The sequence below is a fragment of the Rutidosis leptorrhynchoides genome, chromosome 4, assembly GCF_046630445.1.
Source record: "Rutidosis leptorrhynchoides isolate AG116_Rl617_1_P2 chromosome 4, CSIRO_AGI_Rlap_v1, whole genome shotgun sequence".
Taxonomy (NCBI): domain Eukaryota; kingdom Viridiplantae; phylum Streptophyta; class Magnoliopsida; order Asterales; family Asteraceae; genus Rutidosis; species Rutidosis leptorrhynchoides.
In genome coordinates, this window is record NC_092336.1 from 403,296,145 (window position 1) to 403,440,323 (window position 144,179).

At 32.8% G+C, this 144,179-nt stretch overlaps 2 pseudogenes; both read left to right on the top strand.

Annotated features, from left to right (window-relative positions):
• Window positions 1-63,374: 63,374 nt before the first annotated feature.
• Window positions 63,375-105,321, top strand: LOC139841964 (transmembrane 9 superfamily member 5-like; annotated as a pseudogene).
• LOC139904658 (transmembrane 9 superfamily member 5-like) lies at window positions 93,173-96,298 on the top strand (annotated as a pseudogene).
• Window positions 105,322-144,179: the final 38,858 nt, after the last annotated feature.

Here is a 144,179-nt window from a genome sequence, read left to right on the forward strand (position 1 = left end):
AAACTACGGCAAAAACTAGACTTAAAACTAAAAGTTGCGATTACAGTCTAAAAATCTAAAGTTAATAAAACTTAAAATAAAAACACTTTTTAATTTTATAGACAAAATCTTAAAAATATATTATTTTTAATTTTTAATTTTTTTAGAACATGGGTAGTATTTGTACTTGTGTTAGTGTACTATAAACAACAAGGAGACCCATACTGTGTGGCCGTGAGGTGTGTGACACGGCTTCTACAGCCGAGTACCCCAATTGGGGTTGGTCTTCGGTCAACACAAGGAACAAAGATCAAAGAAGCAAGACACAATTTAATTAATTGTTTGAGAATATAGCAAGTAATTTCTCGAGCTATTTTTTTTTTCTTTTCTTTTTAAATAAAATTAATTTTTAATTCATAACTTTAATCTTTAATTAATTTCACAGTTTGCATTAAAGCACTTAGGATTCCACTTAAAGACATACAGTTGGCTACTATTAATTTTTCAAGAAGTCAAGATTTGAGTAGTACAATACAGAGAGCCGATTGTCTCTTAGTGATTTTGAGTCATGACAAACAAACAAAAATAAAAAAATAAAAAAATAAAAAAAAAATCAAGAAAGGGATTGATTCCTAATTGATTATTTATTATTGAGTGATTGGCTCCCGTGTACAATATTTATTATATGTCAAAATTATTTTTTTTTTATTTAAGTTAACGGTTTACCAATAGTTTTAATAAAATTACTAAAATCTTAACAAAAACAATAATTTGAAGCACGTTGTTGTATGAGTTTTTTTTTTTTTTTTTTCTGCCAGGTATCTCAGGAAAATGAAAAGTCAAACTAGAAGTAATACTTACTATAAAAGTAAATACTGTGTATTATTTAGTTTTTTTAGTTCATTTAATTCTAAAGTAACGCAATTGGATGGGTGGGTGACATCAAAAGCTCCACCTGGGGTCTAGTTGGTACTAAATTCAATAAAGTTTTACTTTATTGAATATCATTTTTCTACCTATTGATTAATAAGTAATCTTGAATGGCATTTTTAGCGCACACCTACAGTTTTCTCTATAATATATTTATGTGAGCTATTTTTTTTTTTTATCTCGGTTGATATTTAATGGTAGGTTTCACCAATACTCCTCTTTTGTTCCTTGTTGGGAGGTTGTTGCTGGACCTCGAATTATTTCCAAAAAAAATAAAACCACCTTATGCCGTTTTGGCTCCGGCAACACTCGCTGCCGTTTTTTTTTTAAAATATAGATTAAAAATATAGCGTTTCGCCGAGGTCCCCGGCAGCGGCGCCAAAAACTTGATGATGTAGCGTGAGGGTACGAAATAGTATTATTTTTAATACAAAATACTACAAAATATGACACAAGTTTTATTAATTTACGGATGGGATATACCTAAACCTTGCTACAACACTTATAGGCAGTGTACCTAATCGTAGAGTAGTGTAGTTTTTAGTAAGTCCGGTTCGTTCCACAGGGAGCTGGTGATACTTACTATATTTTTAACAACTATATTTATACAAAATATATATAATTATATAAGTAGTAATATTATTATAAAGGGGGGTTTTATTTACCGTTTAATGACCGGTTTGTCGATTTTAAAACTTTAGTCGCAGTTAAAACTAAATGTAAAATAATAAATAAATACAAGACTTAATTTAAAGCGTAAAGTAAATAACGATAATGAAATTGCGAATAATAAAAGTGCGATAAAATAAACTTGCGATAATTAAAAAGTACGATAATTAAAAGTGCAATTAAATATAATAACAATAAATAAAAGTGCTATAATTAGAAGTGCAATTAAATATAAAATAAAGGAAATTAAATATGAAATAAAAGAATTATGCTTATTTAAACTTCCGTAATCATGATGTTTGACGTGTTGATTTTAGTTTTATGCCCATGGGTTAATTGTCCTTTGTCCTGGATTATTTAATATGTCCGTCTGGTTTTTGTCCATAACAATCCATCAGTCATAAATATAAAGTGCGAGTATCCTCGTCAAATTATCCTTATACCCGAAGTTAAATATTCCAACTAATTGAGGACTTAAACTGTAACAAGATTTTAATACTTTGTTTAATAATTATACCAGGATGTCGACTGAGTGTAACCCAAGGTTTTAATATTTTGTTATCAATTAATGCCAAGTGTCCTTTTACATAATTTCACCCCTGTTTTAACAAGTCTAGTGGTTATTAATCCATTCCCGTGTCTGGTTAAATGAACGATTATTTGTACATATAAATACCCCGCCCATCGTGTCCGATCGAGTGTAAATGGTTATTTATAGGGACGCCCAATTGTAAATCTTTATATTAACATTAACAAACTATCATTTAGTTAAACAAATATAAAGCCCATTAATAGCCCATAGTCTAATTTCCACAAGTGTCGTTCTTTTGTCCAAACCCCAATTATGGTACAAAGCCCAATTACCCAATTTTAGTAATTAGCCCAACATCATGATTACTTCGGATTAAATAAGCATAATAATAACTTAGCTACGAGACATTAAATTAAAAAGGTTGAACATAACTTACAATGATTAAAAATAGCGTAGCGTTACACGGACAGAATTTCGACTTACACAATCAAAATATTCTCTATCATAATCTTATTATTATTATAATTTAAAATTAAAATTAAAATTATTATTATAATATTTATATTTATATTACGATAGAGAGTATAGATAGATTTTAGGATTGAAAAGAAAAGGTGTGTTTATTTCATCGAATTACATGGCCTTTTATAGGCAAATTATAATTTGAAATTTTCACTTATGACCCCTTAACTATGCTCAATTAACAACATTTTATTATTTATTATTATTCATATTATGAATTATTTAAATATTATATTATATTCTTGAGCATAGTTGACTTGTACTTTCAGCTCCGTTGCGTCGAGCGTTGAGAGTTGACTCTGGTCCCGGTTCCGGATTTTCGAATGTCCTTGCGTACAATTTAATATCTTGTACTTTGCGTTTTGAATCTTGTACTCTTGTTATTTCGAGACGTTTCTTATCAATAATTGGAACCTCTTTGATTGTCTTTTGTACTTTTGAGCTTTTTGGTCGTTTGCGTCTTCAATTCGTCGAATCTGTCTTTTGTCTTCACCTTTTATTATTTAAACGATAATTACTTGAAATTAGAACAATTGCAACTAAAAGCTTGTCTTTCTTGAAGAATAATGCTATGAAATATATGTTCGTTTTTAGCATTATCAAATATTCCCACACTTAAGCGTTGCTTGTCCTCAAGCAATATAGTCTTGAAATAAAAACACTAGAATCACTTCTTTATTCTTCACACTTTGTACATCAGTGATTTCTATATGGCGGTATGAACAATGATAGTAACGTTGTGGTTTACAGTCCCACATGACTATAAAATTTAGATCCTTTATGAAACTGGATCTTTATGAAAACATTTGATCTTTTGAAAATTAAATCTAGTTTTTACTCTAGATAAGTTTTCCGGAATAACCCTTTTACCGGTGTTTGCAAAATATTTTTGTGGGTTTGGTGGGTTTCAGATTTGAAAATTTTTAGCTCAAAACTTGCGGTTTTGTGTCACCCACTTGCTAACCTTGTATTAGGAAAGCAACACGTCCAGTTTACTTGTCCCGTATATTACCTTTTGGTAAACTACCATCCGGTTGTAAAGGAAAGCGATGAACAAGAAACTGTTAAGGTAATGTCTCGTGACATGCATTTGATTATGGTCTTTAACGTGTCGGATGCTAGTACTATCCTTGGTAGGAGCAATAGTAAAGATCATCCTATGATTTTTCGGTCTGGCACAAGGTCCTGTCTTCGACCATGCTATGCAACCACCGTTCTTACGGTTGACACCCGATTTAGTTCAGGTGACCTAATGAATTCTAGGTGAATTCCTAGGATTTTACGTTCAATGGTAATGAACGCATTGAAAATGGGTTTTCAGAAAACAAATCGGTTTGTATTTTTTATCAAAATATTTTCTCGTTCAAGCTCGAGTTTAGATATCATCGAATTCCATGAGTTTGAATTCTCAATCTTTAAGGTCAATCTCTAGGATTGAGTAATATCAGTCTTAAAAGCTGATTTTTAATCTTTAAGGAGATTATCCTTTCTGGGGGTCTGATTCATTAGTCTTATCAAGCTAATTTGCACGGCGTCCTCCCCATTTTACAAGACAGATCCTCTCATGGTTAGGATAAGTCTGACCACTTGACGACCATGTTTAATGCTGAGGTCCGTGGATTTCCTGCTGATTTTAGTGATGACTTTTCTAGATTTTTCGTCAACCTACAGCTGGTCTGGACGACAACTTCATGACCTAAATCAAGAAGCGCGTTTCTTTTTCGGAAGACTTTACTTCCTTTTAATGATGGAATTGATTCATCGTGTAGATCCATCTTTCTTTCAAATATATTATAATAAATCGGGTAAAACTGTTTAGATTAGTCCAAAGCAAAAAGTATCTTAAATTATTTGTTACAGAAATATGTTACATATGTTTAAAATAACTTGGTAAATTTTCCCACACTTGACTTTTATTTTCTTTTATTTGCCTTTTTGTTCTCCTCTATTCCGTTCTTAAATGAATTTTAATATTTTGGTTTGTTTCTCAATTTATGTCCTTTCCGAGGTTACAATAATTTCGGTGTTAAAACCTAGTTTTATCGTTCATAAATATGTATAAACATGATTTTGAGTTCATTTAATTGAAAATTTTGAAAATTTTTACTAGAATTGGGTAGTCAGTATATAAGACTAGGGCTGTTCTTTATTATCAGAGAACACTAGATTCTAATACAACTACTGCTTTACTAGTATTTTTAATGGTAACCCAGTGTTTAAGATAAAAATTTTAAAATCCGAAAGAATTTAACCCCTTCCCACACTTAAGATCTTGCAATGCCCTCATTTGCAAGAAATCAGTAACAATTTAAATTATTGAGGGTAATTTGCGTAGAAAAATGATTAAATTTTACCAAAGTTTTCAAACATATTGGATTTTTTTTTTTAGAAATCTTTAACTTATAAAAAAATATTAATTAATTTTAAAAATTTGTTTCTCTTGTTATTTAGGACGAGGTCGTTTCGGATCGATGTCCTAGTCCGTCCTTCGACAAAATTTTAAAATTTGTCTTTTTGTAACGATTGTTTTAAAAGCTAAGATTTTTAGGGTTTTTTTTTTTTTTTTTTGTTTTTGGCATACTTTAATTCAATAAGATTAAAAATAATGATAATAAAAGTTCTCGTCCCTCCCTCGGGTAAAGCAATTTCGGTTCAATGACCTACTCTTCAACTTACGACGAATTTTAAAAATCATATTTTTAACTTAATGAGATAAAGTAAATTTTTGTTTTTAAATTCACACAATTTAAATATAAAATTCAAAATTAATATTAAAAATTCACACCAAACTTAAAAATTTGAAATGCATAAAATTAAAAATTCATATTTTAAAAATTAAAAATTCACACCAAACTTAATTTTAAAAATTCATATTATAAATTCACACCAAACTTATATTAATTTTTCAAATATTTACAATTTTAAAAATATTGTTTTTACAAAGTTTACAGTATTAATTTAAGATTTATATATTAATTTTAAAAACATGGTAAAAATAAAATTAAAAATCTTTTTGGCTTTTTATCCCACTTTAATCAATCAAATATTATCAAAAATATGCGCCCCTCTTTTCGGTAAAGTAATTTCGGTTCCAAGACCTAATTTAACTCATGACGAATTTTTGAAATATTTTGGGTTGATTGATTAAAGATATTTATACCTTAAGAATAAACGTTAAATTTCGTAGTGATGTAATAAATTTTTGAATGATATCAATAATTTCGGTCGCCAAACCTAATTTTATTTAATACCAATTTAATACTTTTTAGCGAACAAATTAGCGTTTATTATCAAAAGGCTAAAAATAAAAAAATAAAAATAAAAACTATACAAACATACCTGTGAAATAGATTTCTTAGTTATATGATCTATCCCATTCATAAGATAGTCGGTTTAATTGGTTTTCCATAGCTACATAGGCGTAACCTCGAGCATTCAGTGTCTTTTCTTCTAAACATATGAACGGTCCGTCTCTGCATAAAGTAACAAATTCGGTATTTGAATAGGTTTGATTATTTGAACATTTACCTCCATGTGACCATTTTCCGCATTTGTGACATCTTTCTAGGTGTCGTGCTCTTCTTTTCGCTGCGGATTTTGATTTTCCTTTACCAAATTGTAACTTATTATCTTCGCATCTGGATTCTTTTCTAACTCTGTCCATTCTTTCTCTGATTACTGATACTAATTCACTCGATAGCATGTCATTATTATGTTTAGTGATCAAAGCGTGTAGCATTAGACCATGGTTTAGTTCACAGGCAGTCTTCATTTTGTAAAAACCTAAAAAAAATAAAAATTCAGAATGGGGGGAGAAGACTAGTTCTTTAGGGTCTGCTAGGGAAAGACCATTCGGGTTCCATTTTCGAGAACTACACGAAAACAGACAATCTAACTCTAAAAGAAATACATATTATCCTTTAAAGACTTGATTCTCCCCACACTTAGTTAGCTGTGGTGTCGAAATTGTGATTAACTTCGTTGTCGACTTCCATCGGACCATGTATGTAATGTTTAACTCTGTGACCATTAACTTTAAATTCAATCCCATTTGAATTTATTAATTCTATCGTTCCGTATGGGAAAACTCTTTTGACTATGAATGGTCCAAACCATCTTGATTTCAATTTTCCAGGAAATAGCTTGAATCGTGAATTGAAAAGAAGAACTCTGTCTCCTTCTTTAAATTCTTTTGAACTTCTGATTCTTTTATCATGCCATTTCTTCATTCTTTCTTTATAGATTAACGAATTTTCGTATGCTTCATGTCTTAATTCTTCTAATTCATTTAGTTGACTTAATCGTAGACGTCCAGCTTCATGTAAATCAAGATTACATGTTTTCAAAGCCCAAAATGCTTTGTGTTCAATTTCTACTGGAAGATGATATGCTTTTCCATAAACAAGTCTAAAAGGTGTGGTTCCAATTGGAGTTTTGTAGGCTGTTCTAAAAGTCCAGAGTGCATCCTCCAATTTAATGGACCATTCCTTCGGATTTGATCCTACGGTTTTCTCTAGAATACGTTTTAAGGCTCGGTTGGTATTTTCAACTTGTCCACTTGTTTGTGGATGATATGCGGTGGAGATTTTATGAGTTACTCCATATCTTTTAAGAACTTTCTCAAGTTGATTATTACAGAAATGAGTACCCCGGTCACTTATCAAAGCTTTCGGTGTTCCAAACCTTGCAAAAAGACGTTTTAAAAAGTTGACTACAACTCGTGCATCGTTAGTTGGGAGATCTTGTGCTTCCGCCCATTTAGATACATAATCAATGGCTACGAGTATATATAGATTATTATTAGATTTTAGAAATGGACCCATAAAGTCAATACCCCAAATGTCAAATACTTCACATACTTGGATGACATTTTGTGGCATTTCATCACGTTGACTTATTTTTCCGGCCCTTTGACAAGCATCACAGGATTTGCAAAGAAGGTGTGCGTCTTTGTAAATTGTAGGCCAATAGAATCCAGCATCATAAACTTTTCTTGCTGTTAGTTGAGGCCCATAATGCCCTCCTGTTGGTCCTGTGTGACAATGGTTTAAAATTTTACTAGCTTCATCTCCAAATACACATCGGCGTATTATTCCATCTGGACAACTTTTAAACAGATGTGGATCTTCCCAAAAATAGTGTTTTATATCACTGAAGAATTTCTTTCGTTTTTGGTACGATAATCCTTTTTCAAGGAATCCACATACTAAATAGTTTGCATAGTCTGCAAACCATGGTATTTCTTTATAATCTATCTTCAATAGATATTCATCAGGAAAGTTGTCTTGTATGGCCGATTCATTTAGAACTTCTAATTCGGGATTTTCAAGACGAGAAAGATGATCAGCGGCGAGATTTTCTGCTCCTCTTTTATCTCGAATTTCAATATCAAACTCTTGTAAGAGTAAGATCCAACGGATTAATCTTGGTTTAGCATCTTGTTTTGAAAATAGGTATCTAAGAGCAGAATGGTCGGTATAGACCACCGTTTTTGCTAGAACGAGATATGATCGAAATTTGTCAAAAGCAAAGATAATAGCAAGGAGTTCTTTTTCAGTAGTTGTATAGTTCGTTTGTGCTCCTTGTAACGTCTTACTAGCATAATATATAGGTTGAAATCGTTTTTCAATCCTTTGTCCTAAAACGGCTCCCATTGCAAAATCACTTGCATCGCACATTAGTTCAAATGGTAGATTCCAATTTGGTGTGATCATGATCGGCGCATTAGTGAGTTTTTCTTTAAGAATATTAAAAGATTTGATACACTCATCTGAAAAGATGAATGGAGCATTCTTTTCTAGGAGTTTATTCATAGGAGTGGCAATTTTAGAAAAATCTTTTATGAAACGTCGGTAAAAACCGGCATGCCCTAGAAAACTCCTAATTCCTCTAACATTGGTGGGATGTGGAAGTTTAGCAATTACATCTACTTTAGCTCTATCCACTTCAATTCCTTCTTTTGAAATTTTATGTCCAAGAACTATGCCTTCTTTAACCATGAAATGGCATTTCTCCCAATTAAGTACTAGATTTAATTGTTCGCATCTAAGAAACATTCGTTCCAGATTAACTAGACATGATTCAAATGTATCACCGAAGACTGAAAAGTCATCCATGAAAACTTCCATGCATTCTTCTATCATGTCGTGAAAAATCGCCATCATACACCTTTGAAAGGTTGCAGGGGCTTTGCAAAGTCCAAATGGCATGCGTTTGTAAGCAAAAGTACCATAAGGGCACGTGAATGTGGTTTTCTCTTGGTCCTCGGGTGCTATTGGAATTTGAAAATATCCGGAAAATCCATCTAGAAAACAATAGTAACTATTTCCGGCTAATCTTTCCAACATTTGGTCAATGAAAGGTAAGGGAAAGTGATCTTTTCTGGTGGCGTCATTTAATTTTCTATAATCAATACATACACGCCATCCTGTTACAGTCCTAGTAGGAATAAGCTCATTTTTCTCATTTGTAATGACAGTCATGCCACCCTTCTTAGGTACGCATTGAACTGGGCTTACCCATGGACTATCAGAGATTGGATAAATTAGACCTGCATCTAGCAGTTTAATAATCTCTTTCTTAACTACATCTTGCATATTAGGATTTAGTCTTCGTTGGCGTTGCACATACGTTTTATGACCTTCTTCCATAAGGATTTTATGTGTGCAATACGAAGGACTTATTCCTTTAATATCATGAATCTTCCATGCAATGGCTGGTTTATGAGCTTTCAACACAGAAATGAGTTGTGATTTCTCATTTTCAGTAAGAGAAGACGATATTATTACAGGTAATTCAGATTCACCATGTAAATAAGCGTATTCCAAATGGTTTGGAAGTGGCTTTAATTCTAATTTCGGAGGTTCTTCTATCGATGATTTATATCGATATCTGTCTTCTTCTTTTAGCATTTGAATTTCTTCTGTTGTTGGTTCATATCCATTAGCTATTAGTGTAGCTAATATTTCAGCTTCATCAATTGGTTCATTACCTTCTCCTAAAGAACATTCTCCTGTTCCTTGTAATTCTGGAAATTCTTCTAATAATTCTGCATGTGCATCTATAGTTTGAATATAATAACATGTATCATCTGCAGATTGTGGTTGTTGCATTGCTCTATCTACTGAAAAGGTAACACTCTCGTCCTCTATACTTAGGGTCAGTTTCTTACCGAACACGTCTATCATTGCTTTAGCCGTGTTTAAGAATGGTCTTCCTAATATGAGAGGAACTTGAGAATCTTCTTCCATGTCCAAAACAACAAAATCTACTGGAAATACTAAAGTACCAACTTTAACTAGCATGTTCTCCATTATCCCTCTAGGATATTTTATTGATCTATCGGCTAGTTGTATGCTTATTCTAGTTGGTTTCAATTCTCCAAGGTCTAGTTTAGTGTATAGTGAATACGGCATTAGATTTATACTAGCACCTAAGTCTGCCAATGCTTCTATTGAACTAAGACTACCCAGAAAACATGGAATTGTGAAACTTCCTGGATCAGATAGTTTTTCTGGTATCTTATTCAACAGCACTGCTGAACAATTAGCATTCATAGTAACAGCCGAGAGTTCTTCCATTTTCTTTCTATTTGAGATTAGATCTTTCAAGAATTTAGCATATCTAGGCATTCCTGAAATCACATCAATGAAAGGAAGATTTACATTTATCTTTTTAAACATATCCAAGAATTTGGATTGCTCGGCTTCAAGTTTCTCTTTCTTCATTTTACTCGGGTAAGGAAGTGGTGGTTGGTATGGTTTAACATAAGGTTTAGCCTTAACTGTGTTATCTTCATTAACCTTTTCAACTACCGGTTCTTTTTCCTTATCTTGATCAGGTTGTGGTTCTTGTGGAGTAGGAATAGCTTCATCAGAAGTTACGGGTATTTCAGGTGGTTTAAGTGTTGTACCACTTCTTGTGGTAATGGCTTTAGCTGTTTCATTCCGGGGGTTAGCATTTGTATCACTAGGTAGACTTCCCGGTTTTCTTTCACCTATTAACCTTGCTAGGTTACTCACTTCTTGTTCCAGATTTTGAATAGAAGCTTGTTGATTTCTAAATGCTTGAGCATTTTGTTCATTGGTTTGTTTTTGAGATGTGAAAAACTGCGTTTGAGTTTCAACTAGCTTCGTCATCATATCTTCTAAATTCGGCTTTTTATCATCGGTTTGTTGTGGTGGTTTGTTTTGAAAATTAGGTCTTTGCTGATTGTAAGTATTATTGGATACTTGTTGATTGCTAGGACCTTGTTGGTTGTTGTATGGAATATTTCTGTTATAATTCTGGTTTTGATTGTAAATTGGTCTTGGCGGTTGATAATTATTCTGATAATTATTTCCAGGCCTTTGGTTTATGTATGAAATATTCTCTCTTTGTTCCATTGTTAATTCAATACTGAGACAATCTTTTGTCAAATGTGGTCCTCCACACTGCTCACAACTAATTCGTATTGAGTGAATATCTTTAGTCATCTTTTCCATTCGTCTCTCCACAGCATCTATCTTTACGGAAATGGAATCTAAGTCATGGCTAGAATCGGCTCTAGCTGCTTTAGATGATCTAACGATATCTTTTTCTTGGTGCCACTCATGTGAGTGGGAAGCAGTGTTATCAATAATTTTGTAAGCATCAGTTTCGATTTTCTTCATAATAGAACCACCAGCTGCTATATCTATGTCTTTCCTTGTAGTGATGTCGCATCCTTGGTAGAATATTTGTACTATTTGACAGGTATCTAAACCATGTTGCGGACATCCTCTTAACAACTTTTCATATCTTGTCCACACCTCATATAGAGTTTCATTCGGTTTCTGTGTGAACGTAACAATTTCTGCTTGAAGTCTTACGGCTTTAGATACCGGAAAGAATTGTTTAAGAAATTTTTCAACTAAAACGTCCCATGTATAGATCGCTCCTTCAGGTAACGATTCCAACCAATCTTTGGCTTCTCCCTTTAAAGTCCAGGGAAATAACATGAGATATATCTGTTCATCCTCCACTTCTCGGATTTTAAATAGTGTGCAAATCCTATTAAAGGTACGTAGATGTTCATTTGGATCTTCCTTCGGCGCACCACTAAATTAGCATTGATTAGTCACCATGTGTAGAATTTGTCCTTTGATTTCATAATCTGGCGCATTAATGTCTGGATGAGTAATTGCGTGACCTTGGCCAGTGCGTTTAGCTCTCATTCGGTCTTCCATACTTAAAGGTTCCAGATTCTCCATAATTGAATTTGTTGAATCGGAATCACTAGAGGATTCTGATTTAATGGTTCGTTCCTCAACAATCTCTGTTTGAATGATTGGTGGTTCCGGAGGAAAGTTTAGTGGTTCAGGATCTACGAATCGTTCCTGAATATTCTCCGGATTCTTAATTGTGAGGTCGGGTTCAAAAAATTGATTATCGGAAATTTGAACTGAAGTACTTGGTCGACTGGATGACGATTCTAAAGAAAAATCAACGGCGGTTATATTTGCTAAATGTCTTGATCTAGTTACAGGTGGTGAACGTACAAAAGGTGGTGATCGTCTTGCTCGGTGCATTCACTGAATATCCTATTAGTTTTTAAAAGGAAAGAAAAATTATAATAAGTTATCCAATTAATAGACTTTTCTGATTTTGCCCACGTTTTGAATAGCCAAAAGATGCAGCAGAGGGGCAGGATTCGTTTGGTCTCAATATAATTGAGGACTGTTTGGCTCCAATAACCCGGTCCACGTACAAATTCAACTATTACTACGAACCAGAAAATTTTGATGTCTATCAATTTAACCACTTAAAATAAATTTTCGTAATTTTAAGAAATTTAGATAAGAAGTAGAATAAAAATCTATGACCTAAAACTAGAAAAGCGAGAAATAAGAAAGAAAAAGAGTTCGTCGGAAAAGGTTGAAAAAGAAAAATGGTTGAAAAATAAAATGTGACGGAAAAATTAAAGAAACTTATAAAACTTAAAAGTACTTGACTAACCTAACCTTATTACTATAACTAACTTAAAATTATAATCGCAAATTGAAATTACTAATTGGAATGATAATTGATACATAGGTAAAAGGTGTCTAAAAATATTAAAGCTTACAAGAAAAACTATATCCCAAATGGAAATAACTTAAAAAGAAACTAAAACTTAAAAAGGCGTCGCAAAATTCTAAAGTACCTAAATCTTAGTCTAAGAAAAAGCACTTAAGGAATTCTACGGCAAAGCCTAAAAATCTAGAAATATAAAAATAAACTACGGCAAAAACTAGACTTAAAACTAAAAGTTGCGATTACAGTCTAAAAATCTAAAGTTAATAAAACTTAAAATAAAAACACTTTTTAATTTTATAGACAAAATCTTAAAAATATATTATTTTTAATTTTTAATTTTTTTAGAACATGGGTAGTATTTGTACTTGTGTTAGTGTACTATAAACAACAAGGAGACCCATACTGTGTGGCCGTGAGGTGTGTGACACGGCTTCTACAGCCGAGTACCCCAATTGGGGTTGGTCTTCGGTCAACACAAGGAACAAAGATCAAAGAAGCAAGACACAATTTAATTAATTGTTTGAGAATATAGCAAGTAATTTCTCGAGCTATTTTTTTTTTCTTTTCTTTTCTAAATAAAATTAATTTTTAATTCATAACTTTAATCTTTAATTAATTTCACAGTTTGCATTAAAGCACTTAGGATTCCACTTAAAGACATACAGTTGGCTACTATTAATTTTTCAAGAAGTCAAGATTTGAGTAGTACAATACAGAGAGCCGATTGTCTCTTAGTGATTTTGAGTCATGACAAACAAACAAAAATAAAAAAATAAAAAAATAAAAAAAAAATCAAGAAAGGGATTGATTCCTAATTGATTATTTATTATTGAGTGATTGGCTCCCGTGTACAATATTTATTATATGTCAAAATTATTTTTTTTTTATTTAAGTTAACGGTTTACCAATAGTTTTAATAAAATTACTAAAATCTTAACAAAAACAATAATTTGAAGCACGTTGTTGTATGAGTTTTTTTTTTTTTTTTTCTGCCCGGTATCTCAGGAAAATGAAAAGTCAAACTAGAAGTAATACTTACTATAAAAGTAAATACTGTGTATTATTTAGTTTTTTTAGTTCATTTAATTCTAAAGTAACGCAATTGGATGGGTGGGTGACATCAAAAGCTCCACCTGGGGTCTAGTTGGTACTAAATTCAATAAAGTTTTACTTTATTGAATATCATTTTTCTACCTATTGATTAATAAGTAATCTTGAATGGCATTTTTAGCGCACACCTACAGTTTTCTCTATAATATATTTATGTGAGCTATTTTTTTTTTTTTTATCTCGGTTGATATTTAATGGTAGGTTTCACCAATACTCCTCTTTTGTTCCTTGTTGGGAGGTTGTTGCTGGACCTCGAATTATTTCCAAAAAAAATAAAACCACCTTATGCCGTTTTGGCTCCGGCAACACTCGCTGCCGTTTTTTTTTTTTAAATATAGATTAAAAATATAGCGTTTCGCCGAGGTCCCCGGCAGCGGCGCCAAAAACTTGATGATGTAGCGTGAGGGTACGAAATAGTATTATTTTTAATACAAAATACTACAAAATATGACACAAGTTTTATTAATTTACAGATGGGATATACCTAAACCTTGCTACAACACTTATAGGCAGTGTACCTAATCGTAGAGTAGTGTAGTTTTTAGTAAGTCCGGTTCGTTCCACAGGGAGCTGGTGATACTTACTATATTTTTAACAACTATATTTATACAAAATATATATAATTATATAAGTAGTAATATTATTATAAAGGGGGGTTTTATTTACCGTTTAATGACCGGTTTGTCGATTTTAAAACTTTAGTCGCAGTTAAAACTAAATGTAAAATAATAAATAAATACAAGACTTAATTTAAAGCGTAAAGTAAATAACGATAATGAAATTGCGAATAATAAAAGTGCGATAAAATAAACTTGCGATAATTAAAAAGTACGATAATTAAAAGTGCAATTAAATATAATAACAATAAATAAAAGTGCTATAATTAGAAGTGCAATTAAATATAAAATAAAGGAAATTAAATATGAAATAAAAGAATTATGCTTATTTAAACTTCCGTAATCATGATGTTTGACGTGTTGATTTTAGTTTTATGCCCATGGATTAATTGTCCTTTGTCCTGGATTATTTAATATGTCCGTCTGGTTTTTGTCCATAACAATCCATCAGTCATAAATATAAAGTGCGAGTATCCTCGTCAAATTATCCTTATACCCGAAGTTAAATATTCCAACTAATTGAGGACTTAAACTGTAACAAGATTTTAATACTTTGTTTAATAATTACACCAGGATGTCGACTAAGTGTAACCCAAGGTTTTAATATTTTGTTATCAATTAATGCCAAGTGTCCTTTTACATAATTTCACCCCTGTTTTAACAAGTCTAGTGGTTATTAATCCATTCCCGTGTCCGGTTAAATGAACGATTATTTGTACATATAAATACCCCGCCCATCGTGTCCGATCGAGTGTAAATGGTTATTTATAGGGACGCCCAATTGTAAATCTTTATATTAACATTAACAAACTATCATTTAGTTAAACAAATATAAAGGCCATTAATAGCCCATAGTCTAATTTCCACAAGTGTCGTTCTTTTGTCCAAACCTCAATTATGGTACAAAGCCCAATTACCCAATTTTAGTAATTAGCCCAACATCATGATTACTTCGGATTAAATAAGCATAATAATAACTTAGCTACGAGACATTAAATTAAAACGGTTGAACATAACTTACAATGATTAAAAATAGCGTAGCGTTACACGGACAGAATTTCGACTTACACAATCAAAATATTCTCTATCATAATCTTATTATTATTATAATTTAAAATTAAAATTAAAATTATTATTATAATATTTATATTTATATTACGATAGAGAGTATAGATAGATTTTAGAATTGAAAAGAAAAGGTGTGTTTATTTCATCGAATTACATGGCCTTTTATAGGCAAATTATAATTTGAAATTTTCACTTATGACCCCTTAACTATGCTCAATTAACAACTTTTTATTATTTATTATTATTCATATTATGAATTATTTAAATATTATATTATATTCTTGAGCATAGTTGACTTGTACTTTCAGCTCCGTTGCGTCGAGCGTTGAGAGTTGACTCTGGTCCCGGTTCTGGATTTTCGAATGTCCTTGCGTACAATTTAATATCTTGTACTTTGCATTTTGAATCTTGTACTCTTGTAATTTCGAGACGTTTCTTATCAATAATTGGAACCTCTTTGATTGTCTTTTGTACTTTTGAGCTTTTTGGTCGTTTGCATCTTCAATTCGTCGAATCTGTCTTTTGTCTTCACCTTTTATTATTTAAACGATAATTACTTGAAATTAGAACAATTGCAACTAAAAGCTTGTCTTTCTTGAAGAATAATGCTATGAAATATATGTTCGTTTTTAGCATTATCAAATATTCCCACACTTAAGCGTTGCTTGTCCTCAAGCAATATAGTCTTGAAATAAAAACACTAGAATCACTTCTTTATTCTTCACACTTTGTACATCAGTGATTTCTATATGGCGGTATGAACAATGATAGTAACGTTGTGGTTTACAGTCCCACATGACTATAAAATTTAGATCCTTTATGAAACTGGATCTTTATGAAAACATTTGATCTTTTGAAAATTAAATCTAGTTTTTACCCTAGATAAGTTTTCCGGAATAACCCTTTTACCGGTGTTTGCAAAATATTTTTGTGGGTTTGGTGGGTTTCAGATTTAAAAATTTTTAGCTCAAAACTTGCGGTTTTGTGTCACCCACTTGCTAACCTTGTATTAGGAAAACAACACGTCCAGTTTACTTGTCCCGTATATTACCTTTTGGTAAACTACCATCCGGTTGTAAAGGAAAGCGATGAACAAGAAACTGTTAAGGTAATGTCTCGTGACATGCATTTGATTATGGTCTTTAACGTGTCGGATGCTAGTACTATCCTTGGTAGGAGCAATAGTAAAGATCATCCTATGATTTTTCGGTCTGGCACAAGGTCCTGTCTTCGACCATGCTATGCAACCACCGTTCTTACAGTTGACACCCGATTTAGTTCAGGTGACCTAATGAATTCCAGGTGAATTCTTAGGATTTTACGTTCAATGGTAATGAACGCATTGAAAATGGGTTTTCAGAAAACAAATCGGTTTGTATTTTTTATCAAAATATTTTCTCGTTCAAGCTCGAGTTTAGATATCATCGAATTCCAAGAGTTTGAATTCTCAATCTTTAAGGTCAATCTCTAGGATTGAGTAATATCAGTCTTAAAAGCTGATTTTTAATCTTTAAGGAGATTATCCTTTCTGGGGGTCTGATTCATTAGTCTTATCAAGCTAATTTGCACGGCGTCCTCCCCATTTTACAAGACAGATCCTCTCATGGTTAGGATAAGTCTGACCACTTGGCGACCCTGTTTAATGCTGAGGTCCGTGGATTTCCTGCTGATTTTAGTGATGACTTTTCTAGATTTTTCATCAACCTACAGCTGGTCTGGACGACAACTTCATGATCTAAATCAAGAAGCGCGTTTCTTTTTCGGAAGACTTTACTTCCTTTTAATGATGGAATTGATTCATCGTGTAGATCCATCTTTCTTTCAAATATATTATAATAAATCGGGTAAAACTGTTTAGATTAGTCCAAAGCAAAAAGTATCTTAAATTATTTGTTACAGAAATATGTTACATATGTTTAAAATAACTTGGAAAATTTTTCCACACTTGACTTTTATTTTCTTTTATTTTCCTTTTTGTTCTCCTCTATTCTGTTCTTAAATGAATTTTAACATTTTGGTTTGTTTCTCAATTTATGTCCTTTCCGAGGTTACAATAATTTCGGTGTTAAAACCTAGTTTTATCGTTCATAAATATGTATAAACATGATTTTGAGTTCATTTAATTGAAAATTTTGAAAATTTTTACGAGAATTGGGTAGTCAGTATATAAGACTAGGGCTGTTCTTTATTATCAGAGAACACTAGATTCTAATACAACTACTGCTTTACTAGTATTTTTAATGGTAACCCAGTGTTTAAGATAAAAATTTTAAAATCCGAAAGAATTTAACCCCGCCAAAAACTTGATGACGTAGCGTGAGGGTACGAAATAGTATTATTTTTAATACAAAATACTACAAAATATAACACAAGTTTTATTAATTTACGGATGGGATATACCTAAACCTTGCTACAACACTTATAGGCAGTGTACCTAATCGTAGAGTAGTGTAGTTTTTAGTAAGTCCGGTTCGTTCCACAGGGAGCTGGTGATACTTACTATATTTTTAACAACTATATTTATACAAAATATATATAATTATATAAGTAGTAATATTATTATAAAGGGGGGTTTTTTTTACCGTTTAATGACCGGTTTGTCGATTTTAAAACTTTAGTCGCAGTTAAAACTAAATGTAAAATAATAAATAAATACAAGACTTAATTTAAAGCGTAAAGTAAATAACGATAATGAAATTGCGAATAATAAAAGTGCGATAAAATAAACTTGCGATAATTAAAAAGTACGATAATTAAAAGTGTAATTAAATATAATAACAATAAATAAAAGTGCTATAATTAGAAGTGCAATTAAATATAAAATAAAGGAAATTAAATATGAAATAAAAGAATTATGCTTATTTAAACTTCCGTAATCATGATGTTTGACGTTTTGATTTTAGTTTTATGCCCATGGGTTAATTGTCCTTTGTCCTGGATTATTTAATATGTCCGTCTGGTTTTTGTCCATAACAATCCATCAGTCATAAATATAAAGTGCGAGTATCCTCGTCAAATTATCCTTATACCCGAAGTTAAATATTCCAACTAATTGAGGACTTAAACTGTAACAAGATTTTAATACTTTGTTTAATAATTACACCAGGATGTCGACTGAGTGTAACCCAAGGTTTTAATATTTTGTTATCAATTAATGCCAAGTGTCCTTTTACATAATTTCACCCCTGTTTTAACAAGTCTAGTGGTTATTAATCCATTCCCGTGTCCGGTTAAATGAACGATTATTTGTACATATAAATACCCCGCCCATCGTGTCCGATCGAGTGTAAATGGTTATTTATAGGGACGCCCAATTGTAAATCTTTATATTAACATTAACAAACTATCATTTAGTTAAACAAATATAAAGCCCATTAATAGCCCATAGTCTAATTTCCACAAGTGTCGTTCTTTTGTCCAAACTCCAATTATGGTACAAAGCCCAATTACCCAATTTTAGTAATTAGCCCAACATCATGATTACTTCGGATTAAATAAGCATAATAATAACTTAGCAACGAGACATTAAATTAAAAAGGTTGAACATAACTCACAATGATTAAAAATAGCGTAGCGTTACACGGACAGAATTTCGACTTACACAATCAAAATATTCTCTATCATAATCTTATTATTATTATAATTTAAAATTAAAATTAAAATTATTATTATAATATTTATATTTATATTACGATAGAGAGTATAGATAGATTTTAGGATTGAAAAGAAAAGGTGTGTTTATTTCATCGAATTACATGGCCTTTTATAGGCGAATTATAATTTGAAATTTTCACTTATGACCCCTTAACTATGCTCAATTAACAACTTTTTATTATTTATTATTATTCATATTATGAATTATTTAAATATTATATTATATTCTTGAGCATAGTTGACTTGTACTTTCAGCTCCGTTGCGTCGAGCGTTGAGAGTTGACTCTGGTCCCGGTTCCGGATTTTCGAATGTCCTTGCGTACAATTTAATATCTTGTACTTTGCGTTTTGAATCTTGTACTCTTGTAATTTCGAGACATTTCTTATCAATAATTGGAACCTCTTTGATTGTCTTTTGTACTTTTGAGCTTTTTGGTCGTTTGCGTCTTCAATTCGTCGAATCTGTCTTTTGTCTTCACCTTTTATTATTTAAATGATAATTACTTGAAATTAGAACAATTGCAACTAAAAGCTTGTCTTTCTTGAAGAATAATGCTATGAAATATATGTTCGTTTTTAGCATTATCACCTTTATTATGAAATCTCCCTACACTGTACCAAGTGTAGTAAAAATGAAGTACTATGCAACCGTTTACGATACTAGAGCGACTACCCCGGTTGGGGTTGTCAAACCCGATAGATCTATCAATAGGATTCGCGATTACATGTTCTTACAACATGTAAATATTAGTTACCAAGCTATTAGGGAAGATATGCAAGGTGGTACAACTCAACGTAGAATATATTTTTAGTACTTGTGTCCATAGCGTAAAACATAAAATGCATGTATTCTCATCCCAAAAATATTTTTAGAGCTTAAAAATGGGACTATATACTCACAGTAGTAAAAGTATATTAATAATAAGTTTTCAACTTATTAAAAATATGACCGTCGTCCTTGGATTCACGAACCTATAACAATAATAACGATTCAGATAAGAATACGACATATGAATAAAATAAAGCAAGTTCATAGAATACTTATATAATAATTTTTAACATTTTATGTTAGTAGTCCATTGTTAGTAGTCCTTTGTTAGTAGTCCAAAATAGTCCGAAAAGTCCAACAGTCCAATAATCGGTATATATATATATATATATATATATATATATATATATATATATATATATATATATATATATATATATATATATATATAATCTTAGAATTACCCCACGACGTATTGTATACGTATTGTCTTTGCATCAACCCAGAGACGTATTGTATACGTATTGTCTTAGAATTAACTAAGACGTATTGTGTACGTATTGTCTTAGGATTTATCAAAATGTATTGTATACTTATTGTGTTAGGACGTACCAAGAATATTATTATACATATATACAATCACAAAATTAACCAAGATTATTATATTTTGTTATACTACTAATAACATGTCCAAATATATATAGGATATAGGAATTTATTTTGAGTATAGATGATGAGAATTTGTTTTGTTTTGAGTAAGATTATATATTTTAAGTATAGATGATGAGAATTTGTTTTGTTTTGTATTGTGAAAGAAGATGTTTAAAGTTTCTTGAATAAAAAGAGAGGTCAAGAGCTTTATAAAGGGAATGAAATGATGTAGGATGCACTTGCTAATGAAGTTTTACTTTTCATGGCAGTAATATTTTTTAACTAAATAATTCACCATGCAAGATACGGAGTAAAGGTCGGATAGCCTCAATAATATTAGTAATATTATACTCGTTGCGGAATATCCTAGAAAGGAGAGAGAAAATGGTGTTACGAACGGGTTCGCCGGTAAGTGTCTCATGTTCTTCACCAAGAGGGCAATGTGGTGGATGGAAGGGATCACCTTCTTCTTGTCTCCAATGATTAAGTAGACTACGAACCCATCCCCAATTCATCCAAAATAGATGATGGCTAATTGGTTGATCCATTCCAGTCACACTGCTTTCGGAGCTTGAGTGAAACTCCATATCAGAATTCGAGGGACTTGAACTAGTGGAGTGTTCCATTTCGTACGATTGAATAAAGGATTTTTCGATATGAAATGATTTCCAGCTATCGGATGGTATTCTAATTACATAGAATATATATATATATATATATATATATATATATATATATATATATATATATATATATATATATATATATATATATATATATATATATATATATATATATATATAGATATAGAGCAAAAGATTTCATAGATTACGGAGGAATTTACGGAATATGTTAGGCAAAGTTTACAGTAACAGATACGCTAAGATATGAATTAGCAGATATGCTAAGATATAAATTTTGTCTATACACTATTCATGTAATCAATGCAGTAAGATGTGTCTACACTAAGAATGATAAGCACGTAATTTTCTAAGGGTGATAAGCAGATGATTTTCGACTAGAAATGATAAGCAAAACTTTTGACATGCAGTTAAGGTCGAAGTCAAGACTCACTAATGCATCTTAATAACTATCCGTTAGACACACTAATGCAAGACATGGTTCCCTAAGACCACCGCTCTGATACCAAAATAGTTCGAAAAGTCTAACAGTCCAATAATCGGTATATATATATATATATATATATATATATATATATATATATATATATATATATATATATATAAAATCGTAGAATTACCCCACGACGTATTGTATACGCATTGTCTTTGCATCAACCCAGAGACGTATTGTATACGTATTGTCTTAGAATTAACTAAGACTTAATGTGTACGTATTGTGTTAGGATTTATCAAAACGTATTGTATACTTATTGTGTTAGGAAGTACCAAGAATATTATTATACATATATACAATCACAGAATTAACCAAGATTATAATATTTTGTTATACTACTGATAACATGTCCAAATATATATAGGATATAGGAAAAGTTAACAAGGATATGGTTAATATAGTTTTTATAATATAAATTTCGTCCATACAACGTTAATTTTTGCAGATTTTGTTTTGCTCGCTAAATATTCATTACAACTCCGTTTAAAGTGAATCAAATTGCTATGGATTCATTAAGAAGTAAATTTTAGAAAACCAATTCGAAAATTTCATCCCAAGTAGTAATTTTTAGAGCTTTACCCTCTTTTTGTGTCGGTGGACAGATTTGGAAATATCCCGGCATCCACCAAATATATGATTTTTGATAAAATACTTCCACTTTGTCTAAAATCATGAAAAAAATACTGGAAGTCTTATTTACATATATTAACATATTTCCAAAGTCTTAGACTCGAACTCAAAGTCTAAGATAGGTTTTTAATTCCCAACCCAAAACAGCCCGCTTTTTACCGAATGGAGATTAAAGGATATATGTTAAGTTTCAAGGTGTTCTTCATATGTACAAGTTATAAGTTCTTATATTAACTTAATATAACATCATAATACATATAAATAAGTGTTGTTAGAGTTAAGTTAGAAAGATTAGATTAGTTTTTCAAACAAGCTTGGTGTTCACCAAAACAAGTTCTAGTTTTTACAAGTTTTATAAGTATAATAAGATATCAACTATACAAGGAATTGAACAAGGATTTTGAGAAGTATTTTACCTTGATTATGAAGAGGAAAGTTGCTGAGATTAAAGTATAATATGAGAGCATTCAAGTATGTGTTTTTAGTTTAAGAAAATGTGGAGTAAAAATGAGTTAAAATGGTCCTTATTTATAAGCTTATAATTTTGACTTTTAGTGAAAATATAACACCGGCCATTATTTTATTTTTTTAAACACACAGCGAAAGACTTTATTAACAAACAAACTATAAGTCACGTCATTACATTAATCTGAGTAATTAAGTTTAAGTTTACACAACGGTGTTACGTTATTACAAAAAATGATTTAAACAAAAATCCACATCAGAGTAGGGTTGTCAAACATGTCTTCTGCATCAGCACCTATCCCAACTAGCAGTACCTAAACCTGCAAGGGGGAAATATGTGGGGGATTAGCGCACTGCTAAGTGAATGGAATCTATCTAATAGATATAGCTTTAGCCACACGCAAGCTATATACTAACAACAACACTTACTAACTACCAACTAGCATACAATAAGACAATACGAGGATCGGCGGCTTGTACGAACACACGATTCCCAGCTGATCGGGCCTGAGTCTACCAATAGTCCCTGCTACTTGATTTACAGTATAGTTATCTAGATGCAAGCGATGCATCGTTCACACAATACTCCATAATCAGTAGCCTATGGACCCAACCTCCCTAGGTACGGTTGACCTCATACGGACTCTAACCTCTCCTAGGCACGGTCTCGAGTCCCCAGTCTCCCTAGGCCCGACTGGTGCCATTCACACAGTGTACACATAATTCACATACAACATCAGGCATACTATATTATTCTAACATGGCAATTTCTACATTATACATGGTAAAAGAGTCAACCACAGTAGCATGATATGCTACTTAAACTCTTTCCGGAGATAGACCCACTCACCAATTACCAGCAACTGCTCAGTTATTATTTCTAAACTTCCTCCTTGTCCTTATCTCTTGAGAACAGCAAAAATCAAGTTAGAATAGTGTTCCCATCAAGATTAGACACACTGACAGCGAATTATAGCAAATTAGTAAAAAAAAAATGCGTCCGCTAAAAATTTCATGCTTAACACTTGTGCATTTTCAAAATTTACATCCTGAAAATCTTAAAATTACACGGACAGCATAACGGCTATAAATCAACACTTAGTAAAAATTTCACTGCCTAAGACCATCGGTCGATGGTCCCATCCATCGGCCGATCGTCAACACACCATCGGTCGATGGTCTCCACCAATCGGCCGATCGTCAAAATTACATCAGCTGGTCAGAAGTCATACACCATCGGTCGATGGTCCTGTCCACCGGCCGATCGTCCCTCACCATCGGTCGATGGTCAATGACCATCGGCCGAAGGTAGTTCATCAGTTACAACAGCAGCAAAGCGACGGGTTTCACCCCAAAATCACCAAATCTCGACTTTGGACACGTTTTTGACCTCAAAACTGAACACAACTCGTACACTAAACTTTTTGGAACATAAACCCACAACATTCACACACAAACAACATCAATTTCTACCAATTTGACACAAAACCCCATTTTAACAAAAACTAACATAAAAACCCATTTAATCACATATTTGATCATGAAATCTTACAAACCTTACCTTGTTAGAATCACAATGACACAAGGAACGTTTTGAAATGTCCCGTTCTTATTGATTAAAAACGTTCCATATTAATTGATTTCGTTGCGAGGTTTTGACCTCTATATGAGACGTTTTTCAAAGACTGCATTCATTTTAAAACAAACCATAACCTTTATTTCATCAATAAAGGTTTAAAAAGCTTTACGTAGATTATCCAATAATGATAATCTAAAATATCCTGTTTATACACGACCATTACATAATGGTTTACAATACAAATATGTTACAACAAAATAAGTTTCTTGAATGCAGTTTTTACACAATATCATACAAGCATGGACTCCAAATCTCGTCCTTATTTAAGTATGCGACAGCGGAAGCTCTTAATAATCACCTGAGAATAAACATGCTTAAAACGTCAACAAAAATGTTGGTGAGTTATAGGTTTAACCTATATATATCAAATCGTAACAATAGACCACAAGATTTCATATTTCAATACACATCCCATACATAGAGATAAAAATCATTCATATGGTGAACACCTGGTAACCGACATTAACAAGATGCATATATAAGAATATCCCCATCATTCCGGGACACCTTTCGGATATGATATAAATTTCGAAGTACTAAAGTATCCAGTACTTTGGATGGGGTTTGTTAGGCCCAATAGATCTATCTTTAGGATTCGCGTCAATTAGGGTGTCTGTTCCCTAATTCTTAGATTACCAGACTTAATAAAAAGGGGCATATTCGATTTCGATAATTCAACCATAGAATGTAGTTTCACGTACTTGTGTCTATTTTGTAAATCATTTATAAAACCTGCATGTATTCTCATCCCAAAAATATTAGATTTAAAAAGTGGGACTATAACTCACTTTCACAGATTTTTTTACTTCGTCGGGAAGTAAGACTTGGCCACTGGTTGATTCACGAACCTATAACAATATATACATATATATCAAAGTATGTTCAAAATATATTTACAACACTTTTAATATATTTTGATGTTTTAAGTTTATTAAGTCAGCTGTCCTCGTTAGTAACCTACAACTAGTTGTCCACAGTTAGATGTACAGAAATAAATCGATAAATATTATCTTGAATCAATCCACGACCCAGTGTATACGTATCTCAGTATTGATCACAACTCAAACTATATATATTTTGGAATCAACCTCAACCCTGTATAGCTAACTCCAACATTCACATATAGAGTGTCTATGGTTGTTCCGAAATATATATAGATGTGTCGACATGATAGGTCGAAACATTGTATACGTGTCTATGGTATCTCAAGATTACATAATATACAATACAAGTTGATTAAGTTATGGTAGGAATAGATTTGTTACCAATTTTCACGTAGCTAAAATGAGAAAAATTATCCAATCTTGTTTTACCCATAACTTCTTCATTTTAAATCCGTTTTGAGTGAATCAAATTGCTATGGTTTCATATTGAACTCTATTTTATGAATCTAAACAGAAAAAGTATAGGTTTATAGTCGGAAAAATAAGTTACAAGTCATTTTTGTAAAGGTAGTCATTTCAGTCGAAAGAACGACGTCTAGATGACCATTTTAGAAAACATACTTCCACTTTGAGTTTAACCATAATTTTTGGATATAGTTTCATGTTCATAATAAAAATCATTTTCTCAGAATAACAACTTTTAAATCAAAGTTTATCATAGTTTTTAATTAACTAACCCAAAACAGCCCGCGGTGTTACTACGACGGCGTAAATCCGGTTTTACGGTGTTTTTCGTTTTTCCAGGTTTTAAATCATTAAGTTAGCATATAATATAGATATAGAACATGTGTTTAGTTGATTTTAAAAGTCAAGTTCGAAGGATTAACTTTTGTTTGCGAACAAGTTTAGAATTAACTAAACTATGTTCTAGTGATTACAAGTTTAAACCTTCGAATAAGATAGCTTTATATGTATGAATCGAATGATGTTATGAACATCATTACTACCTTAAGTTCCTTGGATAAACCTACTGGAAAATAGAAAAATGGATCTAGCTTCAACGGATCCTTGGATGGCTCGAAGTTCTTGAAGCAGAATCATGACACGAAAACAAGTTCAAGTAAGATCATCACTTGAAATAAGATTGTTATAGTTATAGAAATTGAACCAAAGTTTGAATATGATTATTACCTTGTATTAGAATGATAACCTACTGTAAGAAACAAAGATTTCTTGAGGTTGGATGATCACCTTACAAGATTGGAAGTGAGCTAGCATACTTGAAAGTATTCTTGATTTTATGTAACTAGAACTTGTAGAATATATGAAGAACACTTAGAACTTGAAGATAGAACTTGAGAGAGATCAATTAGATGAAGAAAATTGAAGAATGAAAGTGTTTGTAGGTGTTTTTGGTCGTTGGTGTATGGATTAGATATAAAGGATATGTAATTTTGTTTTCATGTAAATAAGTCATGAATGATTACTCATATTTTTGTAATTTTATGAGATATTTCATGCTAGTTGCCAAATGATGGTTCCCACATGTGTTAGGTGACTCACATGGGCTGCTAAGAGCTGATCATTGAAGTGTATATACCAATAGTACATACATCTAAAAGCTGTGTATTGTACGAGTACGAATACGGGTGCATACGAGTAGAATTGTTGATGAAACTGAACGAGGATGTAATTGTAAGCATTTTTGTTAAGTAGAAGTATTTTGATAAGTGTATTGAAGTCTTTCAAAAGTGTATAAATACATATTAAAACACTACATGTATATACATTTTAACTGAGTCGTTAAGTCATCGTTAGTCACTACATGTAAGTATTGTTTTGAAACCTTTAGGTTAACGATCTTGTTAAATGTTGTTAATCCAATGTTTATAATATCAAATGAGATTTTAAATTATTATATTATCATGATATTATAATGTATGAATATCTCTTAGTATGATATATATACATTAAATGTCTTTACAACGATAATCGTTACATATATGTCTCGTTTAAAAATCATTAAGTTAGTAGTCTTGTTCTTACATATGTAGTTCATTGTTAATATACTTAATGGTATGTTTACTTATCATAGTATCATGTTAACTATATATATATATATATATATATATATATATATATATATATATATATATATATATATATATATATATATATATATATATATATATATATATATATATATATATATATATATATATATATATATATATATATATATCCATATATATATGTCATCATATAGTTTTTACAAGTTTTAACGTTCGTGAATCACCGGTCAACTTGAGTGGTCAATTGTCTATATAAAACATATTTCAATTAATCAAGTCTTAACAAGTTTGATTGCTTAACATGTTGGAAACATTTAATCATGTAAATATCAATCTCAATTAATATATATAAACATGGAAAAGTTCGGGTCACTACACGTTTTGACACCAAAATCAAGCTTCAATTCGAGATCAAATGATTTAGGATTTGAGATGTTGAGGTTAGGTTTAGTGAGAGAGAGTGAAATGAAAAATCAGGAAACTTCAAGAAGGGAGCTGGTCACCAGCTCTTATTTGTGTTAAAACACAATACCTCATCACACACGGGTATTTACCAGTTATCTGATATCTTTCGCACAAGATTAGGTAACCCAAACGAGGTCCAATTAAAATAAACAAACCTGTTCTGGGACCCTTGTCACAAACTGGTCACAACAAAATTATAATAAAACACTAATAAAATAATTAAAATAAAAGCACTTAAGACTAAGCACAAACCCTAAGGGCAAAATAGGCAACTTACAACTAGCCCGGGTTTCAGTCTGTTACAAATCTACCCCCTTAAGAAGATTCCGTCCTCGGAATCTGGTCTTGGTCAAATAAATGAGGGTAGCGATTCCTCATCAACTCTTCTATCTCCCACGTAAGATTAGAACCCAAGCTGTGTTTCCACTCAATCAACACCATCGGTATCTCTTTCTTTCTCAACTTAGTCACCTTTTGGTCAACTACGCGAACCGATTCTTCCACCAATTTCTTATTCAAATCGACCCTTAAATCTTCTAAAGGAAGAAGTTGCGTTTCATCATCGATTTTACACTTACGAAGGTAACACACGTTGAATGTATTATGAATACCGGCTAACTCTGGCGGAAGATCTAACACCACAGTCTGATCATTTAACCCTTCACTGATCCGAAATGGACCAATAAATCACGGTGCTAACTTACCACGTTTACCGAATCTGATAACCCCTTTCCATGGCGAAACTTTCAGATACACTCATTCACTCACACTAAAGGTTACCGGACGTGTACGAGGATCAGCATACATCTTCTACCTGTCTCTAGCGGCTTTCAACTTTTCGTACGCAATTGCAACTTTTTCGGCTGTCATTTGAACAATTTCAGGACCTGCAAACTGTTTCTCCCCAGCTTCTAACCAACAAGTCGGAGTTTTGCAACGACGACTGTACAACATTTCATAGGGCGGCATCCCTATATTCGAATGATATGAATTATTATACGCGAATTTGACCAACGGCAAATGTGTATCCCACGAACCACCTTATTCTAACACACAAGCCCTTAACATATCCTCTAAAGTCTGTATCGTTCTTTCACTCTGACCGTCTGTATGAGGATGATAAGCTGTACTTAAATTCACACGTGTACCTAGATTTTGTTGAAGACTATTCCAGAAATTCAACACAAATCTAGAATCCCTGTCTGAAACAATCGATAATGGCACACCATGTCGACTAACAATCTCTTTCACATACACATCGGCTAACTCACTTAACGAGGCTGTCTCACGAGTAGCAAGAAAATGAGCACTTTTAGTTAGACGATCCACTATTACCCAAATCATATCATGTCTTTTCTGAGTTCGAGGTAATTTTGTCACAAAATGCATCGTTATATGTTCCCACTTCCACTCTGGAATATGTAACTGACGTAACGAACCATAAGGTTTCTGATGATCTGCCTTCACTTGAGCACAAATATGACACTTTTCAACATATCGAGCGATATCTGTTTTCATTGTCGGCCACCAATACACTATTTTCAAATCATAATACATCTTATTACTACCAGGATGTACTGTTAATCTGGATTTGTGAGCTTCTGTCATGATTAAATCTCTCAAATCTCCAAGCTTAGGCACCCAAACACGATTGTTTAAGGTCTTTAGTCCACGTGAGTCATCAATTAAGTCCACTTTCCATTTGATCATTTGTTCAGATTTAATATGTTCGTCCTCCAAAGCACAGGCCTGAACGGTTCTTAAGCTGTTAATCAAATCTGAAGTTATAGTCAAACGAAGGAATTTCACATTTTCACTTGACCTTTTATGACTTAACGCATCTGCAACCACATTTGCCTTACCAGGATGGTATTTAATTTCACAATCATAATCTTTGATCAACTCTTGCCACCATCTCTGACGCATATTCAATTCTTTCTGTGAGAAGATATATTGCAAACTCTTGTGATCTGTACAAATAACACAATGCGTTTCATACAAATAGTGTCTCCACAGTTTCAAAGCAAACACTACTGCAGCCATTTCAAGATCATGCACTGGATAATTCTTCTCATGAACTTTCAACTGTCGCGAGGCGTAGGCGATTACTTTATCTCTTTGCGTTAATACACAACCCAACCCAGCATATGACGCATCACAGTATACCACGAAGTCGTCTGAACCTTCTGGTAAAGCTAACACTGGTGCCTGACACAGTAGCTGTTTCAAAATCTGAAAAGCCTTTTCCTGTTCATCAGTCCATCGAAAGGCTACATCTTTACGAGTCAACTTAGTCAATTGACCTGCTATTTAAAAAAAATCTTTGATAAACCTTCGATAATAACCAGCCAATCCCAAAAAACTCTTAATCTCAGTCGGAGTCTTCGGGGAATTTCAATTCATTACCGCTTCTATCTTTATCGGATCAACCTTTATACCTTCAGCACAAATCACATGACCCAAAAACTGCACTTCACGTAACCAAAATTCACATTTTGCAAATTTTGCAAATAGCTGCTCACGTTTCAACAAATTCAAAACCTGTCTCAGATGTTCAGCATGTTCACTCTCTGTCTTTGAATACACTAGTATATCGTCTATGAACACAATCACAAACTTATCTAAGAACGAACGACACACTCTATTCATTAGATCCATGAAGACTGCTGGCGCATTCGTCAACCCAAACGGCATGACAAGAAATTCATAATGACTATACTTTGTTCTGAACGCTGTTTTTGGTATATCTGATTCAGCAACATGAACCTGATGATACCCGGATAGTAAATCTATCTTAGAAAAGAATGAAGCACCCTGTAACTGATCGAACAAATCGTCTATTCGAGGTAACAGATACTTATTCTTCACTGTTCTTTTATTCAATTCACGATAATCAATACACATACGCATTAACCCATCTTTCTTTTTAACAAACAATACCGGAGCACCCCACAGTGAAGAACTCGATCGGATAAACCCACGATCTAATAGCTCTTGAATCTGTGACATCATTTCACGAATTTCAGACGGCGCTAATCGGTATGGAACTTTTGCAACTGGAGTTGTTCCAGGAACCAACTCAATCTTGTATTCGACTTCTCTTATTGGCGGCAGACCTGGTAACTCTTCTAGGAACACTTCGAGAAATTCTGATACTATCGGAATATCAGCCACTGTTTTCTTTTCTTTTTTCGCATCAATCACATATGCAAGAAATGATTCACAACCATTTGCCGTCGACTTTTTCGCTTTCATCATGGTTATCAATGGAAAATTATACCCGCCCCGCTCCCCTCGGGCCACAACACGGGTTCCATCGGTCGAACGAAAGGTAATCATTTTCCTATCACACTTAATATTAGCCCTAAGCTAGCTCAGCCAATCCATTCCTAATACTACATCAAAGCTAGGAATAGGTAACACTAAACAAGTCACCGGGAAAGACTTCCCTTCGATATCTATACAAACCCCAGACACATATGTTGTGACGGGTGTGGTCTTACCATCGGCTACTTCTACACTAACCGGCTTGGGTAACACAGTAGCTGGTAAATTCAACTTAGCACAGAAATCTAGCAACATAAAATACCTATTGGCACCACAATAAAACAATACGCGAGCAGGTATTGAGTTGATTAGAAACATACCGGTGATCACTTCGTCGGTTGCCACAGCATTCTCAACCGACCTCTGAAAAGCTCTAGCCTCTGCTATTGGAGGGTTCTTCCTCTTCTACCCACTCGAGGCAGTTGACCCTCCGGCTGATGCCGAACGTGCCCTGACACTGCCCCGAAACTACCACTCTTCGACGGACAAACTAACTGCACGATGCCCTGGTTTGTGACAACTCCAACACACACTATTCGGATACGGACATGCTGAAGACTCATGCCCAACAACACCACACTTTAAACATCTTCTTGTAGCCTCAGAACACTGACTACTATGAGAACATCGACACGTGTGACACCAATTCCCTTTACCTGATCCAAACCCAGAACTACTCTGACCACTTTTACCCTTCGATTTAAACCCACTAGACTTCTTGGATTTAGATCCTGATTGACCAGATACTTGCCCACCTTGTTGTAGCACATTACCAAACATTCTGTTTCTGGTGGCCTGAACATCACTTTCTACCATCATAGCCATCACAACAGCTTGAGACACTGATGTAGCTGTTCTAACAAAAGTTCGGTACTCTGGCAAAATGATAGTAACAAAATGCTGGATACGAGACGCTTCGTCTGGCACCCATTGTTGTACAAACCTCAGTTTATCCATATACTTCTCTACTACCTCATCGATCGTCATTTGAGGTGTCATCTTCATTTCAAGAAAATCAGTCTTGATTCGATTCATATCAAACAGATTACAATACTGTTCACACACCTTCCCATGAAACTGCTCCCACGTGATCATACTCACTTGCTCTTTTGGTATACTGGAAATCAAAGAATCCCACCAAATCATAGCCCTACCTTTCAACATTCGACTAGCATAAGTTACTTTCAGCTCAGGTTCACACTGACACGCTTTAAATACCCTTTCAATTTCTCGTAATCAATTGAGAGTTACTGTCGGATCAGTACTTCCAGAAAACTCAGAGGGTTTGCAATCACGGAAGTTCTTATAAGTACACCTTTTGGATGGTTGCATGTAAGGTTGATGAAACAGTTGCATTTGGTATGGGTTCATCATCATGGGATATTGGTAAGTAAAAGTGTTTTGCGGTGGCATATAGTATTGGTTAGGTATTTGATTCTGAAACTGAATCTGGTGCACATTAGGTATCGTTTGGGATTGCGTGGTTGGGAATCCAGGCGGTGTATCATCATTTCCAGTATGCCTCGCTAATTCAAGCTCATTAATTTTGTCTTCAGCCTCTTTTAGCTTGCTTTCTAACTGAAGAATGTAACTATTCTGATCATCATCAGACTCAACACCCTCTTCTGGTGCTCTGAATGTTTCGGGGTTGGATGGGCCAGTTGCATTTCTATCAGCTATAACTGTGCTACAAAACAGCTCACACAAAAGCTTAGTGGATAACAGTTAGTTCAATCACAACTAACACACGTATATCCTATTTTCACTTAGCCTCCACTCCCACAGACATGTTTGACTTGCCTCAGGGTTTGGGAACAAAGTACGCACACGCACTTGCTGCCAAACCATGCTCTGATACCAACTTGTAAAACAAGTTGGGAACACATCCCACTCAGTGCCATTCCTGCGCACAGGGTGACCACTGAGTGTACCTCAAAGCCTGGTTTTACAGCCCGCGTCTCCGCACAGTCGGCCAACCCTTTAAACATAAAGGGATCGCAAGGGGTAAGAGCCAATGCTTCGTCACAGGTCGCCACTGTGAGAACCCCCTCTACGATTAACTTGCCAGTCAGGTTAAACCAGCTCTGATACCAACTTGTAACACCGGCCATTTTTTTTAAACACACAGTGGAAGACTTTATTAACAAACACACTATAAGTCCCGTCATTACATTAATCTGAGTAATTAAGTTTAAGTTTACACAACGGTGTTACATTATTACAAAACATGATTTAAAAAAAAAGTCCACATCAGAGTAGGGTTGTCAAACATGTCTTCTGCATCAGCACATATCCCAACTAGCAGTACCTAAACCTGCAAGGGAGAAATATGTGGGGGATTAGCGCACCGCTAAGTGAATGGAATCTATCTAACAGATATAGCTTAAGCCACACGCAAGCTATATACTAACAACAACACTTACTAACTACCAACTAGCATATAATAAGAAAATACGAGGATCGGCGGCTTGTACGAGCACACGACTCCCAGCTGATCGGGCCTGAGTCTACCAATAGTCCCTGCTACTCGATTCACAGTATAGTTATCCAGATGTAGGGGATGCATCGTTCACACTATACTCCACAATCAGTAGCCTATGGACCCAACCTCCCCTAGGCACGGTTGACCTCATACGGACTCTAACCTCTCCTAGGCACGGTCTTGAGTCCCCAGTCTCCCTAGGCCCGACTGGTGCCATTCACACAGTGTACACATAATTCACATACAACATCAGGTATACTATATTATTCTTACATTTCAATTTCTTCATTTTCCATTTTAAAAGAGTCAACCACAGTAGCATGATATGCTACTTAAACTCTATCTGGAGATAGACCCACTCACCAATTACCAGCAACTGCTCCGTTATTATTTCTGAGCTTCCTCCTTGTCCTTATCTCCTGAGAACAGCAAAAACCAAGTTAGAATAGTGTTCCCATCAAGATTAGACACACTGACAGCGAATTATAGCAAATTAGTAAAAAAAATGCGTCCGCTAAAAATTACGTGCTTAACTCTTATGCATTTTCAAAATTTACATCCTGAAAATCTTAAAATTACACGGACAGCATAAAGGCTATAAATCAACACTTAGTAAAAATTTTACTGCCTAAGACCATCGATCGATGGTCCCATCCATCGGCCGATCGTCAACACACTATCGGTCGATGGTCTCCCCCAATTGGCCGATCGTCAAAATTACATCAGCTGGTCAGAATTCATACACCATCGGTCGATGGTCCTGTCCACCGGTCGATCGTCCCTCACCATCGGTCGATGGTCAAGGACCATCGGCCGAAGGTAGTTCATCAGCTGCAACATCAGCAAAGCGACGGGTTTCAACCCAAAATCACCAAATCTCGACTTTGGACACATTTTTGACCTCAAAACTGAACACAACTCGTACACTAAACTTTTTGGAACATAAACCCACAACATTCAAACACAAACAACATCAATTTCTACCAATTTGACACAAAACCCCATTTTAACAAAAACTAACTTAAAAACCCATTTAATCACAGATTTGATCATGAAATCTTACAAACCTTACCTTGTTAGAATCACAATGATACAAGGAACGTTTTGACACCAAAATCAAGCTTCAATTCGAGATCAAATGATTTAGGGTTTGAGATGGTGAGGTTAGGTTTAGTGAGAGAGAGTGAAATGAAAAATCAGGAAACTTCAAGAAGGGAGCTGGTCACCGGCTCTTATTTGTGTTAAAACACAATACCCCATCACACACGGGTATTTACCAGTTATCTGATATCTTTCGCACAAGATTAGGTAACCCAAACGAGGTCCAATTAAAATAAACAAACCTGTTCTGGGACCCTTGACACAAACTGGTCAAAACAAAATTATAATAAAACACTAATAAAATAATTAAAATAAAAGTACTTAAGACTAAGCACAAACCCTAAGGGCAAAATAGGAAACTTACAACTAGCCCGGGTTTCAGTCTGTTACAGAAAATATCTAAGATAAGTTAAAATGTATTAAGTCATGGATGACATATTAAATTTATTAGGTAATGGATGACATATTACACAAATAATTGCAGATTTCTATTGGTATATACCAATAGTAAATACTTCTAGAAGCTGTGTATAATACGGGTAAAAATGCCGTATTGAATGCGAGTAGAATTCTTGAGGAAATTGAACAGAAATACGAGTATAGCTCTCCTTTATATGTATTGGTATATTATAAAGTGTATTCAATACTTGTAAGGATGTATTTACACTCGTAATACATTATATGTAAATACATTTTAACATAAGTTAATTACGTCGTTTAAATAGTAATATATATATTGTTTAAAAACTCTTTAAATTAGTAGTATGAAAAAATATATATAATACTTTGTTAATATACTTAATGAGATATTTAATTATCATATTTTCAAGTTAAATATATATAAATCCATATATATACACAATAATTAAACAATTAAACAATTAAATCAAGTTATGATGTTCGTGAATCGTCGGAATAAAAGGGTGACCAAAAGCTTGTGTAAAACTCTTTCTGAAGGTTCAAGATTTATTAAAATTCATTGCTTATCAAGTCGGAGTTATATAAAGATTAAGTTTAAATTTGGTCGGAAATTTTCGGGTCATCATAGTACCTACCCGTTAAAGAAATTCCGTCCCGAAATTTGATCGAGGTCGTCATGGCTAACAATAAGAATGTTATTATGACGAATATAGGTTGATTCATAGGGTTTTATCATGATTGAGAAATATAGATAAAATAATTCGATTACTCGAAACGTATGAGTGAAGCAATCGTAAAAGAGTGAAATGATAAAATAGGGATTCGTCTTATCTTTTGACGTTATCACGGTTGATCTCCGGATTAAAGAAAATCTTTGTAATCTATATAAGATTTGATTTTTCGACGATTAAGGAAATTATGAACCTCTTCGATTTAATGCAATAATCTGTCTCAATTTCTGTGTCAGATATTTTACTATAAATCAACCTCCAACGTTTCCTTATTTCCACATCTCCCATCTTTTACACTTTCTTTCTTCCTTCGTACTTCCAAAACATTCGTCAATATGCTCAATCCAGTTTTAATTCCTGATATATTCTTGACTATCACATCTGTCATTCTTCTTTTTCATCTTCCATCGGAGAATCCTTTAATTTCTACTATGCTCTCGGGTTTATAGTGTTATTAGTTTTCCCGTGTCTTTATATTGCTATACGCATCGATATACATGGTTTGTAATTTCTGCGTTGTCTTCGTGCTTATATGTTTCCTTATATTTTGGAGTTTCATGCTTCCGGCTTCTTTTTCTGACTTCAAGTCAAGCGAATAATGGTCTATAATTCATAGATATGAAATTCGGAATGAACATAGCTAATGCTCTAAGAGAGAAATTGTAATAGCACAATTTGACTTGTGAAATTACCAGAATCCAAAGGAAAAGATAGAACTATCAATAGAACATGTTCTTGATATGTTTAGAGATTAGATTGAATGTAATAGTCATGTAACATGACACATGATGACATTATCGTCTGTGAATCATTACTTTCCATTTAGAAACTCAGCACGACTTACTGTAATATAATCACGTTGATCAAGTGTCATTATATTATACTAACTCATGCTTCAGTTCCTAACATTACTTCAAAAACATTCATACTTTACACTCAGAGGTTTCAGATGTTTAGAAACTAAAACAGTTTTCTTTATGATGTGATACAGATAACGCGAAGGAATAAATGATTTCAGATAAGAATGGTTATGAAAATATCTTCAGAAATATGAAGGATATTTATAATGGAAGATACGATGATATCTTAGAATATTTAAGATAAGAAGATGATGAAGAATATTGTCCGCAAGGGTTTTAGAGTAAGGAGCAAGGTATTTGCTAAGGATTTTAGCAGACACCGAATCATTTGGATTCTTTGAAGGTAGATTTCGTCCTTGTGATTTGTCCACAGCCTCTTCAGGGTTTGCTCAATCCGTTTTTCAGTTCCAAACCTTCTCTTTTTCTGTGCTTTGCTAACACAATATTCTTTATCATCAACTTTTGACTGTTACGGTTGTCTACAGTTTCTACTTCTTCATTCAGCGTTTTCAAAACTTCATAGTACTGATTCATAGGCTGAAGTGCTATTCCAGATTTCAGAATTATAATTCCAGGAAATAACGTTATATGTATATGCAGAAATGATGTGAGATTCAAGAATAATTATTGATGCTTCCTGGGATTTAGTATGACAATTATTGTTACAAGATGTAGATGGGTACATGACAAGGTTTTATAGTGATCTTTCAGAGAGATTTAAGTCAAAGAGCAATAAAGTTGCTGGTAAGCTTACTACTAATGTGGTGGAATATAAAAGGTTCCCCAGTAACGATGGCGAAAAGAAAACGTATATATCAAGGTTATAATAAGGCTACTCTGGATGAAAATTCGAAGTTGTCCTTTTGGAGCTGTGACAAAATTCGCTATTTTGAAAAGGGATTGTAAAGTTATTTTGGGTAATAATAATGCTAAAGGATCTGACACAGATACGTGTTGAACCTTTGCTTAGGTTCAAGTGTCCTCCGAATACATATCTATATGCATATATTCTTCATATGTATCGTGTGATTGGTTCATTCTCTCGATTGTTCCTTAGTTGAGATGTTTTCAAGAATTTTGAAGGGTTTAGACGCAGGTTGTCATCGTCAATATCCGTATAATGAATTCGTCATGAATCTTGAATGATACAAATATCTTTATGAGTTCTGTGAATGAAAGTGATGTTCTAGTATAGTTTGAATTTAAAGTATGATTTTGAAGGATGTAGGAATTTAAGATTGATGGCACTTCTTAAATCTTGACTTGGATTTTGATTTGTCAAAATCAGAATATGTAATTGAATTGGTATGGAAAATGGTTGTCTTGAATTTTGTAAAATGATGTATATTGCTATGAAAGGAGAGAGTATAATTAACGATTGTCAAAACATCATTGAAAATGTACAGTGTAACATATTAATGTGAACTTAAGTATTTCTCGGGTATTATGTAGAGACCCGTCCTAATCCATCCGGACGAAGTCCATATCGATTATAACGATTCACAACAGTTGATTACATCGGGAGGTACTTGACCTCTATATGATACATTTTACAAGCATTGCATTCATTTTTCAAAAGACAATCTTTCATTTACATCGAAAGTTGATGGCAGGCATGCCATTTCATAATATATCTAAGTATAATTGAATTAATAATAATCTTGATGAACGCAATGACTCGAATGCAACGTCTTTTGAAATATGTCATGAATGACTCCAAGTAATATCTCTAAAACTAGCAAATGCACAGCGGAAGATTTCTTTCATACCTGAGAATAAACATGCTTTAAAGTTTCAACCAAAAGGTTGGTGAGTTCATTAGTTTAACATAAATAATTATTTCCATCATTTTAATAGACCACAAGAATTTCATTTCCAGTTCTCATAAATATACGTCCCATGCATAGAGACAAAAATATCATTCATATGGTGAACACCTGGTAACCGACATTAACAAGATGCATATAAGAATATCCCCTATCATTTCGGGAAATCCTTCGGACATGATAAAAACGAATTCGAAGTACTAAAGCATCCGGTACTTTGGATGGGGTTTGTTAGGCCCAATAGATCTATCTTTAGGATTCGCGTCAATTAGTAGATCGGTTTACTAATTCTTAGGTTACCAAGCAAAAGGGGCATATTCGGCTTCGATCATTCACCCATATAATGTAGTTTCAATTACTTGTGTCTATTTCGTAAAACATTTATAAAAATTGCGCATGTATTCTCAGCCCAAAAATATAAAGAGTAAAAAGGCAAATGAAACTCACCTATTGTATTTTATAGTAAAAATACATATGACGACATTGAATAACTGAACAATGTAGGGTTGGCCTCGGATTCACGAACCTATATTATTCGTATATATATTAAAACACATACTCGTATTCGAACAAGCTTTTATATATTATTATATTTGATATGATTTTTATATCAATAACTTAGATATTTTATTATTTAACTAAATAACTCCATTTTATGTATAAAAATATTAATATAGTTAAGTTATATATATTAAATATCTTTTTATATGAAGATCATTTGTTTGTGAAGTTAATAACTTTGATATAATTTTAATAATAATAATGATACTATATAATAATAATATTGTTAATAAGGATAATGATATTAATAATGATAATAATACTTAGTATTAATAGCCATAATTAATAATAACAATAATAATATCAACAATAATAATAATAATAATATAAATTTTAAAAATAGCAATTACCTTTAAAAAGCCTTTTAAAAAAAAACTGCCCAACGCAGGGCTCGAACCCAAGACCTCTCGTTCACCCACTAAATGCCCACCCGTTCCTCTGATTCTTATTATCTGTTTAAACTCCTAACTACAACTATATATCCCACATATCTTCATCCTAGTCTCATAATTCCCAGCCCAATCCAAACAACTAAATGGCAGCCCAACAGCAATATCAAAAGCCCAACCATAATCATAACATGGGAACTTCGGCCCAAATGAAATCCAACGCCTAAACTGAATTCGGTTCTTTTTTTTTCGCTGAAAATATAAAACAAGTGGAGGTTGAGTGGGGTTTTTCCTAATAAATAAAATATACAAAAAGCAAGTTGAAGCAGCAAGTAACTACTCCATCATCTTTATTGCAAAAGCTAAACAATAAAATAAATAAATAAACGGCTGCTGTATATTTGTGGTTGAACCGAAGAGAAAAAAAAATAATTCGATGGCCAAGGATTGATAGTTGTGGCGGTGAAGAAAAAAAATAGTTAATTTTTTTTTTTTGTGAAGGTGACTTTCGAATATTGGTGAAAGGTGATGTATGTTTTCGGTGATGATGAGGTGTTGAATGTGGTTATGGTTCGATGGCTATGGCAGGAAGTGGCGATATAGTTGTGGTGCTCTATATTGTTCATGGAAGATGAAGTGATGATAGTGGTGGCGATTTGGGATTATCATTCATTTGCAAACGTGTATATGTATTGTCAATTAATAGCAAACGAAATGTAGCAACGATTATAGTAACAATTATGGTGGTGTTTTGGGTGATTGAAGAGGGTAGTGAAAGGTGGTGGTTTAGGTGTTGGAGGGTGGCGGTTTATGGTTTTGTGGTATTGGTGCATAGTGGTCGATGGTTTCTCAAATATGTCTCCATAAATCTAGTATATAAAATAGGATAGATATAGATATACGGAATCAGTAAATGATAAGAGTAAAATTTAAGTAATAATAAAATAATGATTATAATAATTAGAGAAGAAAACATGTGATTTGTTGTCTGTATTGGTGTCGATTCAAATAATAGAAAACAAGTGGGTTGATTACCTATGTATGTTTATCTATGCATTTCATTTATTATAATATAACTTAATAATTAATATTATTAATAATAATTATAATATAAGTAATTTAATAAAACGTGCCAATAACTAGCCGCCCTTGAATTATTAATTTGGATGTCATTTACGGACTGGATTTCGTACTTCGCTGTTAATTAGTAGCGGATAAAAGTACTCAGAAAAATCCAAAATTTTTACAGTAATTATCTATATTTATTCCAGTCATTATGGTATAAAATTTGGTCACTAACAATTTAATAAAAATCACATTAATTATTCACTCCCAACCCTAAGTAAAATATAAAAAGTTTTAAAATTCAATAAATAGTTCCTAAATATATTTTTAGTAAGCCTATAACTTATAAAAACTCATTTTCGGATCACCGTTTAATTTAAAATCACATAAATTCTTTTTTTTTAACTCGTTTGTTATTGATCGAATAACATTTGAGCGTTACCATCATTTACTAAATAACTTCGAAATCACAAAATATATTTAATATACTTTTTATGTACATATATAGATTTATTTTATATAATAAATTTTATTATCTCTTTTATTATTTTATAATTTAAATCATATATTAAATCAACTGTATTTCAAAGTATTATATATATTTATATATTTAAATATATATGTCTTTATTTATTTATATGTAATGGTTCGTGAATCGTCGGAAATGGTCGACGTTAAACTTGATTGTATGAAAATAGTTCAAAATTTTGAGACTCAACATTACAGACTTTGCTTATCGTGTCGAAATCATATGAAGATTAAGTTTAAATTTGATCGAAAATTCCCGGGTCATCACAGTACCTACCCGTTAAAGAAATTTCGTCCCGAAATTTGAGTGAAGTGGTCATGGCTAACAATAAAAATATTTTCATGACGAATATGAGTTGATAAATTGAGTTTTATCATCATTGAGTAATATGGATAAAAATAATTCGATTATTCGAAGAGTACGAATGAAGCTATCACCAAAGAGTGAAATAGGAAAGTAAAGATTCATCTTAACTTTTGATAGAGTCAGGTTTGAATTCCGGAATTCAAGGGATTTAAAGAAAATCTTCGAAATCTAAATGATTTGATTCTTCGGATTTAAGGAAATTAGGATTTCTTTAATTAAATGCGACGATCTGTCCCGATTACTTTGTCTGATATTTCCATTATAAATTTACCTTTTCCGTTCCATTAGTTTTCACCACTTTTATACTCAATTCGAAATTCAAAAGATTTTTGAAAATGCTTAATCCAGTTCTGATCCTTGTCCTTATCCTTACTATCACAACAATCATTCTCCTTTTCCAACTTCCACCGGAGGAATCTGTTTTCTTCTACTTCACCCTTGGTGTTATAGTGTTTTTAATTCTCCCGTGTCTTTATGTTGCGATAAACATTGATATACACAGTTTGTAGTTTATGTGTTGTTATCGGGCTTTATATCTTCCCTTATACTTTGAAGTCCTTGCTTCTGTTTTCTATAATCATTGTCATCCCAAGTTAATACTCCCCCCTATTTGCTGCGATTTATACTCCAATTTCTATTTCGGAGTTTTTGTCCCTTCGTTTCTTCTTCTTGCGATTGGGCATCTCTTGTAATGGTCCAGAATTCGTAGATATAAGTTTCAGAATGAACATTGTTAATGTCCTAAGAAAGAAACGGTAATAGCACAATTTGACTTGTCAAATTACCAGAATTCAAGGAAAGATAGGACTATCAAGAAAAATATGTTCTTGATATGTTTATAGATTAGACAGAACGTAAAAGTCGTGTAACATGGCACATGATGACGTTAAGATCTGTGAATCATCACATTCCATTTAGAAACTCAGCATGACTTACTATAATATAATCACGTTGATCAAGTGTTATTATATTATACTAACTCATGCATCAGTTCCCAACATTACTTCAATAACATTCATATTTTAAGCTCGAAAGTTTACAGAATATAGAAACTAACAGTTTCTATATGATGTAACACTGATAGCACGAAGAGATTAATGATTTCAGATAAGAATAGTTATAAAAATATCTTCAGAAATATGGAGGATATTTATAATGAAAGATACGATGATATCTTGGAATTTCTAATATCGAAGGATGGTGAAGAAAATTTTCCGCAAGATTTTAACATGACTTAGGAGCAAGATATTCTCTAAAGATTTCAACGGATCCAGAATTACCTGGATTCTTTGAATATAGGGTATGGCCCTTGTATTTGTCCCTAATCTCCTTCGTGGTTAGCTCAATCCATTTTTCAGTACCAAATTTTCTGAGCTTTTCCAACATACTATAATTTATCATCAAACTTCCGATGATTAAGGTCATTTACAGTTGTCTACGGTTTCTGCTGCTTCAATCAATTTTTTTTTCCCAACATTCAGAGTATTGATTTGTAGACTGAGTGCTTTTTAGAATTTCAGAATGAAAGATCATAATTCTAAGAGATAAATGTTATACGTATACATATAACTATTGATATAGAAACACTGCGAGATTCGAAATACTGATTGTTAATTCTCGGTAATTGGTATGGCAATTATCGTTATAAGGTGCGGATGAGTTCATGATAAGATTTCACTAGATAAATATAGTGATCTGTTGGAGAGATTTAAGCCAAGGAGCAACGAGGTTGCTGGTACGTCTTCTAGTAATATGGTGGAATATAAAAGGTTTTCCAGTAACAATAAAAGAGCACGCATATATATATATATATATATATATATATATATATATATATATATATATATATATATATATATATATATATATATATATATATATATATATATATATATATATATATATATATATATATATATATATATATATATATATATATATATATATCAAGGTTATAATAAGGTTGTTTCGAACGAAAAATCGAAGTTGACTTGTTGGAGCTGTGACAAAATTGGCTAATTTGGAAAGAGATTGCAAAGTTATTTTCGATAATAATAACGCTAAAGGAATTAGCACAGCTACGCGTTAAACGTTTACTCAGTTTTCGAGAGTTTTCAGGTGCATAACTATATGCATCAATCTTTTCTTCCGTAGATGAAATGCGATTGGTTCATCCTCTCGATTGAGATGTTTTCAAGAGTCATGAAAGGTTTGAACACAGATTGTAATCGTCAGGATACAAATGAGGTTTAAGATGAAATCAAGCGGAAAACTTGAAGAAATGTTTAGTTTCATATGTTATAATAAATATTTTAATTCATTTTAATTGTCCATGTCATTAGTCCACAGTCGATAGTCCACAGTTAACAGTCCAATAATTCATATATAGTTTAATATATAATATTCGAATTAATTAATATATCGTGACCCGTGTACATGTCTCAGACTCGATCACAACTCAAAGTATATATGTTATTGTAGAATCAACCTCAACCCTGTATAGAGAACTCGATTATTACTGCATATAGAGTGTCTATGGTTATTCCAAATAATATATATATATGCGTCGATATGATATGTCAAAAACTTGTATACATATCCCGATATTTAAAGTGCGTAAAATAAATACAGAAATTAAATGACGATAAATAAAATGCGTAAAGTAAATAACAGAAATTAAATGACGATAAATAAAATTGCGATAATTAATTTGCGATAAATAAAATGTAATCAGTTAGCTAGGTACAGTTAGCTAGGATTTTGTTAACGTGGATTCTTAACAAAATTTCTCATAGTTAATTTGTTTGTTTCTAATAAATTTTATTTTGTCCAATGTTTTCTTCATTATACCACTTGTTGGATTCTGATAGATCAAAATCCAAGTATGAAATTGAATGAAAATGGTTATTCTGTGGTGATCGGATACGTATATCGGTGGATGTAAGTAGAATAGTAAATGACTGTTGAATCAGATTCGAAGAATGTACGGTGTAACTTATTAATGTGATATTTAAATATTCCTCGGGTATTACCTACCCGTTAAAATATTTTCACCATTATCAGTTTGTACAAAAGAATTTTAATTACAATCTTTATGAAAATATACTTACATATATATTTTCTTCAGATGTAATCATGAATTTAATAGGTCAATATGATATTAGACTCATTTGATTTACTGTTAGAATAAGAATATATAATCTCTAAAATATTAGAGATTACATAATCGCCATGTCGAACGAAGATAAATGAGGTAGAACAATAGGTAGAACGATGTTTATACTCGAGGTGCAGAATGAGATGTTGAGGTATGGATTGTTGATGGTACTGGTGCTGTTACTGATGGTACTGTTGATGACGGTGATGTTGTTGAAGCTGGTAAATTTTGCACCATATTCTCCAATTTGATTATTCGAGCGCGAAGTTCGTTGACTTCTTATATTATTCCGTGATGATTGTCGGTCGGAACGAGCGAATGAATAACGTTTAGAATTGTGGATAGAATATAATTGTGACGAGATACTCTGGAAATGAGAGAAAATGGTGTCTCGAACAGGTTCGCCAGTAAGTGCTTCAGGTTCATCGTCAAGAGGGTAATTTGGTTGGTGGAAAGGATCGCCTTCTTCCCGTCTCCATTGATTAAGTCGACTACGAACCCATCAGATGAATTGAGGATGGATGATTGGTTGATTCATTCTGGTGACGCTGCTTCCAGAGCTTAGGTGAATATCTGTGTCGGAATAACTGTCGGAATCTGAGGAATTCGAACTGGTTGAGGGATTCATCTCGTACGATTAAATGAAGTATTTTCTATACGAATTAGATTATAGGATGTAGATTAGTACCCTGCAATACATAATTTACATATGCATATATAATACTAAAATCCCATAAGCTACGGAGGAATCTACGGAAGTTGTCAGACAAAGGTAACAATAACAGATACGCTATGATATGAATTTATCTATACACTGTCTATGCAATAGAGGCAGTAAGACGTGTCTTAGAGTTTAAGGATGATAAACAAATAATTCTCGACACGAAATGATAAGCAAAACTTTTGACATGCAGACACGGTCGAAGTCCAGAGTCACTAATGCATCCTAATGACTTATCAGTTAGATACACTAATGCAGACCTGGATCGCTAAGACCACCGCTCTGATACTAACTGTAGATACATTTGGGGACCACCACAGTCCCACCTAGTGCCTTCCTAGCTAACCGCCTGGTGACCACTGAGTGTACCTCAGATACTGATTTTAGGGCCTGCCTCTCGGCTACTGCTAACCCTCGTAAGGGATCGCAAGGAGTAAGAGCCAATGCTTCGTCACAGGTAACACTGTGAGAACCTCCTTTACGACTAACTCGCCACACATGGACGGCGTTATACCAGCTCTGATTCCAACTGTAGAGACCCATCCTAATCCATCCGAACGAAGTCCATATCGATTATAAACGATTTACAATAGTTGATTACATCGCGAGGTACTTGACCTCTATATGATACATTTTACAAGCAAAGTTGACGGCGGGCATACCATTTCATAATATATCTAACTATAATTGACTTAATAATAATCTTGATGAACGCAACGACTCGAATGCAACGTCTTTTGAAATATGTCATGAATGACTCCAAGTAATATCTCTAAGATGAGCAAATGCACAGCGGAAGATTTCTTTCATACCTGAGAATAAACATGCTTTAAAGTGTCAACCAAAAGGTTGGTGAGTTCATTAGTTTAACATAAATAACTATTTCCATCATTTTAATAGACCACAAGAATTTCATTTCCAGTTCTCATAAATATACGTCCCATGCATAGAGACAAAAATATCATTCATATGGTGAACACCTGGTAACCGACATTAACAAGATGCTTATAATAATATCCCCTATCATTCCGGGAAATCCTTCGGACGTGATAAAAATAAATTCGAAGTAATAAAGCATCTGGTACTTTGGATGGGGTTTGTTAGGCCCAATAGATCTATCTTTAGGATTCGCGTCAATTAGTAGATCGGTTTACTAATTCTTAGGTTACCAAGCAAAAGGGGCATATTCGGCTTCGATCATTCACCCATATAATGTAGTTTCAATTACTTGTGTCTATTTCGTAAAACATTTATAAAAATTGCGCATGTATTCTCAGGCCAAAAATATAAAGAGTAAAAAGGCAAATGAAACTCACCTATTGTATTTTGTAGTAAAAATACATATGATGACATTGAATAACTAAACAATGCAGGGTTGGCCTCGGATTCACGAATCTATATTATTCGTATATATATTAAAACACATACTCGTATTCGAACAAGCTTTTATATATTATTATATTTGATATGATTTTTATATCAATAACTTAGATATTTTATTATTTAACTAAATAACTCCATTTTATGTATACAAATATTAATATAGTTAAGTTATATATATTAAATATCTTTTTATATGAAGAACATTTGTTTGTGAAGTTAATAACTTTGATATAATTTTAATAATAATAATAATGATACTATATAATAATAATGATAAAAGTAGTAATAATAATATTGTTAATAAGGATAATGATATTAATAATGATAATAATACTTAGTATTAATAGCCATAATTAATAATAACAATAATAATATCAACAATAATAATAATAATAATATAAATTTTAAAAATAGCAATTACCTTTAAAAAGCCTTTTAAAAAAAACTGCCCAATGCAGGGCTCGAACCCAAGACCTCTCGTTTACCCACTAAATGCCCAACCGTTCCTCTTATTCTTATTATCTGTTTAAACTCCTAACTAAAACTATATATCCCATATATCTTCATCCTAGTCTCATAATTCCCAGCCCAATCCAAACAACTAAATGGCAGCCCAACAGCAATATCAAAAGCCCAACCATAATCATAACATGGGAACTTCGGCCCAAATGAAATCAAAAGCCTAAACTGAATTCAGTTCTTTTTTTTTTTTTTTTTTTGCTGAAAATATAAAACAAGTGGAGGTTGTGTGGGGTTTTGCCTAATAAATAAAATATACAAAAAGCAAGTTGAAGCAGCAAGTAACTACTCCATCATCTTTATTGCAAAAGCTAAACAATAAAATAAATAAATAAACGACTACTGTATATTTATGGTTGAACCGAAGAGAAAAAAAATAATTCGATGGCCAAGGATTGATAGTTGTGGCGGTAAAGGAAAAAAATAGTTTTTTTTTGTGAAGGTGACTTTCGAATATTGGTGAAAGGTGATGTATGTTTTCGGTGATGATGAGGTGTTGAATGTGGTTATGGTTCGATGGCTATGGCAGGAAGTGGAGATATAGTTGTGGTGCTCTATATTGTTCATGGAAGATGAAGTGATGATAGTGGTGGCGATTTGGGTTTATCATTCATTTGCAAACATGTATATGTATTGTCGATTAATAGCAAACGAAATGTAGAAACGATTATAGTAACAATTATGGTGGTGTTTTGGGTGATTGAAGAGGGTAGTGAAAGGTGGTGGTTTAGGTGTTGGAGGGTGGCGGTTTATGGCTTTGTGGTATTGGTGCATAGTGGCCGATGGTTTTTTAAATATGTCTCCATAAATCTAGTATATAAAATAGGATAGATATAGATATATGGAATCAGTAAATGATAAGAGTAAAATTTAAGTAATAATAAAATAATGATTATAATAATTAGAGAAGAAAACATGTGATTTGTTGTCTGTATTGGTGTCGATTCAAATAATAGAAAACAAGTGGGTTGATTACCTATGTATGTTTATCTATGCATTTCATTTATTATAATATAACTTAATAATTAATATTAATAATTATAATTATAATATAAGTAATTTAATAAAACGTGCCAATCACTAGCCGCCCTTGAATTATTAATTTGGATGTCATTTACGGACTGGATTTCATACTCCGCTGTTAATTAGTAGCGGATAAAAGTACTCAGAAAAATCCAAAATTTTTACAGTAATTCTCTATATTTATTCCAGTCATTATGGTATAAAATTTGGTCACTAACAATTTAATAAAAATCACATTAATTATTCACTCCCAACCCTAAGTAAAATATAAAAAGTTTTAAAATTCAATAAATAGTTCCTAAATATATTTTTAGTAAGCCTATAACTTATAAAAACTCATTTTCGGATCACCGTTTAATTTAAAATCACATAAATTCTTTTTTTTAACTCATTTGTTATTGATCGAATAACATTTGAGCGTTACCATCGTTTACTAAATAACTTCAAAATCACAAAATATATTTAATATACTTTTTATGTACATATATAGATTTATTTTATATAATAAATTTTATTATCTCTTTTATTATTTTATAATTTAAATCATATATTAAATCAACTGTATTTCAAAGTATTATATATATTTATATATTTAAATATATATGTCTTTATTTATTTATATGTAATGGTTCGTGAATCGTCGGAAATGGTCGACGTTAAACTTGATTGTATGAAAATAGTTCAAAATTTTGAGACTCAACATTACAGACTTTGCTTATCGTGTCGAAATCATATGAAGATTAAGTTTAAATTTGATCGAAAATTTCCGGGTCATCACAGTACCTACCCGTTTAAGAAATTTTGTCCCGAAATTTGAGTGAAGTGGTCATGGCTAACAATAAAAATGTTTTCATGACGAATATGAGTTGATAAATTGAGTTTTATCATCATTGAGTAATATGGATAAAAATAATTTGATTATTCGAAGAGTACGAATGAAGCTATCACCAAAGAGTGAAATAGGAAAGTAAAGATTTATCTTAACTTTTGACAGATTCAGGGTTGAATTCCGGAATTCAAGGGGTTTAAAGAAAATCTTCGAAATCTAAATGATTTGATTCTTCGGATTTAAGGAAATTAGGATTTCTTTAATTAAATGCGACGATCTGTCCCGATTACTTTGTCTGATATTTCCATTATAAATTTACCTTTTCCGTTCCATTAGTTTTCACCACTTTTATACTCAATTCCAAATTCAAAAGATTTTTGAAAATGCTTAATCCAGTTCTGATCCTTGTTCTTATCCTTACTATCACAACAATCATTCTCCTTTTCCAACTTCCACTGGAGGAATCTATTTTCTTCTATTTCACCCTTGGTGTTATAGTGTTTTTAATTCTCCCGTGTCTTTATGTTGCGATAAACATTGATATACACAGTTTGTAGTTTATGTGTTGTTATCGGGCTTTATATCTTCCCTTATACTTCGAAGTCCTTGCTTCTGTTTTCTATAATCATTGTCATCTCAAGTTAATACTCCCCCCTATTTGCTGCGATTTATACTCCAATTTCTATTTCGGAGCTTTTGTCCCTTCGTTTCTTCTTCTTGCGATTGGGCATCTCTTGTAATGGTCCAGAATTCGTAGATATAAGTTTTAGAATGAACATTGTTAATGTCCTAAGAAAGAAACGGTAATAGCACAATTTGACTTGTCAAATTACCAGAATTCAAGGAAAGATAGGACTATCAAGAAAAATATGTTCTTGATATGTTTATAGATTAGACAGAACGTAAGAGTCGTGTAACATGGCACATGATGACGTTATGATCTGTGAATCATCACATTCCATTTAGAAACTCAGCATGACTTACTGTAATATAATCACGTTGATCAAGTGTCATTATATTATACTAACTCATGCATCAGTTCCCAACATTACTTCAATAACATTCATATTTTAAGATCGAAAGTTTACAGAATATAGAAACTAACAGTTTCTATATGATGTAACACTGATAGCACGAAGAGATTAATGATTTCAGATAAGAATAGTTATAAAAATATCTTCAGAAATATGGAGGATATTTATAATTAAAGATACGATGATATCTTGGAATTTCTAATATCGAAGGATGGTGAAGAAAATTTTCCGCAAGATTTTAACATGACTTCGGAGCAAGATATTCTCTAAAGATTTCAACGGATCCAGAATTACCTGGATTCTTTGAATATAGGGTATGGTCCTTGTATTTATCCTTGATCTCCTTCGTGGTTAGCTCAATCCGTTTTTCAGTACCAAATTTTCTGAGCTTTTCCAACATATTATACTTTATCATCAAACTTTCAATGATTAAGGTCATTTACGGTTGTCTACGGTTTCTGCTGCTTCATTCAATTTTTTTTTTCAACATTCAGAGTTTTGATTTGTAGACTGAGTGCTTTTCAGAATTTCAGAATGAAAGATCATAATTCTAAGAGATAAATGATATACGTATACATATAACTGTTGATATAGAAACACTGCGAGATTCGAAATACTGATTGTTGATTCTCGGTAATTGGTATGGCAATTATCGTTACAAGGTGCGGATGAGTTCATGATAAGACTTCACTAGATAAATATAGTGATCTGTTGGAGAGATTTAAGCCAAGGAGCAACGAGGTTGCTGGTACGTCTTCTAGTAACATGGTGGAATATAAAAGGTTTTCCAGTAACAATAAAAGATCACGCATATATATATATATATATATATATATATATATATATATATATATATATATATATATATATATATATATATCAAGGTTATAATAAGGTTGCTTCGAACGAAAAATCAAAGTTGACTTGTTGGAGCTGTGACAAAATTAACTAATTTGGAAAGAGATTGCAAAGTTATTTTCGATAATATTAACGCTAAAGGAATTAGTACAGCTATGCGTTAAACGTTTACAAAGTTTTCGAGAGTTTTCAGGTGCATAACTATATGCATCAATCTTTTCTTCCGTAGATGAAATGCGATTGGTTCATCCTCTCGATTGAGATGTTTTCAAGAGTCATGAAAGGTTTGAACGCAGATTGTAATCGTCAGGATACAAATGAGGTTTAAGATGAAATCAAGTGGCAAACTTGAAGAAATGTTTAGTTTCATATGTTATAATCAATATTTTAATTCATTTTAATTGTCCAATGTCATTAGTCCACAGTCGATAGTCCACAGTTAACAGTCCAATAATTCATATATAGTTTAATATATAATATTCAAATTAATTAACATATCGTGACCCGTGTACATGTCTCAGACTCGATCACAACTCAAAGTATATATGTTATTGTAGAATCAACCTCAACCCTGTATAGAGAACTCGATCATTACTGCATATAGAGTGTCTATGGTTATTCCAAATAATATATATATATGCGTCGATATGATATGTCAAAAACTTGTATACATGTCCCGATATTTAAAGTGCGTAAAATAAATACAGAAATTAAATGACGATAAATAAAATGCGTAAAGTAAATAACAGAAATTAAATGACGATAAATAAAATTGCGATAATTAAATTGCGATAAATAAAATGTAATCAGTTAGATAGGAACAGTTAGCTAGGATTTTGTTAGCGTGGATTCTTAACAAAATTTCTCATAGTTAATTTGTTTGTTTCTAATAAATTTTATTTTGTCCAACGTTTTCTTCATTATGCCACTTGTTGGATTCTGATAGATCAAAATCCAAGTATGAAATTGAATGAAAATGGTTATTCTGTGGTGATCGGATACATATATCGGTAGATGTAAGTAGAATAATAAATGACTGTTGAATCAGATTCGAAGAATGTACAGTGTAACTTATTAATGTGAAATTTAAATATTCCTCGGGTATTACCTACCCGTTAAAATATTTTCACCATTATCAGTTTGTACAAAAGAATTTTAATTACAATCTTTATGAAAATATACTTACATATATATTTTCTTCAGATGTAATCATGAATTTAATGGGTCAATATGATATTAGACTCATTTGATTTACCGTTAGAATAAGAATATATAATCTCTAAAACATTAGAGATTACATAATCGCCATGTCGAACGAAGATAAATGAGGTAGAACAATAGGTAGAACGATGTTTATACTCGAGGTGCAGAATGAGATGTTGAGGTATGGATTGTTGATGGTACTGGTGCTGTTACTGATGGTACTGTTGATGACGGTGATGTTGTTGAAGCTGGTAAATTTTGCACCATATTCTCCAATTTGATTATTCGAGCGCGAAGTTCGTTGACTTCTTATATTATTCTGGGATGATTGTCGGTCGGAACGAGCGAATGAATAAGGTTTAGAATTGTGGATAGAATATAATTGTGATGAGATACTCTGGAAATGAGAGAAAATAGTGTCTCGAACAGGTTCACCGGTAAGTGCTTCAGGTTCATCGTCAAGAGGGTAATTTGGTTGGTGGAAAGGATCGCCTTCTTCGCGTCTCCATTGATTAAGTCGACTACGAACCCATCAGATGAATTGAGGATGGATGATTGGTTGATTCATTCTGGTGACGCTGCTTTGGAGCTTAGGTGAATATCTGTGTCGGAATAACTGTCAGAATCTGAGGAATTCGAACTGGTTGAGGGATTCATCTCGTACGATTAAATGAAGTATTTTCTATATGAATTAGATTATAGGATGTAGATTAGTACCCTGCAATACATAATTTACATATGCATATATAATACTAAAATCCCATAAGCTATAGAGGAATCTACGGAAGCTGTCAGGCAAAGGTAACAATAACAGATACGCTATGATATGAATTTATCTATACACTGTCTATGCAATAGAGGCAGTAAGACGTGTCTTAGACTTTAAGGATGATAAGCAAATAATTCTTGACATGAAATGATAAGCAAAACTTTTGACATGCAGACACGGTCGAAGTCCAGAGTCACTAATGCATCCTAATGAGTTATCAGTTAGAGACACTAATGTAGACCTGGTTCGCTAAGACCACCGCTCTGATACCAACTGTAGATACAGTTGGGGACAACCACCATCCCACCTAGTGCCTTCCCAGCTAACCGCCTGGTGACCACTGAGTGTACCTCAGATACTGATTTTAGGGCCTGCCTCTCGGCTACTGCCAACCCTCGTAAGGGATCACAAGGAGTAAGAGCCAATGCTTCGTCATAGGTAACACTGTGAGAACCCCCTTTACGACTAACCCGCCACACATGGACGGCGTTATACCAGCTCTGATTCCAACTGTAGAGACCCGTCCTAATCCATCCGAATGAAGTCCATATCGATTATAAACGATTCACAACAGTTGATTACATCGCAAGGTACTTGACCTCTATATGATACATTTTACAAGCATTGCATTCGTTTTTAAAAAGACAATCTTTCATTTACATCGAAAGTTGATGGCATGCATACCATTTCATAATATATCTAACTATAATTGACTTAATAATAATCTTGATGAATGCAATGACTCGAATGCAACGTCTTTTGAAATATGTCATGAATGACTCCAAGTAATATCTCTAAGATGAGCAAATGCACAGCGAAAGATTGGTGAGTTCATTAGTTTAACATAAATAATTATTTCCATCATTTTAATAGACCACAAGAATTTCATTTCCAGTTCTCATAAATATACGTCCCATGCATAGAGACAAAAATATCATTCATATGGTGAACACCTGGTAACCGACATTAACAAGATGCATATAAGAATATCTCCTATCATTCCGGGAAATCCTTCAGACATGATAAAAACGAATTCGAAGTACTAAAGCATCCGGTACTTTGGATGAGGTTTGTTAGGCCCAATAGATCTATCTTTAGGATTCGCGTCAATTAGTAGATCAGTTTACTAATTCTTAGGTTACCAAGCAAGAGGGGCATATTCGGCTTCGATCATTCACCCATATAATGTAGTTTCAATTACTTGTGTCTATTTCATAAAACATTTATAAAAATTGCGCATGTATTCTCAGCCCAAAAATATAATGGGTAAAAAGGTAAATGAAACTCACCTATTGTATTTTGTAGTAAAAATACATATGGCGACATTGAATAACTGAACAATGCAGGGTTGGCCTCGGATTCACGAACCTATATTATTCGTATATATATTAAAACACATACTCGTATTCGAACAAGCTTTTATATATTATTATATTTGATATGATTTTTATATCAATAACTTAGATATTTTATTATTTAACTAAATAACTCCATTTTATGTATAAAAATATTAATATAGTTAAGTTATATATATTAAATATCTTTTTATATGAAGATCATTTGTTTGTGAAGTTAATAACTTTGATATAATTTTAATAATAATAATAATGATACTATATAATAATAATGATAAAAGTTGTAATAATAATATTGTTAATAAGGATAATGATATTAATAATGATAATAATACTTAGTATTAATAGCCATAATTAATAATAACAATAATAATATCAACAATAATAATAATAATAATATAAATTTTAAAAATAGCAATTACCTTTAAAAATCCTTTTAAAAAAAACTGCCCAACGCAGGGCTCGAACCCAAGACCTCTCGTTCACCCACTAAATGCCCAACCGTTCCTCTGATTCTTATTATCTGTTTAAACTCCTAACTAAAACTATATATCCCATATATCTTCATCCTAGTCTCATAATTCCCAGCCCAATCCAAACAACTAAATGGCAGCCCAACAGCAATATCAAAAGCCCAATCATAATCATAACATGGGAACTTCGGCCCAAATGAAATCAAACGCCTAAACTGAATTCGGTTCTTTTTTTTTCCGCTGAAAATATAAAACAAGTGGAGATTGAGTGGGGTTTTGCCTAATAAATAAAATATACAAAAAGCAAGTTGAAGCAGCAAGTAACTACTCCATCATCTTTATTGCAAAAGCTAAACAATAAAATAAATAAATAAACGGCTGCTGTATATTTGTGGTTGAACTGAAGAGAAAAAAAAATAAATAATTCGATGGCCAAGGATTGATAGTTGTGGCGGTGAAGAAAAAAAAATAATTTTTTTTTGTGAAGGTGACTTTCGAATATTGGTGAAAGGTGATGTATGTTTTCGGTGATGACGAGGTGTTGAATGTGGTTATGGTTCGATGGCTATGGCATGAAGTGGCGATATAGTTGTGGTGCTCTATATTGTTCATGGAAGATGAAGTGATGATAGTGGTGGCGATTTGGGTTTATCATTCATTTGTAAACGTGTATATGTATTGTCGATTAATAGCAAACAAAATGTAGCAACGATTATAGTAACAATTATGGTGATGTTTTGGGCGATTGAAGAGGGTAGTGAAAGGTGGTGGTTTAGGTGTTTGAGGGTGGCGGTTTATGGTTTTGTGGTATTGGTGCATAGTGGCCGATGGTTTCTCAAATATGTCTCCATAAATCTAGTATATAAAATAGGATATATATAGATATATGGAATCAGTAAATGATAAGAGTAAAATTTATGTAATAATAAAATAATGATTATAATAATTAGAGAAGAAAACATGTGATTTGTTGTCTGTATTGGTGTCGATTCAAATAATAGAAAACAAGTGGGTTGATTACCTATGTATGTTTATCTATGCATTTCATTTATTATAATATAACTTAATAATTAATATTAATAATAATTATTATAATATAAGTAATTTAATAAAACATGTCAATCACTAGCCGCCCTTGAATTATTAATTTGGATGTCATTTACGGACTGGATTTCGTACTCCGCTGTTAATTAATAGCGGATAAAAGTACTCAGAAAAATCCAAAATTTTTACAGTAATTATCTATATTTATTACAGTTATTATGGTATAAAATTTGGTCACTAACAATTTAATAAAAATTACAGTAATTATTCACTCCCAACCCTAAGTAAAATATAAAAAGTTTTAAAATTCAATAAATAGTTCCTAAATATATTTTTTAGTAAGCCTATAACTTATAAAAACTCATTTTCGGATCACCGTTTAATTTAAAATCACATAAATTCTTTTTTTTAACTCGTTTGTTATTGATCGAATAACATTTGAGCATTATCGTCGTTTACTAAATAACTTCGAATTCACAAAATATATTTACTATACTTTTTATGTACATATATAGATTTATTTTATATAACAAATTTTATTATCACTTTTATTATTTTATAATTTAAATCATATATTAAATCAACTGTATTTCAAAGTATTATATATATTTATATATTTAAATATATATGTCTTTATTTATTTATATGTAATGGTTCGTGAATCATCAGAAATGGTCGACGTTAAACTTGATTGTATGAAAATAGTTCAAAATTTTGAGACTCAACAATACAGACTTTGCTTATCGTGTCGAAATCATATGAAGATTAAGTTTAAATTTGATCGAACATTCCCGGGTCATCACATATTACCTACCCGTTAAAAAAAAATTTCACAAGTAATATTTTGTACAAAAGAATTTTTATTACAGTCTTTATGAAAATATATGTATGTATATTTTCTTCAGATGTAATATGAATTTAATGAGTTAATATTATATTAATCTCATTTGGTTTACGGTTGGAACTAGAAATGAATAATCCCTAAAACTTTAGAGATTACATAATCGTTGCGGAATATTTCTTCAACGTAAATGAAATAATGAATTAATACTTCATCACTCATTATTGTTGGTATCCCTCAGTGCCTGTGGTGCGTATGATGTTGATGCTCGTAATGCGGCTTGCGATGTTGAGGCTTGTGATGTTGTTGGTACTGCTGCTGGTGGTGCTGGTAGTGGTTTGATGTGAGTATAGATGATGAGAATTTATTTTGTTTTGTATTGTGAAAGAAGATGTATAAAGTTTCTTGAATAAAAAGAGAGGTCAAGAGCTTTATAAAGGGAATGAAATGATGTAGGTACACTTGCTAATGAAGTTTTGCTTTTCATGACAATAATTTTTTTTTTAACTAAATAATTCACCATGCAAAATACGGAGTAAAGGTCGGATAGCCTCAATAATATTAGTAATATTATACTCGTTGGGGCATATTCTGGAAAGGAGAGAGAAAATGGTGTTACGAACGGGTTCGCCGGTAAGTGCCTCATGTTCTTCACCAAGAGGGCAATGTGGTGGATGGAAGAGATCACCTTCTTCTTGTCTCCAATGATTAAGTAGACTACGAACCTATCCCCAATTCATCCAAAATAGATGATGGCTAATTGGTTGATCCATTCCGGTCACACTGCTTTCGGAGCTCGAGTGAAACTCCATATCGGAATTCGAGGGACTTGAACTAGTGGAGTATTCCATTTCGTACGATTGAATAAAGGATTTTTCGATATGAAATGATTTCCGGATATTGGATGGTATTCTAATTACATAGAATATATATATATAGAGCAAAAGATTTCATAGATTACGGAGGAATTTACAGAATATGTTAGGCAAAGTTTACAGTAACAGATACGCTAAGATATGAATTAGCAGATACGCTAAGATATAAATTTCGTCTATACACTATTCATGTAATCAATGCAGTAAGATGTGTCTAGACTAAGAATGATAAGCAGGTAATTTTCTAAGGGTGATAAGTAGATGATTTCCAACTAGAAATGATAAGCAAAACTTTGGACATGTAGTTAAGGTCGAAGTCGAGACTCACTAATGCATCTTAATAACTATTCGTTAGACACACTAATGCAAGACATGGTTCGCTAAGACCACCGCTCTGATACCAACTGAAACGACCCGTCCATATTACTATAAACGTAGTACGTTCTCATTGGTCCCATAGCGAGGTATTTGACCTCTATATGATACGTTTTAGAAAATATTGCATTCGTTTCATAAAAAGCACATAATTATTATACATAATGCATGTTTTAAACAAGTGGGCGATTATTTAAGAAATAATCCCCAAAATACATCGATTTCCAAATACTACACACGTGATGTAGCAGTCGAATATAATATATGACAATGGTTTTATTGAATGCAACACTTTATTTAAATAAAAGTATGAGATTCCATGCACAACTTGCTCAGATAATGCAACAGCGGAAGACTTTCTATCATACCTGAGAATAAACATGCATAAACAGTCAACACAAAGGTTGGTGAGATATATAGGTTTATCATTGATATAAATATAGACCACAAGATTTCATAGTTATAAATATATGCACACTCGCAAGTGTATAAAAGTATTTTATAAGTTGTTGAGCGCTTCGGTAACCATACTTAACCATTAATGTGACATATTCCCTTTATTATGAAATCACCCTACACTGTACCAAGTGTAGTAAAAACGAAGTACTATGCAACCGTTTATGATACTAGAGCGACTAGCCCGATTGGGGTTGTCAAACCCGATAGATCTATCAATAGGATTCGCGCTTACATGTTCTTACAACATGTAAATATTAGCTACCAAGCTATTAGGGAAGATATGCAAGGTGGTTCAACTCAACGTAGAATATATTTTTAGTACTTGTGTCCAGAGCGTAAAACATAAAATGCATGTATTCTCATCCCAAAAATATTTTTAGAGTTTAAAAATGGGACTATATACTCACAGTAGTAAAAGTATATTAATAATAAGTTTTCAACTTATTAAAAATATGACCGTCGTCCTTGGATTCACGAACCTATAACAATAATAACGATTCAGATAATAATACGACATATGAATAAAATAAAGCAAGTTCATAGAATACTTATATAATAATTTTTAACATTTTATGTTAGTAGTCCATTGTTAGTAGTCCAAAATAGTCCGAAAAGTCCAACAGTCCAATAATCGGTATATATATATATATATATATATATATATATATATATAATCTTAGAATTACCCCACGACGTATTGTATATGTATTGTCTTTGCATCAACCCAGAGACGTATTGTATACGTATTGTCTTAAAATTAACTAAGACGTATTGTGTATGTATTGTCTTAGGATTTATCAAAACGTATTGTATACTTATTGTGTTAGGACGTACCAAGAATATTATTATACATATATACAATCACATAATTAACCAAGATTATAATATTTTGTTATACTACTGATAATATGTCCAAATATATATAGGATATAGGAAAAGTTAACAAGGATATGGTTAATATAGTTTTTATAATATAAATTTCGTCCATACAACGTTAATTTTAGCAGATTTTGTTTTGCTCGCTAAATATTCATTACAACTCCGTTTAAAGTGAATCAAATTGCTATGGATTCATTAAGAAGTAAATTTACAAAACCAATTCGAAAAGTTCATCCCAAGTAGTAATTTTTAGAGCTTTACCCTCTTTTTGTGTCGGTGGACAGATTTGGAAAAATCCCGGCATCCACCAAATATTTGATTTTTGATAAAATACTTACACTTTGTCTAAAATCATGAAAAAAATACTGGAAGTCTTATTTACATATATTAACATATTTATAAAGTCTTAGCCTCGAACTCAAAGTCTAAGATAGGTTTTTAATTCCCAACCCAAAACAGCCCGCTTTTTACTGAATGGATATTAAAGGATATATGTTAAGTTTCAATGTGTTCTTCATATGTACAAGTTATAAGTTCTTATATTAACTTAATAAAACATCATAATACATATAAATAAGTGTTAATAGAGTTAATTTAGAAATATTAGATTAGTTTTTCAAACAAGCTAGGTGTTCACCAAAACAAGTTCTAGTTTTTACAAGTTTTATAAGTGTAATAAGATATCAACTATACAAGGAATTGAACAAGGATTTTGAGAAGTATTTTACCTTGATTATGAAGAGGAAAGTTGCTGAGATTAAAGTATGATATGAGAGCATTTAAGTGTGTGTTTTTAGTTTAAGAAAATGTGGACTAAAAATGAGTTAAAATGGTCCTTATTTATATGCTTATAATTTTGACTTTTAGTGAAAATATCTAAGATAAGTTAAAATGTATTAAGTCATGGATAACATATTAACTTGATTAGGTCATGGATGACATATTACACAAATAATTGAAGATTTCTATTGGTATATACCAAAAGTAAATACTTCTAGAAGCTGTGTATAATACGGGTAAAAATGCCGTATTAAATGCGAGTAGAAATCTTGAGGAAATTGAACGAAAATACGAGTATAGCTATCCTTTATATGTATTGGTATATTATAAAGTGTATTCAATACTTGTAAGGATGTATTTACACTCGTAATACATTATATGTAAATACATTTTAACATAAGTTAATTACGTCGTTTAAATAGTAATATATATATTGTTTGAAAACTCTTTAAATTAGTAGTATGAAAATATATATATAATAATTTGTTAATATACTTAATGAGATATTTAATTATCATATTTTTAAGTTAAATATATATAAATCCATATATATACACAATAATTAAACAATTAAATCAAGTTATGACGTTCGTGAATCGTCGGAATAAAAGGGTGACCAAACGCTTGTGTAAAACTCTTTCCGGAGGTTCAAGATTTATTAAAATTCATTGCTTATCAAGTCGGAATTATATAAAGATTAAGTTTAAATTTGGTCAGAAATTTTCGGGTCGTCACTGTTTTTCTAAACAAGATGCTCTAAGAATCATACAAAGTCTAAGAATAGGTATTTGATCTTTTGGACGTATTTACTTGACCACATTTGACTTTGGGATGTTTTAAAAGTGAAATTGGAGTACATCAGGTAAACTGTCGAGTTTGAGTGCAGTTTGTCGCGTTCTGGTGTGTCGCCTTCCGTGACAAACATGGTTGAAACGCGACAACTTCTGATACTTGATTTCTGCCACTTTTGTCGCGTTTCAGTGTTGTTTATCGCGTCCTGGTGTCGCGAAATGCGACGAAGTGTCACGAAACGCGACAAATGTCGCTGTAATGTCAATTTTAGCCATTTTAAATGGCATCTTTGGGGGTGTATTGGTCTTTTCACTTGTGCCCGCTTTTGGGGACTTAAAGGTTGATCCAAGCTTATCCCTAGCACTTTAAACACTCTTTCACCTTCACCAATTATTTCTAGAGAGAGAGAGTTGGAGATTTAGTGAGAGAAAGCTCATTTTGGGGAAGAAGAAGAAGGAATCTTTCCTAAGCCCGAGGTTTAAAGTTGTTCCTTACGTCTCTAGCCACGTCGTGATAGTATTGGTAAGTCTTAACTCTATGTTTTGAGTTTTAATTGGTTTATGGCTAGGGTTTTGTTTACTTGAGACTTGTATGACCCATTTGGGGGTTAAATGGGTGAATTTGGGTTATATTGATGAAAGGAAACCCTAATAGCTATAATCTAGGGTTTGGTCATATGAATTGAGGTTGTAAGTGCTAAATGGTGTTGTTAGTCACTAACACACTTGTTAAATGATGAAAGACACCACTCATTGGTTTGATTGACATGTGGATTAGTCACGGTGTTCAAGGCGCCACATTGTCATGGGAGTGGGATTGTCGCGGTGTTCAAGACACCACTCATGGGTTTGATTGACATGTAAGATAGTCGCGGTGTTCAAGACACCACATTGTCATGGGGGAGAGATAGTCACGGTGTTCAAGACATCACCCGGGGGATTATTGATTACGCGGTGTTAAGTAACACTAATGGATGTTATGAACTCCGACGGTCTTTCATGTATCGTTCCCTTGTTCGATTGGTTAACCATGGTTGTGTGAATTTGTAATTAGCATATTAAATTGTGAACTATATGCTATTGTTGTTGCTAGCTTATTGTGAGTTGCAGATAGTAGTTTATGCATGATGTTTGCATGGTTGTTGAATTACTAGCTTGTATGCGGTATTGTGTAAGTAATTGCAAGTAAGTATGTTATATATGCACATGTATAATTATTGCATTCACTAAACGTTAGCTTACCCCTCTCGTTGTTTATCATTTTAGATACAGGTGCGGACAAAGGGAAGGGGGTTGTTGGATACTAGTTCCCCATGTTGGATTCTTGTTGAAGTTTTGAAGTCGACCTAGCGTTTTGGGTAGTTTAGCCCCAAACCATGCTCGGGTGTAGTTTGGATTAAAACTATCATTTTAATGGGTCGAACTTGTATTACGTTGTTTAAGGGCCTTTGTGCCTTATTTGTAAACATTAAACTCGTGACATTGTTTTAATGGTTTGTATGGGATGGTTTACACCTTTTGTATGGAGCGTAAATGTCTTAATTACAAAAAATAAAAATAAAAAATAAATAAAAAATAAAAAATTACTCGCGTTAAATACGGGTTGGGTTGTTTCAAACGAAAAGGAAGCTGAACAATCAAAAGTATAATTTTACTAACACGATTTAATAAAACTCATGTTGATAGAGGAAAAAAGAGGTTTAACAATCAAAAAAGAAAACGGAATAGCGCCAGCAGCAATATGCAGTGGAATCTCTTTGTCACAGCATCAACAACTCTTTTGTAAACCTCTACTAGAAGTACCATATAAGTGTAGTCAATGGATTTGTATGCTAATGTAGTCAACTTATGTAGCAACAAACTAAAACATACTTAGGCCCCGTTTGTTTAGAACTTAATGGACTTAATGATATAAAATTGAATAAGTCGTATGGTGTTTGTTTTTAACTTAATGAAAATATAATGTCTTAATAATTCAAGTCATGAAAATATGAATTTTCATATTTGTCCTTACTCTTTTAAAATTGCTAACATAACTATCTATAACTTTCGTATGTACAAGGTTAAATTTGTAATTTTTATTATTCAGTTAGTATTCAGCACATAAAACAAACAACACCTATTTTTTTCATCACTTATTCCTCACAGACGTTATAAATTCATTCAAACAACAGAACTAAATAAAAATAAAAAACAAACGGAGCCTTATGTAGTTAAGTTCCAGCACAATTTATCTATTATGTTACTAGTTATGCTTATCCAATAACAATGAAATTAACGCGGCGAAGCGTGTGCACCTATCTCTTGTTACACTCAATGAGAAATAGAAAGTGGTTGACAAATTGTAGAATGTAGATCAGTAACTAAAATTTCTTGATAAAATTTTAAATTCAGCAACATTTCTTAAAACCCATTTGAAATTTGTTGAATCCCAGCCAAATTTATCCTCACTCTCGTCTATCATGACTCAAAGTTTTACCCTAATTTGTGTTTTCTTACTGTAATTAGTAACCCTAAATATATGTATCTCCGCAATTACAGCTTCAATTCGCTGTTTGATCATAGGTACAATGTGGGAGATACGGTACCTTTGTTTGTTAACATAATTGGTCCCCTGAATAATCTCAGGTTAGTAATTTGTATTTTTCATTTTAGTTTTGTTTTCCAGTTTGATTATATATATAAAAAACATTTTTATACGAAAGATTTATTGTTTTTAGTGCAAGTTGATGAGTTTTGTGCTATGAAAAATTGTTATAGGTCAAAAAAGGAAAAAAAAATTGTATTGCCAATATAGAAATTTGGGGCGATCTAGATTTAGGGACTTCAATTGTTTAACAATATTTTGTTGTTTCTGAAGATATTATTATATTTTTAATTTGTGTTGCTAATGCAGCAAGGAATTATAGTTATATATTTAGCTTGTTAAGAATATTAGACCAGAAAGATTATGGACATAACAAATTAAACGAAATCGACTTCAGTTTTGATGATTGTGTGACATAAATTATTATATCTTTGTATGAAGGAAGAATCTTCATTATTAAAAGTGTGATAAAATATGTTCTGCCTTTCATTGATATTGTGAATCATATATATACATAATACATCGAATAATGCCTTTGGCAACAAGTCAATAACAAACTATGTACTATTCTAGGAGATAATTATGGACATGATACAGGAGTATATATTCCTAAAATATAAATAACAAACTATGTTGACCCGTGTTGACTGTGGTCTCTATTACTCCCCCGCAGTCGAAACGATCGGTGGGTGAATGCAAAAACTGGATCGAAAACCGTTGAACAATAGCCTCGGTAAACCCTTGGTAAAAATGTCAGCTATTTGATATCGCGTAGGCACATGTAACACACGAACTCGACCTTTGGCAACTTTTTCTCGAACGAAATGGATGTCCAACTCAATGTGTTTTGTCCGCTGATGTTGAGCAGGTTTGCTAGACAAATAAATGGCACTTACATTATCGCAAAAAACAAGCGTTACTTTCGTAACCACGCTGTTGAGTTCCAACAATAGATTCCTTAACCAACATGCCTCAGCTACTACATTTGCAACCCCTCTATACTCCGCTTCGGCACTCGAGCGAGATACAATGGCATGGCATTTTGAAGACCATGATATCAAATTATCACCAAGATAGACGCAATAACCAGAGGTGGATCGTCGTGTATCCGGACAACCAGCCCAGTCAGCATCAGTAAAATAAACAAGCTCACGATTACGTGAAGGAGTGATATGCAAACCCATTGACAATGTACCCTGCATATAACTAATAATGCATTTTAACGCAAGCATGTGAGCCATATGAGGCGAATGCATGTGCAAGCATATCTGTTGAATGGCATATGAAATGTCCGGTCTAGTAAATGTGAGATATTGGAGGGCGCCGGCCAAACTGCGATAAAGTGTTGGATTTGGATATGGTTCATCTATCGTAGAGCTTTGTTTTCCGTGAGTATCTACGGGAGTTGCAGCTGGATTACAAGATACAAAGATACCATTCCTGCTCTCTCAATGATGTCCATGGCATAAGCACGTTGACTTAAAAATTAATCCCCCATTGTTGCGCGTGATGGAGACTCCCAAAAATGAGCTAAGAGTTCCTAAGTCCTTCATAGAAAATTCCTCAGCGAGTAAGCGCATAAGGGTCAGGCGCAATAAATGTGAGGAGGTCACAAGAATGAATCGTCAACGTAAAGAAGTAAGTAAGCATAGTTTTCTAATATACAGAATACATCGAATAATGTCGTTGGCAATAAGTCAATAACAAACTATGTACTATTCTAGGAGCTAACTATGGACATGATACAGGAGTATATATTCCTAAAATATAAATAACAAACTATGTTGACCTGTGTTGACTGTTGACTCTATTAATTATAAAGCTGAAGCTTGATTAGTATGACTTGCATAGTTGGTTCATGTAGTCAGTTTTTGAATTTATGGTCCATCGTTTTGCAGTCCATTTCTTTCTGATTTTTGTCTTTTGCGTAAGATATCCATAATTAGTAGTGACATGAAATGGTAGAAAACTAAAAACGGTTTTAAAAATTAGGCTTTATTGCATTAAAAACTGAATCCTACTAGCATTATTGAACTCAATTTACATTCAAATTTTTTAGCTAATGTTGTTCTCTAAAGATTGTTGGCTTGATTTTTGTTGCAGTGAAACGTACAGCTATTATGATTTGCCATTCTGCCGTCCAGGTTAGCATATGCAATTATTTTTAGGCGAGATTATTTTAAATCTTTTGTTTCCATACATGTCATATGTTATCTGATATAGTAACGCTCGTTGTCACACTACAACAAATTTTTACGCTCGTTGTCACACTACAACAAATTTTTTTTTTATTCAATCGATTTTTTCTTAATTGTTATGTAGGTAAAGTGAGCCCAAAGAAAGAAACACTAGGGGAAGTTTTAAACGAAGATTGACGGACACCTTATACGATTTCAAGTTTCGTAAAGATAGAGTTGACCGAATGTTGTGTCATAAAAACCTCAAAAAAGATGACATAACAAAATTTATAAAAGCTATCAGTAACGTTTTTTTACTTCCAAATGTATTACGACGATCTTCCGTTATGTGGATTAATTGGAAAAACGGAAGATGAGAGCTTCAAAGGTGATGGGTCGAGACCCACATATTACATATTCAAACACTGTGACAACCCAGAAATTTCTGACGAAATTTAAACTTGATCTTTATATGTTTCCGACACGATAAGCAAGGTCTGTAATGTTGAAATCTCAAAAACTTTGAACTGTGTTCATGTAATCAATTACCCTTTGATTGTGCTCGACGATTCACGAACATTTATGTGTATATAGATATATATATAATATAGTTATATTAATTGAAAACGTTAACAAAGTATTAGATGTATAATACTTTACATAAACGTATTTGTTTCAATATATGTTTAATATATTTATTGACGGAATTAAAAGATAATATTAAATGATTGAATTATCAGATACATTGTAATATGATTACGAGTCTATGTTATGAGGTCCACTGTGATTTAAGAAATCTATTCTTTTTGACAACATTCAGAAAATGGTAAAGTGATTTATAAGTAAGAACAAATGTGTCAATTAACGGGAACTAGACAAGGGTTAGTGGAAATTCCTGATTAATTTCCAATTCATGTTTTATAATATTTTCCTCGTGACCTTGATAAGATAACTATGTTAACTCTCATTTTATTTAATGTGAAAGTAAGAACGTAGAGTGTAAATAACTTAGAAGTTAGATATTGATAAGTTAAGTAACTCGACATTTTTCATTAAGATGATTTCATACGTTTATTTAACCTTTGAACTTTATCTCATGCTTCACCAACAGACTGTAATTTAAAAACTTGAAACCTATTATGAATATATATATAATTCTATTTTTCTAAAACGTTTTATGATATAACGATTTCCATTATTTTAACTTTTTAAAAAAATGATTCTTAAATATATTTAGTTTTGAAAAACAAAATTATCATATTTATTTGATTTAGTTCCAAATGTACAAAAACGTTTTCAGTTTAAAAAGAACTTTATTATTAAAACGTATATAACTGTTATAAATATCTAGAACCACTTTTGACAACTCATTTCTTAACCATTATGATAAAGATAACGATATTTATATATTATTTTATTAAATATATATAACGATTTAAATTAATATTATATATATTTATACTTGTATTATATGTACATAGTTTTATACTTTTACTATACTTTAACTTTATCTTTTACTTTAATTTTACTTTACTTTAACTTTAATAATTCACTTTAATAATTTATACTTTAATAATTCACTTTAATAATTCATACTTTAATAATTCACTTTAATAAATTATACTTTAATAATTCACTTTAATAATTCATACTTTAATAATTCAAAAATCTATTATAAATAGAATTCAATAGGTTTCATTATTTCATAGAAACTTGAAAATATATTTCTCTAAACTCTCTCAATCGAGTTATGTTCAGGCGATTTCCAAATAAGTTTTCAAACGGGATAGAGCTAAGGAAATTATGGGTTATAGCTATGGAGGTTATGGGTATTGTTCGAGGGTATTGCTCGTGAGGTCAACCTAACTTTTATCATTTTCGTTGCGTCTACGTACTTTCCTGCAATATTGAATCACAATATTGATACGTGAGCATTCATATTTTAACTTTTATATATTATTAGTGTATCCCTGACTAGTGCTCGAGTAGATAGGATTATACATGCTTGTATGTTTATTATTGTCATTAGATAGGTTATGTTGAATCCTGATTTAGATACATATGCTACTGAGATAAGGTATATGATATGCATGTCGTTGGAAAGCTGGTGAAAAATTAATAACTTTTCATTTAGAACTCGTGTGATTTCGATGAACGGATTAAAAGATATAGTCAACTGAATTATTATTACTTTTAGTATATTTATTGTTAAAATGATTATTAGTACTATCATCGTTATTATCGTCGTTATAATTACTATCTAATTATTATTATTATTATTATTATTATTATTATTATTATTATTATTATTATTATTATTATTATTATTATTATTATTATTATTATTATTATTATTATTATTATTATTATTATTATTATTATTATTATCATTATCGTTATTAATAAAATGTATTATCATTAAAAATTGTTATTTTTATTATTATTACTATCGTTATTATCGTTAAAGTTATAATTAGTATTATTATCATTATTATCATTAAAATAGTTATTAGTATTATCATTATCATAACATTTATTATTATTAGTATTATTATAATTAAAACTAATATTAATAACATCTAATTATTATGATTACTATTATTATCATTATTATGAACACGATATAAAAGACCACTAAAAGCTATTAACAAATTAATTAGGAAATAATGAGTATAAGTATCATGATGAAATTAAAATATTGAAAGACTTTGATTTAGATAAAAATATCGTTTTCATTATTTTTACTATTAAAAGTATTATTAATATTAAAACTATCATCTTACTAAGATCATCATTTTTAATAGAAATATCATTGTTATTATAAGATATTATTATTATTATCATTTAGTATTATTATTAATTATCATTTTGAATAGAATTATTATCTTTATAAAATATTATTATTACTGTTAATATTAAAAAAGTATCGTTACTATTATCATGAATAGAATTATCATTTATCATACTTAATATCATTTTTAGTAAATATAAATATTGTTATTTTTATTAGTAGAATAATGATAATTATTATTATTATTACAAAATAATACAACTTTTACTCATTATTATTACTATCAATATTATTTTATCAAATAAATATATAATACAGAGACATTTTTACCACACGTAATATAATTATATCAATATTACATATCACTATATTTTTATGATATCAAGTGAACTTTATAAATTTTATTATTTAAGATATATAAAAGTATATTTTTATCATATATAAATTGTAATATAAATTTTTATTATTAATAAATGACTTATAATATTTTCTCTAATAAAATCGGATAAATATATTTAAATATATAAAACTATTATTTAAATTTCATTTTGAACATGTATGGACCTTGTAAATCATTTTGGGTCAAATCGACTTTTGTTGACTTTTAAAATATCGATCTCGAGCATTAGGATTGTGATACACTACGACCTGAGCTAAATTATTAGACAGTTATTGACCAATATATATATATATATATATATATATATATATATATATATATATAGGTTCTTGAATCCAAGGCCAACCTTGCACTTGTTCAATGACGCCATATGTATTTTTACTACGAAATACAGTATAGTGAGTTTCATTTGCTCCCTTTTTAAATGCTTTTGCAATATATATTTTTGGGACTGAGAATACATGCACTTTTATAAATGTTTGACGAAATAGACACAAGTAATCGAAACTACATTCTATGGTTGAATTGTTATACCGGATATCGCCCTTGTTGAACTTGGTAACCTAAGAATTGGTGTTTATTATAATTGCCACCAATTGACGCGAATCCTAAAGATAGATCTATGGGCCTTGACAAGCCCCAGTCAGAGAATTTGAACTGTTTTAGTACTTCGATGTTTATATGTTTGGGGATATTCTAGATGCATTTTGTTAATGTCGGTTACCAGGTGTTCAATTCATATGAATGAATTTTAAACACTTACGAGTGTATGATTATTGATTAAATGAAATCTTGTGGTCTATTAAAATTATGAAAATTATTGACTACGATAAACTAATGAACTCACCAACCTTTTGGTTGACACTTGAAAGCATGTTTATTCTCAGGTTTGAAAGAAATCTTCCGTTGTGCATTTGCTCATTTTATAGATATTACTTGGAGTCATTCATGGTATATTTCAAAAGACGTTGCATTCAAGTCATTGAGTTCAATAAAGATTATTACTAAAGTAAATGGCAGATTAGGTCATTTATAGTTTGGATGTTATGGAATGGTATTGCTGCCTGTCAACTTTCGATGAAATGAAAGTGTGTCTTTTAAAAATGAAAGCAATGTTTGTAAAATTTATCATATAGATGTCAAATACCTCGCGATGTAACCATATGTTATTGTATTCCTTCTTATGAATTTGGACGGGTCGTCTCAAACACGTCCAATTTGATGCTTTTTACAACGGTGACCGAGTTATAGAAATACGTGATTTTAGTGATCCAAATCATGCGGTCGATATCACCGATGAAACTGAAATTGAAGTTAAGTTTACTTATTCCGATAACTTGGAATGCAACTTCTATTGAGTACAAGAACCGAATGAACAAGTACACGAGAGCTTCATTGTTGCCTACACAACGACAAATTCATTGGTTTTCGTTCATTAATTCTGTAGTCATCATTGTGCTTTTGATGGGATTACTTACTATGTTGTTTATGCGTCATCTGAAGAACGATTTTAAAAAGTAATATGTTAGTTCTACTGCCTCTTACTTGTCCAAAAAAAAATGAAATCTTTTTATATGTTTAACTTTTTTTTTTTTTAGTTGTAATCTTTTTTTTTTTTAAAAGCAAGGCCCCAAAGTGAGGTTGGTGGGGATTGAACCTAGGTCTCCATTGGAGATAACCAAGCACCCAACCACTCAACCAACCTTTTGGGTTTTAATCCAATAATTTGCTTGAAATCTAATAAACCAATCAGAGCGTGACATGTGGCGTGACAATCACATGTGATTGAAAAAAAAAAATTCAAATTTTTTGTTTTTTTTGAAAAAATATTTTTTTCGAGATTTTTTTCTTTTGAAAAATAAAATTTATTTTTTAAAAAATTTATCATGTCAAATCCAATCACATATGATTGTAAAACTCAATCACATATGATTCTGCATGTCAAATTCAATCACATATGATTGGAAAAAAAAATTCAAAATTTATTTATTTTTTCCAAAAAAAAAATTTTTTTTTGTTCAATTTTTTTTTCAATCACATGTGATTGAATTTGACATGCTGAATCACATATGATTATGTTTTACAATCACATGTGATTGGCATGCAGAATCTACATGTTAAATCCAATCACATGTGTTTATGTTTTACGCTCGTTGTCACACTACAACAAATTTTTTTTTATTCAATCGATTTTTTCTTAATTGTTATGTAGGTAAAGTGAGCCCAAAGAAAGAAACACTAGGGGAAGTTTTAAACGGAGATTGACGGACACCTTATACGATTTCAAGTTTCGTAAAGATAGAGTTGACCGAATGTTGTGTCATAAAAACCTCAAAAAAGATGACATAAAAAAATTTATAAAAGCTATCAGTAACGTTTTTTTACTTCCAAATGTATTACGACGATCTTCCGTTATGGGGTTTAATTGGAAAAACGGAAGATGAGAGCTTCAAAGGTGACGGGTCGGGACCCACATATTACATATTCAAACACTGTTCAGTATTCAGATGTCCTCCCGAATGTCATTGTTTTATGCCGTTTTAAGCTCCAGGACCCAGTTATTGACCATGTAAGCCACTTTCATTCCTAAAACTTCCTAAATCGTTTTGTAAAAATAAAAATTTATCAATTGGAAATTTGCTCACAGTGATATTATGTCTTTTTTACAGAGTCTTTCTGTTATTTGTATTAGCTTTTTTTGAGGTCCTATATTCCCACAGCCGTGGAACTATATCGACTTCTCTTGTTGTGTATTTATTCTTACGGCCCCAGTGGCTGGATATAGTACAGCTTCATTTTTTGGTCAATTTTCTGACATCGGATGGGTAAGTGTTTCGAATAATATGGTTTAGTAGGTTTTTGCGTAGTAAAATTATCTTTGGTCGAACTTCAACCCGTTTAATCCATTTTGACTCATTTTCTTTAAAGCTGTATTTTCATTTTTTAACCCATTTTTTATCCAACAGAGATAAACCCAGTTTAATACATCCAAGTTGCCACCTTTTGGTCAATTTTATGACATCGGATGGGTAAGTTTTTTCTCACACTTAATAGTAATACCCTTTGGTAAACGCATCGAACGTTGAAAATTTTGAAGACAAATTTGGAAAATACTGCATTTAATATTAAACTGGGTTTAATACTAAATGCAGTATTTAGTATTAAAAATGAAAAATTTAGTTTGAAAATTTTTAATACAAATTTGTTCAATTTGCTAATACAATCGGTAGAAGCTTTGTGCTTGCCGTTAAACTAAAAAGCTAGAGGTTGTCGTTACGACTGAATCGGGCATTTATCACAGGTCATAGTCATAGAAGCTGGATTTGATTTTAATCCAATATTTAGTGTGCCAAATTTGTTAGTATGTTTTTCCCAATAACAATAAAGTGTTTTGAACAAAATTTAGGAGGTTTTATACAGTAAAAATATACTTTGGTCAACCGTCAACGCGTTTGATCCTTTATGACCCATTTCCTTTTAAGCTGTATTTTTATTATTTTACCTATTTTTGACGCAATAGAGATAACCCAGATTGCTCTAATAAGTAATAATTCCAAGTTGCCACCTTTTTTACTCGAAAGCCAAAATGTACCTTTTTCTGGAACGAAGTAGGTACGATGGTCTTTGTTACATTTATTTTCATAATTCACGCTAAAAATGTTAACTTATACAGGAAAATGTGTTCTTTTATCCGGGATACTCTACAATGGACCACTTCACATTATCATGCTTCTTCTTAATACGGTTGCCGTATCATTTGGGGCTACTACCGCACTCCCATTTGGCACCATAGTGGTGATTTTACATGCGTATACAATAATTGCCATTCCACTTCTTGCATTTGATGGGATAATGGGATATCGTTTAAGGTCAAAGTTTCAAGCACCTTCGGCTACCAAAATATCCCCGAAGGAGATTCCTCTGTTGACTGGGTACAGAAGGACTCCGGGTCAAATGCTAATCTCGGGTCTTTTACCATTTAGTGCCATCGTTCTTGAGTTGCATAATTTGTATGCAACAATTTGGAGCTATATAATCTTGACTTTACCGAGTATTCTATTTATAACCTTTGTCCTTCTCGTCATACTTACGTCGCTTTTGAGTATTGGGTTTACTTATATCCAGTTGACCGTAGAGGATCATCAAAGGTGGTGGAGGTACGTTATTTAGTTGACTTTGGAAGTTTTAGTCAAATGTAGTACTTGCTTTAAAAAATTGGTATTATGGAACATATTTAAAAGAAACATTTTCCCTAGTGGTACCATATTTTAGAAATTTTAATGTGTGGTCTTGATAACCAATTGATCCCTTCGACTGTAAAGCAGTTTTGACGATTTATAAAAGTATTTTGCGACACTAGCTAGTAAGTCCCTACTTGTGATATTAGAAAGTTAATTTTGACTTTGTGGTCAAAGGTTGCACCTTTCTATCTAATATTGATAGGATCTTAGCGCAAACGTTCAAGAATATAATAGAATTCTATACTTGAAAGATTAGGGTAGCAAGACTTTGTTGCTAAAGATTAAAATAGCAAGACTTTGTTGCTAAGTAGATTAGAATAAATAATGGAAGTGTAGAATAGAAATAATTAGAAGATTGAGTGTATTATTTGAAGATTTGTTATCTTATACAACTCTTGATTACAACTCCTATTTATAGACTACATAAAACTAACTTTCTTAACCTCTAAGAAAACTTAAGATGTAAGTATCACGAATATCGATAATTTCTTAACTAATGATACTAAAATATCTATGTATCCTTAATGGATAAGAATACTTAATAGCTAAGTATCCTTAACGGCTAAGAATACTTAATAGATAAGAAAACTTAATAGCTATAAGTTTTCTTACTAACTAAGTTTACATATCATAAGACAAATGTCTAATAACAATCTTAAATACACTAACACTCCTCCTTAAGATTGTTGTTGGACATCATAAGTCGAGTCTTCAATTGATCTAGCTTCATTCCCGTGAGAGACTTTGTAAGCATATCTGTCGATTGGTCTTCGGAGGTGCAGTATTTCAGCTTGACTTCTCCATTCTTCTCAGCTTCTCGAATAGCATGATATTTGACATTAATGTGTTTCGTTCTTCCGTGTTGCACCGGATTCTCTACTATAACAATAGCAGACTTGTTATCATAATAGATGACTGTTGGACTTTCTTGAGTCAGAACCATGTCGGACAACAGTTTTCTTATCCAAACAGCATGATTCACAGCAGCCACGATTGCAATATATTCTGCCTCTATAGTAGATTGTGAACTCCTCCTGAAATTATGATTCATAAAATGAGCATCGATCTTAGAATACCAAGCCCTTGGTGCTTGTTTTAGACCATAGAGTGCCTTATATAGTCTATATACTTTATCTTCTTGGCCAACTACTTTAAAGCCTGAGGTTGCTTTACATAAATCTCCTCCTCTAGTTCAGTATTCAAAAATGCATATTCCACATCAAGATGATGAATTTTCAAATTGCGTTGAGCAGCTATAGCTAACAATAACTTGATCACGTCATGAAGAGAAACTGGAGCGAAAGTCTCTCTAAAATCTACACCGGCAATTTGAGAATACCCTTTCACTCCCAATCTTGCTTTGTATTTATGAACTGAACCATCAGGTTGAAACTTAGTTCTAAACACCCATTTGACACCTATTGCATTCTTACCTTTTGGCAAATCAACAAGCTTCCATGTTTCATTTTTCTTAATCATTTCAAGTTCAGCTTTCATGGCTTCATTCCGCTCATCATGTTTAGAAGCTTCAATATAGCTTTCAGGCTCCATAACAACGTGATTACAAGACTCGTAAACATCAGCAATTTTTCTGGTTCTCAAAACTTTGGTGTCAGTTGTGTCTTCGACATCAAATTCTGGATCATCATAATGAGATTCTTTTTGGAGACTTGAAATAGAAGCTTCATGCCTTTTAACTTCCTTCATATTCCAATCCCAGTAAGCTCCTTCATGAACAGTCACATCTCTACTTTTGTAATCGACATGCGATGCCATGAACAAGTGTTCATTTGCTTCCTGATTTTCTTCATTGACATTTTTCAACTGAAGTTCCTTTGTTTGGCCTTGATTTTTCTTTGCTCTACAATATTTCTCAGTATGTCCAAACTTTGTGCAAAAATTACACTTAAAGTTTGGTTTATCTTTGAACCAACAATCAACTTCTTGATGATTTGTATTTTGACAAACTTTACATGGAGGGAAAGTACCTTTGTAATTTCCTTTCTTGTATGTATTTTGTCTGGTATTCCAAGCCTTGTTATTTTTGAAAGACACTTGAAAAGCACTTTCAACCTTCTCTTCGGATCTCATAGAGACCTTTTGTGCTTGTGCTTGAAGCTTGCTTGTTAGTTCAGAAACTGTAAGCATGCTAACATCACAAGATTCTTCTATTGCGGAAATTTTGGCTTCAAACTTTTGAGGAACACTTATCATTATTTTCTCCACCACTTTCTGGTCTGAAATCTTGTCACCATGAAGTCTAATTTGTTTAACAATGTCCATTATTCGTGATGAATAATCTTTCACAAGTTCATCATCGTTCATTTTCAACAATTCAAACTCTCGTCTGAGAGTCAATAATCTGACGGCTTTTACTCTATCAGAACCTTCATAGGTATTTTGGATTTTATCCCACACAGCATTTAGTGTATCCACGTCCATTATTGAGGCAAAAATTTGATCAGCAAGTCCTGAATGTAAACAGGTAAGTGCCTTATCTTTCTTCAGTAACTCTTCTTCATAATTTCTTAGTTGAGCAACAGTTGAGTTTGCTCTGAGTGCTGGAGGATCTTCATTAGTTTTTACAACCTTCCATAAACCTTGAGACTTCAAATATGTCTTCATCTTTACTGCTCAAATGTGATAGTGCTATTAGATTGTATATACTTATGTATTTAGATTAGGCCCATTGTATAGACGGGATCAGCCCGTTAAGGTTTAGCTGTAGTGTTTCTCCTATTGTACTCTATAAATTGTGTATCATTTTGTTAAAATCATTCATTGGAAATTAATCAATTTCATGGTAATCATAGCCATAATCACAAATTGATTCTTTCCCTGAAACACTCTCTTAAGTTTCGGCTCTCTTTTCAATCCTTTCTTCTCCACTTATATTTCTTTTCTTTACTTTTTTTAACCTACTGCTCTAACTAAAAAGAAATCGCCGCTAAAATTTGATCACAGGCCGACGTTTCTTTTCTTCTCATATTGTAGCTGACAACATCTCAGCAACATCCAATTGAAAGAAAAAAAAAACAGCCGACAATCGTTATCATTATCATAATTGTTGATTTTTGTTATTTATAACAAAAGAAAAAAACAGATAGCAATTTGCTACTTCTATAGGCACGTGATTGTGTGCTAAAGAGGATATAACATTTAATCACTTTTATTTTGGTCTTGGTTTACGTGGAATTTTGAGTTTTACACGTGACCCACTTGTGTTCAACATCGATGGCTACAACAATGTCTACACAGAATGTTCAAAAGCAGTGGGCTAACTATAGCTTGGCCTGGCCTACCCCTTCACGATGGGCCCAATAGTTTCCCTTAATGCCCCAACAGCCTAATTTTTGTCCCAACTCAGCGGTATTATTATTCTGGCCCAACTCATCAGCAATTTTATAATAACATTGGACTTCTTGGGTCTGGTGCGCATGCTCTTCCCTTTCCGCAGGCTTATGCTACTAGGAGTTTATTGAGTATGTCGGGCGGTGATGAGTGGTACATGGATGTATTTACACTCGTAATACATTATATGTAAATACATTTTAACATAAGTTAATTACGTCGTTTAAATAGTAATATATATATATTGTTTGACAACTCTTTAAATTAGTAGTATGAAAATATATATATATATAATACTTTGTTAATATACTTAATGAGATATTTAATTATCATATTTTCAAGTTAAATATATATAAATCCATATATATACACAATAATTAAACAATTAAACAATTAAATCAAGTTATGACGTTCGTGAATCGTCGGAATAAAAGGGTGACCAAAAGCTTGTGTAAAACTCTTTCCGGAGGTTTAAGATTTATTAAAATTCATTGTTTATCAAGTCGTAATTATATAAAGATTAAGTTTAAATTTGGTCGGAAATTTCCGGGTCGTCACAGTTTTTCTAAACATGATGCTCGAGGTATCATACAGAGTCTAAGAATAGGTATTTGATCTTTTGGAAGTATTTACATGACCACATTTGACTTTGGGATGTTTTAAAAGTGAAATTGGAGTACATCAGGTAAACTGTCGAGTTTGAGTGCAGTTTGTCGCGTTCTGGTGTGTCGCGTTCCGTGACAAACATGGTTGAAACGCGAAAACTTCTGATACTTGATTTCTGCCCCTTTTGTCGCGTTTTAGTGTTGTTTATCGCGTCCTGGTGTCGCGAAATGCGGCGAAGTGTCGCGAAACGCGACAAATGTCGCTGTAATGTCAATTTTAGCCATTTTAAATGGCATCTTTGGGGGTGTACTGGTCTTTTCACTTGTGGCCGGTTTTGGGGACTTAAAGGTTGATCCAAGCTTATCCCTAGCACTTTAAACACTCTTTCACCTTCACCAATTATTTCTAGAGAGAGAGAGTTGGAGTTTTAGTGAGAGAAAGCTCATTTTGGGGAAGAAGAATGAGGAATCTTGCCTAAGCCCGAGTTTTAAGGTTGTTCCTTACGTCTCTAGCCACGTCGTGATAGTATTGGTAAGTCTTAACTCTATGTTTTGAGTTTTAATTGGTTTATGGCTAGGGTTTTGTTTTCTTGAGACTTGTATGACCCATTTGAGGGTTAAATGGGTGAATTTTAGTTATATTGATGAAAGGAAACCCTAATAGCTATAATCTAGGGTTTGGTCATATGCATTGAGGTTGTAAGTGCTAAATGGTATTGTTAGTCACTAACATACTTGTTAAATGATGAAAGAATTGTTAATGGGCCATGTTTGACAAAAATTGTAAATCTAAGTATTAAAATGGGTCATATGGGTGATTGTTGACCTAGTTCGGTGAGATGGGTATGAAATACCCATAAATTGTGTTAGTTGGCGATAGTAGACTCTAATCACTAGCTTTTAGTGATTTATGATGGGTCATGGCCATTAATGGGCGGTTTTGGTGGATGTGAGTCATTTAATGCTTTAGGTCATTAAATGCTCAAGTGTTAAATGTTGGTGTCTAGTCCAACTAGTATGTGTATTGAAGGTGTACTTAATGTATTAAGTACATTGCTTTGAAGCTTTCGGAAGTGCATAATCATCATCTTGGTGTTAAGGTGAGTGGAATAATTATGCGTGTACGTATATAATGTATTTATTTGTATAGCGTGGAATGTGGAATTGTCGCGGTGTTCAAGACACCACATTCTATGTAACGAGTGGAATTGTCGCGGTGTTCAAGACACCACTCATTGATTTGATTGACATGTGGAATAGTCGTGGTGTTTAAGACAACACATTGTCATGGGAGTGGAATTGTCGCGGTGTTCAAGACACCACTCATTGGTTTGATTGAAATGTGGAATAGTTGCAGTGTTCAAGATGAGACATTGTCATGGGAGTGGGATTGTCGCGGTGTTCAAGACACCACTCATGGGTTTGATTGACATGTGGGATAGTCGCGGTGTTTGTAGTGACCCGAACTTTTCCATGTTTATATATATTAATTGAGATTGATATTTACATGATTAAATGTTTCCAACATGTTAAGCAATCAAACTTGTTAAGACTTGATTAATTGAAATATGTTTCATATAGACAATTGACCACCCAAGTTGACCGGCGATTCACGAACGTTAAAACTTGTAAAAACGACATGACGATATACATATATGGATATACATATGGTTAACATGAGATTATGATAAGTAAGTATCTCCATAAGTATATTAACAATGAGTTATATACATATAAACAAGACTACTAACTTAAGGATTTCGAAACGAGACATATATGTAACGATTATCGTTGTAACGACATTTAAATGTATATATATCATATTAAGATATATTAATATATCATAATATCATGATAATATAATAATTTAACATCTCATTAGATATAATAAGCAATGGGTTAACAACATTAATTGAGATCGTTAACTTAAAGGTTTCAAAACAACACTTACATGTAACGACTAACGATGACTTAACGACTCAGTTAAAATGTATATACATGTAGTGTATTTAGATGTATTAAAATACTTTTGGAAGACTTCAAGACATATATCAAAACACTCATACTTAACGAAAATGGTTACAGTTACTTTCCCATTCTTTTCTTTCATCAAGAATTCTAGTCGTATTCTTACCCGTATTATACACAGCTTCAAAACGTACTTACTATGGGTATATACCAATAGGAACTAGCATGGGATTCCACTCTTGATTATGTCATGTATGACTAATCAATTTTAACTTCTACCATGAGCTAGTCAACTAACTAGAACTCCTTTTAACCCCACTCACCACTCACCAATTACCACTCATCATTCACTCCATTTCACTTCCAATTCTCTTTCTAATTCTCTCTCAACACACACACACTATTATGAACGTATTTTTCCAGTAGTTAATCATCATCTTCATCAAAAATCACTTCAAGAATCAAGCTATAATCATCATAGGAAGAACACTTCAAAAATCCCTTCAAGTTTACTAATTTACTTCCAAGCTTTCTAATCCATTCCAAGTAATCATCTAAGATCAAGAAACCTTTGTTATATATAGTAGGTTATCTTTCTTATTCAAGGTAATATTCATATTCAAACTTTGATTCAATTTCTATAACTATAAACTATCTTAATTCGAGTAAAAATCTTACTTGAACTTGTTTTTGTGTCATGATCCTACTTCAAGAACTTTCAAGCCATCCAAGATCCTTTAAAGCTAGATCATTTCTTGTCACTTCCAGTAGGTTTACCTACTAAACTTGAGGTAGTAATGATGTTCATAACATCATTCGATTCATATATATAAAACTATCTTATTCGAAGGTTTAAACTCGTAATCACTAGAACATAGTTTAGTTAATTCTAAACTTGTTCGCAAACAAAAGTTAATCCTTCTAACTTGACTTTTAAAATTAACTAAACACATGTTCTATATCTATATGATATGCTAACTTAATGATTTAAAACCTGGAAACACGAAAAACACCGTAAAACCGGATTTACGCCGTCGTAGTAACACCGCGGGCTGTTTTGGGTTAGTTAATTAAAAACTATGATAAACTTTGATTTAAAAGTTGTTATTCTGAGAAAATGATTTTTATTATGAACATGAAACTATATCCAAAAATTATGGTTAAACTCAAAGTGGAAGTATGTTTTCTAAAATGGTCATCTAGACGTCGTTCTTTCGACTGAAATGACTACCTTTACAAAAACGACTTGTAACTTATTTTTCCGACTATAAACCTATACTTTTTCTGTTTAGATTCATAAAATAGAGTTCAATATGAAACCATATCAATTTGATTCACTCAAAACGGATTTAAAAATGAAGAAGTTATTGGTAACAAATCTATTCCAACCATAACTTAATCAACTTGTATTGTATATTATGTAATCTTGAGATACCATAGACACGTATACAATGTTTCGACCTATCATGTCGACACATCTATATACATTTCGGAACAACCATAGACACTCTATATGTGAATGTTGGAGTTAGCTATACAGGGTTGAGGTTGATTCCAAAATATATATAGTTTGAGTTGTGATCAATACTGAGATACGTATACACTGGGTCGTGGATTGATTCAAGATAATATTTATCGATTTATTTCTGTACATCTAACTGTGGACAACTAGTTGTAGGTTACTAACGAGGACAGGTGACTTAATAAACTTAAAACATCAAAATATATTAAAAGTGTTGTAAATATATTTTGAACATACTTTAATATATATGTATATATTGTTATAGGTTCGTGAATCAACAGTGGCCAAGTCTTACTTCTCGACGAATTAAAAATCTGTGAAAGTGAGTTATAGTCCCACTTTTAAAATCTAATATTTTTGGGATGAGAATACATGCAGGTTTTATAAATGATTTACAAAATAGACACAAGTACGTGAAACTACATTCTATGGTTGAATTATCGAAATCGAATATGCCCCTTTTTATTAAGTCTGGTATTCTAAGAATTAGGGAACAGACACCCTAATTGACGCGAATCCTAAAGATAGATCTATTGGGCCTAACAAACCCCATCCAAAGTACCAGATGCTTTAGTACTTCGAAATTTATATCATATCCGAAGGGTGTCCCGGAATGATGGGGATATTCTTATATATATGCATCTTGTTAATGTCGGTGACCAGGTGTTCACCATATGAATGATTTTTATCTCTATGTATGGGATGTGTATTGAAATATGAAATCTTGTGGTCTATTGTTACGATTTGATATATATAGGTTAAACCTATAACTCACCAACATTTTTGTTGACGTTTTAAGCGTGTTTATTCTCAGGTGATTATTAAGAGCTTCCGCTGTCGCATACTTAAATAAGGACGAGATTTGTAGTCCATGCTTGTATGATATTGTGTAAAAAAAACTGCATTCAAGAAACTTATTTTGTTGTAACATATTTGTATTGTAAACCATTATGTAATGGTCGTGTGTAAACAGGATATTTTAGATTATCATTATTTGATAATCTACGTAAAGCTTTTTAAACCTTTATTGATGAAATAAAGGTTATGGTTTGTTTTAAAATGAATGCAGTCTTTGAAAAACGTCTCATATAGAGGTCAAAACCTCGCAACGAAATCAATTAATATGGAACGTTTTTAATCAATAAGAACGGGACATTTCAGTTGGTATCCGATCGTTGGTCTTAGAGAACCAGAATTTTGCATTAGTGTGTCTTATCTAGTTTGTTAGGATGCATTAGTGAGTCTGGAATTCGACCGTGTTTAATTGAAAAATGATTGCTTAACAAATTTTGTTGGAAACTATATATTTTTAACATGTGAATATTATTTGATATATTAATCTCTTAACGCGTTTGATATTATGTGATAGATGTCTACCTCTAGAACAAGTCCCATTGACTCACCTAATAATAATGAAGAGTCAAATGTAAATTGGAATGATTCGTGGACTGATTCACAAGTTCCCGAAGAGGAACCGGAAGAAGAGTCGGAACCGGAAGAAGAATCGGAACCGGAAGAAGAATCGGAACCGGATGAAGAAATAGAACCGGTGGGGGAAATAATAAAACGGTTAAGTAAAAGAAAATCCTCAACCAACCGACCAAGGTTAATTATGGTCAATGGTGTTTCCGCCAAGGAAGCAAAATATTGGGAGGATTACCAATTCTCCGATGAATCGGATTCCGACGAGAATTCCGATGATGTTATAGAAATTACCCCAACTGAATTTAAAAAGGCAAAAGAAAATAATAAGGGAAAGGGCATAAAAAGTAGAGAAATCTAATTCCAACCCCGATGAACTTTATATGTATCGTCAACCCCCGAAGTCCTTAAGTTGTAACAATGACCCGGGAACCTCTAAACCACCAGGTTTTTCTAAACCAATGTGGATAACGACGGCTCGTATTAGGGGAACATCATATATCCCTAGAAACTTGGAAAAATGAACCAAAACCGAAGAAGAAGAAACAAGCGAGTCGGAATAAGATAGTTGTATTCGTGTGGTGTAATATAAGTAATATAGTGTGCTTATGCTTTATGATATATGTAAAAATTGCTTGTATTAATAAGTATTTTTTTTTTATGAATCTAACTCTTGTCTATTTTACAGTATAAAAACACAAAATGGATAGACAACCCAATATTTTAAGAGACCTACCCGGAGACATGATTGATGAAATCTTGTCTAGAGTCGGTCAGAATTCTTCGGCACAACTATTTAAGGCGAGATCAGTTTGTAAGACATTCGAAGAACGTTCCAAGAATGCCTTGGTTTATAAAAGGCTTTCGTTCGAAAGATGGGGGATATCACATTGGGAAATCCATAAGTTACGATGTGTTTACTTTGACGCATATATTGCAGGGAACCCAAATGCTATTTTACGCAATGGGTTAAGAAATTATTTTGACTCAATATATCCGAATATTGGACTTCGTGATTTAGAAAAAGCGGCTAACATGCAACATAAAGAAGCATGTTATGCTTACGGATTAGTAATGTTCGCTTCTCACCAAAGTGAGAACAAGAACATCGGGCTACAACTATTAAACAAAACGTTCCCACAAGTGACGGAGTCGGTAATTGGGGTAAGAAATGAGGTTTTTAGATTGTTACGGGACTGTTGGACATTACGTAACCCTCGTCCCTTTGACAACGTTACAACACGCTGTCTTATCAACGGCCATAACGGTTTTGTTCCACAAGACCAAGGATGGGAAGTAATCCTAGTAAAACCAGAATGCATGACTTGTTTCTAGACGTATGAATTACGTGTCTTTATTGCCTTTGCTGAACGACTTGTGTACTAGCTAGAATTATCTTCACAACCATCTTGTATCAAATTTATTGTGTGCTATATTTCATGCTATATGTAAAATAAGCGGTAATGTAAGTTTGTAAAATATTGTGTAAAAGTTTGAACGCGAAATATTATTATAATCAGTTTTTCATATAGAATTGTAGTAGTTGAATTGTATATTAGCTACTAAGTGTGAACTTAACGGGTATGTACTACCCGAATTTAAACTTATAAAACGCTAATATGAAGAAAAAGCTTTTATAAATGAGTTCATATTATGCTACGAAATACTATTAACTACTCTAAATATTCTGTATCATTAACTTGTTCCATTTGACTATTTTGAAGGAAATGGCACCGACTACTCGACACACATTGAATATGAATGAAGAGGAATTCCGTACTTTTCTAGCTTCAAACATAGCCGCATTACAGGCTGCGCTACATACCAACAATAACCTTGGATCTAGCAGTACAGGAAATCGTGTAGGATGCACCTACAAAGAATTCACTGCCTGCAAACCTTTGGAATTTGATGGAACCGAAGGACCGATCGGATTGAAACGGTGGACCGAGAAGGTCGAATCAGTGTTTGCCATAAGTAAGTGTACTGAAGAGGACAAAGTGAAGTACGCTACGCATACCTTCACAGGTTCTGCGTTAACATGGTGGAATACCTATCTAGAGCAAGTGGGACAAGACGATGCGTACGCACTACCGTGGTCAGTATTCAAGCACTTGATGAATGAGAAGTACCGTCCCAGAACCGAGGTCAATAAGCTCAAGACAGAACTTAGAGGGTTACGAACCCAAGGATTTGATATTACCACGTACGAAAGACGATTCACAGAATTGTGCCTATTGTGTCCGGGAGCATTCGAAGATGAGGAAGAGAAGATCGACGTGTTTGTGAAAGGATTACCGGAAAGAATCCAAGAAGATATAAGTTCACACGAGCCCGCCTCCATACAACAGGCATGTAGAATGGCTCACAAACTAGTGAACCAGATTGAAGAAAGAATTAAAGAACAGACTGCTGAAGAGGCCAATGTGAAGCAAGTCAAAAGAAAGTGGGAGGAAAACGGTGATAAGAATCACCAATACAACAACAACAGCAATTACAACAATAATCGCAACAATTATCCCAACAATCGCAACATCAATCGCAACTACAACAAACGGCCCAACAACAACAACAACAACAACAACAACAACAACAACAACAACAGCAGCAACTACAACAATCATCCCAACAACAATAATAACCGCAACAAAAACAACAATCAGAAGCAGCTATGCCAAAGGTGTGAAAAGTATCACTCGGGATTCTGCACCAAATTTTTGCAACAAGTGTAAAAGAAATGGTCATAGCGCGGTGAAGTGTGAGGTCTACGGACCAGGGGTTAATAGAATGAAAGGAACAAATGGTGTCGGAACGAGTAATGGCGGAGGAAGTAGTGTCGAAGCAAGTTATGCCAATGTAGTTTGTTATAAATGTGGAAAACCAGGCCACATTATTAGAAATTGCCCGAACCAGGAGAACACGAATGGACAAGGCCGCGGAAGAGTTTTCAATATTAATGCGGCAGAGGCACAGGAAGACCCGGAGCTTGTTACGGGTACGTTTCTTATTGACAATAAATCTGCTTACGTTTTATTTGATTCGGGTGCGGATAGAAGCTATATGAGTAGAGATTTTTGTGCTAAATTAAGTTGTCCATTGACGCCTTTGGATAGTAAATTTTTACTCGAATTAGCAAATGGTAAATTAATTTCAGCAGATAATATATATCGGAATCGAGAAATTAAACTGGTTAGCAAAACATTTAAGATTGATTTGATACCTGTAGAGTTAGGGAGTTTTGATGTGATAATCGGTATGGACTGGTTGAAAGAAGTGAAAGCAGAGATCGTTTGTTACAAAAATGCAATTCGCATTATACGAGAAAAAGGAAAACCCTTAATGGTATACGGAGAAAAGGGCAACACGAAGCTACATCTTATTAGTAATTTGAAGGCACAAAAACTAATAAGAAAAGGTTGCTATGCTGTTCTAGCACACGTCGAAAAAGTACAAACTGAAGAAAAGAGCATCAATGATGTTCCCATTGCAAAAGAATTTCCCGATGTATTTCCGAAAGAATTACCGGAATTACCCCCACATCGATCCGTTGAATTTCAAATAGATCTTGTACCAGGAGCTGCACCAATAGCTCATGCTTCTTACAGACTCGCACCCAGCGAGATGAAAGAACTGCAAAGCCAATTACAAGAACTTTTAGAGCGTGGTTTCATTCGACCAAGCACATCACCGTGGGGAGCTCCTGTTTTGTTTGTCAAGAAGAAAGATGGTACATTCAGGTTGTGTATCGACTACCGAGAGTTGAACAAACTTACCATCAAGAACCGCTACCCACTACCGAGAATCGACGACTTATTTGATCAACTACAAGGCTCGTCTGTTTATTCAAAGATTGACTTACGTTTGTGGTATCATCAAATGCGGGTGAAAGAAGATGATATTCCAAAGACTGCTTTCAGAACACGTTGCCGTTTGGTTTAACTAATGCACCAGCAGTGTTCATGGACCTTATGAAACGATTGTGTGGACCATACCTTGACAAGTTTGTCATTGTTTTCATTGATGACATACTTATTTACTCAAAGAATGACCAAGAACACGGTGAACATTTGAGAAAGGTGTTAGAAGTATTGAGGAAGGAAGAATTGTACGCTAAGTTTTCAAAGTGTGCATTTTGGTTGGAAGAAGTTCAATTCCTCGGTCACATAGTGAACAAAGAAGGTATTAAGGTGGATCCGGCAAAGATAGAAACTGTTGAAAAGTGGGAAACCCCGAAAACTCCGAAACACATACGCCAGTTTTTAGGACTAGCTGGTTACTACAGAAGGTTCATCCAAGACTTTTCCAGAATAGCAAAACCCTTGACTGCATTAACGCATAAAGGGAAGAAATTTGAATGGAATGATGAACAAGAGAAAGCGTTTCAGTTATTGAAGAAAAAGCTAACTACGGCACCTATATTGTCATTGCCTGAAGGGAATGATAATTTTGTGATTTATTGTGATGCATCAAAGCAAGGTCTCGGTTGTGTATTAATGCAACGAACGAAGGTGATTGCTTATGCGTCTAGACAATTGAAGATTCACGAACAAAATTATACGACGCATGATTTGGAATTAGGCGCGGTTGTTTTTGCATTAAAGACTTGGAGGCACTACTTATATGGGGTCAAAAGTAATATATATACCGACCACAAAAGTCTTCAACACATATTTAATCAGAAACAACTGAATATGAGGCAGCGTAGGTGGATTGAATTATTGAATGATTACGACTTTGAGATTCGTTACCACCCGGGGAAGGCAAATGTGGTAGCCGATGCCTTGAGCAGGAAGGACAGAGAACCCATTCGAGTAAAATCTATGAATATAATGATTCATAATAACATTACTACTCAAATAAAGGAGGCACAACAAGGAATTTTAAAAGAGGGAAATTTAAAGGATGAAATACCCAAAGGATCGGAGAAGCATCTTAATATTCGGGAAGACGGAACCCGGTATAGGGCTGAAAGGATTTGGGTACCAAAATTTGGAGATATGAGATAAATGGTACTTAGAGAAGCTCATAAAACCAGATACTCAATACATCCTGGAACGGGGAAGATGTACAAGGATCTCAAGAAGCATTTTTGGTGGCCGGGTATGAAAGCCGATGTTGCTAAATAAGTAGGAGAATGTTTGACGTGTTCTAAGGTCAAAGCTGAGCATCAGAAACCATCAGGTCTACTTCAACAACCCGAAATCCCAGAATGAAAATGGGAAAACATTACCATGGATTTTATCACTAAATTGCCAAGGACTGCAAGTAGTTTTGATACTATTTGGGTAATAGTTGATCGTCTCACCAAATCAGCACACCTCCTACCAATAAGAGAAGATGACAAGATGGAGAAGTTAGCACGACTGTATTTGAAGGAAGTCGTCTCCAGACATGGAATACCAATCTCTATTATCTCTGATAGGGATGGCAGATTTATTTTAAGATTCTGGCAGACATTACAGCAAGCATTAGGAACTCGTCTAAACATGAGTACTACCTATCATCCACAAACTGATGGGCAGAGCGAAAGAATGATACAAACGCTTGAAGACATGCTACGAGCATGTGTTATTGATTTCGGAAACAGTTGGGATCGACATCTACCGTTAGCAGAATTTTCCTACAACAACAGCTACCATTCAAACATTGAGATGGCGCCGTTTGAAGCACTTTATGGTAGAAAGTGCAGGTCTCCGATTTGTTGGAGTGAAGTGGGGGATAGACAGATTACGGGTCCGGAGATTATACAAGAAACTACCGAGAAGATCATCCAAATTCAACAACGGTTGAAAACCGCCCAAAGTCGACAAAAGAGCTACGCTGACATTAAAAGAAAAGATATAGAATTTGAAATTGGAGAGATGGTCATGCTTAAAGTTGCACCTTGGAAAGGCGTTGTTCGATTTGGTAAATGAGGGAAATTAAATCCAAGGTATATTGGACCATTCAAGATTATTGATCGTGTCGGACCAGTAGCTTACCGACTTGAGTTACCTCAACAACTCGCGGCTGTACATAACACTTTCCACGTCTCGAATTTGAAGAAATGTTTTGCTAAAGAAGATCTCACTATTCCGTTAGATGAAATCCAAATCAACGAAAAACTTCAATTCATCGAAGAACCCGTTGAAATAATGGATCGTGAGGTTAAAAGACTTAAGCAAAACAAGATACCAATTGTTAAGGTTTGATGGAATGCTCGTAGAGGACCCGAGTTCATCTGGGAGCGTGAAGATCAGATGAAGAAGAAATACCCACATCTATTTCCAGAAGATTCGTCAACACCTTCAATAGCTTAAAATTTCGGGACGAAATTTATTTAACGGGTAGGTACTGTAGTGACCCGAACTTTTCCATGTTTATATATATTAATTGAGATTGATATTTGCATGATTAAATGTTTCCAACATGTTAAGCAATCAAACTTGTTAAGACTTGATTAATTGAAATATGTTTCATATAGACAATTGACCACCCAAGTTGACCGGCGATTCACGAACGTTAAAACTTGTAAAAACGACATGACGATATATATATATGGATATACATATAGTTAACATGAGATTATGATAAGTAATTATCTCCATAAGTATATTAACAATGAGTTATATACATATAAACAAGACTACTAACTTAAGGATTTCGAAACGAGACATATATGTAACGATTATCGTTGTAACGACATTTAAATGTATATATATCATATTAAGATATATTAATATATCATAATATCATGATAATATAATAATTTAACATCTCATAAGATATAATAAGCAATGGGTTAACAACATTAATTGAGATCGTTAACTTAAAGGTTTCAAAACAACACTTACATGTAACGACTAACGATGACTTAACGACTCAGTTAAAATGTATATACATGTAGTGTATTTAGATGTATTAAAATACTTTTGGAAGACTTCAAGACATATATCAAAATACTCATACTTAACGAAAATGGTTACAGTTACTTTCCCATTCTTTTCTTTCATCAAGAATTCTAGTCGTATTCTTACCCGTATTATACACAGCTTCAAAACGTACTTACTATGAGTATATACCAATAGGAACTAGCATGGGATTCCACTCTTGATTATGTCATGTATGACTAATCAATTTTAACTTCTACCATGAGCTAGTCAACTAACTAGAACTCCTTTTAACCCCACTCACCACTCACCAATTACCACTCATCATTCACTCCATTTCACTTCCAATTCTCTTTCTAATTCTCTCTCAACACACACACACTATTATGAACGTATTTTTCCAGTAGTTAATCATCATCTTCATCAAAAATCACTTCAAGAATCAAGCTATAATCATCATAGGAAGAACACTTCAAGAACACTTCAAAAATCCCTTCAAGTTTACTAATTTACTTCCAAGCTTTCTAATCCATTCCAAGTAATCATCTAAGATCAAGAAACCTTTGTTATATACAGTAGGTTATCTTTCTTATTCAAGGTAATATTCATATTCAAACTTTGATTCAATTTCTATAACTATAAACTATCTTAATTCGAGTAAAAATCTTACTTGAACTTGTTTTTGTGTCATGATCCTACTTCAAGAACTTTCAAGCCATCCAAGATCCTTTGAAGCTAGATCATTTCTTGTCACTTCCAGTAGGTTTACCTACTAAACTTGAGGTAGTAATGATGTTCATAACATCATTCGATTCATATATATAAAACTATCTTATTCGAAGGTTTAAACTCGTAATCACTAGAACATAGTTTAGTTAATTCTAAACTTGTTCGCAAAAAAAAGTTAATCCTTCTAACTTGACTTTTAAAATTAACTAAACACATGTTCTATATCTATATGATATGCTAACTTAATGATTTAAAACCTGGAAACACGAAAGACACCGTAAAACCGGATTTACGCCGTCGTAGTAACACCGCGGGCTGTTTTGGGTTAGTTAATTAAAAACTATGATAAACTTTGATTTAAAATTTGTTATTCTGAGAAAATGATTTTTATTATGAACATGAAACTATATCCAAAAATTATGGTTAAACTCAAAGTGGAAGTATGTTTTCTAAAATGGTCATCTAGACGTCGTTCTTTCGACTGAAATGACTACCTTTACAAAAATGACTTGTAACTTATTTTTCCGACTATAAACCTATACTTTTTCTATTTAGATTCATAAAATAGAGTTCAATATGAAACCATAGCAATTTGATTCACTCAAAACGGATTTAAAATGAAGAAGTTATGGGTAAAACAAGATTGGATAATTTTTCTCATTTTAGCTACGTGAAAATTGGTAACAAATCTATTCCAACCATAACTTAATCAACTTGTATTGTATATTATGTAATCTTGAGATACCATACACACGTATACAATGTTTCGACCTATCATGTCGACACATCTATATATATTTCGGAACAACCATAGACACTCTATATGTGAATGTTGGAGTTAGCTATACAGGGTTGAGGTTGATTCCAAAATATATATAGTTTGAGTTGTGATCAATACTGAGATACGTATACACTGGGTCGTGGATTGATTCAAGATAATATTTATTGATTTATTTCTGTACATCTAACTGTGGACAACTAGTTGTAGGTTACTAACGAGGACAGGTGACTTAATAAACTTAAAACATCAAAATATATTAAAAGTGTTGTAAATATATTTTGAACATACTTTAATATATATGTATATATTGTTATAGGTTCGTGAATCAACAGTGGCCAAGTCTTACTTCTCGACGAAGTAAAAATCTGTGAAAGTGAGTTATAGTCCCACTTTTTAAATCTAATATTTTTGGGATGAGAATACATGCAGGTTTTATAAATGATTTAGAAAATAGACACAAGTACGTGAAACTACATTCTATGGTTGAATTATCGAAATCGAATATGCCCCTTTTTATTAAGTCTGGTAATCTAAGAATTAGGGAACAGACACCCTAATTGACGCGAATCCTAAAGATAGATCTATTGGGCCTAACAAACCCCATCCAAAGTACCGGATGCTTTAGTACTTCGAAATTTATATCATATCCGAAGGGTGTCCCGGAATGATGGGGATATTCTTATATATATGCATCTTGTTAATGTCGGTTACCAGGTGTTCACCATATGAATGATTTTTATCTCTATGTATGGGATGTGTATTGAAATATGAAATCTTGTGGTCTATTGTTACGATTTGATATATATAGGTTAAACCTATAACTCACCAACATTTTTGTTGACGTTTTAAGCATGTTTATTCTCAGGTGATTATTAAGAGCTTCCGCTGTCGCATACTTAAATAAGGACGAGATTTGGAGTCCATGCTTGTATGATATTGTGTAAAAAAAACTGCATTCAAGAAACTTATTTTGTTGTAACATATTTGTATTGTAAACCATTATGTAATGGTCTTGTGTAAACAGGATATTTTAGATTATCATTATTTGATAATCTACGTAAAGCTTTTTAAACCTTTATTGATGAAATAAAGGTTATGGTTTATTTTAAAATGAATGCAGTCTTTGAAAAACGTCTCATATAGAGGTCAAAACCTCGCAACGAAATCAATTAATATGGAACGTTTTTAATCAATAAGAACGGGACATTTCAGTGTTCAAGACACCACATTGTCATGGGGGAGAGATAGTCGCGGTGTTCAAGACATCACCCGGGGGATTAGTGATTACGCGTTGTTAAGTAACACTAATGGATGTTATGAACTCTGACGGTCTTTCATGTATCGTTCCCTTGTTCGATTGGTTAACCATGGTTGTGTGAATTTGTAATTAGCATATTAAATTGTGAACTATATGCTATTGTTGTTGCTAGCTTATTGTGAGTTGCGGATAGTAGTTTATGCATGATGTTTGCATGGTTGTTGAATTGCTAGCTTATATGCGGTATTGTGTAAGTAATTGCAAGTAAGTATGTTATATATGCACATGTATAATTATTGCATTCACTAAACGTTAGCTTACCCCTCTCGTTGTTTATCTTTTTAGATGCAGGTGCGGACAAAGGGAAGGGGGTTGTTGGATACTAGTTCCCCATGTTGGATTCTTGTTGAAGTTTTGAAGTCGACCTAGCGTTTTGGGTAGTTTAGCCCCAAACCATGCTCGGGTGTAGTTTGGATTAAAACTATCATTTTAATGGGTCGAACTTGTATTACGTTGTTTAAGGGCCTTTGTGCCTTATTTGTAAACATTAAACTCGTGACATTGTTTTAATGGTTTGTATGGGATGGTTTACACCTTTTGTATGGCGCGTAAATGTCTTAATTACAAAAAAACAAAAAAAACAAAAAAAAATTACTCGTGTTAAATACGGGTTGGGTTGTTTCAAACGAAAAGGAAGCTGAACAATCAAAAGTATAATTTTACTAACACGATTTAATAAAACTCATGTTGATGGAGGAAAAAAGAGGTTTAACAATCAAAAAAGAAAACAGAATAGCGCCAGCAGCAACATGCAGTGGAATCTCTTTGACACAGCATCAACAACTCTTTTGTAAACCTCTACTAAAAGTACCATATAAGTGTAGTCAATGGATTTGTATGCTGATGTAGTCAACTTATGTAGCAACAAACTAAAACATACTTAGGCCCCGTTTGTTTAGAACTTAATGGACTTAATGATATAAAATTGAATAAGTCGTATGGTGTTTGTTTTTAACTTAATGAAAATATAATGTCTTAATAATTTAAGTCATGAAAATATGAATTTTCATATTTGTCCTTACTCTTTTAAAACTGCTAACATAACTATCTATAACTTCCGTATGTACAAGGTTAAATTTATAATTTTTATTATTCAGTCAGTATTCAGCACATAAAACAAACAACACCTATTTTTTCATCACTTATTCCTCACAGATGATATAAATTCATTCAAACAATAGAACTTAATAAAAATAAAAAACAAACGGAGCCTTATGTAGTTAAGTTCCAGCACAATTTATCTATTATGTTATTAGTTATGCTTATCCAATAACAATGAAATTAACGCGGCGAAGCGTGTGCACCTATCTCTTGTTACACTCAATGAGAAATAGAAAGTGGTTGACAAATTGAAGGATGTAGATCAGTAACTAAAATTTCTTGATAAAATTTTAAATTCAGCAACATTTCTTAAAACCCATTTGAAATTTGTTTAATCCCAGCCAAATTTATCCTCACTCTCGTCTATCATGACTCAAAGTTTTACCTTAGTTTGTGTTTTCTTAATGCAATTAGTAACCCTAAATATATGTATCTCCCCAATTACAGCTTCAATTCGATGTTTGATCATAGGTACAATGTGGGAGATACGGTACCTTTGTTTGTTAACATAATTGGTCCCCTGAATAATCCCAGGTTAGTAATTTGTATTTTTCGTTTTAGTTTTATTTTCCAGTTTGATTATATATAGAAAAAAACATTTTTATACGAAAGATTTATTGTTTTTATTGCAAGTTGATGAGTTTTGTGCTATGAAAAATTGTTATAGGTCAAAAAAGGAAAAAATTGTATTGCCAATATAGAAATTTGGGGCGATCTTGATTTAGGGACTTCAATTGTTTAACAATATTTTGTTGTTTCTGAAGATATTATTATATTTTTAATTTGTGTTGCTAATGCAGCAAGGAATTATAGTAATATATTTAGCTTGTTAAGAATATTAGACCATAAAGATTATGGACATAACAAATTAAACGAAATCGACTTCAGTTTTGATGATTGTGTGGCATAAATTATTATATCTTTGTATGGTATATTGAAAAAAAGGAAGAATCTTCATTATTGAAAGTGTGATAAAATCTGTTCTGCCGCTCATTGATATCGTGAATCATATATATACATAATACATCGAATAATGCCTTTAGCAACAAGTCAATAACAAACTATGTACTATTCTAGGAGATAATTATGGACATGATACAGGAGTATATATTCCTAAAATATAAATAACAAACTATGTTGACCCGTGTTGACTGTGGTCTCTATTACTCCCCTGCAGTCGAAACGATCGGTGGGCGAATGCAAAAACTGGATCGAAAACCGTTGAACAATAGCCTCGGTAAACCCTTGGTAAAAATGTCGGCTATTTGATATCGCGTAGGCACATGTAACATACGAACTAGACCTTTGGCAACTTTTTCTCGAACAAAATGGATGTCCAACTCAATGTGTCTTGTCCGCTGATGTTGAACAGGGTTGCTAGAAAAATAAATGGCACTTACATTATCGCAAAAAACAAGCGTTGCTTTCGTAACCACGATGTTGAGTTCCAACAATAGATTCCTTAACCAACATGCCTCAGCTACTACATTTGCAACCCCCTATACTCCGCTTCGGCACTCGAGCGAGATACAATGGCATGGCGTTTTGAAGTCCATGATATCAAATTATCACCAAGATAGACGCAATAACCAGAGGTGGATCATCGTGTATCCGGACAACCAGCCCAGTCAGCATCAGTAAAATAAACAAGCTCACGATTACGTGAAGGAGTGATATGCAAACCCATTGACAATGTACCCTGAATATAACTAATAATGCAATTTAACGCAAGCATGTGAGCCATATGAGGCGAATGCATGTGCAAGCATATCTGTTGAACGGCATATGAAATGTCCGGTCTAGTAAAGGTGAGATATTGGAGGGCGCCGGCCAAACTGCGATAAAGTGTTGGATTTGGATATGGTTCATCTATCGTAGAGCTTTATTTTCCGAGAGTATCTACAGGCGTTGCAGCTGGATTACAAGATACCAAGATACCATTCCTGCTCTCTCAATGACGTCCATGGCATAAGCACGTTGACTTAAAAATTAATCCCCCATTGTTGCGCGTGATGGAGACTCCCAAAAATGAGCTAAGAGTTCCTAAGTCCTTCATAGCAAATTCCTCAGCGAGTAAGCGCATAAGGGTCATGCGCAATAAATCTGAGGAGGTCACAAGAATGAATCGTCAACGTAAAGAAGTAAGTAAGCATAGTTTTCCTATATACAGAATACATCGAATAATGCATTTGGCAACAAGTCAATAACAAACTATGTACTATTCTAGGAGCTAACTATGGACACGATACATGAGTATATAATCCTAAAATATAAATAACAAACTATGTTGACCTGTGTTGACTGTTGACTCTATTAATTATAAAGCTGAAGCTTGATTAGTATGACTTGCATAGTTGGTTCATGTAGTCAGTTTTTGAATTTATGGTCCATCGTTTTGCAGTCCATTTCTTTTCGATTTTTGTCTTTTGCGTAAGATATCCATAATTAGTAGTGACATGAAATGGTAGAAAACTAAAAATGGTTTTAAAAATTAGGCTTTATTGCATTAAAAACTGAATCCTACTAGTATTATTGAACTCAATTTACATTCAAATTTTTTGGCTAATGTTGTTCTCTAAAGATTGTTGGCTTGATTTTTGTTGCAGTGAAACGTACAGCTATTATGATTTGCCATTCTGCTGTCCAGGTTAGCATATGCAATTATTTTCAGGCGAGATTATTTTAAATCTTTTGTTTCCATACATGTCATATGTTATCTGATATAGTAACGCTCGTTGTCAAACTACAACAAATTTTTACGCTCGTTGTCACACTACAACAAATTTTTTTTTATTCAATCGATTTTTTCTTAATTGTTATGTAGGTAAAGTGAGCCCAAAGAAAGAAACACTAGGGGAAGTTTTAAACGGAGATTGACGGACACCTTATACGATTTCAAGTTTCGTAAAGATAGAGTTGACCGAATGTTGTGTCATAAAAACCTCAAAAAAGATGACATAACAAAATTTATAAAAGCTATCAGTAACGTTTTTTTACTTCCAAATGTATTACGACGATCTTCCGTTATGGGGATTAATTGGAAAAACGGAAGATGAGCGCTTCAAAGGTGACGAGTCGGGACCCACATATTACATATTCAAACACTGTTCAGTATTCAGATGTCCTCCCGAATGTCGTTGTTTTATGCCGTTTTAAGCTCCAGGACCCAGTTATTGACCATGTAAGCCACTTTCGTTCCTAAAACTTCCTAAATCGTTTTGTAAAAATAAAAATTTATCAATTGGAAATTTGCTCACAGTGATATTATGTCTTTTTTACAGAGTCTTTCTGTTATTTGTATTGGCTTTTTTGAGGTCCTATATCCCCACAGCCGTGGAACTATATCGACTTCTCTTGTTGTGTATTTATTCTTACGGCCCCAGTGGCTGGATATAGTGCAACTTCATTTTTTGGTCAATTTTCTGACATCGGATGGGTAAGTGTTTCGAATAATATGGTTTAGTAGGTTTTTGTGTAGTAAAATTATCTTTGGTCGAACTTCAATCCGTTTAATCCATTTTGACTCATTTCCTTTTAAGCTGTATTTTCATTTTTTAACCCATTTTTTATCCAACAGAGATAAACCCAGTTTAATACATCCAAGTTGCCACCTTTTGGTCAATTTTATGACATCGGATGGGTAAGTTTTTTCTCACACTTAATAATAATACCCTTTGGTAAACGCATCGAACGTTGAAAATTTTGAAAACAAATTTCGAAAATACTGCATTTAGTATTAAACTGGGTTTAATACTAAATGCAGTATTTAGTATTTAAAAATGAAAAATTTAGATTGAAAAATTTTAATACAAATTTGGTCAATTTGCTAATACAATCGGTAGAAGCTTTGTGCTTTCCGTTAAACTAAAAAGCTAGAGATTGTCGTTACGACTGAATCGGGCATTTATCATAGGTCATAGTCATAGAAGCTGGATTTGATGTTAATCCAATATTTAGTGTGCCAAATTTGTTAGTAAGTTTTTCCCAATAACAATAAAGTGTTTTGAACAAAATTTAGGAGGTTTTATACAGTAAAAATATACTTTGGTCAACCGTCAACGCGTTTGATCCTTTATGACCCATTTCCTTTTAAGCTGTATTTTTATTATTTTACCTATTTTTGACGCAATAGAGATAACCTAGTTTGCTCTCATAAGTAATACATCCAAGTTTCCACATTTTTTACTCGAAATCCAAAATGTACCTTTTTCTAGAACGAAGTAGGTACGATGGTCTTTGTTACATTTATTTTCATAATTCACGCTAAAAATGTTAACTTATACAGGAAAATGTGTTCTTTTATCCGGGATACTCTACACTGGACCACTTCCCATTATCATGCTTCTTCTTAATACGGTTGCCGTATCATTTGGGGCTACTACCGCACTCCCATTTGGCACCATAGTGGTGATTTTACATGCGTATACAATAATTGCCATTCCACTGCTTGCATTTGATGGGATAATGGGATATCGTTTAAGGTCAAAGTTTCAAGCACCTTCGGATACCAAAATATCCTCGAGGGAGATTCCTCTGTTGACTTGGTACAGAAGGACTCCGGGTCAAATGCTAATCTCGGGTCTTTTACCATTTAGTGCCATCGTTCTTGAGTTGCATAATTTGTATGCATCAATTTGGAGCTATATAATCTTGACTTTACAGAGTATTCTATTTATAACCTTTGTCCTTCTCGTCATACTTACGTCGCTTTTGAGTATTGGGTTGACTTATATCCAGTTGACCGTAGAGGATCATCAATGGTGGTGGAGGTACGTTATTTAGTTGACTTTGGAAGTTTTAGTCAAATGTAGTACTTGCTTTAAAAAATTGGTATTATAGAACATATTTTAAAGAAACATTTTCCCTGGTGGTACCATATTTTAGAAATTTTAATGTGTGGTCTTGATAACCAATTGATCCCTTCGACTTTAAAGCAGTTTTGATGATTTATAAAAGTATTTTGCGACACTAGCTAGTAAGTCCCTACTTGCGATATTAGAAAGTTAATTTTGACTTTGTGGTCAAAGGTTGCACCTTTCTATCTAATATTGATAGGATCTTAGCGTAAATGTTCAAGAATATAATAGAATTCTACACTTGAAAGATTAGGGTAGCAAGACTTTGTTGCTAAAGATTAAAATAGCAAGACTTTGTTGCTAAGTAGATTAGAATAAATAATGGAAGTGTAGAATAGAAATAATTAGAAGATTGAGTGTATTATTTGAAGATTTGTTATCTTATACAACTCTTGATTACAACTCCTATTTATAGACTACATAAAACTAACTTTCTTAACCTCTAAGAAAACTTAAGAGGTAAGTATCACGAATATCAATAATTTCTTAACTAATGATACTAAAATATCTATGTATCCTTAATGGATAAGAATACTTAATAGCTAAGTAACCTTAATGGCTAAGAATACTTAATAGATAAGAAAACTTAATAGCTATAAGTTTACTTACTAACTAAGTTTACATATCATAAGACAAATGTCTAATAACAATCTTAAATACACTAATACTCCTCCTTAAGATTGTTGTTGGACATCATAAGTCGAGTCTTCAATTGATCTAGCTTCATTCCCGTGAGAGACTTTGTAAGCATATCTGCCAATTGGTCTTCGGAGGTGCAGTATTTCAGCTTGACTTCTCCATTCTTCTCGGCTTCTCGAATAGCATGATATTTGACGTTAATGTGTTTCGTTCTTCCGTGTTGCACCGGATTCTCTGCTATAACAATAGCAGACTTGTTATCACAATAGATGACTGTTGGACTTTCTTGAGTCAGAACCATGTCGGACAACAGTTTTCTTATCCAAATAGCATGATTCACAGCAGCCGCGATTGCAATATATTCTGCCTCTGCAGTAGATTGTGAACTCCTCCTGAAATTATGATTCATAAAATGAGCATTGATCTTAGAATACCAAGCCCTTGGTGCTTGTTTTAGACCATAGAGTGCCTTATATAGTCTATATACTTTATCTTCTTGGCCAACTACTTTAAATCCTTGAGGTTGCTTTACATAAATCTCCTCCTCTAGTTTAGCATTCAAAAATGCATATTCCACATCAAGATGATGAATTTTCAAATTGCGTTGAGCAGCTATAGCTAACAATAACTTGATCACGTCATGAAGATCAACTGGAGCGAAAGTCTCTATAAAATCTACACCGGCAATTTGAGAATACCCTTTCACTCCCAATCTTGCTTTGTATATATGAACTGAACCATCAGGTTTAAACTTAGTTCTAAACACCCATTTGACACCTATTGCATTCTTACCCTTTGGCAAATCAACAAGCTTCCATGTTTCATTTTTCTTAATCATTTCAAGTTCAGCTTTCATGGCTTCATTCCATTCATCATGTTTAGAAGCTTCAATATAGCTTTCAGGCTACATAACAACGTGATTACAAGATTCGTAAACATCAACAATTTTTCTGGTTCTCTAAACTTCGGTGTCAGTTGTGTCTTTGACATCAAATTACGGATCATCATAATGAGATTCTTTTTGGAGACTTGAAATAGAAGCTTTATGCCTTTTAACTTCCTTCATATTCCAATCCCAGTAAGCTCTTTCATGAACAGTCACATCTCTACTTTTGTAATCAACATGCGATGCCATGAACAAGTGTTCATTTGCTTCCTGATTTTCTTCATTGACATTTTTCAACTGAAGTTCCTTTGTTTGGCCTTGATTTTTCTTTGCTCTACAATATTTCTCAATATGTCCAAACTTTGTGCAAAAATTACACTTAAAGTTTGGTTTATCTTTGAACCAACAATCAACTTCTTGTTGATTTGTATTTTGACAAACTTTACATGGAGGGAAAGTACCTTTGTAATTTCCTTTCTTGTATGTGTTTTGTCTGGTATTCCCAGCCTTGTTATTTTTGAAAGACGCTTGAAAAGCACTTTCAACCTTTTCTTTGGATCTCATAGAGATCCTTTGTTCTTGTGCTTGAAGCTTGCTTGTTAGTTCATAAACTGTAAGCATGCTAACATCACAAGATTCTTCTATTGCAGAAATTTTGGCTTCAAACTTTTGAGGAACACTTATCATTATTTTCTCCACCACTTTCTGGTCTGAAATCTTGTCACCGTGAAGTCTAATTTGATTAACAACATCCATTATTCGCGATGAATAATCTTTCACGAGTTCATCATCGTTCATTTTTAACAATTCAAACTCTTGCCTGAGAGTCAATAATCTGACAGCTTTTACTCTATCAGAACCTTCATAGGTATTTTGGATTTTATCCCACACAGCTTTTGGTGTATCCAAGTCCATTATTGAGGCGAAAATTTGATCAGCAAGTCCTGAATGTAAACAGGTAAGTGCCTTATCTTTCTTCAGCAACTCTTCTTCATAATTTCTTAGTTGAGCAACAGTTGAGCTTGCTCTGAGTGCTGGAGGATCTTCATTAGTCTTTACAACCTTCCAGAAACCTTGAGACTTCAAATATGTCTTCATCTTTACTGCTCAAATGTGATAGTGCTATTAGATTGTATATACTTATGTATTTAGATTAGGCCCATTGTATAGACGGGCTCGACCCGTTAAGGTTTAGCTGTAGTGTTTCTCCTATTGTACTCTATAAATTGTGATCATTTTGTAGAAATCATTCATTGGAAATTAATCAATTTCATGGTAATCAGAGCCATAATCACAAATTGATTCTTTCCCTGAAACACTCTCTTAAGTTTCGGCTCTCTTTTTAATCCTTTCTTCTCCACTTATATTTCTTTTCTTTACTTTTTTTAATCCTACTGCTCTAACTAAAAAGAAATCGCTGCTAAAATTTGATCACATGCCGACGTTTCTTTTTTCTCATATTGTAGCCGACAACATCTCAGCAACATCCAATCGAAAGAAAAAAACAGCCGACAATCGTTATCATTATCATAATTGTTGATTTTTGTTATTTATAACAAAAGAAAAAAAAGATAGCAATTTGCTACTTCTATAGGCACGTGATTGTGTGCTAAAGAGGATATAGCATTTAATCACTTTGATTTTGGTCTTGGTTACGTGGAATTTTGAGTTTTACACGTGACCTACTTGTGTTCAACATTGATGGCTACAACAATGTCTACACAGAATGTTCAAAAGCAGTGGGCTAACTATAGCTTGGCCTGGCCTACGCCTTCACGATGGGCCCAACAGTTTCCCTCAATGCCCCAACAACCTAATTTTGGCCCAACTCAGCGGTATTATTATTCTGGCCCAACTCATCAGCAATTTTATAATAACATTGGACTTCTTGGGTCTGGTGCGCATGCTCTTCACTTTCTGCAGGCTTATGCAACTAGGAGTTCATTGAGTATGTCGGGCGGTAATGAGTGGTACATGGACACTGGGGCCACTGCTTACCTTGCTTCGAATTCAGGTAAATTCGATACTATTTTTAATAAAAGCATTGTTTCATCAGTTATTGTCGGTGACGGTTCCACCATACCTGTTTTAAATTCCGAAAACGTAAACCTTCCTAACCCTTACCGACCTTTACACCTTCATAATATACTTGTTACGCCGAATATCGTCAAAAACTTAATTTCAGTTAAACAATTTAACAAAGACAACAAATCTACCATTGAATTTGATGAATTTGGTTTTTCTGTAAAAGATGCCCGGACCGGACATACGCTTCTTCGATGCCACAGTGATGGTGATATTTACCCTGTCACTAAAATCTATCCAAGATTGCTTTTCTCACTTTAAGTCAACCCATTTGGCACAATCGCTTAGGACATCATGCGTTCATGTTCTTCAAACTTTAGTCTCTCGTGGTTTCTTTAACTGTAGTAAGCCTCCGACTAAAACTTTATGCCATGCATGTCAATTAGGAAAACATGTTAGATTACCATTTTCTCGTTCTACTTTCATTATTTCTAGACCTTTTGAAATAATACATTCAGGTTTGTGGACATCTCCCATTGTTAGTGTAGGTGGTTTTAAATATTATATGTTACTATTAGATCACTTTACACACTTTCTATGGATATACCCTCTCCGCAAGAAATCTGACTCCTTCTCCAAGTTTCTAAATTTTCACACATATGTTAAAAACCAATTCAACACAACAATTAAAGCCCTTCAATGCGACAACGGGGGTGAATACGATAACACCTCTTTCCATGACCTCTTTGCAACCCATGGCATCGAGTTTCGATTCTCATATCCGCATACCTCCCAACAAAATGGTATCTCAGAACGAATGATCCGCACTATCAATAACAGTATTCGTTCACTCCTTTGTCATGCTTGCCTCCTACCAGAATATTGGGTTGAGGCACTCCATATGGCTACGCACCTTCTCAACATTCTTCCATCCACTTCCATCTCAAATGATATTCCATTCACTAGACTTTTTAACAAAAACTCAAAATTTTCTCATCTTCGTGTCTTTGGTTGCTTGTACTATCCACACATTCCAACTCCTCACAGACTAGCTAAACGTTCAAGCCCTTGCATCTTTCTTGGCTATCCAAGCAATCATCGTGGGTACCGTTGTCTTGATCTTGAAACCAAAAAGATCATAATCTCACGTCATGTCACTTTCGATGAAACTATATTTCCCTTTGGTTCCATGTAACCAAACTCCTCTCCATCATATTCATTTCTCAAAATTCCTAGTGAGTTCCAACCTCACCCACACCACCACTACACTGATAACCCTATCATCCCTCCTGTTACAACTTCGATTTCTGCTTCCGCTTACCTTGATCCTCCTTCTGCCGATGATTCAGCTTCTACTGATGTTTCGACCTCTATTTCATCCACCTCGAAGGAGAGTATGTCTGGTTCGACCACCCCTACTCTTGCAACCCACAATCAACACCCAATGCTCACCTATGCCAAAACCGGAATACATAAACCCATCACTCGCTTAAACTTAAATGTTAACACCCCACATGATATTCCTAAATCCCACATCCAAGCCCTTCACGACCCTAACTGGAAACAGGCAATGTTTGATGAATATAATGCTTTAATTAAAAATGGTACTCGAGTTTTGGTTCTGAGGCCTTCAGGTGTTAATATTGTGAGATCTATGTGGTTGTTTAAATGTAAGTTACACTCTGATGACACTTTAGATAAGTACAAAGCTCGTTTGGTGGCTAATGGCAAAAACCAACGACCTGGTATTGGTTGTGGTGAGACTTTTAGTCCGGTGGTAAAGCCAGCAACTATTCGGGCTGTTCTTAGCCTATTCGTTTCTCGACACTGGCCGATTCATCAGTTTAGATGTCAAGAACGCATTTTTACATGGTGATCTTATGGATACTATCTACATGCATCAGCCTCCAGGTTTTCATGATCCGACGAAACCAGGTTATGTATGTCATCTTCGCAAATCATTATATGGTCTCAAACAAGCTCCTCGTGCTTGGTTTCATAGATTTGCTCAGTATGCTCTCCGTGTTGGTTTTCAACATAGCCGTTGTGATTCATCCTTGTTTATCTATCGCTATGGGACTCATACTACTTATTTACTACTATATGTGGATGATATTGTTCTTACGGCTTCATCTACATCTCTCTTACAGAAGATTATAACCTCTCTTGGCAAGGAATTCGCCATGACTGATCTTGGACCGCTTAATTATTTTTTGGGGATATCTGCCACTCGTACTACACAAGGCATGTTTCTGTCTCAACGAAAATATGCACTTGATATTTTGGACAGGGCTGATATATCTAATTGTAAGCCTTGCGGTACTCGTGTTGATACACAGTCCAAACTTGGACCTGATGGGCCTCCAGACACAGATCCCACTTATATCGCAGTTTAGTTGGTGCACTTCAGTATTTGACATTTACTCGACCTGACATTACGTATGTTGTTCAACAGTTGTGTTTGTTCATGCATGACCCAAGGAAACCTCACTTCAGTGCACTTAAATGCGTGTTGCGTTATGTTCGTGGGACAGTTGATAATGGGATTCAGATTTTTCCGTCATCCTCCATGAAACTCATTGCCTACTCTGATGCAGATTGGGGTGGCTGTCCTGATACTCGCCGCTCTACATCTGGGTACTGCATATTCCTTGGTGATAATATTTTATCTTGGTCTTCTAAAAGACAAGCAATCGTATCTCGTTCGAGTACTGAAGCTGAATATCGAGCGGTTGCTAATTCTGTTGCTGAGACATGTTGGATACGCAACTTACTTTGTGAACTTCATTCACCGCCATCTCATGCTACATTGGTTTATTGTGATAACGTGAGTGCAGTTTACCTCTCTACCAACCCAGTACAACATCAACGCACAAAACATATTGAGATAGACATACATTTCGTGCATGATAAGGTTGCTACAGGCGACGTTCGTGTTCTCCACGTCCCTACTACCTCTCAGTATGCTGATATTTTTACTAAGGGACTCCCTACACTATTATTTATAGATTTCAAATCCAACTTGAGCGTCCGTTCTTTAACTCCCGTTCGCACTGCGGGGGCGTATTAGATTGTATATACTTATGTATTTAGATTAGGTCCATTGTATAGACGGGCTCGGCCCGTTAGGGTTTAGCTGTAGTGTTTCACCTATTGTACTCTATAAATTGTGTATCATTTTGTAGAAATCATTCATTGAAAAATTAATCAATTTCAAGTGCAACCCATTAAATGTTGGAATTGCTGGAGCAGCTGAACTAGATGTCATGTCTAGTCTAAAATTTCTTTATCGTGAATAAAACAGCCCCTTAAGAAGATAGCTCTGATACCACTGTAAATGTTCAAGAATAAAATAGAATTCTACACTTGAAAGATTAGGGTAGCAAGACTTTGTTGCTAAGCAAGACTTTGTTGCTAAGTAGATTAGAATAAATAATGGAAGTGTAGAATAGAAATAATTAGAAGATTGAGTGTATTATTTGAAGATTTGTTATCTTATACAACTCTTGATTACAACTCCTATTTATAGACTACATAAAACTAACTTTCTTAACCTCTAAGACAACTTAAGAGGTAAGTATCACGAATATCAATAATTTCTTAACTAAGGATACTAAAATATCTATGTATCCATAATGGATAAGAACACTTAATAGCTAAGTATCCTTAATGGCTAAGAATACCTAATAGCTAAGAAAACTTAATAGCTAAGTTTTCTTACTAACTAAGTTTACATATCATAAGACAAATGTTTAATAACAATCTTAAATACACTAACACTTAGAATTTGAATAATAACAAATTTTGTCTACTCGAATCGAAGTCTTTTTATTTCTATAACTTTATGAAGTTAGAAGTTAAAATGTCTGATAACTATGCATCTATTAGGCAATTTTACTTTTGCTAATATAGTATTCCTTTTCTTTGTGTAGATGCTTAAATTTTTTGATTTTGAATTAACCAAAATTATTTGCTTTAAACAGATATGTTTGGTATGGAGGCTCAGTTGCTATCTTTATGTTCGTGTATTGTATCTACTACTATTCAAAGTCAGACATGAACGGGTTCCTGTAGTTGACGTTCTTTTTATGCTACACCTTTCTATTTTGTGATGCATTCTTCCTGATGCTCGCTACAATAAGTTTTCGCTCATCATGGATCTTTGTGCAGCATATATGTAATGCCTTGAAAAGTGAATGATCCCTTATTATATACCCTATATTGACCATATATGGGTTGGTGTCTTTCCTGATCGTGCGTTAAATGTTTTGTAAACGATATGCCATGAAATTGCTGTAGCCAAATAGGTCGAGGTTTAAAGGTTATCCTGTTTTTTGTTATTCTTATGTAGATCTCTCATGGTTCTATGTGTTCTTGTTCCAAATTTTGGTCTTTAGCAAGGTTAATTTTGGGAGATGTATGCTCACACTTTCAATGAGTAAAACACAAATGTGCAACAAAGGTGTTGTACCTTGTGTGTGATGATGTAACATTGTTGTACCCATCATGAAAATTTGTGTACATATTACATTCTTTAACTTTTGTTTCTTTTATTTGTAGTTTACCCTTTTTCTAATATGAGTTGTTATAGATATTAGATGAGTGATGATTTAAAATTTTGAATGCTATCAAAGTTACTTTGAATCATTGCAAAACAATATCAATGGTATGTTATTATAATAATTGTTAGTACGTATACTCGTCACAACTCATCACTACTCGACACTACTCGTTTATACCTACCACTACTTGGCACTACGAAGACACTGATTGGACATACTTAACATCTCATACCACTACTCCTTACTACTTATCGTTGCTAACTACTAATCAACACCACTTCTCATTGCTTGTTACGACTGATCACTACTTCTCACTGTTTGTCATTACTAGTTACTACTACTTATCACTACTAAGTACTACTCAACACTACTAGAATCTCTACGATTTACTACTACTTAGTATGCATCACTACTCGTTGCTAGTATATATGTGTTGTTGACTTCATTGACACTAACTTAGTGCTGATAGAAGCTTTATATCTAAGGATTTATGTCACAACATTAAGAATCCTATATCTTTTTTAGACAACGTGTACTCTATAGAACTAGGGAACATAAACTTGATGAGAGCGGATAAGATTTATCGTGACTGTAAAGTCTTAGTGGGTAAGACCTTTGCTATAGATGTGATACCTATTAAACTAGGACGTTTTGACCTTATGGTTGGAATGGACTGCTTATCCGACAACAAAGCCGAGGTTGTTTGCGACTAGAATGCTATTCGAATTTCTCTTTTCTATGGCGAATCTATGGTGATGTACAGAGAGAATATCAATACACCACTGTGTTACATTAATTGCTTAAAGGTCTAGAAATACATGAGAAAAGGATGTCTCTCAATTCTAGTGAATGTGAGCAAAGTTGAATCAGAAGTTAAGAGACCCGAAGATGTTCCAATTGTTAGAGATTTTCTTGAGGTCTTTCTGGAAGAGTTACTTGGTCTTCCATTTCACCGTGAAGGTGAATTTCAGATTGATTTAGTGCCAAGAGCTGCACCAATTGCACGCGCACCTTACAGACTTGCACCTTCAGAGTTACATGAATTGTCCAGTCAATTGCAGGAACTGTTTGACAAGGGTTTTATCCGACCGAGTTCTTCACCCTTAGGAGCTCCGGTTTTGTTCATGAAAAAGAAGGATGGATCTATGAGACTTTGCATCGACTACTGAGAGTTAAACAAGTTGACTGTAAAGAATAGGTATCCACTTTCAACGATCAATGATATGTTTGATCAGTTACAAGGATCCAGCTGCTACTCAAAAATTGGACTGAGATCAGGTTATCATCATTTGAGAGTGAAGTATGTTGATATACCCAAAACGGCGTTCAGAACACGCTATGGGCATTATGAATTCACAGTGATGCCATTTGGTTTGACGAACGCACCGACAGTGTTCATGGATCTCATGAATCGTGTGTGTAAGCCAAACCTTGATAAATTCGTCATTGTTAATAGTTGTTAGGTATAAATAACAAGTTAAACCTAACACGAATACAATACCGTACATTCTTTTTTCTTCCCTCCCATTCACGAATGCAGCCTCCCAGCCTTCATCATCATCATCGAACACCTCATCATCATCTACATCATATTTTGTTGCCCGATCATCCAATTGTTTATAGAATCACAATCTACATGCAAAGCTCTATCTAATCCTACCATCAATTGCATGATCTAGGGTATAATTTTTCAAGCCCTAATCTTTTAATCTCTGACTTCATACATACTCATAGTGTATAGTTGTTAGTGCTCATGTCCATGGCCAACTGTTTGTGTAATTGTGTCTAATTCATTCGTATGTGTATTTTACCAAAATCTCGAGTTTGAAACGGGCCACAATTGAAATTTCGACCCATGTTCTGTATATTATTGATGTGTCAAGTCGTAACCTTTAAAATGTAGACAATATACTTAATAATTAACACATAATACAGGCAACTAAAACCCGATCATGCAGTAACTAGCAAGTAAATTGACCAGTTCGATCCACAGGGAGAAGTTTGTTTTAAGGGCTTTAAACGATTAATTATTCTAAAGAGGGAGTTTTAATTGTAGAATTGTTAAGTAACAAATGGGAAATAAAATGAGATAAATAACGAGGATGAGAAGGCGGTGTTTACTTTAATGCTTGATGAATGATAGGGATTGTTCTTTTATAGTTAAACCCGTTATTATGTAGTTATAAGTAAATGTAAATGGCTTATATCAATCTCACAATATCTATAAACCGAGAACTATAAACTTAGTAAATTCACATAAACCTTGTCATTAGTTCTTCTTTACCTATGTTTAATTAATAAGACTCTTCCTTGGTTGAATTCACATAAAACCTAGTTTATTAAGATCACTCTAAATAAACTACACTATTGTAAAATCTAGTTACCATTCAATTACCATCCTACACTCACATGTAGATGTCTAAATCACTAGGTGTTGAAGTACAAGCCATGAACATTGATAAACTCACATAAATCAATTCATAACTTGTATAATTGAACTAGAGTAAATGGATACTTACAACAATGGATCTATGGAAGAACATAATTGATTTTGATAGATTAGATTAATTAGACCCAACCTCGTTAAACTCACGTAAAACCTAAATTACAACAATCACTTGAGGTAAATTCATGACTATGTAGTTCTAGTACTTATTCAATTACCGATCTAAACATATAGCAAAGTCGTAAATTAAGTATATGTTTAACCATCTAGATTACCAAAAGTATTGAAGCATAGACTGTGTTCCTAGTGTCACATATAGTTAACAATCTATGTAATTAAAGGAAAGTACCAAACTAGCATAACTATGGTTCTTTTGGTAGGACATGGTAATTTAATCAATCAAACATCATAGTAACTTAAATAACATTAAAAGATAGAACAATCTCAAACCATAAATCTTACATTAAAGTAACAACACAAGGCTTTAGCCAATCATAATAATGAAGGTTACAACAATACAATCGAAACAATAGGAATTCATAATCTTATCACTAAAATAAATGAAACCGAGAGTACCTATCGTAGCATATGATCCCTTCTTCAATCTTGATGCTCAAAAGGATGAAGAACCCTTTAGAATGGCTGGGGAAAGCCCCCTTCTCGGACTAGAACTGATGTATATTGAGGTGTATGAAAGAATGAATCAAAGGCTCCCTTAAATAGGCTCAAAAGTGAAGCAATCAGGCCAGAAATTCATCAGATGCGCCGCATCTAAAGGTGATGCGCCGCATCTCTTTATTTTTGGTGGATTCCAGCTAGTTTTAGCATCCAAAACTGTCGGCAGGCCCTCAGATGCGCCGCATGTGTCTTTGTTGATGTCTGATGCTCCGCATATGAAACTTTTGGCATTTTTTGACCTTGGATGCGCCGCATCTAAAGCAGATGCTCCGCATATACCTCTGAATATTGGTAATTTTCTAACATAAGGTTGTAAAGCTCTGAGTTACGAACGTCTGGGCTCCGGATTCACCCTTTTTCGAGTTCGTATGACCGAGTTATGGCCAAAACGGTGCAGGTGCGCAGAATCTTCCAAAATTAGCAATATTATCCATAAATCTGCGCTTCAACACTCGCAATGGATTATACACACATTTTAACTTATTACAATACAAAAGAACTACAATCACATACGAAATGATATAAATTTGGATGGAAATAACGACAATAAATATGTATAATTTTGGCGTTATCAAATCCCCACACTTTTACCTTGCTTGTCCTCAAGCAAGACTTACAAGAAATTGAAATTTACTATAGTGAATACACATTGATGAAAACACACACGAATCACAAAATATACACACTCACACTTTTTATTTCACACACAAATCATACTCACGCGTTTTGAGTATACACACACCCTTGGAGTACACACGCTTTTATTTATTTCATAATGTAATACGCACACTTAGAGTATACACACGAAATGAAATGACACTAAAGTCGAAAGGTGGTTTTAAAGTCTCACATTTCTTAAAAATTTGGATCCTTAGGGAAATTAGGACCTTTCCGAAAAACCTTTGATATTTTGAAAAATAGCATGTTAGTTTTTACACTAATCAAGTTTTTTGGTTTTAACCTCAAAGTTCGGTTGAGGGTAACTGAAAACCGAAGCCTCAGTCGGTGCTTAGCAAGTTACTCGTACCCATGATTGTAGTATCATGGAACTTTTAACCGGATGTCCTATATCAAAAACAGTTTTACACAATATAGTTCATAAAATAGCATAAGTTTTAGAAGAAACTATATCATGTCCAAATATCATCGGTGAACCATGAGTTTGCACACCTCAATTTGTTATGGCATATGTATGTTGACCGCGGTCAACATAGATGCGGTTGATCTTTATGGTGATCATCCATCTGGGGATTAGATTCATTAGTCTTAAAAGCTAATTTGCACTGTGCCCCCCCATTGTACGAGACAGATCCATCTCATGGTTAGGATAAGTCTGACCACCAAAAACCCTGTTTGATGTTGAGGTGAGGTGGATTTCCAGCCGATGATAGAGATGACTTTTCAAGATTTTTCGTCAACCTACAACCCTTCTGGACTACATCTTCTAACATAAGATAGCAAGTGCGTCATTTTGGAAGACTTGACTTCCTTCACAATCATTACATTGATGAGCATTGGATTATATTGTTAGAACAACAAAGTACTTGATGATTATTTCCATTAAGAATGTGGTATAACAAGTTGATTATCTTTTTTTTTTTAAATGACTACCAGTTTTATGATTTTAACCAAAATAAACTCAATCAATTGGTTGTTTCTAAATTTGTTTCGTGATAATAATTTTGGTGTAAACTCTTAGTTTTAAAATCCACAAATTTTAAACAAAATTTGAATTTATGAAGATAAAAGTTCAAAAATTTTCACCATTTTAAGCCATTTTAACCAAAATTAAAACTCGAAAGAATTTATAACTTCCTCCCCACACTTGAGTTCATGTATCGCCCTCGTTACATAAAATCGGAAAAATTTAAATTCGAGAGGGTTAAAGAGTGTATAAGAGAGTTATTACTTTCAAGGTTTAAAACCGAAGTACATGGGATGATGGCGCTAAACTGAATGCCAGCATAAGAACATCGTCCATTCCTTTGCAACCACAAAGCAATCATCATTCAATTATTTTGTTGAACCTAATGCCAGTCTTTGAAAATTGCAGCACCTAGCACAATACTCATTTTATATGGTGCATATTTATTAATGAGTTATGCACCCAACTTGACCCCTTCTTTTAATACCTAATGGGGTCATTCTTCTCCACACTTATCGGACGACATGTAAAATCAGTGGAAAAAGTTTCACGAATAAGTAACGTGAGCCAGTCATTAACCCCTCGGGTGGTATATAATATATCATATAATTCCTTTTTCAATTTCTTGAAAAAGGAATACCTAGCCCGAGAGTCAACACATGACTCTCTCCTAAGTGCGGCTTGCAGCAAAAATTTTATTCTTTCAGGTGGATCATGTCCAAACGGATCATCTTATAATATTTTCCAAGTGCTAACCTCGTGAAGATATACAAATTCCACATGAGAAGGTGACTCCTCAAATGGTTCCACTATATTAGACTCCTCATCATCGATGATCTTTGATGACTCCATTTCTTCGACCTCCGTAGTTAAAATGTCATCATCATCACTATCCCATGAATACCAACCTATCGCCCTCAATTCCCCCTCATCAATTCCTGGATTAAGCATTGCAAACGTGGACATAACTGGGGTGGTAGGTGGTATAATAATTGTAGGCTCAACACTCTCCACCTCGGGTATCTGCGTATTACCCCTCGAATCAACTAGTGAATTAGCCGGAAAAGTGTCCGGCTCCCTTTCTTCAATTTACTGGAGTAGACAGCTCATGGTCCTCTGTAAACGCTCAATGGATTCTTGTTGGTCCGCTAGTGTTTCTTGAAAATTTTGGCTCCGTTCAGTTTCGTTTCTCATGAAGTCTAAAATTACATCTTCTAAATTCGACTGACTCTCCTCTCCTTGTTGAATTTGAAAGTGTTGTTGAGATGAATCCCAGGATGAGTTACCATTTTCATAATAATCCCATGGTTGGTCCATAGGGGCATAATGATACATAAGACTATCATCACACTCCTCGGGCATATAGTAACCTCCATAAGTCTCACAAACACCTCTTGGTTCAACCCTAGATTCCCAAGAACTCATATACCAATCATCATTCATACCCATGAAAACGTAACCTTTAAAATGTAGACAATATGCTTAATAATTAACACATAATACAGGCAACTAAAACCCGATCATGCAGTAACTAGCAAGTAAATTGACCAGTTCGATCCACAGGGAGAAGTTTGTTTTAAGGACTTTAAACGATTAATTATTCTAAAGAAGGAGTTTTAATTGTAGAATTGTTAAGTAACAAACGGGAAATAAAATGAGATAAATAACGAGGATGAGAAGGCGGTGTTTACTTTAATGCTTGATAAATGATAGGGATTGTTCTTTTATAGTTAAACCCGTTATTATGTAGTTATAAGTAAATGTAAATGGCTTATATCAATCTCACAATATCTATAAACCGAGAACTATAAACTTAGTAAATTCACATAAACCTTATCATTAGTTCTTCTTTACCTATGTTTAATTAATAAGACTCTTCCTTGGTTGAATTCACATAAAACCTAGTTTATTAAGATCACTCTAAATAAACTACACTATTGTAAAATCTAGTTACCATTCAATTACCATCCTACACTCACATGTAGATGTCTAAATCACTAGGTGTTGAAGTACAAGCCATGAACATTGATAAACTCACATAAATCAATTCATAACTTGTATAATTGAACTAGAGTAAATGGATACTTACAACAATGGATCTATGGAAGAACATAATTGATTTAGATTGATTAGATTAATTAGACCCAACCCGGTTAAACTCACGTAAAACCTAAATTACAACAATCACTTGAGGTAAATTCATGACTATGTAGTTCTAGTACTTATTCAATTGCCGATCTAAACATATAGCAAAGTTGTCAATTAAGTATATGTTTAACCATCTAGATTACCAAAAGTATTGAAGCATAGATTGTGTTCCTAGTGTCACATGTAGTTAACAATCTATGTAATTGAAGGAAAGTACCAAACTAGCATAACTATGGTTCTTTTGGTTGGACATGGTAATTTAATCAATCAAACATCATAGTAACTTAAATAACATTAAAAGATAGAACAATCTCAAACCATAAATCTTACATTAAAATAAACACAGAAGGCTTTAGCCAATCATAATAATGAAGGTTACAACAATACAATCGAAACAATGGGAATTCATAATCTTATCACTAAAATAAATAAAATCGATAGTACCTATCGTAGCATATGATCCCTTCTTCAATCTTGATGCTCAAAAGGATGAAGAACCCTTTAGAATGGCTGGGGGAAGCCCCCTTCTCGGACTAGAATTAATGTATATTGAGGTGTATAAAAGAATGAATCAAAGGCTCCCTTAAATCGGCTCAAAAGTGAAGCAATCTGGCCAGAAATTCATCAGATGCGCCGCATCTAAAGGTGATGCGCTGCATCTCTTTATTTTTGGTGGATTCCAGCTCATTTTAGCATCCAAAACTATCAGCAGGCCCTCAGATGCGCCGCATCTCTCCTTGTTGATGTCTGATGCTCCGCATCTGAAACTTTCGGCATTTTTTGACCTTGGATGCGCCGCATCTAAAGCAGATGCGCCGCATCTACCTCTGAATATTGGTAATTTTCCAACATAAGGTTGTAGAGCTCTGAGTTACGGACATCTGGGCTCCGGATTCACCCTTTTTTGAGTTCGTATGACCAAGTTATGGCCAAAACGGTGCAGGTGCGCTGAATCTTCCCAAATTAGCAATATTATCCATAAATCTTCGCTTCAACACTCGCAATGGATTATACACACATTTTAACTTATTACAATACAAAAGAACTACAATCACATACGAAATGATATAAATTTGGATCGAAATAACGACAATAAATATGTATAATTTTGGCGTTATCAATTATTAGTACATATTTGAAAAGCCCTTGAAAAACTAATAATTTTGGACTCAAGACCGCATATTTTTGATAAACGGTTCACCCGTTATGCTTAATTGAAATTTCGATTTGTGTTTTGTATAAATCAGATTGCTGAACGATTTGGGTTGGGATATAAACTATGAATTGTTTGTAAAATGAAATTTTATGAAAAATCACACAATGTATACTAGGATATCACTTGAATTGGATTCTTAAAACTCGTTTTATACTCAATTGATTATTCGTGACAAAGTTTGTTGTTTGTAACTTTAAACGGACTAGTATGATTAAATAATTTAAATTCTGGAATACATGATTTTGAAATCTGAAAAAATTTGGGATTATTACTTGACTTTTCATATAGATATTATATCCTAAATGTTCCTAGATGTTGAGATATATGCATCCGAAAATGACCACCTGAACAGGACCGAATCTGTCTCGTGTGCACATAGAATGGCCTAACATGAAATAGAAGTTTTTTTGAGACTTAGTCTTCTGATATGCTAACATTTGTATGTTAAGAAGAAAATTACATTTGTATGTCAACATGTGAAACCTTAAGCTTTGTGTGCTACATGTGTCGTAAAACGCTATGTCTAGATTCTGTCCAAAATCAGAACACCCGAATTTTGTACTAAAACTGTACAAAATGGATAAACCAAAAGCTGAGATCCTTTTATCACTTAAACTTTGAGATGTTAGTGATCATCTCCCACTGGCCATGTGTCATTTTCATTTTTCTAGAATAAATGATAAATGTTATAAAACTGTTGCGCGTGCTGAAACTGAGTTGGTGAAAATCGTATGTAACTTGAGTTATAGAACTCATTTGAGGGCATGGTTGGACATTTTATAAATCTATGTTCTTTTGATCTGGAGTGAACCACATTGGCATGACTTATGAATTATGATTTATGCTTGTTGATTTTCATGACTTGCATGAACACTTATTGACAAGATAACTAGTAAACACGTAAATGACAAACAGTGACCTAAAACTTGTTAGTTGACCTAGGGTTGACTCATTGACTAAGATTGCATAACCTACTGATGTTTTTGACTTTGGTTGACCACTTTGACCAAGTTTGACTTTTGTTGACCTGCATGAACTGTGTCAACTATGTGTTGACTTTTATAACTTAATGGAATCAGTCTGAGCAATAGGACAACTTGTACACTATGGAATAACATAGTGTGATATTATAAACATACTCGAACAATCTAAATGATTAAGTTGCGTTACACGATAGTAATCATCCGGTTTACTTACTGCTTTTTGACTATCATTACCAAGCACTCAAGGTTAGTCTACAGTCCCGTTTTCACTAATACTTTTGAGATGAGATACATAGTACTTTGGAACTGTTTCTTAAACTTTTTACAAATGTTATTAATTTAGGCACGAGTACTTATTATACATATGAGTTATTGTTCAGAAAGCCCTTACCTTAAATACTTTAATTACCTTTTGGTAAGCGCGAACTAGATGGATGGATCCGTTAGGTTAGACAAATCACCCTACTTAGCTTGGGTGCACGTTCTTCGTACAATTTTACACACGAACAAGTATATGCTGTATATGGGGTAAAGGATAAGCGTATTTCTAAACTACTAGTGGTGTTAAGTTAGTATTCAAATGCTCATAAGATGTATGTACTTATACAACACTTGGGTTGTACGTTATAAAATCTCGTTGTCTAAAAATAAATAATTATTTTCTAGATACTATTTTTCAGACACTGTTTTATGTTTACTTAAACCTGTGGTTTACAAACTAGAGAAACAAAAACATTTTTGTAGTGTTACGCAATTGAAACAGGACATGGTATTGTCTACAAACATTTGAAATGTGACATTTGCTGCCTACAAACTTTTGATACGAAACCTTTGTGGTCTAATATTGATAAACGTTTACTGATATCTAATTTACGATAACTGATTTCTGAATACTGATTTCGGATACTGATTACTGATAAACGATTCTGATAACTGATTTTTGAAAACCGATTCGAAACATACTAGTATCTGTTTACTTAAACCTGTAGATTCACTCAACATTATCGTTGACCCGTTTTGCATGTTTTATCTAAGGTATTAATTGCTTCCGCTGTAAAACTTTGCTGTTACATAGAAGTCAAGCCATGCACTGGGGCCAGAGTAAACATCGCGTACGACACCGTTATTATTATTATTTTTGCTGGAAATCTTAGTGTTCCAGAAAAATAATCTTCACATAAATATTGTGTGGCATCTTCACGATCTCTATGGATATATTTCTCGATGTATTTTTTTTTCCTTTAAGATTTGCCGGTTTCGGCTTCGTAAGCAAATTTATGAATTCCAAGACTTGTTCATCGTCTGAATCCGATATTGAAACATAATTAAACATCTCATATGTTTTTTCAATTTTCTTTTGTTTCTCTATTTCGTAAAGGTTTAGAGAGAATTATGAAGATGAAAAAGAAAATGTGTGTGTAATAATTATACTCTCTCCGTCCCACTATAAGTGTCTACATTTGACTTTCAAAGTTTTGTTGTCAAGTTTAACCGTAAATATATTATTTGTGTTATATAATATTTGAGAAAATTTATATGAATTGATCGGGTTTTTAAATGTGATTTTATCAAATAATATATATAACACAAATAAAATTTATATAATTTTGTATCAAATAATATAAAACACAAATAAAAATATTTATAGATAAAGTTGAAAAAGAAAAATTTTGAAAGTCAAATGTAAATACTTACTACTTCAACGTAGAGAGTAGATGATAATATGGTATTTATATTGAATATTAACTGTTTTTATTTTTCATTTAAAATTCAACGGATGGTTAGCAAAAATCAATTAAATCCTGCTAACGGAACCTGATTATCATTCTGATCTTCGTTGTTCGCCCCACGATAGCGAAAAAAAAAAAAGCATGCAATATCGTATTTACCATGTTATGGGAAAGGAACATTAACACATGGCCTTGAACCTCTAATCCTTTCGCTACTTTGACTTTCAAAGTCTAAAACCCAAAATTTGATGAACTATATCGATATATTTACTTCAGAGACTAATGATACTAATAGTGAGTAGTCTTAAGGATAAGATCGACGCTACAACTTGTTATACAAATTGGAGTTCCGACAACAATAAACTTAATTACTGACATGTACAGATACACTTTCAAAACATATCCATAGATGAACCTGAATAATTTATTATTCAAAGAACCTGAATTACTTATTATTTAAAAATTCTAATGGAATATTCATGTCTGTCCTTTTCTCCTGCATTATTTGACAAATATTTGGCAAGCATATTCTCGTAGCTTAACGATTAAAAATGTTATAGTGCCTGAAAAGGTATCTAACACCACTTCCAACGGGCTCCGCCCTCACACCTGCCCTCTGCCGCCCTCGAGGGCGCCGTTGGCATTCTACCCGCCCTCGGCCGCCCTCGATTCTCTTTCTTCCTTCCGTGCTGGTGTCGGTCATAGCTATAATATTTCGAGGACGAAAAAGTCAATGAATGTAGCCGTTGTCCAACATTTTTTATCCGTTGCACTTCAACGGCTTCTTTTTTTTTTTTTTTTTTTTTTTCTTCTCTTATATAAATACACTCCAATCTTCCATATCTCAACATCATTCTTCCATATATCAAATTACTCCCAAATCAAACACTCTTTAAACAATCACTCAAAATGGCACCCACTCTCGTCCAGTCGTCCCAATTTATGTTTACTTCAACGGTGAGTTTTCGGATGATTGGAAATCGTGTACACTGGGCGAAAGAAGAACGTTCGAAAACGTTGACGTTAGTGAAATGGATTTTTCGAAGTTGTTGAAGTTTGCCAAAGAAAAAGTGGACTTCAAACACTCGGACTTCGTGTATTACAATGACGATGAGAAAATATACAAGTTTCTTGATACGGATGAAGATTGGGATGCCATTAAAAATAAAGCAATTACGGCAAATGAACTCATAAAATGCATCTTCTTTTCATTGATTACGATTATCGTCCACCAAGAGAGAGTAGCGATGAGGAATGATGGGTTAGCGATGATACGATTGACAAAAAATATTGATAGTCTTAATATTATGTGTTCGTATTTATATGCTTAATTGTGAAATTTTTTTTTTTTAAAAAAATGCAATCGTATCTTTGTTTATCAATAAAAGTGTTGTTTAAAAAATTTGTATTAAAAATAATAATAATAATAATAGTAGTAGTAGTAGTAGTAGTAGTAGTAATAGTAATAAATATTAATAAAATATGTGGGGCCATGGGATGGGGAGGGAGGATGTCATGGTTGGTAGTGGTGTGTGATGGAGAGGAAGTGAAAAATAAATGGAGAGAGAAAGCTGATGTGACGCTGATGTGGTGGTGTGTCCTGGAAAAGAAGTACGTCATGGTTGAGAGTGGTCTAAGTGACATAAAAAAATAGAGTAATTGTATACATCTTAGCTTTACAAAGTTTATACAAGTAATTTAGTTAACATTAACATTTTCCTATGTTAATTATTGTCCGCTCATTGACTTATTGTTAATATTGTTAATATTGTTAATATAACTAATCATAAACTCGTGTATACACATGGAGTGATGAACTTGTATTAGCTTGTTGTCGTAGAAGAAACAATAACATTGTGCTCGAATACAATTTGATTACAATAATGAACATATAATATAGGCCAAGAAAGTTAATGCTCAAAATGTCCAAATTTTTTTACGAATTATAACAATTCACCATCAAAGTAAAGAAAATTGTCAAAATGCCCTCGTAAGTCGCAATATGCGATCGTTTTTGACTTGCAAAGGCATTCTAGGAATTTTTTTTTTAGGCTAATTATTATAGTTCGTTTAAATAATGGGCATTTGTTCAATACCCTAATCATACATGAATGTATACATCTTATCTTATTTAAACAACAAAAGAAATACTCCGTATATAAATTGGATAAATGAATAAATGAGTAGAAATAAAATGATATCAGCGAATAATACGCCGTGATTCATGCTTAACAAGGTTTCGTCAAAACAGATACTCCATACTTAACTACATGTCATCTTATTAACCGAACTCGAACACATACCTAAAAGTTGTCAATATTGTTTCTTGTAAGCTAACCTAAAGTTTGTTTCTAGCTTGACCAGTTAAAAGTGTTAGGTTCAAAATGTGTCTATTTTTTATTTTTACCATTTTTGCCAAAATAACAAAAACTATTAATCATGGGCAACTTTCATTATCGAATGAAAAACATCGGAATAGCATTACAACGAAACAAAACAACTAATTAAGCCCGAGACTAAAAAACAAACCATAAGTGTCACTGCTATCTACTATATATCGAACCTAAATGTGGGCCTAAACAACTAATCGGCCCGGAATAAAAATAAACAAGCTATCAAAAGCACTCATGTTTATCAAAATGTGTCTATAACAAACTCTAACTTGCAACTAACATCATTGCTTCTAACATCTCTCTTGTTTAACCACAATGTGTTGTTGTATTTATGGTGACATGTAGTTCGACTCTTATGTGCTACAAAAATAATTTTCTTGTAGTTATCTGTTCATTTCATCGGCCTCAGAGGTTTCGAACGTCTATGTGTTTGAGGCTCACCCGAGAAAGTTTTACCAGACGCGATGCCTGTATGAATTCGACATGGGAGTTTTCTCTTGAGAAGTGGTATGACTGTATTGGTGGGTGAATTACATCGAATTTAGACCCCTATCAATTGCCTTCAAAAAAAAAAAAAAAAACATCTCTCATGTTTATTAGAAAGCTAACTAATGTCATATATAAACCAAGAGGTAAATGATGAAATTATTGACCATGAAACACAATTAGCGTGTGTAGATTTCATAAAATCTAAATCTATCACATAATGGTAATTTAAAATGTCACTTTTAGTGTAACATTTCCAACTTTCACAACTTTAATTTTATTCAAACAAGAAATATTTATCAAAACTACATATCTATACATACCTTATATAAATATAAATTGAATATAACAAGTAGACGTAATTAGTCTCATATATATAATATAATTATAATACTATTTTATAGGATAATATAAATTAAAAATAATGCAAAAAATAATGTTATATCAACTAAAAGTAAGTAATAATTTTTGAGTAGTTAATTGAATTTGTGTTTTGAAATTTGATGAATTGGGGACCATTTTCATATTATCAGAACTTCTTAACAGTTAGTGTAGCATTGATTTTGATCGTGTGTTGTGTATTACTATTTACTATTTTACTCTTACTGTAATAATAACTAGTCCGGACCGGCCCACGCGTTGTGGCGGGGGCTTTCGGCTTGCGTATTCATATTTAACGTAGCGTTGTGTATTTAAAGAGGAGAACATGGCCCATGTGTTAAGCGCCGTTTTAGATGTCGTAGTGTTATTATTATTAGTTTCATTATTATTATTAAAGTTAATATTAATGTTTGTATATAAATATTATTATATTCCTTATATATATATATATATATATATATATATATATATATATATATATATATATATATATATATATATATATATATATATATATATATATATATATATAATTGAATATATATATATATATATATATATATATATATATATATATATATATATATATATATATATAGATATACAAATACTGATACATATATATATAAATACGTATACCTATATATATAAATTTCAGTTATAAATATGGATAAATACATATATTTCGATATATAGATATAAATACAATATTAATTAATTAAATAAAATATAAATAAAATAAAGGGACATAAAATACGCGTAATACATGCTTAGATCAAAATTATAAGAATCAGATCTAGTCATTATCTGCTTAAAGTCTTTTATTTTTTTTGTTTGTTTTTCCCACTGCGTGATTCCTCATGTCGACTATAATCACACTATAGCACACGCATTAATCAATTTTTGATACAAAATCAATTCAATTATTTACACTCTATACAACCTCTGATGCAATTCAAGAAGAAGAAGTTAAAAAGGTTGGAACCGTTTTCTTTCTTCTTCCTCTGTTCGTCATTCAATTTTTTTTTGAGCTACAAATTCGAATCTTATTCAAAAATCTAATAATGCAATTCTATTAGAAAGCGTTCGTTCAATCTATCTGTAAAATCCCAAGTCTCAATTTTAACTAACGAATTCGAATTTCGAAGAGTCAAACTTCGAAGCAAAAGTCAACTGAATTTTGATTTCTCAAAATTCAAAATTTAAAGGTTGTTTCAGGTTAAATTGGAAACTTACGAGTATTTTAATGATGATTTAAAGTAGGTCTCATGAAGAAATCATAGTTTAAAACCCTTTAGATTTTAAGTTTGATTTTTGAGTTCAATTTTGGAAAAATAAACTCTGATAATCAATTTATTTGATTAAAGGAAGTTGTTAGAATCGAAATAATATATAGATAATAGTAGTCGCTGCTTAAGGGTTATGTTTCATTCGAGTTGGCCATCAATTGTTTGATAAGTATTGGTGTTCCTGGTGATCTCTGTTTGATTGAATGGATAAAGAGGAAGAAGGTTGCAGAGTTTAGGATAAGTAAATTGATGTGGGGTTTTAAAACAGAAAGAGCTGGACGGACCGACAGGTTAAGTGTGTATGCATGTAAACGGGAGGTCTCGGGTTCGAACCCGGCTAGTGGCAGCTATTTTTTTTTAGCACTTTTGGAGGTAGTTTTTCTTTACCAAAAATTATTATTATTATTATTATTATTATTATTATTATTATTATTATTATTATTATTATTATTATTATTATTATTATTATTATAATTATAATTATTATTATGATTGTTAGTGTTGTTACTATTATTGTTATTATTAATGTTATAAAGATTATTATTATTATTATTATCACTTGCATAAGTATTATAATTATTATCATTATTATTAATATTACTAATGCAAGTAGTAAATATAATTTATTACTATTAATACGATTATAATTACAAAAATAAATATTATTATTATTGTTAAGATTAAGTATTATTATTACTAACATACTACAAATTAATATTACTCTCATAAATATTAGCATTGTATCATTTTTAGTACTGTTACTGTTATTAGTAACAAAAGTATTATTAATATGATTATTTTTATTAGTAATGTTAATATTAGAAATTATTATCATTTTTACCAAAAATCGTTATTTTGATATCATTACAACTACATAATTATTATTATTATTATCATTTTTAATACCAGTATCATAAATACTATTAGGATTCTTATTATAATTATTATTATTATAAATAATGTTATTATCATAAGTGAATGCAACTTTTATTTACTATTATTTATGTTATATATTATTATGTATATAAAAATATACTTATAAGTAATATTACATATAAGTATGAATTAATTATATTAACAAGCTCTATATAAATATTCATATATATAACCAATTAATTATTTTTTTAAATATATATATAACTATACAAATAATAATCATTTTTGAATATATATACAAATTAAATATATAATAAATAAAGTTATAATATATGAAATTGTTCGATTACGAGTATGTGTTTTAATATATATACAAATGATATAGGTTCATGAATCCAAGGCCAACCTTACATTGTTCAGTTTCGTCGTATGAATATTTTGACTACAAAATATTGTAGAGTGAGTTTCATTACTTCCTTTTAAATGCTTTTGCAATATATATTTTTGGAACTGAGAATACATGCACTTTTATAAATGTTTTACTAAATAGACACAAGTAATCGAAACTACATTATATGGTTGAATGATCGAAGCCGAATATGCCCCTTTTTGCTTGGTAGCCTAAGAATTAGGGAACATCACTAATTTTGAGAATTAGTGCACGCCTAATTGATGCGAATCCTAAAGATTGATCTATTAGGTCTAACGAACCCCATCCAAAGTACCAGATGCTTTAGTACTTCGAATTTGTTTTTTATCATGTCCGGAGGATTTCCCGGAATGATAGGGGATATTCTTATATGCATCTTGTTAATGTCGGTGACCAGGTGTTCAATCCATATGAATGATTTTTGTCTCTATGCATGGGACGTATATTTATGAGAAATGGAAATGAAATTCTTGTGGTCTATTAAAATGATGAAAATGATCGATTCTGATAAACTAATGAACTCACCAACCTTTTGGTTAACACTTGAAAGCATGTTTATTCTCAGGTATTAAATAAATCTTCCGCTGTGCATTTGCTCATATTAGAGATATTACTTGGAGTCATTCATGACATATTTCGAAAGACGTTGCATTCGAGTCATTGAGATCAACAAGATTATTATTAAGTCAATTATAGATTGAATATATTCAGAAATGGTATGCATGCCGTCAACTGTCGATGTAATGAAAGTTTGTCTTTTAAAAACGAATGCAATGTTTGTAAAATGTATCATATAGAGGTCAAGTACCTCGCGATGTAAATAAATGTAATGTATTCGTCCAGATGGATTAGGACAGGTCATGAAAGTTGGCATCAGAGCTGGTATAACCGCGTCCCTGTGTGGCGGGTTACTCATAAAGGAGGTTCTCACAGTGTTACCTGTGATGAAGCATTGGCTCTTACTCCTTGCGATCCCTTACGAGGGTTGGCAGTAGCCGAGAGGCAGGCCCTAAAATCAGTATCTGAGGTACACTCAGTGGTCACCAAGTGGTTAGCTGGGAAGGCACTGGGTGAGACGGTGGTTGTCCCCACTAATGAAAGTTGGTATCAGAGCGGTGGTCTTAGCGAACCAGGTCTTGCATTAGTGTGTCTAACTGATAGTTGTTTAGATGCATTAGTGGGTCTGGACTTTGACCGTGTCTGCATGTCAAAAGTTTTGCTTATCATTTCGTGTCGAAAATTATTTTCTTATCATCCTAAAAGTCTAGACACGTCTTACTGCCTCTATTGCATAGACAGTATATAGATAAATTCATATCTTAGCGTATCTGTTATTGTTACCTTTGCCTGACAGCTTCCGTAGATTCCCCTGTAACTTATGGGATTTTAGTATCATATATGCATATGTAAATTATGTATTGCAGGGTACTAATCTACATCCTATAATCTATTTCTTATCAAAAATCCTTCATCTGATCGTACGAGGTGAATCCCTCAACTAGTTCGAGTCCCTTAGATTCCGATAGCTATTCCGATAGTTATTCCGACAGCTATTCCGACAGCTATTCCGACATGGATATTCACCTAAGCTCCGAAAGCAGTGTAAACGAAATGGATCAACCAACTAGTCATCTTCAATTCTGTATGAATTGGGGATGGGTTCATAGTCTACTTAATCATTGGAGACAAGAAGAAGCGATCCCTTTCATCCACCATATTGTCCTCTGGGCGAAGAACCTGAAGCATTCACCGGCGAACCAATCCGAAACACCATTTTCACTCTCTTTTCCCGAATATCTCGCCACGATTATATTCTATCTAAAATTCTAAACCTTATTTATCCGCTGGTTCCAACCGACAATCATCCCGGAATAATAGAAGAAGTCAACGAATTTCACGCTCGGGTAGTGACTTTGGAGAATATGATGCAAAATTTACCAGTTTCAGCAACATCACCAGCACCAACATCAGTACCAGTACCACCAACAACCCAAGTTCAACATCACACACCTCAACATCTCATTATGTACCTCGAGCATAATCATCAATCTGCGAATCATTCTACATCATTTATCTTCGTTCGACATGACGATTATGTAATCTCTAATGTTGTAGAGGTTATATATTATTGTTCTAACGGTAAATCAAATGAGTTTAATATCATATTGACTCATTAAATCCATGATTACATCTGAAGAAAATATATATGTATATATATTTTTTCATAAAGATTGTAATTAAAAATTCTTTCGTACAAACTATTAATGGTGAAAATATTTTAACGGGTAGGCAATACCCGAGGAATATTTAGATTTCACATTAATAAGTACACTGTACATTCATTCAAATCTAATTCAACAGTCATTTAGTATCCTATTTACAACCATCGATATACGTATCCGTTCACCGCAGAATAACCCTTTTCATTCAATTTCATATTTGGATTTTGATCTATCAGAATCCAACAAGTGGTATAATGAAGAAAACATTGGACAAAAATAAAATTTGTAAGAAACAAACAAATTAACCATGATAAAATATTGTTAAGAATCCGCGCTAACAAAATCCTAGCTAACTGTTCCTAGCTAACTGTTAATTCCTTATTACATTTTATTATCACAATTTATTTATCGCAGTTTATTTATCGCAATTTATATTCTCACAATTTTATTTATCGTCATTTAATTTCTGTTATTTATTTTACGCACTTTATTTATCGTCATTTAGATACTGTTATTTACGCATTTTAAATATCGGGACACGTATACAATGTTTTGACATATCATATCGACGCATCTATATATATTATTTGGAATAACCATAGACACTCTATATGCAGTAATGATCGAGTTAGCTATACAGGGTTGAGGTTGATTCTATAATAATATATATACTTTGAGTTGTGATCGAGTCTGAGACATGTACACGGGTCACGATACGTATTAATTAATTCGAATATTATATATTAAACTATATATGAATTACGGGACTGTTAACTGTGGACTATCGACATTGGACAATTAAAAAGAATTAAAATATTGATTATAACATATGAAACTAAACAATTCTTCAAGTTTGCCACTTGGTTTCATCTTAAACCTCATTTGTATCTTGACGATTATAATCTGCGTTCAAACCTTTCATGATTCTTGAAAACACCTCAATCGAGATGATGAACCAACCGCACCTCATCTACGAAAAAAAAGATTTATGCATATAGTCATGCACCTGAAAACACTCGGAACCTGAGTAAACGTTTAACACGTATCTGTGCTAACTCCTTTGGCATTGTTATTACCGAAAATAGCATTGCAATTCTTTTTCAAAATAGCCAATTTTGTCACAGCTCCAGCAAATCAACTTCAATTTTTCATTTGAATAAACCTTATTATAAAGATTACCCCTTCATCATCGTTACCGAAGAACCGTTTATGTCCCACTACATTAGCAGTAAACTTACCAACAATTTAGTTGATCCTTAACTTTCCGAAAAATCATTATCTTTATCGAAACCCTATCATATATTCATCCGTATCTTATAACGAGAATTGCCATACCAATTACCGGGAATTAGCAATCAGTATTTTGAAATCTCGCAGCATTTTTACTTCAACAGTTATATGTATGCATATAACATTTATCTCTTAGAATTATGATCTTCCATTCTAAAACTCTGATAAGCACCCAGTCTGCGGATTAATACTCTGAAGGTTAAAAATGCTTATGAAGCAGCAAAAACTGTAAACGACCTTAACAGTCAAAAGTATGATGATAAAGAATGGAGTGTTGGAAACGCTCAATAGAAAATTTAGTACCGAAAAGAGGATTATGCGAAACTATGAAGGAGGCTGTGGATAAATCACAAAGAATAAACCTGCCTTCAAAGAATCCAAATGATTTAGTATCTCCTGAAGTCATTAACGAATACCTTTCTCCTTACTCTAAAACCCTTGCGGATAATATTCTTCATCATCCTCTGATCTTAGATATTCTAAGATATCATTAAATCTTTCATTATAAATATCTTCGATAATTCTAAAGATATTTTCATAACTATTCTTATCTGAAATCATTTATCCCTTCGCAATATCAGTGTTACATCATAAAGGAAACTGTTTAGTTTCTATATTTTGTAAACTTTCGAGTTTAAATTATGAATGTTTTTGAAGTAGTGTTGGGAACTGAAGCATGAGTTAGTATAATATAATGACACTTGATCAACGTAATTATATTACAGTAAGTCATGCTGAGTTTCTAAATGGAACGTGATGATTCACAGATCATAACATCATCATGTGCCATGCTACACGGCTCTTGTATTCTATTTAACCTCAAAAATATCAAGAAAATATTTTCTTGATGATTCGATCTTTTCCGGATATTCTGGTAATTTGACAAATCAAATCGAGCTACTACCTTTTCTTTCTACTTTGCATATTATGATAATTCGAAACTTCATACCTAAGAATTCTGGACCATTATGAAATGTCCCGTTCTTATTGATTAAAAACGTTCCATATTAATTGATTTCATTGCGAGGTTTTGACCTCTATATGAGACGTTTTTCAAAGACTGCATTCATTTTTAAAACAAACCATAACCTTTATTTCATAAATAAAGGTTTAAAAAGCTTTACGTAGATTATCAAATAATGATAATCTAAAATATCCTGTTTACACACGACCATTACATAATGGTTTACAATACAAATATGTTACATCGAAATCAGTTTCTTGAATGCAGTTTTTACACAATATCATACAAACATGGACTCCAAATCTTGTCCTTATTTTAGTATGCAACAGCGGAAGCTCTTAGTATTCACCTGAGAATAAACATGCTTTAAACGTCAACAAAAATGTTGGTGAGTTATAGGTTTAACCTATATATATCAAATCGTAACAATAGACCACAAGATTTCATATTTCAATACACATCCCATACATAGAGATAAAAATCATTCATATGGTGAACACCTGGTAACCGACATTAACAAGATGCATATATAAGAATATCCCCATCATTCCGGGACACCCTTCGGATATGATATAAATTTCGAAGTACTAAAGCATCCGGTACTTTGGATGGGGTTTGTTAGGCCCAATAGATCTATCTTTAGGATTCGCGTCAATTAGGGTGTCTGTTCCCTAATTCTTAGATTACCAGACTTAATAAGAAGGCGCATATTCGATTTCGATAATTCAACCATAGAATGTAGTTTCACGTACTTGTGTCTATTTTGTAAATTATTTATAAAACCTGCATGTATTCTCATCCCAAAAATATTAGATTTTAAAAGTGGGACTATAACTCACTTTCACAGATTTTTACTTCGTCGGGAAGTAAGACTTGGCCACTGGTTGATTCACAAACCTATAACAATATATACATATATATCAAAGTATGTTCAAAATATATTTACAACACTTTTAATATATTTTGATGTTTTAAGTTTATTAAGTTAGCTGTCCTCGTTAGTAACCTACAACTAGTTGTCCACAGTTAGATGTACAGAAATAAATCGATAAATATTATCTTGAATCAATCCACGACCCAGTGTATACGTATCTCAGTATTGATCACAACTCAAACTATATATATTTTGGAATCAACCTCAACCCTGTATAGCTAACTCCAACATTCACATATAGAGTGTCTATGGTTGTTCCGAAATATATATAGATGTGTCGACATGATAGGTCGAAACATTGTATACGTGTCTATGGTGTCTCAAGATTACATAATATACAATACAAGTTGATTAAGTTATGGTTGGAATAGATTTGTTACCAATTTTCACGTAGCTAAAATGAGAAAAATTATCCAATCTTGTTTTACCCATAACTTCTTCATTTTAAATCCGTTTTGAGTGAATCAAATTGCTATGGTTTCATATTGAACTCTATTTTATGAATCTAAAAAGAAAAAGTATAGGTTTATAGTCGGAAAAATAATTTACAAGTCGTTTTTGTAAATGTAGTCATTTCAGTCGAAAGAACGACGTCTAGATGACCATTTTAGAAAAACATACTTCCACTTTGAGTTTAACCATAATTTTTGGATATAGTTTCATGTTCATAATAAAAATCATTTTCTCAGAATAACAACTTTTAAATCAAAGTTTATCATAGTTTTTAATTAACTAACCCAAAACAGCCCGCGGTGTTACTACGACGGCGTAAATCCGGTTTTACGGTGTTTTTCGTGTTTCCAGGTTTTAAATCATTAAGTTAGCATATCATATAGATATAGAACATGTGTTTAGTTGATTTTAAAAGTCAAGTTAGAAGGATTTACTTTTATTTGCGAACAAGTTTAGAATTAACTAAACTATGTTCTAGTGATTACAAGTTTAAACCTTCGAATAAGATAGCTTTATATGTATGAATCGAATGATGTTATGAACATCATTACTACCTCAAGTTCCTTGGATAAACCTATTGGAAATGAGAAAAATAGATCTAGCTTCAAAAGATCCTTGGATGGCTTGAAAGTTCTTGAAGCAGAATCATGACACGAAAATAATTTCAAGTAAGATTTCCACTCGAAATAAGATTGTTATAATTATAGAAATTGAATTAAAGTTTGAATATGATTATTACCTTATATTAGAAAGATAACCTACTGTAAGTAACAAAGGTTTCTTGATCTTGGATGATTACTTGGAATGGATTTAGAAAACTTGGAAGTAAACTTGCAATCTTGGAAGTATTCTTGATTTTATGAAACTAGAACTTTTGGAATTTATGAAGAACACTTAGAACTTGAAGATAGAACTTGAGAGAGATCAATTAGATGAATAAAATTGAAAAATGAAAGTGTTTGTAAGTGTTTTTGATTGTTGGTGTATGGATTAGATATAAAGGATATGTAATTTTGTTTTCATGTAAATAAGTCATGAATGATTACTCATATTTTTGTAATTTTATGAGATATTTCATGGTAGTTGCCAAATGATGGTTCCCACATGTGTTAGGTGACTCACATGGGCTGCTAAGAGCTGATCATTGGAGTGTATATACCAATAGTACATACATCTAAAAGCTGTGTATTGTACGAGTACGAGTACGGGTGCATACGAGTAGAATTGTTGATGAAACTGAACGAGGATGTAATTGTAAGCATTTTTGTTAAGTAGAAGTATTTTGATAAGTGTCTTGAAGTCTTTCAAAAGTGTATGAATACATATTAAAACACTACATGTATATACATTTTAACTGAGTCGTTAAGTCATCGTTAGTCGTTACATGTAAATGTTGTTTTGAAACCTTTAGGTTAACGATCTTGTTGAATGTTGTTAACCCATTGTTTATTATAACAAATGAGATGTTAAATTGTTATATTATCATGATATTATGATATATAATATATCTTAGTATGATATATATACAGTTAAATGTCGTTACAACGATAATCGTTACATATATGTCTCGTTTCGAAATCATTAAGTTAGTAGTCTTATTTTTACATATGTATTTCATTGTTAATACACTTAATAATATATTTACTTATCATTTAACATAATTAACCAAGTGTATCAATATCTTAATATGATTCATATGTACCTAGTAAGACGTTGTTATAACGATAATCGTTATATATATCGTTTTCGAGTTTCTTAAATTAATAGTCTCATTTTTATGTATATAACTCATTGTTAAAATACCTAATGAGATACATACTTATAATAAAATCATGTTAACTATATATGTAACCATATATATGTTATCTTATAGTTTTTACAAGTTTTAACGTTCGTGAATCACCGGTCAACTTGGGTGGTCAATTGTCTATATGAAACCTATTTCAATTAATCAAGTCTTAACAAGTTTGATTGTTTAACATGTTGGAAACACTTAATCATGTAAATAAAAATTTCATTTAATATATATATATATATATATAAACATGGAAAAGTTCGGGTCACTACAGTACCTACCCGTTAAATAAATTTCGTCCCGAAATTTTAAGTAGTTGGAGGTGTTGACGTATCTTCTGGAAATAAATGCGGGTATTTCTTCTTCATCTGATCTTCACGCTCCCAGGTGAACTCGGGTCCTCTACGAGCATTCCATCGAACCTTAACAATCGGTATCTTGTTTTGTTTAAGTCTCTTAACCTCACGATCCATTATTTCGACGGGTTCTTCAATGAATTGAAGTTTTTCATTGATTTGGATTTCGTCCAACGGAATAGTGAGATCTTCTTTAGCAAAACATTTCTTCAAATTTGAGACGTGGAAAGTGTTATGTACAGCCGCGAGTTGTTGAGGTAGCTCCAGTTGGTAAGCTACTGGTCCGACACGATCTATAATCTTGAATGGTCCAATGTACCTTGGATTTAGTTTTCCCCGTTTACCAAATCGAACAACGCCTTTCCAAGGTGAAACCTTAAGCATGACCATTTCTCCAATTTCAAACTCTATATCTTTTCTTTTACTGTCCGCGTAGCTCTTTTGTCGACTCTGGGCGGTTTTCAATCTTTGTTGAATTTGGATGATTTTCTCGCTAGTTTCTTGTATTATCTCCGGACCCGTAATCTGTCTATCCCCCACTTCACTCCAACAAATTGGAGACCTGCACTTTCTACCATAAAGTGCTTCAAACGGCGCCATCTCAATGCTTGAATGGTAGCTGTTGTTGTAGGAAAATTCTGCTAACGGTAGATGTCGATCCCAACTGTTTCTGAAATCAATAACACAAGCTCGTAGCATGTCTTCAAGAATTTGTATCGTCCTTTCCCTCTGCCCATCAGTTTGTGGATGATAGGCAGTACTCATGTCTAGACGAGTTCCCAATGCTTGCTGTAATGTCTGCCAGAATCTTGAAATAAATCTGCCATCCCTGTCAGAGATAATAGAGATTGGTATTCCATGTCTGGAGACGACTTCCTTCAAATACAGTCGTGCTAACTTCTCCATCTTGTCATCTTCTCTTATTGGCAGGAAGTGTGCTGACTTGGTGAGACGATCAACTAGTACCCAAATAGTATCATAACCACTTGCAGTCCTTGGCAATTTAGTAATGAAATCCATGGTAATGTTTTCCCATTTCCATTCCGGGATTTCAGGTTGTTGTAGTAGACCAGATGGTTTCTAATGTTCAGCTTTGACCTTAGAACACGTCAAAAATTCTCCTACATATTTAGCAATATCGGCTTTCATACCTGGCCACCAAAAATGTTTCTTAAGATCCTTGTACATCTTCCCCGTTCCAGGATGTATTGAGTATCTGGTTTTATGAGCTTCTCTAAGTACCATTTCTCTCATATTTCCAAATTTTGGTACCCAAATTCTTTCAGCCCTATACCGGGTTCCGTCTTCTCGAATATTAAGATGCTTCTCCGATCCTTTGGGTATTTCATCCTTTAAATTTCCCTCTTTTAAAACTCCTTGTTGCGCCTCCTTTATTTGAGTAGTAAGGTTAGTGTGAATCATTATATTCATAGATTTTACTCGAATGGGTTCTCTGTCCTTTCTGCTCAAGGCGTCGGCTACCACATTTGCCTTCCCCGGGTGGTAACGAATCTCAAAGTCGTAATCATTCAACAATTCAATCCACCTACGCTGCCTCATATTCAGTTGTTTCTGATTAAATATGTGTTGAAGACTTTTGTGGTCGGTATATATAATACTTTTGACCCCATATAAGTAGTGCCTCCAAGTCTTTAATGCAAAAACAACCGCGCCTAATTCCAAATCATGCGTCGTATAATTTTGCTCGTGAATCTTCAATTGTCTAGACGCATAAGCAATCACCTTCGTCCGTTGCATTAATACACAACCGAGACCTTGCTTTGATGCATCACAATAAATCACAAAATCATCATTCCCTTCAGGCAATGAAAATATAGGTGCCGTAGTTAGCTTTTTCTTCAATAATTGAAACGCCTTCTCTTGTTCATCCTTCCATTCAAATTTCTTCCCTTTATGCGTTAATGCAGTCAAGGGTTTTGCTATTTTGGAGAAATCTTGGATGAATCTTCTGTAGTAACCAGCCAATCCTAAATATTGACGTATATGCTTCAGAGTTTTTGGGGTTTCCCACTTTTTAACGGTTTCGATCTTTGCCGGGTCCACCTGGATACCTTCTTTGTTCATTATGTGACCAAGGAATTGAACTTCTTCCAACCAAAATGCACACTTTGAAAAATTAGCGTACAGTTTTTCTTTCCTCAATACTTCTAGCACTTTTCTCAAATGTTCTTCGTGCTCTTGATCATTCTTTGAGTAAATATGTATGTCATCGATGAAAACAATGACAAACTTGTCAAGATATGGCCCACACACTCGGTTCATAAGGTCCATGAACACGGCTGGTGCGTTAGTCAATCCAAACGGCATAACCATAAACTCGTAATGACCATAACGCGTCCTAAAAGCAGTTTTTGGAATATCATCCTCCTTTACTCGCATTTGATGATATCCAGAACGTAAATTGATCTTCAAATAAACCAACGAGCCTTGTAGTTGATCAAATAAGTCGTCAATTCTCGGCAGTGGATAACGGTTTTTGATGGTAAGTTTGTTCAACTCTCTGTAGTCAATACACAACCTAAATGTACCATCCTTCTTCTTGACAAACAAAACAGGAGCTCCCCATGGTGATGTGCTTGGTCGAATGAAACCACGTTCTAATAGTTCTTGCAGTTGGCTTTGCAGTTCTTTCATCTCGCTGGGTGCGAGTCTATAAGGAGCACGAGCTATTGGTTCAGCTCCTGGTACAAGATCTATTTGAAATTCAACAGATCGATGTGGAGGTAGTCCCGGTAATTCTTTCAGAAATACATCGGGAAATTCTTTTGCGACGGGAACATCATTGATGCTCTTTTCTTCAGTTTGTACTTTCTTGACGTGTGCTAGAACAGCATAGCAACCTTTTCTTATTAGTTTTTGTGCCTTCAAATTACTAATAAGATGTAGCTTCATGTTGCCCTTTTCTCCGTACACCATTAAGGGTTCTCCTTCTTCTCGTACAATGCGAATTGCATTTTTATAATATACGATCTCTGCTTTCACCTTCTTCAGCCAGTCCATGCCAACTATTACATCAAAACTCCCTAACTCTACTGGTATCAAATCAATCTTAAATATTTCGCTACCCAGTTTAATTTCTCGATTCCGGCATATATTATCTGCTGAAATTAATTTACAGTTTGCTAATTCGAGTAAAAATTTACTATCTAACGGCGTCAATGGACAACTTAATTTAGCACAAAAATCTCTACTCATATAGCTTCTATCCGCACCCGAATCAAATAAAACGTAAGCAGATTTATTGTCAATAAGAAACGTACCCGTAACAAGCTCCGGGACTTCCTGTGCCTCTGCCGCATTAATATTGAAAACTCTTCCGCGGCCTTGTCCATTCGTGTTCTCCTGGTTCGGGCAATTTCTAATAATGTGGCCCGGTTTTCCACATTTATAACAAACTACATTGGCATAACTTCTCAGACACTACTTGCTCCGCCATTACTCGTTCCGACACCATTTGTTCCTTTCGTTCTGTTAACCCCTGGTCCGTAGACCTCACACTTCGCCGCGCTATGACCATTTCTTTTACACTTGTTTCAAAATTTGGTGCAGAACCCCGAGTGATACTTTTCACACCTTTGGCGTAGCTGCTTCTGATTGTTGTTGTTGTTGCAGTTGTTATTGTTGTTGGGATGATTGTTGTAGTTGCTGTTGTTGTTGTTGTTGTTGTTGTTGTTGTTGGGCCATTTGTTGTAGTTGCGATTGATGTTGTGATTGTTGGGATAATTGTTGCGATTATTATTGTAATTGCTGTTGTTGTTGTATTGGTGATTCTTATTGTAATGACCCGGAAATTTCCGACCAAATTTAAACCTTAAACTCTATATGTTTTCGACACGATAAGCAAAAACCTGTAATATTGAGTCTAGAAAGTTTGAAATCTATATTTGGACAATTAGTTACCCTTTTGACCATGCCTGACGATTCACGAACAACTGTGTATATATAAACTTGTAAAATATATATATATATATATATATATATATATATATATATATATATATATATATATATATATATATATATATATATATATATATATATATATATATATATATATAATTATGAATATAACTATAGGTGTATATATAATATTTTGGAACAATAAAATACAAATTAATTATTTGATTTGAATATATAAAGTAGTATACAAAAATAAATATAGTTGTTAGATTATTATTAGTTACCCTAAAATAAAGAGAAATATTAATATTAGAAGTAATAATATAATTATATATTGTATATGAATAAAAATAAAATTTATATATATTAATATCATTGTAACTAGTAGGAAAATAATAATTTCAGTTATTATGATTACCAGTATCACTAAGGATCATTATTATTACTGTAAATTATCAATATTATCATAAAAATAAAAATGAATTGTTATTAATAATATAATACTATTATCATTAATATTTTTAACAACATTATTAATATTATTACTAACAAAAGTGTAACATTAATAAAATTATTATTAATTAGTATTATTATTATTATATCCATTTATGCTTATTAAATATAAAATAATATAAATAAAACAGACGTATTCCTTTCTTTATCTATAATTTTTTTTAATTATTTGAGGATTCGATTCATTATAATCCATTTCCACATCAACATCATTCTTTTTCTACTCCTGTTCATAATTGATATCCTGATAGATTTTCTAAGGAACAAAACAAATGGCATTTTAAATCAGAAACAGTTAATTGGTACGATTATTATTTTTTTTTTTCTGATACAGCTCACCTCTCATGGTTCCTGATGTATATATATTGTCCATCCTGTCTGTTACACGTTCTCTCAAAACTAAATTAGAATTCAATTTATCTGCTAAATCAATATTTCAATCCCATTATATGCTGCACCCTTTACTATTCGACGATTAAACAGAAAAGAATAATAATACTGTAAGTATGTCGACCCCTGTTTGAACTCAATTAATCCAAGACTCGATTTCGAATGAGATTTCAAAAACTAAAAATGTGATTTTGTTAGTAATCTATTACTAAATATTCCTGCAAAGTTTAAGGTTCCAATTCATTATATCGAGTGAGAATTTTGAAATCAAAGATTAATATTAAAAAAATCAATCGAATGCTTTTCATTAAAAATTCGAATTCGATTTTGTGTTTCAAGTTAAATTGTTTATCCAGAATGTTTCAAGAAGAGATTTGCAAACTCTTTCATGTTATAATCGATAACTAAAACGGTCCAGAGATCAAATTCAATTATTTAGTTCTTATATTCATGTTTCGATACAGCATGTCTTTTTATTTTATTTTATTTCGATTTTGTTAAAATAAATTATTAACAACGATTAGTTACATGATTAATGAAGAACCTAAACATATTTGGATAATTAATGGGAGCTGGATTGAACTCTGGTCTCTGGTTTGAATTCACGATTTAAAAGAAGAAGATGATAAGAATTGGAAACAGGATATAAAATTTGGAACGTAAGATAAACCAGAAAGACAGGCTTGGCAGGATGGTATGGAGTGTTTGTGTGTGAGCAGGAGGTCCCGGGATCGAGCCCGGTTTCGGGCATTATTTTTAAGCCATTTTTGTTTTAAGGTAGTAATTTCATTATTATTATTATTTTTATTATTATTATTATTATTATTATTATTATTATTATTATTATTATTATTATTATTATTATTATTATTATTATTACTATTATCATTATTAAGTAGCATTATTATAAATATTATTAACACTACCATTATTACTACATTTATTATTTTAAGTAGTATTATCATTATTATGATTATGAATATTATTGTTATCATTAAAACAAAATGTATTATGATCAATATTATTAATATTAAAAGTATTAGGAATATAAAAATAAAGGTTTTAAGAACATTATTATTAGAAATATAAATATATATTAACTATATTAATAAATCATTTTTAGAAACATTCATATATGTAATAATTTATGTATTTTTTTTATATATAAACAGATATACATATACATTAATATAACAATAAAAAAATATAAATTATTTTGAATATATATGCACAAACTAAAAATATTTGTTATTAATATAAAAGTAGTATAAATAATAAATTTATAGATATATTCATTGACTACGATTATGTGTATTAATAAATAAACAAATGATATAGGTTCGTGAATCCGAGGCCAACCTTATATTTGATCAATGATGTTATGTATTTTTACTACAAAATACATTAGGTGAGTATATAGTCCCTTTTAAACTTTAAATATTTTGGGCTGAGGATACATGCGCTGTTTTTATAAATGATTTACGGTATGGACACAAGTCATCAAAAATAAATTCTACGTTGAGTTGTACCATGACATATTTCTTTATACTTGGTAGCTAATATTTACGTGAGGAGCGTAAACGCGAATCCTGTTGATAGATCTATCGGGCCTGACAACCCCAACCGGGCTGGACGACCAGTTTTTAACGGTTGCACAGTACTTCGTTTCGTTACTACACTTGGTACGGTGTAGGGTTTATTCAAGAATATGATGCTGTGATTTAAATGTTAAGTATGGTTACCAAGTGCTCAACGACTTTTCATACACGAGGAGTGTATTATATATAAACATGAAATCTTGTGGTCCATAGTTATAATGCTGCCAGCATCAAACCTATATATCTCACCAACATTACGTTGACTTATTAAAGCATGTTATTCTCAGGTACAAATTAAGTCTTCCGCTGTGCATTTGCTCATGTTAAGGACATTACTTGGAGTCGATCATCGCAATGGGACCAACTATTGATGACTCCGTCCAGGAGGATTAGGACCGGTTGTTAAAGTTGGTATCAGAGCGTTGGTCTTAGCGAATCAGGCCTTGCATTAGTGTGTCTAACTGGTAGTTGTTAGGATACATTATTGAGTCTGGACTTTGACCGTGTCTGCCTGTCAAAAGTTGTGCTTATCATTTCTAGTCGGAAATCATCTGCTTATCATCCTTAGGAATTGCCTGCTTAGTATTCTTAAAGTTTAGACACGTCTTACTGCATTTAGTGCATCGATAGTGTATAGACAAAATTCATATTCTAGCGCATCTGTAGACTTGCCTGACATATGCCGTAAATTCCTCGGTAGTTTACGAAATCTTTGGTATTATACATAGATATTCTATATAGCCAGAATATCATCCGACATCCGAAAAATCATTTCACATCGAAGATCTCTTCCATTCACCAAATTCACCGGCGAACCTGTTCGAGAAACCATTTTCTCTCCCCTTTTTCCGAGTATTTCATCACGATTACATACTGTCCCATATTTCGAATCTTATTCATTCGCTCGCTTCAACCATCAATCATCCCGTAGTACTAGAAGAAGTTAACAAACTATGCGCTCGTGTGAAGACTTTGGAGAACCTGGTGCGAAGGTTACGAACACCAGCAGCAGCACCAGCAGCATAATCAGTACCACCATCATCGACGTCGACAGTACCCTTATCATCCCTAAACCATAACCGCGCCGTAACTCTCAACATCACAATCTGTACCTCGAATATCAACATTACACGCCTCAATATCACCATCAGTACTTCGAGTATGAACTTCGTTCTACACATCTATCTACATCGACTATCTTCGCTTTACGTATCATTCTACCTCATTTTTCCTCGTTCGACATGGTGATTATGTAATTTCTAAAGTTTTAGAGATTATGTAATCTAGTATTAACGATAAATCAGATGAGTTTTTGACTCATCAAATCCATAATTATATCTGACGAAATTATATATGCAAGTATATTTTCATAAAGATGGTAATTAAAAATTCCTTCGTACAAACTATTAATGATGAAAATATTTTAACGGGTGGGTAGTACCCGAGGAATATTTAGAATTCACATTAAGTTACACTGTACATTCTTCGAATCTGATTCAACGGTCATTTGCTATCCTACTTGCAATCACCGATATACGTATCCGTTCATTCCAGATTAATCATTTCCATTTAAATTTCATATTTGGATTTTACCTACCCGAATCCAACAAGTGGCATAAAGAAGAAATATTGGATAAATTAAAAATTGTTAGAAACACATGAATTAACTAATTAAAAATCTGTTAAGGATTCCACGCTAACTATTCCGGCTAACTGTTCCCAGCTAACTGATTAACATTTAATTTATCGCAATTTACATTCTCGCAATTTTAAATTTCTGCACTGTACATACTGTCGGGACACATGTACAACAATACGTCGGATTAATTCTGAGACAACACGTTGTATAATGGGTCATGATATATATTTATTTATTTTTCGTACTTTAAATTAATGGGACACGTATACAAGGTTTCGACCTATCATATTGACCCATCTATATATATATTTCGGAACGACCATAGACACTCTATAGTTGACTATACAGGGTTGAGGTGGATTCCAAAATATATATATACTTTGAGTTGTGATTGACACTGAGACCGGTACACGGGTCATGATACGTATTAATTATGTATATTAAACTGTTGAACTATTGGACCATTGGACAATCGGACTAATAGACTGCTAACTATGGACAAGTAAAATGAATTAAAATATTGATTATAACATATGAAACTAAACTAATCTTCAAGTTTGCCACTTGATTCTATCTTAAACCTCATTCGTATCTTGACGATTACAATTCGCATTCACAACTTTTCATGATCCTTGAAAACATCTCGATCGGAAATATGAACCAACCGCACTTCATCTACGGAAGAAAAGATTTATGCACCGGAAAAACTTTCGAATCCAAATTTATAGTTTAACACATATCGTGTTGAATCTTTTGCCATTTATTAGCAAAAACAACCCTACAAATTTCTTTTCAGAAAGCTAATTTTGTCACAGCTCCACTTCGACTTCTCAGTGAGACTACTCCTATTATAATCTCGATATTTATACCTTGCCCTTTCGCTGTCGTTACCGGAGAACCTTTTATATTTCACAACATCATCAACAGATGTACCAGCAACTCGTTATCTTTTTGGCGAAATCCGCAAATCAGTATTTTGAAAATCTCATAGAAATTCTCCTGTCATACCTACAACGTCTATTCCTAAGAGTTACATATTTCGAATGTGAAGTTTCTAAAAAACACCCTGGACTATGAAGTAGTTCTTGAAATACTGATGAAGCAGCAAAAACCGTAAACGACTTTAACAGTCAAAAGTTTACGATGAAGTAAAGTATGTTGGAAAAGCTCAGAAAAAGAGAAGGGTTGAAACTGGAAAACGGATTGAGCAAAGTATGAAGGAGACCGTGGACAAAACATGAAAACTAAACCCGAATTCAGAGGATTCAAATGATTTAGTGCCTGCTGAAATCGTTAGTAAGAACCCTACTCCTTATCCTAAACCTTTCCAGATGATATTCTTCATCAACATCTTATCTCAGATATTATAAGATATCTTCATATTTTCCGTTATACATATTCTCCATATTGTTGAAAATATTTTCACAACTATCCTTATCTGAAATCATTTATCACTCCGTAATATCTGCATTACAATATAAAGGAAACTGTGTTAGTTTCTAAATTCTAAAACCTTCGAGTTTGAAATAGAAATGTTCTGAAGCAGTGTTGGGAACTGATGCATGAATTAGTATAATATAATGAAACTTGATCAACTTCATTATATTACATTAAGTTATGTTAAGTTTCTAATGGAATGTGATGATTCACAGTACCATCATCATGTGCCATGTTACACGGCTCTTACATTCTATCCAATCTCTAGACATATTAGGAACATATCATCTTGATAGTTCAATCTTTTCCAAGATATTCTGGTAATTTGACAAATCAAAATCGTGCCATTACCATTCCCTTCTAAGAGCATTAGCTATGTTCATACCTACGAATTTCGGATCATTACTCGCTTGGCTTGAGGACGGGAAGAAGAAACGAAGGGACAAAGCCCCGCAATAGAAATTGGGGTAAAAATCACAGCAAATAGGAGGAGATATTAACTGTGGATGACAATGATTATAGAAGACAGAAGCAGGAGCATCGAAGTATAAAGGAAGATATAAAACCCAACAACCACCCAGAATTTACAAACCATGTATATCGATGCAAATAACAATATAAAGACACGGGAGAATTAGAAACACTATAAACACAAGGGTATAGTAGAAGTAAATAGATTATTCTGGTGGTAAATGAAAAAGAAGAATGATAGATGTGAAAATTAAGAGTATATCAAGGATCAGAATGGGATGGAGCATTTTATAAAAAAAAAAAAAAAAAAAAAAAAAAAAAATAATACTCTAAGGTATGAACTGGGGATAGAAGATGTGGGAAATAAGGAAGGGAAGGAGGTGGATTTATAGTGAAATATCCGACAAAGAAATCGAAACAGATTACCGCATTAAATCAAAGGAGATCATGTTTCCTAAATCGTCGAAAAACCAAATCTTATTTTAAACCCCTTAAATTCTGGAAATCAATCCTAATCGCATCATCGGTTAAAACAATTCCATATTCACTCATTTCATTCTTTTGTGATAGCTTCACTCGTGCGCTTCACATGATCGAATCGTTTTATCTATATCTTCCAAAAATGATAAAACTCTATCTTTACCTCATATTTGTCACGAAAACATTCCTATTGTTATTTATGACAACCTCTACCAAATTTCGGGGACGAAATTTCTTTAACGGGTGGGTACTGTAATGACCCGGAAATTTCCGACCAAATTTAAACCTTAAACTCTATATGTTTTCGACACGATAAGCAAAAACCTGTAATATTGAGTCTAGAAAGTTTGAAATCTATATTTGGACAATTAGTTACCCTTTTGACCATGCCTGACGATTCACGAACAACTGTGTATATATAAACTTGTAAAAAAAAAAAATATATATATATATATATATATAATTATGAATATAACTATAGGTGTATATATAATATTTTGGAACAATAAAATACAAATTAATTATTTGATTTGAATATATAAAGTAGTATACAAAAATAAATATAGTTGTTAGATTATTATTAGTTACCCTAAAATAAAGAGAAATATTAATATTAGAAGTAATAATATAATTATATATTGTATATGAATAAAAATAAAATTTATATATATTAATATCATTGTAACTAGTAGGAAAATAATAATTTCAGTTATTATGATTACCAGTATCACTAAGGATCATTATTATTACTGTAAATTATCAATATTATCATAAAAATAAAAATGAATTGTTATTAATAATATAATACTATTATCATTAATATTTTTAACAACATTATTAATATTATTACTAACAAAAGTGTAACATTAATAAAATTATTATTAATTAGTATTATTATTATTATATCCATTTATGCTTATTAAATATAAAACAATATAAATAAAACAGACGTATTCCTTTCTTTATCTATAATTTTTTTTAATTATTTGAGGATTCGATTCATTATAATCCATTTCCACATCAACATCATTCTTTTTCTACTCCTGTTCATAATTGATATCCTGATAGATTTTCTAAGGAACAAAACAAATGGCATTTTAAATCAGAAACAGTTAATTGGTACGATTATTATTATTTTTTTTTTTCTGATACAGCTCACCTCTCATGGTTCCTGATGTATATATATTGTCCATCCTGTCTGTTACACGTTCTCTCAAAACTAAATTAGAATTCAATTTATCTGCTAAATCAATATTTCAATCCCATTATATGCTGCACCCTTTACTATTCGACGATTAAACAGAAAAGAATAATAATACTGTAAGTATGTCGACCCCTGTTTGAACTCAATTAATCCAAGACTCGATTTCGAATGAGATTTCAAAAACTAAAAATGTGATTTTGTTAGTAATCTATTACTAAATATTCCTGCAAAGTTTAAGGTTCCAATTCATTATATCGAGTGAGAATTTTGAAATCAAAGATTAATATTAAAAAAATCAATCGAATGCTTTTCATTAAAAATTCGAATTCGATTTTGTGTTTCAAGTAAAATTGTTTATCCAGAATGTTTCAAGAAGAGATTTGCAAACTCTTTCATGTTATAATCGATAACTAAAACGGTCCAGAGATCAAATTCAATTATTGAGTTCTTATATTCATGTTTCGATACAGCAGGTCTTTTTTTTTATTTTATTTCGATTTTGTTAAAATAAATTATTAACAACGATTAGTTACATGATTAATGAAGAACCTAAACATATTTGGATAATTAATGGGAGCTGGATTGAACTCTGGTCTCTGGTTTGAATTCACGATTTAAAAGAAGAAGATGATAAGAATTGGAAACAGGATATAAAATTTGGAACGTAAGATAAACCAGAAAGACAGGCTTGGCAGGATGGTATGGAGTGTTTGTGTGTGAGCAGGAGGTCCCGGGATCGAGCCCGGTTTCGGGCATTATTTTTAAGCCATTTTTGTTTTAAGGTAGTAATTTCATTATTATTATTATTATTATTATTATTATTATTATTATTATTATTATTATTATTATTATTATTATTATTATTATTATTATTATTATTATTATTATTATTATTATTATTATTATTACTATTATCATTATTAAGTAGCATTATTATAAATATTATTAACACTACCATTATTACTACATTTATTATTTTAAGTAGTATTATCATTATTATGATTATGAATATTATTGTTATCATTAAAACAAAATGTATTATGATCAATATTATTAATATTAAAAGTATTAGGAATATAAAAATAAAGGTTTTAAGAACATTATTATTAGAAATATAAATATATATTAATAAATCATTTTTAGAAACATTCATATATGTAATAATTTATGTATTTTTTTTATATATAAACAGATATACATATACATTAATATAACAATAAAAAATATAATTTATTTTGAATATATATGCACAAACTAAAAATATTTGTTATTAATATAAAAGTAGTATAAATAATAAATTTATAGATATATTCATTGACTACGATTATGTGTATTAATAAATAAACAAATGATATAGGTTCGTGAATCCGAGGCCAACCTTATATTTGATCAATGATGTTATGTATTTTTACTACAAAATACATTAGGTGAGTATATAGTCCCTTTTAAACTTTAAATATTTTGGGCTGAGAATACATGCGCTGTTTTTATAAATGATTTACGGTATGGACACAAGTGATCAAAAATAAATTCTACGTTGAGTTGTACCATGGCATATTTCTTTATACTTGGTAGCTAATATTTACGTGAGGAGCGTAAACGCGAATCCTGTTGATAGATCTATCGGGCCTGACAACCCCAACCGGGCTGGACGACCAGTTTTTAACGGTTGCACAGTACTTCGTTTCGTTACTACACTTGGTACGGTGTAGGGTTTATTCAAGAATATGCTGCTGTGATTTAAATGTTAAGTATGGTTACCAAGTGCTCAACGACTTTTCATACACGAGGAGTGTATTATATATAAACATGAAATCTTGTGGTCCATAGTTATAATGCTGCCAGCATCAAACCTATATATCTCACCAACATTACGTTGACTTTTTAAAGCATGTTATTCTCAGGTACAAATTAAGTCTTCCGCTGTGCATTTGCTCATGTTAAGGACATTACTTGGAGTCGATCATCGCAATGGGACCAACTGTTGATGACTCCGTCCAGGAGGATTAGGACCGGTTGTTAAACTTATCACCGTTTTCCTCCCACTTTCTTTTGACTTGCTTCACATTGGCCTCTTCAGCCATCTGTTCTTTAATTCTTTCCTCAATCTGGTTCACTAGTTTGTGAG